General features: G+C 44.1%; 1 protein-coding gene and 1 long non-coding RNA gene across 2 annotated transcripts; one reads left to right on the top strand and one right to left on the bottom strand.

Moving 5' to 3' along the window:
* Nucleotides 1-8543: 8543 nt before the first annotated feature.
* Nucleotides 8544-63510, bottom strand: DDRGK1 (DDRGK domain containing 1). The gene is made up of 9 exons (XM_064712030.1): nt 63379-63510; nt 51908-52069; nt 36288-36394; nt 34113-34214; nt 19587-19709; nt 16412-16450; nt 13419-13475; nt 12686-12734; nt 8544-10076 (listed from the first exon to the last, which is right to left on the bottom strand). The coding sequence occupies exons 1-9, from the start codon at nt 63464-63466 to the stop codon at nt 9904-9906; spliced, it is 900 nt and encodes a 299-aa protein (XP_064568100.1). The 5' UTR covers nt 63467-63510; the 3' UTR covers nt 8544-9903.
* On the top strand, nt 19979-21459 carry LOC135447215 (uncharacterized). Its single transcript, XR_010440023.1, has 3 exons — nt 19979-20107; nt 21018-21081; nt 21396-21459. It is a non-coding gene; the product is annotated as an uncharacterized LOC135447215 (long non-coding RNA).
* Nucleotides 63511-144179: the final 80669 nt, after the last annotated feature.

Raw genomic sequence — 144179 nt, forward strand, 5'->3', positions numbered from 1 at the left:
CCCCTTGAGCACAAACCTTTGTTATCATTCTTTCTTATTCTATTCTTAGCCAGCCTTCTGATGAAATCCTTTCTTCTATTCTTTTAGTATAGTTTTAATCTAATATATATAATTAAATAATAAATCAAGCCTTCTGAAACATGGAGTCAGATCCTCATCTCTTCCCTCATCCAAGAACCCTGTGAACACCATCACAGGAAATTCCCATGAAAAACAGGTGGAGTCCTTCTAGAGAAGAAACCTGAAACTGCACAAGTGCAGATTGCTCAGGATCCCAAAGGCATGATGATGATGATGATGATGATGATGATGTGTGTTTTTCTGTGTGTATCTACTGTGTCAGTCCCTCTCTGGTCAGCAGGGCTGGAACAGCAGCAGGGCAGTGTCTGTTTGTGCTGTGTCAGGCCCAGCAGGGTGACACCAGCACTGTCAGCACCTCTGGCTGGAGCTGAATGCCAGAGGGAAAGATGGAGCAGCTGGAAAGCAGCCCCAGGACAGGGCCTGTGCTGTTCCTGCTCTCTGCTGGGGATGAACCAGCTCCAGGGCTTGAGACAACAGGAGAACAAATCAGGGGGGCTGGGTGATCCCCCCAGTGCTTGGGTGGGGTTGGAGGGGATCTTAAATCCCATTTCATTCCAGGGACAACTTTCACTGTCCCAGATTGCTCCAACCTGGTCTTGGACACTTCCAGGGATGAAAGCATCAGATTGAGCAGGCAAAAGGAATTTATTGACTTAACAGAGAAGTCTTGAGAACTTGAAACAACCAAACACGGTCCTTGCCCTCCTTGAGCAGCACTTGGAGCTGTGTCCTGACTCCAGGGAAGGATGCTGAAAGTGGGAATGGCTGCCACTGCCAGAGGGCAGGGATGGATGGGAGATTGGGCAGGAATTCTTCCCTGTGAGGGTGGGCAGGCCCTGGCACAGGGTGCCCAGAGAAGCTGTGGCTGCCCCTGGATCCCTGGCAGTGTCCAAGGCCAGGTTGGATGGGGCTTGGAGCCACCTGGGATAGTGGGAGGTGTCCCTGCCATGGCAGAGGATAGAATGAGATGATCTTCAAGGTTCTTTCCCCCCAGATTCTGTAATTCTATGGGAAACCCTTCCCTGGAGCTCTCCAGCACAGCCCTGAGCTGCATCCCAGAGCTCTCCACCTCCCAGGATCCCAGAGCTCATCAGCTGCCCTGCTGGGAGTGGCATTGGCCACAGGTGGAGGGACACATCCCCAGGGACAGCTCAGTGTAATGCCACACCTGATTGCCAAAAGCTCTCTGTGCAAACCCGCGGGGTGCTCTCTGCTCTCGAGGCTCATTAACAAACACTAATGAGCTCTCAGCATCACACCCCTGTGCTAAGCAGCTTCCCCTGTTGGGAGGCTGGAACAGCCCTTCCCAAACCCTCTGGAGCCTCTGCCCAGCAGCAGCAGCATCTAAACCTGTCACTGCCATATTTTCTGGAAAAATCTCTTTGCCAGGATTTCTCTCCTGGGAAGCTGAGAAGCCTCAGAGAAAAAGGAAAACAACATTGTATCATTTGCTTCTCCTGTGTTTTGCTGCTTTGGAATGTGGTTGGAGATTGTTTAAGCAACAGGTGATTGTTTGATTGCTTTCATGTGAATTGTTTTTACCTTTTGGCCAGTCAGGGCCAAGCTGTGTTAAGGCTCTGGAAAGAATCACAAGTTTTCATTATTATATTTTTAGCCTTCTGTCTGTATCCTTTCTGTATTCTTTAGTATAGTTTAATATAGCATTTTTTATATATTATAGTGTCATAAAATAATAAATTAGCCTTCTGAGAGCATGGAGTCAGATTCATCATTCCTTTCTTTGTCTGGGAACCCCACAAATACAAGATAAACCCTCAAAGAATTCCCTGCTCCTGGCCTGCTCTGATGATGCTGCACAGCTTTTGTGGCAATCCTGCCCTTTTCAGTGCATCCAGGAGCGGTGTCATTCCTCCCATGGCTTTTCCATCTTGATAAAAGAGGTAAAACTCAGAAATTTTGGTTAATTTAACCCCAATATCCCAGTTATCACCTCAATGTCTCAATGCTGGGTGAGAAGCAGAGCCCCCAGCCCTGCTGAGCCCTGAGAAGCTGGAACAGGGGCTGAGACGTGTTGGGAAGGATGAAAGTTTGACAAGAAAGTCTCACAGATATGTGTGCTTAGCAGAAAAATTTTTGAATGTAGAATCTGAAGAAGGAATAGAGATGGAAGCAAGTTTTGATATAGAAGAAAAGAATTGCTGAGCCAGTCTTGCTGGATAACCAAGGAGGCAAAGGGTGTGTTAGTTAGAAGGGGTTTTTATGGCTCAGAGCAAAGGATAAACCCACCCCAAACAAGAAGATGTTTTTGCCAAGCAGAAAGAGAGCACAGGCAAACAAGTCAGCAAAGGGTGCAAGTAGAAAAAAAGTCTCAGAATTTTCCACTGCAAGAAAACTGAAAAACAACTTCTAGCTTAAACTGTAATGCACTGACTTTTAGTGATTGGAGAACAGTAACATGAATATGGTAATTACAGTAGTTATGATAGGCTAGAGATAAAAGTTAAGGTATAGATTGGTTCTACTGTATGAAGATGCTCAGCAAAAGAAAGTATAGAATGCATTGTGAGCAAAAGAAAAGTCTATAATGCATTGTGACCTAAACTCAGGGTCTGCAGGCCTGCCTGCAGCTGGAGCTGACAGCTGTAGGCACAGCTCTGTCACCCATGATCCTGGATACAATAAACTGCATTTTGGAGAACCCCACGAGTCCCTCATCCCTCATTCGGGCCCTTACAGAGATGGTGAGATGTCCCCAGCTTTGTGATCGCCTCTCCAAGCTCTGGGGATGCTCCGGGGGATGCTTGGCTGCCGTTGCCATGGAAACGTGTGCAGGAGGGGGATGCGAGAGCTGCTGCTGCCACCTCCTGGAGCAGCCGGGATGGCGAGGGGGGCCGGAGGAGCGCGGGTGAATCGGGGATGTCCCGGGGATGTCCCGGGCAGAGCTCAGCGCACACCCGGGCAGGGACATTGGGACCCAGCGGGGCCACGGGAGGCTGGCAGAATGTCAGCCTGAATCTGCAGGGTCCCCCAAAAATACACTAACAATTCCAATTAACGGCCATGATCCCAAATCATGGAGTCATTAAAGTTGGAAAAGCCCTCTGAGATCATCCAGTGTAATCATGAACCCAGCACTGCCAAGGACACCACTGACCGTGTCCCCAAGTGCCACATCCACACAATTCTAAAGTCCTTCAAGGGATGGGGACTCCACTATTGCCCTGGATGGAGTCCCTTCAACCCTTTCCGTGAAGAATTTTTCTGAAATATCCAATCTAAAGCTCCCCTGGCCCAGCCTGAGGCCGTTCCCTCTTCTCCTGTCCCTGTTCCCTGGCTGTCCCCTCCTGTCAGGAGCTGTGCAGAGCCACAAGGTCCCCCTGAGCCTCCTTTTCTCCAGGCTGAGCCCCTTCCCAGCCCCCTCAGCTCCTCCTGGTGCTCCAGACCCTTCCCCAGCCCCCAAAACCACCCCCAGCACTGGAGGTGCCCCAGCAGTGCCAGCTCAGTGCCCTGGTGCTGCTGCCACCCCAATGCTGGGACACACCAGGATCATGCTCATGTTGTATTTTGGGAGCTTTGGGCGCATCCAGTGCTGGACTGGCCTCCCTGGGAGCACCCTGCAGATCTGCTGAGCTCAGCCCCAGGATGGAGAGCGGCTCAGAGGTGGCTGCTGCAGCAAGAGCCCCCCTGTCAGAACCCAGGACATCCCTCTGGCTGCTCTGGAGGACTCCAGACCCTGGCAGGGGCTCAGACACCTTGGCACGGAGTCACAAACACCTGTGCCTTTGATCTTAGCCCATGGAAACAATTACCAACCTTGCATGAGGATTCACAAGCCACAAATAAGTAGAATAATAGTTTATCACAGGGTGAAATGTAGAATTTTGGAGGTTTTAGAATGGGGGTTCAGGAGGCAAGATGGAGGAATCGGGGTGTGTCCTGTCTTTCTTCTTCTTCTTCTTGTTCTCCATCTTCTGCTGTGATGGTGGCACTTTTGGATTGGTTTAGAGTAGAGACAAACTGTCTAACATAGGTGATAGGTATTGGAAAATTATTGTAAATAAAGTACAGATAGTTTTTAGTATAAAAGATAACATGGCCCAGAGGGTGTCAGTGTGCCAAACCCAACCTGCTGGACAGATCTCAGCAGGTCAGAAAAATAATGTTACAGATAACAGCAAATAAACAACTTGAAAACCAGAACAGAAGAATCCTGACTCCTTCTTTGGTTGCCAGGCTGGGAAAAAGGACTCTCTAACAAATCTCAGGGTCATCATGAGCACAGAGACCCCCGGGACACCCTCAAGGAGTTAATGCCACACTCAGTGCCCTGATGGAAGCGGCAGCAGGGAGAAAACGTGGCAGCACAGGGTGCAGATGGCAGAGGGTGGCTGGGAGCCTCCTCTGCCTGTGCGGAGGCACCACAGGGAGCGTGGGACGAGCTGGAGCTGCAGCTCAGCCTCGTTCCTCAGGGCTACAAACAAGAGCTGCAGCTTCGCATCCATCCCATCACCTTCCCTTCCCTTCCCTTCCCTTCCCTTCCCTTCCCTTCCCTTCCCTTCCCTTCCCTTCCCTTCCCTTCCCTTCCCTTCCCTTCCCTTCCCTTCCCTTCCCTTCCCTCCCTCCCTCCCTCCCTCCCTTCCCTCCTTCCCTTCCCTTCCCTTCCCTTCCTCCCTTCCCTCTCCCTCCCTCCCTTCCCTTCCCATCCCATCCCATCCCATCCCATCCCATCCCATCCCATGGATCCCAGGTGTGGGGTTTTATCCCAGTTGCCCCAAAACCAGGCCCAGGCAGCAGCTGATGCCACTCTTTGTTCCACCTTGTCCCCAGGGATAGAAAATGTCATGTTTGATGGATGCAGAGAGATCATAAATGTTCTTCATAAAATGTTCTTCTGTCTTCAGGGCAGGAAGGAGACATTTCCCCCTCCTTTGTTTTACTTTTTCTTTTGTATCAAAGAAGATGAAAAGAATTAAAGTGCCATCCCTGCAGTGCTGCAGGCACAAGACTTCCCTGGGTATCAGGTTTTTTATTTTTCAGGGATCCCTGCAGCCACAGATTGGTATTAATGATCTGGATTTGCTTTTGGGGTTAAAAAGAAAGAAATCAGCGAATGCAGAACGTGGCTGTTCCTGTGCAGAGGGGAATACTGCAGCTTTGTAATTCACTGCCATCTTGTGATATTTAACATTTTCCTCAAATGATGAACATGAATTAGAACAGAACCCCAAACAAGGAAAAAAACCCCCAAATCTGTTCCTAGTATCCATAGTTACAGAGGAAACTCAGACCCCGAGGGTGATGGGTAGTTCTTTTCTATCACAAAGAAATAAAATGAAAAGTTGTGACATTTTGTTGCTTTTATTTTTTAACCTGTAAATTCTTTGCATAAACTCCATTATTCCACCAGACAAGAAGCTGGAGTTTTCCTTGATGAGATCTCACCTTGTGTGCTCTGTAGACAAAGGTTTTCAATATCTTTTTAATTTTTTTTTTGCCCTTTGCCTTTGGGTGGAATGGCAAAATTAGGACAAGTTTGCTCCAATGAGCTCATTGTAATAATAATAATAATAATAATAATAATAATAATAATAATAATAATAGCAATAATAGAATAATTTTTATTACTATATTTATTAGCCTATATAAAAATATTATATAAATATAATACAATAATAATTTTATCATTGCATTTATTAGTAGATATAGAATTATTATTGTTATTGTTATTATTACTACTACTATGAGCTTATTGGAGCAAACTTGTCCTAATTTTGCCATTCCACCCAAAGGCAAAGGGCAGGGGAAAAAAAAGATATTGGAGTATAATAATAATAATAATAATAATAATAATACAAGCTCACTGGCGCAAACTTGTCCTAATTTTGCCATTCCACTAAAAAGCAAAGGGCAGGGAAAAAATACTGGAAATTTTATATTATTATTATTATTATTATTATTATTATTATTATTATTATTATTATTATTATTATTTCCTCCTTCCATGTACAATCAGAGTACCTGGGAGTCCTGTGCTACTTCAGAGGGAAAACATGCTGCATAAAGCATGGAAAAGTTTAACACAAAATGGGGATTTTTTTGGAAAGTCAGATAATGGGGGAAGTTCAACCTTTTTAAAACTGATGAACGTAGATTGGACAAATCAGCAAAAAGCAAAATATGACCCCAATTCTGTCTCTTGCAGGAGAGGCAATGGGAGGAGCTGCCCTTGCCCATGGCTGATTTTGATGAGTGATTTGCACATGGATCATCCCAAAGTGGGGAGCCCAAAATGTGCTGGTCAGAATTTTGCTGTATTTACCATTTTCCCAGTGTTTTGCTGCTCTGTATTTGGTGCTGACTGTGCCAGGCTGGCAGGGCTTGGCCCCAGCTGAGTCCCACAGAAGCACAGGCTCATCCCAGGGAACGGGATAAGGAGGGAATTGGGGGTAAAGTGAGAAAAGTCATGGCTTGATAGCACTGAATGATGGAAGGGTTTGGAAGAGACCTTAAATCCCATCCAGTGCCACCCCAACCATGGGCAGGGACACCTCCCACTGTCCCAGGCTGCTCCAAGCCACATCCAACCTGGCCTTGGGCATTCCAGGGATCCAGGGGCAGCCCCAGCTGCTCTGGGCACCCTGTGCCAGGGCTCAGCACCCTCACAGGGCAGGATTTCTCCCCAGTATCCCAAACTCTGTCAGTTTAGGTCCATTCCCTGTGTCCTGTCCCTCCATCCCTTGTCCCCAGTCCCTCTCCAGCTCTCCTGGAGCCTCAGGCCCTGGAAGGCTGGAGGGAGATGAAGTTTAGCACCCAAACCTGGGGTTTATTAGGAGAGGAGAGCACCCCCTGCTTGCTCCACCTCTCCTCCAGTGTGGAGAGCCTGGTTCAAACATGGCTTAAAGAAAGAGGCCATGAAGGTATTCAGCTAAGGGAAAAGCAGCCTTTCCCAGGCTTGATCCTGTAAATAATTAAGGTTCTCAGCCACCTTTTATATAAACAACAAGATTCTCAGACCGTTTCCTCAAAAACAAGCAATATTCTGTCCTTGGCTGCTCCGGGAACAGATGGCCATTCTGAGAACAGATATAAAGGTTTTGAGACTTTTCATATCATGGTGAGAACACTGATCTTGGTTTCAGTAAACTAACTTCAGGTACTGTAAACAAAAGGAGGAGCTGAAGTTTTCTCTACAGCCTATCGAGAGCTCAGGTTTTGCAATATGCATGAAGTGAATTAACACTGTTATAAAAAGTGCCTGGTTGATCAATAAATCAGAGTCAGATGCTGAACCAACAAAGGTGGGTCGCTCCCTTCACTTCAACACTCCAGCACCCTCAGCCACCAATCCTCACCCAGGACATTGGGGACAACTCCCAAGTGAGCCAGGACACCCAGGGGTGTCCCTGTCCCAGTGCCAGCAGGGAGGGAACAACTCTCTTCCCATCTGGTGTCTCTCTGGGATATTATTGAAGATGGAGGGAGAGACCCAACTTCCTTGTTCAGCATCTGACTCCGGTTTATTCATCAATCAGTCACTTTTTATAACCGTGTTAATTAAGTTCATGCATATTGCAAAATCTGAGCTCACAATAGGTCAGAGATAACACACCAACTTCTCCTTATGTTTCCAATACCAAGATTTGGATTCTCAAAATTATTTTTGCTTTCCCAAAACAGCCAAAGATAGAATATCTACTTGTTATGAGAAAGCTGCCTGAGAACTCTGGTATGCAAGGTTCTCAAGGCCTTCATGTTTGTCACTTTTACTTTTAATTAAAAACAACCTGAGAACCTCTGCTGTTTACAGAAACCGGCTGTGAGAACCTGTCCCCCACAGCTGCCTTCCAAGCCATCCCTGAAAAAATCTCCAACAGGATATATTAAACTTGTGCTCTGAATTCAGCCAGTGAAGTCATTTTGGGGACACAGCCCTGAATTCTTCCCCCTCCACTTCCACAGACACAGACTGAAAGAGCAGCTTAGATTTGAACTGCCTCATTTATAACCCATCCCAACAAATGGCCTGAAGCAATTGTGTTCCAGACTTTCAGCTGGGACTCCTGGGACTTGGGATGTGAATTCCTAGAAAACACCAAAACATTCCTTTAACAGAAAGCAGAGCTGCAGTTTTTAGTGGTGGCTGTTCCCCAGGGTCAGAGCACCAACAACACCCAGCTGTCCTCAGCTCCTGCAGCCACTCAGGAATCTCACAGAGGTGCAACAATTCCTTGAAGGCACACCAGAGCTTGTTCCACAGGAGTTTTCAGCAGAGATAGAAACCCCACTCGTGTTTTTTGTTACCTATTTTCTCCTGGCTCATGTAAATCCTCACAATTCACATGCAGCAGAGCACCCCCAAAATGAGAGGAAAATGAGTTTTCCTGAGTGCTGGGTGAAAAGAACAGGAATGGAAATGGAGGGAGAGGATGAGGAGGGCAGAGCAGCTGCTGGCAGAGCTCACAGTCATGTCCTGCCCGTTTCTAACAAACCTTTCAAACCTCTGCAATTCTTTCAATATCGTCAATTTTATTACAAGAACAGTTTAAGACAGAACAAAAAATAATGGCAAACCCAAATATTTTTTAAAAATTTAATGTGCAATCCTTAAGAAAGAGACTTTACAAGTGTCAAATGTTAAATAACCTCTTTTCTGGCTGTGGTTGCAGAGCACTCAGGATGTGCTGATCTTTCACAGCACGTGGTGCCGGTGGAACTCCACTCTCCTGCACTCTGACACCCAGCAGCAGTGCAGAGATGAAAAGGAAATGTTTCCTTCCATTGTTTTATTGCTGTCTCATCCCACTGATAAGGTGGCTTTTAGTCTGCACAAGTTACCTCTAAATTTGGCAGGGACAAAACCTCTTGTCCTCCCCAGTTACTGTTCATCCACATAAATTCTGCTGACTTCAGAAAGGAGAATAAATGAATGATTGAAAAAAATATTTTTATGCAGGAAATACACTGACCCATACAATTAACACATTAATAATCATCAACTTGGAACATTAATTGCATGACTCAGAGTGCCTGAAGTTTTTATTTAAAAGCCCCCAGACCTGCAGCACACAGAGGCCAAATGGGTGGGGGTGTCTGAGGCCTTCAGACACTCTGAGCTGGCTCTGACTTCAAAGGATGAATCACCAGGATCTGGTTGGTATCAGCAGCACTGGCCTGCACAATAAATAAATAAATGAGCCCACTCAGCCCTTCCCTGGAGGGGTTTCTGTCTCTTGGCCACGGGGAAATGATGCAGCTTGTCTGCAAGCAAACTTCTCATGTTACATAAACCAAGGAAAACATATTTGTATAGCAAAGGGTTCCTGAAATAGCCCCTGGAATTTTGAACAGAGCATCCATTCTTTCCAGGGTTTCAGGATGTATTTCAGCAAGAACAAAGACACACTTTTTGTATTTTGTTTTTTTTACTCTTTTCTTCCAATCTGGGTAAAGCAGCAAATGCTGTGTCCACCACAAAGTTAAACAGCTCCACAGTGCAGAGCAAGCCTGGAGAATCCTGAATGCAAACAACCCCAAATAATTTGATACAGACATCAGAATCTGCAAACAACAATAAATTTGTTTATAGCAACATGAGACTGGCTGCCAGGGGATAAATTACTGATCTTGTTGGCTACAGGTGCACCAGTGTTTGAGCTCCTGGCCAGCCTCTTGTACAATCAATTTTTACCATTTAACAGCAGTTCTAACAGAAGGAAAAGCAAAACCTTTTAGTTTGCAGCTGGTGCTTCAGAAGAGCATCATCCTACCTTCAGGCACCCCCAACGGCCCTGGGAACTTCTCATTTGCCTTTAATTATGTGCTTTACTCATTAAGAGCTTCAACTCCTGCAGAGTGTGTGTCTCAGGCCAGGGTGGGAGCCACAGCTCTGCTGTCAGGCTGCAGGTTGATGAGGGAGTTGCTGGCCTGGGCCAGCTCTGCAATGGACACTCGGCCTCGCTGCCTGATGTACTGGGCCACGGCTGCCATCTCCTCTGCTGTGATGTAGATGAACTTTCCCCGGTCATCAATCACACCTGCAGGGCAAACACAGCACTGAGAGGCTCCCCTCACCTCCCCAGGCATCACTCACTGCCTTGGGAGGGGGTGTTCCAGCTGCTGAGGCAACAGGAACATCCCATTCAGCTGCCTAGGCCAGGCAGGATTTTATTTTCTGGCCACTGCTGGGAGCTGGAAGAGCAGCCCAGAGCCCTGGGAATGCTCCTCTTGCACCAAGGAACACATCCTGGCACTGGGAACAGCTGGCTGGGAGCTCCACAGCAGCTGCTCCAGGGATCCCAGAGTGTCCTGAGCTGGATGGGACTCACCAGGATCACTGATCCAGCTCCTGGTCCTGCACAGACACCCCAAAAATCCCTGAGCATCCCTGGGAGTGTGGTGTTGTAGTGTGTGGTTTGAGTTTTTTGTATTGCTCCCCCATTTTACGTATTGAATCCCCCCTTTTATATGAAATGGTTCTGCCCTTCCCAGTTTTCCCGCCACACGCCCGGCTGCAGTGTGGTCCAGACTCTCCTGGAGCTTTGGCTGATTTGGGGTAGTGCCCATTCCCTGGGGAGCCTGGGCAGTGCCCAGCACCCTCTGGGGAAAGAACCTTCCCTGATCTCCATAAATCCCCCTGACCCAGCTCCAGCCATTCCCTGGGTCCTGTCCCTGTCACAGAGAGCAGAGCTCAGAGCTGCCCCTGCGGATGAAGCTGCAGAATTTGATGAATCTCCCCTCACGCCAAGTGCCCTGAGCTGCTCCTCACATGGATTCCTCTCCACACCCTTCCCCATCCCAACCCTGTTTTTCTGGTGCTCATGCTCCCAGCTCAGAGCTGGTGGAGAAAGGCAGAGCAGGAGGGTCCTTGTGGGGCCCAGCTCAGCTTTTCCAGCTTCCCCTCTGAAGGGAATGCAGCTCAGTTCCCATATTCCTGTGGCTCCAGCCAGACTGAGAACAGAGCTCTGGTTTTATGTATTCCCCTGAGGCAGAGCCTCCCTGCCCTTGGACAGCACATATCCTTCTCCCTGCGTTCCGAGCATCTTTAGGGCATTTGAAAGGGTTTCCACAGCTTGGAAACCACCCCAAACCATCCCAGTGACCCTCTCAAATTCACATTTCAGAAGGCCCCATTTGGCTGCTCACCAACACCAAAAGGCCTTCAGCAGATGGGTAAATAACTAAAATATAAAATATAAATCTAGCTAGCAGGTCCTACTAGATCCTTAGAACTAGATCCTTATAAATAGATTAAACTAGATAGATTAAACTTATAAAACTATATCCTACTAGATCCTTATAAATAAAATATAAAATATAAAAACCCATTTGCAGCTGGCTGCTCAGCAACTCCAAAAGGCCTTCAGCAGATGGGTAGGAAAAAAAAAAAAATCTAGCTATCAGATCCTACTAGATCCTTAGAACTAGATTCTTATAAATAGATTAAATTAGATAGATTAAACTTATAGATAAAAATATAAATAGATGAAATATATATATAAATTATTAAATTTAAATAATTAAAAATTAAAACATATAGATTAAAGTTATAAATAGATTAAGACTAGATAGATTAAAATAGATTAAACTTCTAAAACTAGATCCTATTAGATCCTTATAAATAAAATAAATATAAAATATAAAAACCCATTTGCAGCTGACTGCTCAGCAAGCCCAAAAGGCCTTCAGCAGATGGGTAAATAACTAAAATATAAATATCTAGCTATCAAGTCCTACTAGATCCTTAGAACTAGATCCTTATAAATAGATTAAACTAGATAGATTAAAATAGATTAAACTTATAAAATTAGATCCTACTAGATCCTTATAAATAAAATATAAAAACCCATTTGCAGCTGGCTGCTCATCAACACCAAAAGGCCTTCACAGATGGGTAAATAAATAAAATATAAAACATAAATCTAGCTATCAGGTCTTACTATACTAGATCCTTAGAACTAGATCCTTATAAATAGATTAAACTAGACAAACTTAGATTAAATATATAGATTTAATAGTTTAAATTTACATTTAAATTATTAAAATTAAAAATATATAGATTAAAATTATAAATTATAAAACTAGATAGATTAAAATACATTAAACTTATAGATTAAAGTATAAATACATTAAATATATATTAAAATTATTAATTTTAAAGTATTAATATATATTCAAATTATAAACAGATTAAACTAGATTAAACTTTTAAAACTAGATCCTACTAGATCCTTATAAATAAAATATAAAATATAAAAACCCATTTGCAGCTGGCTGCTCAGCAAGCCCAAAAGGCCTTCAGCAGATGGGTAAATAACTAAAATATAAAATATAAATCTAGCTATCAAGTCCTACTAGATCCTTAGAACTAGATCCTTATAAATAGATTAAACTAGATACATTAAAATAGATTAAATTTATAAAACTAGATCCTAATAAATAAAATATAAAAACCCATTTGCAGCTGGCTGCTCAGCAAGCCCAAAAGGCCTTCAGCAGACGGGTAAATAAATAAAATATAAATATCTAGCTATCAAGTCCTACTAGATCCTCAGAAGGGGAATGGCACTGGAATTCTGTCTCTGCCCCAGGAAGGATTTTCTGCACCAGCAGCCACAGAAGATCCCCTCTGTGCTTTGGCTGTCACCTGTCAGGGTGCCATCTGCCATCAGGTCCTGGATTCTGTTAATTGCATCCTGTGCAGAAGAGAAAAAGGAGTAACAGACTGATCAGAAGGGAAGCAAAAACCATTTCACACGTTCAGATCAACTCCAGAGGTTTATTTACCTTGAAATCCCTCAGGGTTAAGGAATTCAGTACTCCCACACAGAGAGATGGAATCAGCCCTTTGGTCTTAGAGGGGTGATTTTCTTTTGTATTTTGGGACGTTCCAGTTAAATTCCCTACCTCTTAAAAGAGATTTTTATTGCCATTACTTGGCTGTTTCAAGGAGCAGGGGGTTACAGGAATCTTCCCATGGAAAGGCTGTGCAGAGCCATGAAGTTCCATGCAGCACTGAGGTCCTTCTCCAAGGTCCTTGCTCAAAAATTCCCTATTTTTTGTATCTTTTCCTGCTCCTTTTAGGAGCAAACCTCTCCTAGCAACCCAAAGCAACAACTTGTTGAATTTATGGCTGGGTTTACTCCACAGTTACTCCAAGCATGCAGTTCCACTGCACATTAACTGTTGGTTTCTACACCTCTGCCTCTCTTTCTTGTTGTTATATGACTGCAGAAGGCAATTATAATTTAGATTTTAACTAGATAAATTCCTATAATAACCCACAACATTTAAATAGAGTTCTGGTTTAAGAGGGAGACAAAATTTAGCAAAATTAGTATTTCCACCGCAAAAGTCAAGTTTTGTTTGTTTTTTTTTACCTGTGTTCTTAAACCCAGATGTGAAGCCATGTCCTCCAGCTGGATAACTTTTGTTTTCTGTGGAAACAAACAAGAGTTAAGCTGATGAATGAGAAAGCTGGGATTTTTTTATTTTTTTCCATTCCAATAAAAAAATGCATTAACCAGACGAAGCAGAACCTGTTCCTTGGAGTAACTTTTCCTAGTAAGCACTTTCCTGTGATGAAAAACTCTGAGGTTACCTAAAGCAGGGAGCTCTGTGGAAAGACTGAGTGCTCTGACCCACATCTGCCAGCCTTGATTGATCCTGGACTTTTCCTCACACTGGGATGAGCACAAGGACTCTGCTCCTGCACCTCCTGAGTTTCTCAGCTTCTCCCTTAAATTTCCAGAGTGTTTTATCAACATCCCTTTATTCTTTCAGGGATGTTTCAAAGCACCTTTTAAAACATCACTGGTGTGTATCAGCACTTCCATAAAAGCCAGGCAAGACTGGCAGCATGAAGTGCTTTAGTTCTGTTTTACTGATGCCATGTGTTTTAATGCCATAATAATCTTCCTAAGCAAGCCAACACCTTATTAAAATTGTCAGTGCTGGAAGTGCACATTGTCATTTTGCTTTCTGACAGATTTTTCCTGCAGCTTTTCTCAGTCAAGGCACAGCCACCACTGCTCCCATCTGGTTTTGTGCTTCTCTGTAGCTCCAGAGAAAACACCTGCAGGGCTTGTCTGCAGCTACCTGGGTCCTGTTTTCTTCTCTGCCAAAGTTTTAGGAACTCATCTGTTTAGCTGCAAAAGGATGCAGTGTTTGTAAGGAGCTTGGGAAAGACAAAAGTGTTGGAAAGCTCAGTTAATATTCAGGTTTACATTCCTAAAATCCATTTATGTACAGCCACAGGAGCTGCATCTCCAGTAACAAATTAAAATACTTCAAACAATGAAATCCTTTGTTTCTGGTCTTGAGAGCACACTGGGAGGCCACTGAAGAAATCAAGAGAGGCTGAAATAGATGAATCTTTTTCATTAATGAAACCAGACCCAAAAGGAAGGCACACACAGATTTAGCAGCTGTGAAGTTTGATGCAGCCAAGCTAGAGAACTGAATACCATGGACTGAACACATGGAACTGGAACCAGTCCATGGAATTCAGTTCTCAGAGCTGGGAACTGCCAACATTCGTCACATCTTCTTTTAAAGGGACTGGGGGGGGGTGGTGCAAAGGCACATCAACAGGAGAAACAGGACTTAAACCTTCCCTTAAAGATATTTCCCTCAATGACCAAGTTTAGTGGAAGTTTTCCAAGACAGGTCCTGCTGGGAATGAGAGCCCAAGGGGGTGGGGTGAGGGTGCACCCCCCACACTCTGGAATACAACAATTGAGGTCCCAAGGGAATAAAACACTTCTCCACATGCATCATGTTCTAGAGACAGGCTTAGCAACAAAAAAAAAAAAAATCCATATTTTCCTGAATTAATTTCATTTTAGGAGTGATGCTGCTGCTGTCCTCAGCAAGAGGCTGCATTTTGCTCCCAACACCCTTAAGAATAAAGCACAGGGTGAGCAATCTCCAGTCAATGATACCAGCATAAGAAATTATTCAGCAGAAGAGCTAAATTCAATTTTACTTAAAAAAAAAAGCCAATTCCTCTTAATTTATACATTTTTTTCCTGACAGCTACGAGCAGCTCAGCACTGCTTCCTGTCAATGGCTTCTGTGAACAGAACAGAAATACATAATCTATACACTAAGCACAATCTCAAGATTAAAGAAAAATATTTAAAACTTGAGAAAGAAAGCAATGCCCCAGTTCTGCAGCTCAGCTCTGCAGAGGAAATCAGGTGTCGAATATTCAGACTTGGGTTTCCAGCCCAACTTTAATTTCTCTGACGTCAAGATGAAGTGACTGATAGAGAATTTTGTGCTGAAACACTCAACTGGGAGTTTGTGACTAATCTGGTCCATCCACCACAACCCCAGGGCCAATGGGCAGAGTCTGTGTCATCCCCTGGAAAGCTCCCAGTGCTTGTGGAAGATCCCAAGGGACACTGGAATTTCCTTTTTTGACCTACAGCAGAGTTTTGCAGGGCTCTGCTCTGAGCTCCTGTCCAGAACTTCCAAAGGACTCCCCAAGGAGAATTATCCATGAGGCAAATCTCTAACTCCAGGAGATAAATCTGCTGTAAATTCACGGTTTTGCTGGGATAATGGACGTGCAAAATGTGAGATTTTGGGATATAAATTGGTCAGCAGCTCACTGAGTATCAAGTGATACAGCAGCAAGTGATTTGTTTGCTGGAGAAGCCTTTCACCCAGGTCACACATCCTGATAGTTCAGATTCCAGTAAAAGAACAAAGGGATTCATTAGGAAAAAAGATTTGCATGCCAGTGTTGGAGTGAGAGGAGAAAAATGCATCTGACCTTTGATACAGCAATTTGCCCTCACAGATCAAAAGCACACATGAGCACAGCCCAGGTTTTAAACACCCAGCCACACAATGGGAGGGAAGGGAGACTGACACACCCTGGTTAAAACAAGGCAGCTGCTTCTCAAAGTGCTCTCCTGAACATTAAAAAACCATGTAGGATAGAAAAAAACTGAAGGAATCACAAGAAAAGTTGGGATTGAGCTTTCCAGTGCCAGTGTTGGAGGCTCAAAAACACCCTCCAGGTACAGCAGCAATCCTTCCTGTTTTTAAAATGCTTTTAAATCAGTGGCTGATGCTCACAAACAAAAAATCCCAAATGCCCCAAAAAATCCCAATCCACAGCAAACATTGCTTCCACAAACTCTGAGGGAGATCCACCAGGCCACATCCTGCCCCAAAAGCCAGGATCCAGCTGGAATTAAATTATTTTAGATAATTGTGTTTGTGCTGGTTCAGTAAATAACAATTACCGAAGGGATCACTTTTGTTACTTGTTGAATATTTAAATAAATGAAAGAGGAAGTAAAGATTGTGACAGAAGGTATTTCACACCATCTAAGGAGAAAAACCAAAGGCACCTTACCTTGACATATTCCAGGAATTCCATGAGAAAGCTGCGAGACTGGAGACAGCAAGGAAAACAATTTTAATTTTGGATTTATAAGCATTAAATGCATCAAAAACTTCTGAGTATAAATACTTTAAAAGTTTTTAAATTGCATAATTCTTTAGTTTTAACTACACACATTGAGATATTGAACTGGGAAGAAAAATAATCTAGATTTAATCTTCACAAGGGATTTCTGACAGGTATTTTTTGAGACAATGCGGCTCAGGTACAATTCAAGTACTTCATGAGCATTAAATGCATCAAAAACTTGCTGAGGAAAAATACTATAAAAGTGTTCAGATTGCATAATTCCTAAATTTTAACTACACACACTGAGATATTGAACTGGGAAGAAAAGTAATCTAGATTTAATCTTTACAAGGGGCTCAGGTACAATTCAAGTACTTCATGAGCATTAAATGCATCAAAAACTTGCTGAGGAAAAATACTATAGAAGTCTTTAGATTGCATAATTCTTTAGTTTTAGCTACACACACTGAGATATTGAACTGGGAAGTAAAATAATCTAGATTTAATCTTCACAAGGGATTTCTGACAGGTATTTTCGAGACAATGTGGCTCAGGTACAATTTAAGTATTTAATGAGCATTAAATGCATCAAAAACATGCTAAAGATAAATACTATAAAAGTGTTTAAATTGCATAATTCCCAAGTTTTAGCTACACACATTGAGATATTGAAGTGGGAAGTAAAATAATCTAGATTTAATCTTCACAAGGGATTTCTGACAGGTATTTTTTCAGAAAGAATATGGCTCAGGTATAATTTAAATATTTCATGAGAATTAAATGCATCAAAAACTTGCTGAGGAAAAAAACTATAAAAGTGTTCAGGTTGCATAATTCTTTAGTTTTATTTACACACACTGAGATATTGAAGTGGGAAGAAAAATAATCTAAATTATTATTTATTTATAATTTATATAATATATATATATTATATTTATTTATAATAATAAATATTATTATTATTTATTATTATAAATTTAATCTTCACAAGGGATTTCTGACAGGTATTTTTTCAGAAAGAATATGGCTCAGGTACAATTTAAATATTTCCCAAAAGGTTATCATACAATTTTTTTATTCTTCACATCATAAATAGCCTGAAATAACCACATCTGGGTGAGTTTAAGCATCATTAAATCCCACACCCAGGACATTCTGTGCAGAGGAAAAGCCAGAGTGACTCAGGAGCTGCAGCTGGGGAGGCTCAGGCATTTCAGAGCCCTGCACCTGAAATGCAGCGAGCAGAGCAATGCAAACACTGTGCATTGCAGCTGAAAGGAGATCAGGTTACTCTGGAACCACGGGAATCAATCAGCCTTAATTAACTGGTGAGCTCTGGAGGCAGGAGGTGATTTCCAGCAGAGCCAGCTTTGCCAACAGGACACTGAAATGCTTCAGAACCTCAGGCACCACGAGGCCAGGCTGGCTGCTTCATTTCCTTCTCATTTCTGCTGCCTCCAAGTAACTCTGTACTCTGTTATTACTTCTGAATGTGACTTTTAAATCACCTGCAATTCAAGTTCTAGCTCCCCTAACACCCCTACTAAAATTATCTCAGGTTAAGATGCAGGCATCTCAAACTCCTTTAGGTGAGGAACCTAAAACCTTCTCTGTTCTGACATCAGGCATCTCAAACTGTTTTTGGTGAGGAACCTAAAACCTTCTCTGTTCTGACATCAGGCATCTCAAACTGTTTTTGGTGAGGAACCTAAAACCTTCTCTCTTCTGACATCAGGAATCTCAAACTGTTTTTAGTGAGGAATCTAAAACCTTCTCTGTTCTGACGTCAGGAATCTCAAACTCTTTTAGGTGAGGAAGCTAAAACCTCTGTTCTGACATCAGGCATCTCAAACTGTTTTTGGTGAGGAACCTAAAACCTTCTCTGTTCTGACATCAGGCATCTCAAACTGTTTTTAGTGAGGAATCTAAACCTTCTCTGTTCTGACATCAGGCATCTCAAACTCTTTTAGGTGAGGAACCCTAAAATCTTCTTTCTTCTGGCATGGAGAGAGATAATTTCTCCTCGACAGGCAGCTGTAGGAACATGGACAATCACCACATTCCAGCCTGAAGGGTGTTTAAAGTGGAACACAGCAATATTTAGGGATAATCTCATCTCCTAACAGGACAGGGACAGATTTTTGAAGGAATTGTCAATGGAAGTGTGTATTTTTTGCTGCTCACTGCAATTCCCCATCAGCAGACAGAACTTTTGCTGTTAATCCTGGTGTGATGCAGGAATTTTTCTTGATGGGAAGGGATCCATCCAGGGAACCTGTAATGAGTCAGTGGTGCTTGACACTGGGCACAATCTGCTGTGCTCAAAGCCACTCTCGGTCACACTAAAGCAAATCCATTTAATTCCAGAGTCCCTTCAGCAGAGCAGCAAATGCACACATGGCCCTGAAATAAATCCTTCCCCAGAAATGCACTGGACAGCTCAAATTGGCAGCTGCAACCCAAGAGCAACTGCAGGATGTGAGAGCAAATAAATTGTGTGTAACAGGTTTTCAGCAGACAAAACGAGAATTCTGCCTCTCACAACAGCAAAACTTTTTCAGGTTTGCTGTGATTTTATATCAAATATCACATTTCAGCCACCATCCCCAGCAGCTCTGCAGGCAGCCACAGGAGCAGCAGTGTGGGTTTGTCCTGAATATTCCCTTATCAGAAGAGCTTGGTTTTTAATTTGATTTCACAGCAGCTCTCTTGGTGTAGAAAATCAAGCCAAACCCAAATAATTGCCCCCTAGGTCTGTGGGCACTTTCAAACTCCAAATTCAGCTTTACTGGCTCAGTCTCTGTGGGTGAGGCAGAGCTGCTGACAGTGAGGGATAATCTGAATTCCAGGATGAGTTTTATTGCAGTTCTTAGACACAAGGAGGACAGGACTCATTTCCAGCAAGTTCTCTCAGAACTCAAATCCCCTGTAGGGGCCTGCTATGAGGAACAGCAGCATTCCCCAGGAAATATTCCAGGGTTAACCCGTGCCACAGACACAATTCAGCTGTCACAAGCAAAAACCTTTGGCTGACTCCTACTTTTCATTTCATTTTGCACAAGACAGAATGCAGCAAGTCTGACAGGAGAGGGGGAACTGCAGAACCAGCCTGACATACCTGCTCCTCTGTCATTGACTCTTCAACCCCTTCCTCTTCAACCACAAAACTCTCCTTCAGCTTCAGGTACTCTTCATATTCTCTCTTCTCCTCCTCTTCCTTTGCCTTCCTTTTTTCCTCTTCCTGGGCAGAAAAGACGACAAGTGGTCAAGTTTGCTTTTTCCCAAATCAGGGTTGAAGTGAAGCAGCATCTTCCTTCTCTGCAGCCAGCACACAAAAAGTTTTAAAAATGAGTTTAAGCCGTCCCTTGATGGCATAACCAATTTCAAAAGCCACTCCTGAGGCAGTGACCACCTCACAGCCAGGGCTGGTTCTCAGCAGAGCTGACAGAAAACCTCTTAAATAGCAACCTGCCTGCTTCATTTGCATCCATCTGCTCTGCTCACAGGAAGTCCCTGCCCCTCCCTGCTCTCTGATGCAATATTCACATTTTTGGTCGAAGCAGAACCAGCCCCAGGTCTGCTCTGCCACTGCAGGACAATGGGAGAGCTCACAAGGATTACACTGGTGGAAAGTTTCAGGTAAAATCAAGGTTTCAAGGAAAATCTTGTGAAAACTTTGTTCCCACATGGATAATATAAAAAATGAAATAATATCTAAATTATTTAATGTAAAGTGTTTTAGGCACAGGAGGCAAGGCATGATTGCATTAACAAAGTAAAGGTTTTACTTTTACTTTACTTTTTGTTTGTTAATCAAAAGCCTTGGGCTTTTAGTAATCTGAAATAAAAAAAACTTCATGGCCTGCCCTGAAATAAATATTAAAGCTTTAAAGGCCACAAGAAAGCTGAATCTCTCTGCACTTTGATGCCACTTTCACATTTTTGGTTCCTGGCCCCAGGTCTGCTCTGCCACTGCAGGACACTGGGAGAGCTCACCAGGATTACACTGGGACAGAGAAACTGTGGAAGTTTCAGCTAAAATCAAGTTTACAAGGAAAATCTTATGAAAACTTCCTTCCTACATGGATAATATAGAAAATGAAATAATATATAAATTATTACACAAAGTATTTCAGGCACAGGAGGTGATTGTATTAACAATCTGTATTAAAGCTTTAAAGTCCGCTGGGAGTGCTCACAAGGATTGCACTGGTGGAGAGAAGCTCTAAAAGTCTCAAGTAAAATCAAGTTTTCAAGGAAAATCTCCTTCTTATAAAAACTTCCTTCCTACATGGATAATATATAAAATGAAATAATATCTAAATTATTATACTAAGTATTTTAGGCACAGGAGGTGACTGCATTAACAAAAGGAGTTTTTTACTTTTACTTTTTGTTTTTTGAACAAAAGCCTTGGGCTTTTAGTTATCTGCAAGAAAAAAACTTCATGGCCTGCCCTGAAATAAATAATAAAGCTTTAAAGGCCACAGGAAAGCTGAATCTCTCTGCACTTTGATGCCACTTTCACATTTTTGGTTCCTGGCCCCAGGTCTGCTCTGCCACTGCAGGACACTGGGAGAGCTCACAAGGATTACACTGGTGGAAAGTTTCAGGTAAAATCAAGTTTTCAAGGAAAATATTATGAAAACTTTGTTCCTACATGGATAATATATAAAATTAAATAATATCTAAATTATTTAATGTAAAGTGTTTTAGGCACAGGAGGCAAGGCATGATTGTATTAACAAAGTAAAGGTTTTACTTTTACTTTTTGTTTGTTAATCAAAAGCCTTGGGCTTTTAGTTATCTGAAATAAAAAAACTTCATGGCCTGCCCTGAAATAAATATTAAAGCTTTAAAGGCCACAGTAAAGCTGAATCTCTCTGCACTTTGATGCCACATTCACATTTTTGGTTCCTGGCCCCAGGTCTGCTCTGCCACTGCAGGACACTGGGAGAGCTCACAAGGATTACACTGGGACAGAGAAACTGTGGAAGTTTCAGCTAAAATCAACTTTACAAGGAAAATCTTATGAAAACTTCCTTCCTAATAATATAGAAAATGAAATAATATGTAAATTATTACACAAAGTATTTCAGGCACAGGAGGTGATTGTATTAACAATCTGTATTAAAGCTTTAAAGTCCACTGGGAGTGCTCACAAGGATTGCACTGGTGGAGAGAAGCTCTAAAAGTCTCAAGTAAAATCAAGTTTTCAGGGAAAACCTCCTTCTTATAAAAAATTTCTTCCTACATGGATAATATATAAAATTAAATAATATCTAAATTATTATACTAAGTATTTTAGGCACAAGGGTGATTGTATTAACAAAAGGAGTTTTTTACTTTTACTTTTTGTTTGTTGAACAAAAGCCTTGGGCTTTTAGTTATCTGAAATAAAAAAACTTCATGGCCTGCCCTGAAATAAATATTAAAGCTTTAAAGGCCACAAGAAAGCTGAATCTCTCTGCACTTTGATGCCACTTTCACATTTTTGGTTCCTGGACCCAAATCCAATTTTCAAGGAAAATCACTTTATTATGAAAAATTTCTTCCTACATGGATAATCTATAAAATTAAATAATATAAATTCTATATAAAGTGTTTTAGGCACTCCTTTTGTATTAACAAAAGGAGTTTTTTATATGCTGGTTTGTTAAACAAAAGCTTCAGGCTTTTTGGAAATGAAAAAACTTCATGGCCTGTCCTGAAATAAATATTAAAACCTTCAAGGCCACAATAAAGTTTTCTGGAGTTTTCTGGGCCAGAAAAGTGCAAGCCCAGCATCAGTAAGGAGCTGGAATGTAAATATAATTTTAAAAAATTTAAAAAAATTTAAAAAAAAGAAAAAAAAGAGACAGGAACAGGTCATTCAGTATACAGAAAATTTATCCATATTAAAAAAAGATGTCTTTTAGTTAAAAACAAAGAGTGTTTGGTCCTGCTTTTAATTAAATATATAAAAAATTATTATAATATATAAATAGAATTTATATATAAAACACATAGGTTTATTTTTATATACATATAAAATTATAAATATAAACTTACATACAAATATAAATAAATAAATTTTCTAAATGCTTGCCATGCTACATCTTGGACATTGATGTGGGAATTGCTTCCTTAAGGAGCTGGAATGTAAATATTTGTTCAATTTAAAAAAATAACAGGGAACAGGTCATTCAGTATATGGAAAATATATCCATATTTAAAAAAGATGTATTTTGATGAAAAACAAAGTATTTGGTCCTGTTTTAATTTAAATATATAAAAAATTATTCTATTATATAAATAGAATATATAAAACATATAAAATAGTTTTATTTTTATATAAATATATAAAATATACAAAAATATATAGATATAAAAATATATAAATAGAATAAATATATAAAACAAAATAGCTTTATTTTTATGCAATATAATAAATTATATATATAAATAATATAAAATATATAAAATGTATAAAAAATAAAATAATATCTAAAACATAAAATAGTTTTATTTTTATATAAAAATACAAAATATATAAAGAATAAAAATGTATAGATATAAAAATATATAAAGATATATAAAATATGTATAAAATAGATAAACACTGAATTAATATATCATTCAAAAATCAATATATAATTCAAAACTAAAAATAGTTTTATTTTTATATAAAATAAAATATAAGTTTTTTATATAAATATATAAAAGTATATAATATATATATAAAAATAGAAATAGAAAAAAAATAAATAAATAGATGTAAAAAAAAATATTACATCAAATTCCCAGAAAGTCAGCAGAAAGAATCCTGCCAACATCTAAGAATGAGAAAAACAGGACTGAAAGGATCTTGCTGTAATTGCACAGCCAAATCCATTTTTTAAAAAACTGCTATCTCATGAAAAATCTACATTTCTGAGGAAGCTCTTGAGATACAACCAGATCATTTTTGGGTCATTCATCACCACAACAATGAATCCAATGGCAGATTTTTTCCCTTCCATGCACTCCAGATGCCAAAAACAACACAACCACATTTCATCTGGAAGCAACAGCAATTGTTCTTTTCTTGTAAGCGCATTAAATTTAATCTTGATCCTGGAAAGGCAAGAATAATGTTCTTCCCTTGGTTTATTAGACAGGTTGTAATTCAGCAATGAATTTGAAATGAGGAAAAAGCAAAAAAAAAAAACCAATCACAAAGCCTCAAAATTGCTTTGGTAAATAATTTCTAGAAAAAAAAAAGGAAATATCAGAAGACACTGAGAGCAACAACAACTAAAACACATTTTCCTGCTTCTGGAAGGTCTAAAAAATGAGCAAGGCTCCTTCCTGCGCTCCTTCCCCACCTGAAAAACAGCACCTTGCATTTTTTGGAATTATCCCAGAACACTCAGCCACCAGCCCCTCTTTTGCCAACTTGATTTTGTTTTCCAGATGCTGAATTTTGCTCAGCAGAGCATTTCCAGGTGCTCTGAGCCACTGCTTTGGCAGCCCTCAAAGCTTCCTGGTGCTCGTAGCTTTCTCCAGAATATTCAAATATTTCCAGCTGCCTTTTTTTCCCATCTAAAAATTAAAAATTCATGAAGATCCTCACATGCTTTACAACCTAAATTCACCTATGATTCAATCTGCAGGTAAAAAAAAGAAGGATTTATCCAAATTGCAGCTAAACCCCTCAGAGCAAGAGGAGAGATGAATTTGCACAAATGCCTGGGAGAAGCAAGGTGGAGACTGAGCAGGATGGCACTGTCAGGATGGCTGGGAGTATTTATTTAGAATATTTCTATTTATTTTAGAAGATTTATTTATATTTATTTAGAATATTCATATTTATTCAGAAGATTTAGATGTATTTATTTAGAACATTTATATTTATTTATTTATTTAGAATATTCATATTTATTGAGAATATTTATATTGATTTAGAACATTTCTATTTATTTTGAATATTTTTTTGTTTGATCATCTCTCTAACCCTCTTCTCTCTCACGTGCTCATGGAGCAGCCGTGTGGGAGCTGCAGGGTCAAATTTAGGCAGCAGAATTCCCACTAAAATGAAAGTGTGTCCATACAAATAACCCAGAAACACGGCCAGCCCCTCAGGGTCTCCTCACAAACTGAGGCCAGGATTTTGTACCAACCACAGAGGAACTGGTTCCATTCACCTTCAGACCCACATTTTGGCACTCAGGTTCCTTTTGAGCTCAAACCCCCCTTTTTAACCCCACATTTGGAAACTCAGGTTCCTCCTGAGCTCAAATCCACCCTTCAAACCCCACATTTGGACACTCAGGTTCCTCCTGAGCTCAAATCCACCTTTCAAACCCCACATTTTTGGCACTCAGGTCCCTTCTGAGCTCAAACCCAACATTTGGGCACTCAGGTCCCTTCTAAGCTCAAATTCACCCTTCAAACCCCACTTTTTTTGGCACTCATGTCCCTTCTGAGCCCAAACCCCACATTTTGTCACTGAGGTTCCTTCTGAGCTCAAATCCACCTTTCAAACCCCCCATTTTGGGCACTCAGGTCCCTTTTGAGCCCAAATCCCACATTTTTGGCACTCAGGTTCCTTTTGAACTCAAACCCACCTTTCAAATCCTATGTTTTTGGTACTCAGGTCCCTTCTGAGCTCAAACCCCACATTTGGGCACTCAGGTTCCTTTTGAGCTCAAATCCTCCTTTTTCAAACCCCACATTTTTGGCACTCAGGTCCCTTCTGAGCTCAAACCCCACATTTTTGGCACTCAGGTCCCTTCTGAGCCCAAACCCCACATTTGGGCACTCAGGTCCATTCTAAGCTCAAATTCACCTTTCAAACCCCACATTTTTGGTACTCAGGTCCCTTCTGAGCTCAAATGCTCCTTTCAAACCCCACATTTTTGGGCACTCAGGTTCCTTTTGAGCTCAAACCCCACATTTGGGAACTCAGATTCCTCCTGAGCTCAAATCCACTTTTCAAACCCCACATTTGGGCACTCAGGTTCTTTCTAAGCTCAAATCCACCCTTCAAACCCCACTTTTTTTGGCACTCATGTCCCTTCTGAGCTCAAACCCCACATTTTTGGCACCCAGGTCCCTGCTGAGCTCGTGGCTCAGGGCACAGTGGCTGGGCCACCCCCCAGCCATGGGTGGGGTGCTGGGGAAACCCCAGCAGATGGAAATGTGGTAAATGCAGATGCTCATCTTCAGCTGCTTTTATTTTTTTGGGTTTTTTTGTTTTTTTTTTTTTTTGGTCTCTCTCCTCACCCATCTAAATGTTACCCAGACCCCAAACCCTGGGCACTGAGATCAAAACCTTGAAAACTTCATTGTCCTTTCTGTAGCTTCAATTTTACTTGTATGGTTTCTTTTACTTGTAAATTCCTTATTCCTGTATTAAATGATTCCTTGTCCAGATTTCTTTTTTGATTAGTTTAATCCACTGCACGTGAAGAACAAACTATCCCACTTTGACCACATTTTTATTGAACAAATAAATAAATAAATGAGTCACTCAAACCTTTGTTTTCTGTTCTTTTTCCCACCCAGTCCCCTCAAGGACCTGGATGTGCTGTGAGGCTCCTTTCACCCTCTGTTTGCCCCTTAATAATCCCAGGGATTAATTCCAAAATTTGGAATATTTTTATCCCAAAATCTCTCTGAGGCTCCCAGCTGGAAGCACACATTGATTTTTTGGGATCACAGATTGCTCAAGATGATCCTTGGGTGAAGAAAACTTCACTGGCACTAAGGAAAGCAGATCAAGCACTCTTCAGGCACACCTGCTCCCTGTCCCTCCTTTATTTATGGCTGTTTTCTCAATTTTTAGGATGAGGAAAAGCATCCTGAGTGTTTAGAGGGCCATGGATCAAAGAATCCCTCCTTGTACAACTTTTTGCATTGTCAGGGCAGGTTCTGCAGAAATAATCCCAGGGATTATTTCCAAAATTTGGAATATTTTTATCCCAAAATCTCTCTGAGGCTCCCAGCTGGAAGCACACATTGATTTTTTGGGATCACAGATTGCTCAGGATGCTGCTTGGGTGGACAAAACCTCACTGGTGGTGAGGAAAGCAGAGCAAACACTTTTCAAGCATCACCTGCTTTTTGTCATTCCTTTCTTTGTGGCTGTTTCCTGAATTTTTAGGATGACAGAAAAGCATCCTGAGTGTTTAGATCAAAGAATCCATCCTTGTAGAGAATTCAGTTTTTGTATTGTCAGGGCAGGTTCTGCAGGGAGCCAAAAGTGACTTTTGAGAAGAATTTGGCACAGAGCAGATGGATCTGTAGGATTCCTGCCCCCCTCACTGCTTAGACAGAAAGTGTCCTTAACCTCTCACAATCTGAGGAAAAATGAGGTTTTTTTGCAAGGTTTTCAACTTGTCCTCCCTTAGGAGAAATTAATTTTGAGGGAAGGATAAACACTTGAAAACTGATGCTTAAATTGCAGTTATGGCACTGTTAATGTCCGAAAAACAGATATTAATATCAAACAGATAAAGAATTAAGAGCTCTGCTGACACACACACAAATCTTGATGTTCATATAATAAAATAACTAAAATTTGGCGCCACTTCTTCCATGATCAAAGAGTCAAAACTTCCAGAGGATCCTTGTGATCCTGGCTGACCCTCATTTCTACAGCTCTGAAGATCCAAACCTTTTTTATTCAGGCACTTAAATGCAGATTTACCAAAATCTAAGAGAATTTAGGCACTTAAATACACATTTACAAAAATCTAAGTGCATTTAGGCACTTAATTTCAAATTTAGCAAAATCTAAGAGAATTTAGGCACTTAAATACACATTTACCAAAATCTAAGAGCATTTAGGCACTTTAATGCACTTTTACCAAAATCTAAGAGCATTTAACCACTTAATTTCAAATTTAGCAAAATCTAAGTGCATTTAGGCACTTAAAGGCAAATTTATCAAAATCTAAGTGCATTTAGGTACTTTAATACAGATTTACCAAAATCTAAGTGCATTTAGGCACTTAAATGCAGATTTACCAAAATCTAAGAGCATTTAGGCACTTAAATGAACATTTACCAAAATCCAAGTGCATTTAGGCACTTTAATGCAGATTTACCAAAATCTAAGTGCATTTAGGCACTTAAATGCAGATTTACCAAAATCTAAGAGCATTTAGGCACTTAATTTCAAATGTACCAAAATTTCTGTGCACAGGCAAAGGAAAAAGAGCTTTTTTTTTTTTGCGTGAGCAATCTGCCAGTTTTTTGTCTGAAGCCTCTGTTTTGCAACATCAGAGGAAATTCACTCTCATTGATAAGGTGTCAGCTGGTAAACCAGCTCACCACCAAAAAACTCCAAGGGTGAGAGGGAAATCCCCAGGGCAAAGCAGAGCTGAAGCAAATGCCAATTATAAAGGAGCCTCCTCAGGCCTGCAGCCAATCAGCTCAGCAGAACACTGGAAAGGAAACTTGAATTTAAAAATACATCATCTGGTTTGCAACACTCACCCAAGCCAAGGGGCAACCACATTTTATTTAGAAGTGCACACAGATCTATTGAAATAGAAGCAGAGGGTATTTTTCTCAAGGCTAGGCAAGATTTTAGCCCCCATAACTCCCTCGAGTCACAGTTCCTACCTGCCAGCACAATTTCAGTAGCAGTTCTTAGGAAAAACACGGGAAAAAAAGGGTTTAAGTGGAATTTAGGTACCAAAGGTGGCTCTGGGAGAGGAAAGGTACCTGACAATGCAATATTTCTCAGGCAAATTTCAGTGATAAACTGAATTTTTTGTGTCTTGTGGGACAATATAAACTACAGCAATGTCAATGACCAAAATGTCTCCAAATGTCTCCAAAAAAACCAGATCCACCCTGGTTTTTACCTGCTATCAGTCAAAATTTAGGTCTTGTTTGGGGATTTGCCTCTGACAGTGAACCTGCAGAAATACTGAGAGGAAAGGGAAAAGGAGGTACCTGACAATGCAATATTTCTCAGGCAAATTTCAGTGATAAACTGAATTTTTTGTGCTTTGTGGGACTATATAAACTACAGCAATGTCAATGACCAAAATGTCTCCAAAAAAACCAGCTCCACCCTGGTTTTTACCTGCTATCAGTCACAATTTAGGTACCTAAGCTGGCTGTGCTTGTTTGGGGATTTGCCTCTGCAGAAATACTCTGGGAGAGGAAAGGGAAAAGGAGAACTGATAAACTGAATTTTTTGTGTCTTGTGGGACTATATAAACTACAGCAATGTCAGTGACCAAAATGTCTCCAAAAAAAACCAGCTCCACCCTGGTTTTTATCTCCTATCAGTCAAAATTTAGGTCTTGTTTGGGGATTTGCCTCTGACAGTGAACCTGCAGAAATACTGAGAGGAAAGGGAAAAGGAGGTACCTGACAATGCAATATTTCTCAGGCAAATTTCAGTGATAAACTGAATTTTTTGTGCTTTGTGGGACTATATAAACTACAGCAATGTCAGTGACCAAAATGCCTCTAAAAAAACCAGCTCCACCCTGGTTTTTACCTGCTATCAGTCACAATTTAGGTACCAAAGCTGGCTCTGCTTGTTTGGGGATTTGCCTCTGCAGAAATACTCTGGGAGAGGAAAGGTACCTGACAATGCAACATTTCTCAGGCAAATTTCAGTGATAAACTGAATTTTTTGTGCTTTGTGGGACTATATAAACTACAGCAATGTCAGTGACCAAAATGTCTCCAAAAAAACCAGCTCCACCCTGGTTTTTATCTGCTATCAGTCACAATTTAGGTACCAAAGGTGGCTCTGCTTGTTTGGGGACTTGCCTCTGTAGAAATACTCTGGGAGAGGAAAGGGAAAAGGAGGTACCTGACAATGCAATATTTCTCAGGCAAATTTCAGTGATAAAATGAATTTTTTGTGCTTTGTGGGACTATATAAACTACAGCAATGTCAGTGACCAAAATGTCTCCAAATGCCTCCAAAAAAACCAGCTCCACCCTGGTTTTTATCTGCTATCAGTCACAATTTAGGTACCCAAGCTGGCTGTGCTTAGTTGGGGATTTGCCTCTGCAGAAATACTCTGGGAGAGGAAAGGGAAAAGGAGAACTGCAATATTTCTCAGGCAAATTTCAGTGATAAACTGAATTTTTTGTGCCTTGTGGGATTATATAAACTACAGCAATGTCAGTGACCAAAATGTCTCCAAATGCCTCCAAAAAAACCAGATCCACCCTGGTTTTTACCTGCTATCAGTCAAAATTTAGGTCTTGTTTGGGGATTTGCCTCTGACAGTGAACCTGCAGAAATACTGAGAGGAAAGGGAAAAGGAGGTACCTGACAATGCAATATTTCTCAGGCAAATTTCAGTGATAAACTGAATTTTTTGTGCTTTGTGGGACTATATAAACTACAGCAATGTCAGTGACCAAAATGCCTCTAAAAAAACCAGCTCCACCCTGGTTTTTATCTGCTATCAGTCACTGCTTGAGGTGTCTCTCAGAATTTTGCCTTTCCACTTCCACATTTAGATCAGGAAATGGAATCATCACATGTGCAGTCCAAGGCCTTCCTAGTGACAAGCCATGACATGAAGAATTCCTCCTCTAGAGGAAAATAAATGACATTTTATCCTGTGTATTCCATAAACCCAATGATCCTCTCAGAGGCTCTGCCTTTTCCATCACACCATCAGTCTTTAACAAGATTGGAAAAATGAGATGTTCTGAGCCTAAGGACAGGCTCTCTTCAATTGTTCTGTTTCCTGTTACAGCCTCCATGAAGACAAATTTCAAATTACCAGAAAACAGCTGAGCATGGACATTAAATATTGTCAGACAACATTTAGTTTGATCCGTGCTGCAAATGTTCAGCAGTGACTGGATTATCAACTTAGACCAAGAAAATAAAATAAATATTGAAAGCATTTTCCTCTGAGAGGCAGAATAATGTTCCTGTTGTAAGGTGGGCTTGCTGTCCTGATGAATACAGGGAAAACAAATAATTAAACTAAACTAAAATTGTTTAAAATTACAGGATTTAAGTAGGCAGGTACTGGCTAAAGTGACCAAGCTGGATTTGAGCAATTTTCAGGCATTTGAGCAATTTTCCAAGTTCTAGGAAGTACTCTGTGGATTGTTGTGCACAACATTTCAAAGAAATAAATAAACAAACACATAAAATTAGACTTTTAGTTTGTATTCCTCTTTTTCCCTGAATCATGTGAAATAGAAGTGCTGTAGTGCAGTCTTTATTAGGAATACTGCAAACTAAGCCAGAAAAGTTTCCTCATTCAAGCAAAACTAAATTACACAGCCCTCAAATGAACAGAAACCAAAGTAAAGGAAGGTAAATAAATATTTCTGTGTGAAGTTGAAATTTTAATTTTATTTTCTACTGAACTTTTCAACTGTGCTGAGTTAACCCAGCTGAATTGCTAAAGCCCAGCAGAACAGCTCAGTCCTGTGAGGAGCAGGTTGGCCCAGCTCAGGGAGAATTTGCTTAAAAATTCACCTTTTTTTGATTAAAAATTCACCCTGCAAGGGACTGGAAGTTCCAGTGTCACTTAATGTCACTGTCCAGCCAGGGTGTCACCATTCCCATAAAGCCCTGGAGTCATCTCAGCTCATTATTCAGAGTTCCAAGAAGATAAAGCTCTCAGAACTTTAGGAAAATATTAAAAAAAATTAATTTGTACATCTGTCTTGCAAGGGAAGCTGTGGAATTATTGGTCCTCTGGAAGTTTGGTCAAGCTGTTTTTACAAAATCTCAGATTTTTCTACATATTGTGATGTTGTAGTGCTGACATTGTCTCCCTCCAATTTCTGAAATTCAAAACTTCTGCTGAAGGAAAGGAACTGAGAGTTCAGAAGGAAAATTTTGAGATTTTTGGGGAATAATCGTAGAGCTAAATGGAAATTCACATAAAAATCTCACGGATATAATCTGTATGTGTAATGTATGGGTTATTTTTTATAACTGCTTTATCCTGCCTTCATACCCTCAACAGAGGAAAGGAAAAATGATCTTTTCCTTTCTAAAATATTATCAGCAACACACCCCACTTACACAACCTGCTCTTGGAGCAAATTAAAATAAATCTCCATGAAGCAGAGACACAAATTTCCATAAAAAACACCAAAAAAATTCCCAGTGAGAGCTGAGGGCTGCAATTTTTCATCTCAGAACTGTGCAGAACAGCTCTGTCCTTTCCACCCCACAACTTGCAGCAGCACCAGAGCACCAAGTTCTCAGCCAGCACTGAGAACAAAAAGCAGCTCTGATGTCCAAGATTTCCTCCCTCTCTAATGAAAAATATTCACCAGCAGCATTTCAGCTGAGCTGTACCTGTTTTTCTGGGTCACTCCTGCTCACAGATGCACAGCTCAGGCAGCTTTCATTGGGAAGCACATGCAAATATACATAAAATGAAAATGAAATTTCACACAACGTTTGCAAAATGAATTGCTGCTGCTGCTGCTGCTGCCTTTCACTGTGTGCCCTGCTGGTTCCAGCTCCCAGGGAACAGGGGGAGTTGTGAATCTCTGTCGCTGAGGGACACGAGAGAACACAGGCACACCACACTCAAGGTGAAGGGAAAAAAGGGAAGTTTTATTCTAAAAAAGTGAAGTTTTATTCTCTGACTCCAATATTTATAGTTTTACAAAAGTGACAGTGGGTTGGAGGGTGACATTGACACCTCTGCAATGACACTGGGCAAACCAACAGTCCCTCAACTCTCCCCTTGTCACCGAAAGAGGCCTTTGCCGGGGTCGAGCCATTTGTGGGTGAGGGGAGACTCAGACACTCAATATGAGTGATAAGCAAATTCCGTTTATTGAAGAGAGCATCAGACACTTACACAGCAAATAATAAGCTTATGAATATTCTGTAAGCTAAGCAATCTATTGGTTAAACTATGCCATGAACTCTTCTTCATTCCTTAGGGGTTACACCTCTCTTTTCTCATGTCTCTTTCACTGTTTGTTATCCTACCACAGCTAGGCCTGTTGTAGTGTGCTGTTAAGTTCCTTGTGTTATTCCCCCAATTTATGTATTGTTCTCCCCTATTATGTGTAAAATGGTTTTGTTCCCCCAGTTTTTCCCGCCACTGCTACCCTGTCAGCTAAGTTGCTATAGTAACCGCTATTCATAGTTGCCGATATGTAATTGCTCCTCCCCTGGTTTCCCTTATAAGTGAAAGTTGTCTCCTCCCTGGGTCCAGTCAATCACCCCCTTCTCCTCCCAGGTTTCGAGAACCTTCTCCTCTCTGGAGATGGTGGCTGGCTGGGGTCCCAGGACACCTCCTTTACCTTTTGATTATTGGTCTCCATGGAGTGTCAGTTCTGTGAAGTTCATCCCCTCACCTTTCCCGATTGGTTCCGCCTGTACCCACCCCCCTCCTTTATAATCCTGTTTCACCCCCTATTGAAAAAAAAAAACTTTTCCCGGTTGGTTTCCCCGCGTTTGCATCCCGCAACACCTTCAAGAAACCGATGTTTAACCCCCGGGAAATGGTCAGCTCCGTTCCTCCCCAATACCAGCGGTGTGAGCCAGTCCACAGCCAGCACAGCCCGAGGCCCTCAGACGCCAAAGGGTGCTTGTCCGGTTTTCGACTGTTTGGATGGCCTGGAAAGGCCCGGGGTGCCCTTGGGGCAGCCCGCGTATCAAAGGACCAGAAGAGACTTCAGTTCTTTTCTCGGTCTCGGTGTTTATTAATTGTTTATCTAAAAGATCTTCTTTCGGCCCAACAAGAGGTCTGCTCAGCAGCCAGCCATGACCACACTCCGAGCCCCCCGGGGCGGTCACCTATCTTTATACCCAAAGTTGCGTATACAATATTTATCATTTTTCACCCTTATTGCCCGGTGCACTTTTAGTAACAACCAATTTCGAAGTGCCACCATCACCACAGAAGATGGAGAAGAAGAAGAAGAAGAAGAAGAAGGACAGGACACGCCCCAATTCCTCCATCTTACTTCTCTAAACCCCCCTGTACAGAAATCCTAAACCCTGTGTTTCACTCTCTAACTAGCTAATCCCTTCACCATTCACCCCGGTGAAACCCTCCTATCCTCATACAGGTGTCGTCTCCTGTGTAGGATCAAAGTCCAGCCACCAGACACTTCTGGCAACATTCCAGGACTCCCGAGCCCCCCAAGGGTGGTCTCGGTGACTCGGCACCTCAGGACTGAGGTGCTGAGATCCCACAGGTGCTGGCCAGGAATTGCAGAGGGGCATTGGCCTTTCGCCCTCAGCTAGCCGGACTCCAAACTTCGGGCCACATACGCCCCCCTCTGCATAGGCCCAAGGACACTGCTATCTGTGCACGTGCAGGACTTGGAATTAGCCATGGTTTTGTACTTTTCTAGTCCTTAGCAGCTAAATTCCCAACATCCCCTCCTCCATAAAGGAATGAAAAACAATGAGTTATTTACAGAAAGTGTGTGAGAGAATTCACTACAAGAATGTCAACATCAGAAGGCTTAGAAAATCTTAAAAAACCAGGGTGACAAATCTCCAGCCTTGGGACACACTGAGAGCTGGGCTGGGCAAATTCCTGAGCTGCAAATCCTGGATGTGGCTGGAGCAGGACAGGCCCTGTGCTCCCTGCAGGGCCCTGGGCACAGAACTGCCCCAGAAACCATCCCAAAAGCAAAGCTGGCTCAGGATTCCCTGAAATAAAGAAATAAACACAATTATTCCCACCTGTCGCTCCTCCTCCTGACGAATCCTCTCCTCTTCTTTCCTCCTCTCCTCCTCTCTTTTGGACTCGAGTTTTCTCCTTTCCTCTCTCTCTGCTTCTTCAGCCTGAAATAAATGTGATGCAAGCCAAACTTTACTCATTTTGAATCTACATTTTAAAATTTCATATGATGATACCACGATGATACACATTCAGTTTGATCCATGCTGCAAATGTTCAGCAGTGACTGGATTATCAACTTAGACCAAGAAAAAAAATTAAATATTGAAAGCATTTTCCTCTGAGAGGCAGAATAATGTTCCTGTTGTAAGGTGGGCTTGCTGTCCTGATAAATACTGGGAAAACAAATAATAAAATTAAACTAAAATAGTTTAAAATTACAGGATTAAAGCAGGCAGGTGCTTGCTAAAGTGACCAAGCTGGATTTGAGCAATTTTCAGGCATTTGAGCAATTTTCCAAGTTCTAGGAAGCACTCTGTGGATTGTTGCGCACAACATTTCAAAGAAATAAATAAACAAACACATAAAATTAGACTTTTAGTTTGTATTCCTCTTTTTCCCTGAATCATGTGAAACAGAAGTGCTGTAGTGCAGTCTTTATTAGGAATACTGCAAACTAAACTAGAAACAAATAAGAGTTTCTTCATTCAAGCAAAAATAAATTACACAGCCCTCAACTGAACAGAAATCAAAGTAAAAGAAGGTAAATAAATATTTCAAGAAAGAGGGGGTTTCTTCCCACCTTTTAGATGCAGAAAGAAACATCAAAAATAATAATAATAATAATAATAATAATAATAATAATAATAATAATAATAATAATAAAAATAATAAAAAGCCACTATCATTTCACTTCCCCTCCCTTCAGCATACTCAACATTGTGGTAAATTTAGAAATTACTCTTCTCACTTATCTAATTTATTTTTGAATGTCCTTATGAGCTAAATACAACAGTGATGTTGAGCAATTTTGTATCATGGAATTTCAGTTCTCCTCACTTGAAGTTTAGTTAGAAAGGACCTTAAAGAAGGAAGGGGAAAAAAAAGGATTTGGAACACACAATGTAAAAAAAGTGCATTTAAATGTATCATTAACCTGGGCAGAATCTCTTGTAGAAAAAGCTGCAAAAATTTTATTTTTTATCTTAAAAGAATTTTATTTTCTGTTGTTAAGACAAAGAAATTGTTGCAAAATGAGGGAAAAATAAAGACAACTTTTTTAAAGATTTTTTTTCAGGCTCCTCAGGGTATGAAAATATATTAATAGAATAAAATATAAATATTATATTATTATATTAATATAGTAAACTATAATTATTGAAAATATATACATAAAATATATTAATATATTATTTGAAAATATATTAAAAGGACAAGCAGAAAATATTCCAGTGGAGGATTTGGCTTTGAGAGTTTCAGAGAAAAAGCCCCATCCAAGGAATTTATCTGTCTACATGGGAAAATAAAAATCAGCATGTTTTAAAATGAAACAGAAGATTCCTTGCTCCACCAACTGATGCTCATCCAACTTCATTTAACTTTGTTCACATTTTCCACCAAAAAAAAAAAAGAAGAAAATTAAATTTAATGAGTATGGAAAGTAACAAAATGATGAAAGCACTGAGTGAGAAAAGGTTCATAATGGAAGTTCATATATAACCCGTAATTAAGTTTATTACCAACTGCTTCATCTAATAAACTGGATTTAAACCTCAGGTGACACTCAAATTCCCAACTTGGGATTCCACAACCTTTAAAAATGTTCATACAGAACAATACAGAGTTTGAAAAAAATTTATATATTAAAAAATAGAACAATTCCAAGGGAAATGCACAAACTGCTGCTTGCAGAAGGCTGAAATTCCTCTTGCTTCCCTGGAATTAACACCAAAAAGCTTTTTATCTCCCTCAGTGTAAAAAAATGAGAAATATGGCAAAACACAGATCAAACCAAAGCACATTTCTGAGAGCACCTGAATCCTCACACCTGCCCAGGGTGTTGCACCAGCTCCATGGCGACTGGGATGTATTTTTTATTTTTAAGGGGAGACAGGGGTGGCATTAAGTTAAAAAGCAGTAAAAACATCCAAAAAAGAAATGCTAAAAGAAGCATTTAGTGATGATGACACTGCTTTGGCTTTCTGTGCCATTCCCAGCTCTCTGCAGGAAATCCTCACCTCTCTCTGCGCTCTCCTGGCTTGTTTCTCTTCTAATTTCCTCTGCTTCTTTGCTCCAATTTTGCCAGACACCTGAAATTCTGGCACCTCCTCAGCATCCTCTTCCTCTGCAACATCGCAGAAACGACAAATTTGAAATGATCTGTCAATATATCAAATTCGATATATCTATCAAATTTGAAATTCTCTGTCAGAGAAAGTTCAGTGCTGCTTAGGAAAGGAGCAGGAGATGAAAAGGAGACACACACACTTCAGAAAAGAGCTTTTAGATGGAAAAAAAGGGGAAAAAAATCACAAGAGACTGCCAAAGCCACAGAGCAGAAGTAAAATGGCAAACACACACAAGTGAAGGCAGAAATAAAAATTTCCTTGATCCTTTGAAGGGAGGATTTTCATAAATATTTCTTGCTTTCCACAATTAAGATTCACTCTGATAGAGAAATTGTACAGAAATTGTACAAAAAATTCCTTGATCCTTTCAAGGCAGGCTTTTCATAAATATTTCTTGCTTTCCACAATTAAAAGAGAGAGATTTTTCTCTGATACAGAAATTGTACAGAAATTGTACCAAAATTTCTTTGACCCTTTGAAGGGGGGCTTTACATAAATATTTCTTGCTTTCCACAATTAAAAAAGAGATTTTGCTCTGATACAGAAATTGTACCAAAATTTCCTTGATCCTTTCAAGGCAGGCTTTTCATAAATATTTCTTGCTTTCCACAATTAAAAGGGAGATTTTTCTCTGATACAGAAATTGTACCAAAATTTCCTTGATCCTTTGAAGGGAGGCTTTTCATAAATATTTCTTGCTTTCCACAATTAAGATTCGCTCTGATACAGAAATTGTACAGAAATTGGACAAAAAATTCCTTGATCCTTTGAAGGGAGGATTTTCATAAATATTTCTTGCTTTCCACAATTAAAAAGAGATTTTTCTCTGATACAGAAATTGTACAGAAATTGTACAAAAATTTCCTTGATCCTTTGAAGGGGGACTTTATATAACTATTTCTTGCTTTCCAAAATCAAAAAATATTTTTTCTCTGATAGAGAAATTGTACAGAAATTGGACAAAAAATTCCTTGATCCTTTCAAGGCAGGCTTTTCATAAATGTTTCTTGCTTTCCACAATTAAGATTTGCTCTGATACAGAAATTGTACCAAAATTTCCTTGATCCTTTGGAGGGAGGATATTCATAAATATTTCTTGCTTTCCACAATTAAAAAAGATTTTTCTCTGATAGAGAAATTGTACAGAAATTGTACCAAAATTTCCTTGATCCTTTGAAGGGAGGATATTCATAAATATTTCTTGCTTTCCACAATTAAAAAGAGAGATTTTTCTCTGGTACAGAAATTGTACCAAAATTTCCTTGATCCTTTGAAGGGGGGCTTTATATAAATATTTCTTGCTTTCCACAATTAAAAAAGATTTTTCTCTGATACAGAAATTGTACAGAAATTGTACCAAAATTTCCTTGATCCTTTGAATGGAGGATTTTCATAAATATTTCTTGCTTTCCACAATTAAAAGATTTTTCTCTGATACAGAAATTGTACAGAAATTGGACAAAAATTTCCTTGATCCTTTGAAGGGAGGATTTTCATAAATATTTCTTGCTTTCCACAATTAAAAAAGATTTTTCTCTGATACAGAAATTGTACCAAAGTTTCCTTGATCCTTTGAAGGGAGGCTTTTCATAAATATTTCTTGCTTTCCACAATTAAAAAGAGAGATTTTTCTCTGATACAGAAATTGTGCTAATGGTTGTCATTGTTTATCTGCTCCACATTGGCCTGCAGTGACTTCAGTTACCCTCAGGCTTTGCACAACCAATTTTCACTGAAAAAATGGGATTCAGAGGCACCCCACTCATGAATTGGTTCTGACAAAAATAACCTTTCAGGGATGAGGGGAAAAAATCTCCTTGAAATGCAAATCTTGGGTCTGCCTGCAAGAAAATGACACGTAAATATTTGCCTGTTGTTTGACAAATGGTTGTTTACAGAGGTGATTCTGAAACGGTGGAATATGAAAGGGTTTTATGCTCAAAGGGTGTGCAAATGAGGATTTCTGCTCACTCAGGGGCTGAGGAAGAAGTTTTAAATGCAGCCATTTTCCTCCCTGCTCAAAGCTCAGGAATATTTGGTTTTATTTGCTTTTATTTGCTGCTCTAAATCAGTGCTGGGGACTGAGCTCAACGCTGCCAGAGAAATCCTCAGCTTACTGCAGGCTCAACATGAAAACTCTCACATATATCTTAATTTTGGGGTAAAATAATTGGTGCTTTGAGCATCCCCAGTGCTGTTTTCTGTTTTCTCTCCAGAGCACCTGGTTCCCTTTTTTGGGAACCCAAAAAGCTGCAATGAAAGAATATGGATGAATGACACTCCCACTGCTTTTTTATGAAGAATTAGGTTGGAAACATTCTTGTTTTACTAATTCCAAGACACAGAATGGGGCTATGGTTAAATTACCAAGATGTCATGAGTGCTCGAGTTTGTGAAATAAAACTTGAGAAAGAAAAGTTTGTGAGTGCAACATAAATGAAATCAAAAGTTCCTCTCTTCTTTTGCATGGCAAGGTTTGGAGATGAGAAATTCACATTTTTCTTTAGAAGTATTAATCACTATTGGGAAAGAAAGCAAAAAACAAGGTTTTAAAAGTTTTTAAAATTATAATAATTGGGCATTTTTAAATGCTTTTTATTGCTTTGTGTGGTATCTGAGCTCAGCACTCAAATCCTGCAGCTAAAAAAATCTTGTATGAGTGTTTTCTGCTGCTTTTTCGGGAAAAATAATATAAAAATAATGCTTCACCCCCATTGAGTGAAGGATATTGTGCATAAGTTCAAGAAGAATGTGTTTGTGCTGAAATCTCTTAAATATCCCTCCTTAAATATCCCTTCCTGCACCAGGGATACTCAGACCTGACACAGATGCTTCTATAATTTGAATGATGCTTAAAATAACTTTATTTATAGTTTAAATACAGCACTGAGGGCAGCATACCCAGCACTAGTTATTACTCCAAAATTAACAGATCTCATATTATAGTTTAGAAAATTATTTCTTGCAAACACAAGTATAAAACAGCATCTATGACATGTTCTATGGTTAAACTACCAGGACATCATGAGAAATAAATGTATCTGAGAGCTGTGCAGGTGGCTGAAATAACATCAATTTTCAGGAGATGGAGTTAATATGAGCCTGGCTGCTGAGCTGGGCTTCAGGGAATTATTGGAGTCTGAGAGGATCAAAAGGGTTCCCCTTCCTGCACCAGGGATACTCAGATGCTTCTATAATTTTAATGATGCTTAAAATAACTTTATTTCTATTTTAAATACAGCATTGAGGGGAGCTCCAATCACAGTGGGTGAGCACACCCAGCACTAGTTATTACTCCAAAATGAACAGATCTCATATTATAGTTTAGAAAATTATTTCTTGCAAACATCACAAATATAAAACAGCATCTATGACACTGTTCTATGGTTAAACTACCAAGACATCATGAGAAATAAATGTATCTGAGAGCTGTGTAGGTGTGGCTCTCAAATACCTGCAATTTTCAGGAGAAGGAATTAATATGAGCCTGGTTGCTGAGCTGGGCTTCAGGGAATTATTGGAGTTCTGAGAGGATCAAAAGGGTTCCCCTTCCTGCACCAGGGATACTCAGATGCTTCTATAATTTTAATGATGCTTAAAAAAACTTTATTTCTAGTTTAAATACAGCATCAAGGGAAGCTCTAAACTCAATGGATGAGCACACCCAGCACTAGTTATTACTCCAAAATTAACAGCCCAGCTCTGGTATTATAGTTTAGAAAATGATTTCTTGCAAACATCACAAATATAAAGCACCATCTATGACACTGTTCCACCTGAGGGCTTCTCAGATTTCATCTATATTAAGATTAATTGAACCAGAAACCTAAGGAAGGCTTGTTTTAAAGCCTTTTTTTCCAGTCCTGGATCAAACACACCTTTGTTATTCCTTCTTTTTGAAGCATTTGATGTGTCCCTTTAGGCACCATTTCCTCCAGGCTTCCTGCAGTGAGGAGTTCCACCCTCAAAAGAGGCAGAGAATTGGGATGCAGGCACAGCCGTGATTCAGCAGAGCTGCAAAGGTCACCAGGGCACCAAACCTGGCTGCAATTAAAATTTACTGCATAAACCTGAAGGTGCTGACAGCAACAGAAACACAGGGCCAAAGCTGTGACAACAAATCTGTTTGTGCTGCACACAGCCAGCAATTCTTGATTTCATTTAATCAAGCAGGGATTGTTTCAGCAGCTTTTAACAATCACTTTTTATTGAAGATGGAGGGAGAAGACCTATCCTTGTTGATCAGCATCGACTCCGTTTATTCACTCCATCAATCACCTTTTATAACCGTGTTAATTAAGTTCATGCATATTGCAAACCCGAGCTCACAATAGGTCAGAGATAACACACCAACCCCTCCTTATGTTTCCAATACCAAGATTTGGGTTCTCAAAATTATTTTTGCTTTCCCAAAACAGCCAAAGATAGAATATCTACTTGTTATGAGAAAGCTGCCTGAGAACTCTGGTATGCAAGGTTCTCAAGGCCTTCATGTTTGTCACTTTTACTTGTAATTAAAAACAACCTGAGAACCTCTGCTGTTTACAGAAACCGGCTGTGAGAATTTTACTCCTCACAGCTGCCTTCCAAGCCATTTCTGAAAAAATCTCCAACAACTTTTCACACACTTGTGGCTGTGACAGCACTGGGAGACTCTGTGGGGAGTGAGTCTGTCCGGTTTTCGGCTGTTTGGAGGGCCTGGAAAGGCCCGGGGTGGCCTTGGGGCAGCCCGCGTATCAAAGGACCAGAAGAGACTTCAGTTCTTTTCTCGGTCTCTGTGTTTATTAATTGTTTATCTAAAAGATTTTCTTTCGGCCCGACAGAGCTCTGCTCAGCAGCCAGCCATGAGCACACTCCCCTCCCTCCGGGCGGTCACCTATCTTTATACCCAAAGTTACGTGTACATATTTATCATTTTTCCCCAATACCTTTCACCCGTATTGCCCGGTGCACTTTTAGTAACAACCAATCCCAAAGTGCCACCATCACCACAGAAGATGGAGGAGAAGAAGAAGAAGAAGAAGAAGGACAGGACACACGCCCCAATTCCTCCATCTTACTTCTCTAAACCCCCCTGTACAGAAATCCTAAACCCTGTGTTTCACTCTCTAATTAACTAATCCCTTCACCATTCACCCCGGTGAAACCCTCCTATCCTCATACAGGTGTCGTCTCCTGTGTAGGATCAAAGTCCAGCCACCAGACACTTCTGGCAACATTCCAGGACTCCCGAGCCCCCCAAGGGTGGTCTCGGTGACTCGGCACCTCAGGACTGAGGTGCTGAGATCCCACATGAGTCCAGAGAAATTTGGCCTCCATCTGTCCCTGAGCTCAGGAGGGATGCAGGAGGGGTTCATGAAAAGCAGTTTAGCATCCCCCAAGAGCTAGGCTTGGGCAGCCAGTGGGAAACCCTGTTGGAGATTTTTTCAGGGATGGCTTGGAAGGCAGCTGTGAGGAGTAAAATTCTCACAGCCGGTTTCTGTAAACAGCAGAGGTTCTCAGGTTGTTTTTAATTACAAGTAAAAGTGACAAACATGAAGGCCTTGAGAACCTGGCATACCAGAGTTCTCAGGCAGCTTTGTCATAACAAGTAGATATTCTATCTTTGGCTGTTTTGGGAAAGCAAAAATAATTTTGAGAACCCAAATCTTGGTATTGGAAACATAAGGAGGGGTTGGTGTGTTATCTCTGACCTATTGTGAGCTCGGGTTTGCAATATGCATGAACTTAATTAACACGGTTCTAAAAGGTGATTGATGGAGTGAATAAACGGAGTCAGATGCTGAACAAGGAAGTTGGGTCTCTCCCTCCATCTTCAATAAAACCCCACACTCTGACAGAAAATTTCTTAACATTTTAAAATCGAAAGAAAGCAGGTATAAATGGAATATTGGGAATGAATTTTTCCTCTGTGAAATTTCCCAGAGAAGCTGTGGCTGCCCCAGGAACCCTGGCAGTGCCCAAGGCCAGGCTGGACAGGGTTTGGAGCCACCTGGGATCATGGGAGGTGTCCCTGCCATGGCAGGGGTGGCACTGGATGGGATTGAACATGAATCCAATCCAAACCTTTCTGTGATTTCAGCAGTGCCAGGAGTTCCCATCCAGAGTGACAAATTCTGCTTTATACAAATGTTGGGCTCTCTGCTGCCCAGCTGAGAGGTGGATTCAGGGAAATTTTGCTTTTCATTGATATTTTGAACACACTGAGAGGCAGCACAACAGGGAAGTTATCTGAAGTGTCTGAATTGCTGGAAATTTACAGATTTCTTTTTAAAAATGCTTCCCAGTACCTCAGAAAATGTGCTGGAGTGCTGATGTTCTCCACCAGGACAGAAATTCAGCAGAATTCTGCAGTGTGTACAGAACAGACAAAACCTTCCAAAATAAACAATCAGCACTGTGTATTTCAGTTATCCCAGAATGGTTTGGATTGGAAAGGACCTTAAGGATCTTGTTCCAAAACCCCACTGCCACTCCCACCTTCCACAAGCCCCATCCAAACTGGTCTAGCTGTCCTTGTCTTGCTTCCTTTTAAATTTTGGGTGAAGCAAATGGATTCCCATCCATAAAAAAAAAAAAAAGAAAGTTATACAGGTGAAACTCCCAGAAAGTCCTTTGGGCACAGCTCCCTTATTTACTATTTATGCAGCAAGGAGTAAGGGAAAGGTGAGGGGGGAAAGATGCCAGGCAAAAGCAGAAAATGTAATTAACAGCAGGTAATTAATACCCAGCAGATGTGTGACAGCAGCCACTGGAAAGGTGTGGTTATTCCCCAGTAACACAACCCTGTGGTGGGATTAATTACAGCCTAATAACTACCCTTAATTTTTCTGCTTTTTAATTTTTAATTTAGAAACTGAACGAGAAACCAGTTTATGAACCAGAAGCCACAAAAGCAGGCAACATTAGGGCAGAGAAGTGCAGCAGACACAAAGAGCAGAGCTTTGGAGCATGTTGTAGTGTGCTGTTAAGTTCCTTGTGTTATTCCCCCAATTTATGTATTGTTCTCCCCTATTATGTGTAAAATGGTTTCGTTCCCCCAGTTTTTCCCGCCACTGCTACCCTGTCAGATAAGTTGCTATGGTAACCGCTATTCATAGTTGCCAATATGTAATTGCTCTTCCCCTGGTTTCCCTTATCAGTGAAAGTTGTTTCCTCCCTGGGCCCAGTCAATCACCCCCTTCTCCTCCCAGGTTTCGAGAACCTTCTCCTCTCTGGAGATGGTGGCTGGCTGGGGTCCCAGGACACCTCCTTTACCTTTTGATTATTGCTCTCCATGGAGTGTCAGTTCTGTGAAGTTCATCCCCTCACCTTTCCCGATTGGTTCGCCTGTACCCACCCCCCTCCTTTATAATCCTGTTTCACCCCCTATGGAAAAACTTTTTCCCGGTTGGTTTCCCCGCGTTTGGATCCCGCAACACCTTCAATAAACCGACGTTTAACCCCCGGGAAATGGTCAGCTCCGTTCCTCCCCAATACCAGCGGTGTGAGCCAGTCCGCAGCCAGCACAGCCCGAGGCCCTCAGACGCCGAAGGGCGCTGGCCAGGAATTGCAGAGGGGCGTCGGCCTTTCGCCCTCAGCTAGCCGGACTCTAAACTTCGGGCCACTTACGCCCCCCTCTGCAGGAGCAGAATGTGAAGTTTATTCTCAGTTAGAAGCATTTGGCAGAAGTGAGAAACCACAGACCCCCCTGCCCAGGCTGTGCCTGAGCAGGATCAGACACTCACTGGGGGCACGAGCAGCAACAATGCAAAAATGACTTTTGATTCACTGGTTGGGATATTAGTCAAAGTTCATCAGTACTAGAAAGGTTTTCCCACTGATTAAGCATGAAAATAATTTCAAGTAACCAATTAACACAGCTCCGCTTCACGAGAACAGCGTGGGACCACATCACTGCTTCTAAATTTACACATTTTCCAGAGCTTTCAGTGCTCAGAAAAAGTGCTTATTTTAAGAGATTTCAGCACAAACACATTCTTCTTGAACTTATGCACAATATTCATCACTCAATGGGGATGAATTATTTTTATATTATTTTTCCCCAAAAAAGCAGCAGAAAACACTCATACACAATTTTTTTAGCTGCATGATTTGAATGCTGAGCTCAGATGCCACACAAAGCAATAAAGAGCATTTAAAAATGCCCAATTATTATAATTTTAAAAACAAAACCTTTTTTTGGCTTTCTTTCCCAATAATGATTAATACTTTCAAAGAGAAATGTGAGATTCTGATCTCCAAACCTTACCATGCAAAAGAAGAGAGGAACTTATAATTTCATTTATGTTGCACTCACAAACTTTTCTTTCTCATGTTTTATTTCACAAACTCGAGCACTCAAACTGTCAAAAGCTGTTGGATTTATCATTACTGATGCTGTGGAAGTAAAATAATTTAACCAAATGTTCACTGTGCTGGAGATTCCAACACTTGTGCTCAGCTGCACAATGCTAAAAGCTCAGGAAAAAGTCATGCAGATGTTGGGAAATTTAACTTTTGGGGGTTTTATGTTACTGCCAGAGCCCACAGACTGGGCTTTCTACTATTATTAAATAATAAAATATGAAACAATAAATATTAAAAAATTAACAATAAAAGCAACCTGACAAAAGCAGATTATTTCTTTGAGGGAGTCCTTACTTTCTGTTTGTTAAAAATCCAAACCAAAACAAAAATCCACACAAAGCCTCATTTTTTGGCAACACATTTTTCAACAAGCCCATAGACTGGGTTCTCTACTATTATTGCTATTATGAAATAATAAAATATTAAACAATAAATATTTAAAAATTAATACTAAAAGTAACCTGACAAAAGCAGATTATTTCTTCGAGGGAATCCTTACTTTCTGTTTGTTAAAAATACAAACCAAAACAAAAATCCATACAAACCTCATTTTTTGGCAACACATTTTTCAACAAGCCCATAGACTGGGTTCTCTACTATTATTGCTATTATTAAATAATAAAATATTAAACAATACATATTTAGAAATTAATAATAAAAGTAACCTGACAAAAGCAGATCATTTCTTTGAGGGAGTCCTTACTTTCTGTTTGTTAAAAATACAAACCAAAACAAAAATCCACACAAAGCCCCATTTTTTGGCAACACATTTTTAAACAGGTCACAGAGGTCATTTTGAAGATGTGAAAATGAAAGTTTTCCAAATTCAAACCCTTGAAAAACACTCCCTGGAAATGGACTGGGCTGCTGAGGCTCTCCTAGCACATCCTTCCCTTTTCCTTTTTTTTCCACCCACACCCAGAGGTCCCTGTTGTGTGGGACATTTTGGAAAGTAATTTTGGCATTTCTTACCCAAGTCTGGTTCTTGCTCACCACACCATGATTTAGGGAATTTATAAATCACACCATGATTTAGGGCAGTTATAAATCACCAATTTCTCTCTCCCTCACATCAACAGCAGCAAAGTTTTGGCCTGACACACCCCTGCAAGTGACAGAAAACCCTCATTATTTTTAGCACAGCTGGATCAAGACAACCCAACTGTACCTGTCATTATTTCACCTTCATGAGTTTCTTGCCACTTGAGAGGAAATTATGGTTTTGATGGAAATATCAGATGGATGGGTCACTTTCTGCTCCAAAATGCAGTGAGTGTAGATTTGAATATTGAAAATAATAATTTACTATCTCTGTATTAAATGATTAAATGACTCCTTATTAAATGATTAAATTAAATTCCTTATTTCTGTATTAAATGATTCCTTATCCAAACTTACAAGTAAAATTGAAGCTGCAGAAAGGACAATGAAGTTTTCAAGGTTTTGATCTTAGTGCCCAGGGTTTGGGGGTGTTTTTCCTCCCCCACTCCACTTTACCCCCTTCTCCCACTGCCCAGCTTGGCTTTTCTTGCCCTAAATGATTAATGCCTGAAATCCTCACCCATTTCTGCCTTGCAGCATTTTCATCCTGGCTGCAGCCAGCCCACAAAAGCCACCTCTGTCTGGGTTCAATTTAAATTAAGACACACAGAGTTAATTAAGTCTGCTGGCTGGGCTCTCCACCAAACCACATAAATAAATCCCCAACTCTCCTTTTCCACAGGGAGGGAGAGGAGCAGGCACCCTGCTCCAATGTGCAGAGCACAGAGGTTTTCAGTTTTTAACAACACTCCCAGATTGCAGAGGGCTGCAGGAAAGGCAGGAGTGTTGTGGCTGGGATGAAATTGGGCAATTTGAGGCAATCAAAACCAATTTTTCTAAAGCCAGCCTGAAAGTCCCTGGCTCAGGGGTCACAGTCATTTTGAGAATGGCTTTGTCACCAAGGAGAACAAAGTGAGAGATGTCCCAGCAATCTCTGGCCATCTGAGGGTACCTGGCTGGGGCTGTCCCTTGGCACAGCCCACAGGGACCCTGGCAATCAGGAACCCAGCACCTGCTGCCTTTTCCCTCGGGGAGGAAAGTCAAAATATTTGCTGCTGCACCATTGTCTGCCTGTGACAATCTATAATTGATTTAGTTACTACCTCAGCAAGCTGAAGAATTACAACCTGAGACAAAAACAAGTGATATAAAAGCCTCACCCTCACTGTTTTTAGCACAGCTGGATCAAGAGAACCCAAGTGTACCTGTCATAACTTCATCCTCACAAGTTTCTTGTTGCTTGAGAGGAAATTACGTTTTTGATAGAAATATCAGATGGATGGGTCACTTTCTGCTCCAAAATGCAGTGGGTGCAGATTTGAATATTGAAAATAATAATTTACTACCTCTGTATTAAATGATTAAATGATTCCTTATTAAATGATTAAATGAAATTCCGTATTTCTGTATTAAATGATTCCTTATCCTTATCCATCTGGACAAGGAATCATTTAATACAGGAATATGGAATTTACAAGTAAAAGAAACCATACAAGTAAAATTGAAGCTACAGAAAGGACAATGAAGTTTTCAAGGTTTTGATCTCAGTGCCCAGGGTTTGGGGGTGTTTTTTCCTCCCCCATTGCTCTGGGAGAGATTTGAGTGCTGGCACAAACCCAGCACAGGCAGCAGAAACCGTGGGCTACAACCTCACCCTCAAAGCTTCTTTCTCATTCTGGAATTGAAATCTGATTGTTAGATGGAAAACAGAAAACCCTCATGCTAACCACAACTCCAAAGTCTGCAAGTGCAGCTTGGGGGACATTTCCTAGAGTCAGCAGAACTGGCTCCCAACAGGCAGAAAATTCTGAGGTGGCAACAGATTTGTACCTGCCTGCACTTTGGGATTGTCACAGGGACACAGGGATGGTCAGGGCATCCCCACACCCTCCCTGAGCTCAGGGCTGAGAAATCTCTTGGTGAAGAAATCACTTCTTGGCAGAAGTCAGAGTGACACACAGAAGGATCAGGCAGCTTTGCCCAAAGTTCAGCACAAGCCCAGAGTGGAAATTCCACAGATGGAACAGAAATTTACCAGTAAAAATTGCAACAAATTCAAACAAACAGAAAAAAAAAAATCTGCTTTGGTTGCAGATGTTCAGAAGTTTTCAAAGGCAAGAGTGGAGAAACCAGACTGGCTTGGGTTTGGTGTTTCTGACTAAATTGCCAAATAATTTTGCTCTTCAGCCCTGGTGCTGCACTGGGTTCTCTTTCCAAGGAGTCAATGAATTCTTTAGCACAAAACTCTGCTGTGGAGAGAACTTGCCATTCCAGCTGGTTCAAATGCAAGCAGCAACTAGGTAAAACTGCTCTATACTGCAGTGACACAGAGAAAATGCAAAAAAAAAGGGATAAATCCCAGAGTGATTCCACATGTCCACAGAGAAAGCTTTAAAAATTCAACACATCCTTTTGTAAGGGAAAAACCTTTACAAAAGACAGGTATCTTAATCCCTTACCTAAGACAGGCAGCTCAGGGCCAGGCTGAAGGATTTGCAGCACAGAGGGTGGCAAATCCCAATTTTTTAATAATGGCCACTGGGCACCTCAGTGCTGGGGAATCAGGGACAGCTGCTTCTCCTCTGCCCAAATCCCTGCTCATTCTCCAAAGGCTTTGCTGCTCCTGCCGTGCACCTGTGCTCAGCCACTTGGAGAAACCATCCCCAAATATGAATAAAACCACCCACAGAAGCAAAAAAAGCAAGAAGCTGGTATAATTTGGGTAAGAAATTAGGGAAAACAAATAAAAGAAGGCATGTCATTTCAAAGGGAACTTCATGCAAAAGCAGCAGCACTTGCATCTGATGTGCAGAAAGCTGCAAAAGAATTATTTATAAAGCCCAATGACACAGATTCTTCTATTGCTAAAGTGACAAAGTAAGATAAGATAAGATGAGCTATTTGCTTTGACAGCTTCACTGTCGGCCCTCAGCATTCAAACTTTTGATGTCTGGAGTTGAAAAGTGAGTATTTTTAGATTCCATTTTCTTTCCAGGATGTTATCACACGAGAAGAAATAACCAAAGTTGAAAAGTTCACACCTGTCCAATCTCCATCTGTGAAACTGCTGAACATAATTAGCTGGAAAAGGACATTCACCTGCCAACGTGAGGCTTCCTCCAAACTGCAGGGCAAGAAAAGCTGAATAAAGTGCAAATTGACCCTAATGAAGGCATCACAGAGGTGTGTGCTCAGTGCTTTCACCTCCTGCACACCACAAATCACCCTGGTCTCCACTGCAAACTGCAGAACTTGGGCACAAAGCCTGAACACTTCACCCACGATCTGAAAGTAGAAAGAATCCAGGGGGTGAATCATGGTGATCTCATCCCTCCAGCAATAAAGAGAATCATGTGTCAAGCTTCACCAGAAAAGGGAATTATACTTACAGGATGTAGAAAGATCTTATTTATCACCATATTTTTGTCTACAGCACAGAGATGTAGCTGTGAACTGTAAATGCAGCTCAGGATTTACACAACACATTGTCAACAACGTGCTGGCAAAATGCTGCAGGCTGTGGTGATCTCCTCTTGATCCTGAGCACCACCTGGATGGCTCCTTGGAGAGAGAACTCCATGCTCTGCAGAGGTTCCATTGGCAATTAATGCTTCCCACTAATTCAAAAGGAATCAGCAATGCACTACAGCTTGTTGTTCAATGCAAGGTGTGGATTCTCTTTTCCCAAATTTAAAGAATTCCCAGAATGACCAGGTTGGAAGAGACCTTCAAGATCAAGTCCAACCCAGCCCCAACACCTCAACTCAACCCTGGCACCCAGTGCCACATCCAGGGATGGGGATTCCACACCTCCCCAGGCAGAACATTCCAGAACTTTATCACTCTTTCTGTGAAAAACTTTTTCCTGATATCCAACCCTTGGTGCAGCTCGAGGCTGTGTCCCCTGGTTGTGTCAGTGCTGCTGGAGACAGAGACCAACCCCAGCTGAGCACAGGCACCTTTCAGGAGCTGCAGAGAGTGATAAGGTCACCTAAATTAATGTAATTTAATTTAATTCCCTGCATGGCTAAGGAGGAAACTTCCTAAAAAGTTTTTAGGAATGATGTGAATGGTCTGGCATCACAAAAAGAGACCAACCCCACCTGACTGCAGCCACCTTTCAGGGAGTTGTAGAGAATGATAAACTCAGGTAATTTAAATTAAATTAATAAATTAATTAAGGTAATTTAATTTAATTCCTTGCATGGCTAAGGAGGAAACTTCCTAAAAAGCTTTTAGGAATGATGTGAATAGTCTGGCATCACAAAAAGAGACCAACCCCACCTGACTGCAGCCACCTTTCAGGGAGTTGTAGAGAATGATAAACTCAGGTAATTTAAATTAAATTAATAAATTAATTAAGGTATTTTAATTTAATTCCCTGTATGGCTAAGGAGGAAACTTCCTAAAAAGTTTTTAGGAATGATGTGAACAGTCTGGCACCACAAAAAGAGACCAACCCCACCTGACTGCAGCCACCTTTCAGGGAGTTGTAGAGAATGATAAACTCAGGCAATTTAAATTAAATTAATAAATTAATTAAGGTATTTTAATTTAATTCCCTGTATGGCTAAGGAGGAAACTTCCTAAAAAGTTTTTAGGAATGATGTGAATAGTCTGGCATCACAAAAAGAGACCAACTCCACCTGACTGCAGCCACCTTTCAGGGAGTTGTAGAGAGTGAAAAATTAAGGTAATTTAAAATAATTAAATTAATTAAGGTCATTTAATTTAATTCCCCGCATGGCTAAGCAGGAATACAGAAGTTTTTAGGAAGGATGTGAAGGGTCTGGCACCACAAATATCCTCCAGGTGAATTCTGCAGGATTCACCTCAGGAAGAGGCAGAGGTTTAATGTAAGTGGCATAGAGAGAAAAGAGATGAAGTAGGGAGAGAAGATAGGTTGTTATTTTACTGTAAATTTTTTATACTTTCTCAGTGATTTCTCAGGGGTAGTTCCTCACAGCACTGACTCTTCTTCACAGCACAGTTAACAAACTCTAGATCTCTTCTTAACAAGTAAACTCACTCTTTTATAACACTCACCTTTATTGGATACAGCTGTGCCTGCTAATGGCAGGCTTGTTCTTAATCTTTACAGAATCACAGAATGATGAGGTTGGAAGAGACCTCTCAGATCATCCAGTCCAACCCATGCCCTCACACCTCACCCAGACTTTAGCCCCAAGTGCCATGGCCAGGCTTTTTTAAACACATCCAGAGATGGTGATTCCACCACCTCCCTGGGAAGAGCATCCCAGTACTTTATTATTCTTTCAGTGAAAAATTTTTTCCTAATATCCAACCTATACCTTCCTTGATGCAACTTCAGACTGTGTCCTCTGGTTCTGAGGACAATTAATTCGTAATTGATACAACTACAACTCCTCAAAAATAAAATTACTTTCTACACTATCTATATTTTTTTACATTTTATCCTCCCACAAAGACAGAGCATGGTGAAACTGCAAATAACCCATCAGCAAAACTCAACAACTTCCTCCAGGAGGCAGCTGCACCCCTTGCCCAGCTTTAACACCTGCAGTGAAGCTTTGTTTCAATGCCTGCAAGATGAGCTTGTAAGAGATGGATAATGAGATGATTGGCTCTGGCAATTAAGGGATGACTATTGTGTGAACATTAAGAAAAGCTTTAGTGATGTATGGTTATGTTATTGTGGTTTAGATGCCCTCTGCTCTCCCCACAGTTCCCTTTCCCCTGTACTGTTGCCATCACACAGCCTGGGCTGTCCAGGACAGGTACAAAGAAGCTGCACAGGTGTCCCTGGCATGGGGCAGTGGGAATGGAAAAGCTTGGGGGTGCTGAGGGGGCGAGGCAGGGCAACACCTGACCCCCAATCCAGTGACAGGAAAGCAGTTTGCACTGATAAATGGCACAGAAGAGCTGAATGACAGACTCTGGGAGGGGCCAGGGCTGGCTGATGCAACCCCAGGGGTATAAAAGATGAGCATCCATCTTGAAGGTGAACTGGCTGTGTGGTATCCATGAGGGGCAGTTCAGAGCGCTGTGCATTTTTCCTTATGTACTCCTTTTGTTAATAAACCTTTTTAACTTCTCAAAGTGAGTGGTTGCCACTGCCAAGCTGCAGGCAGAGTTACCTTCCAGCCCCTCCTGGGCCTGCTGGGCCCTCCTCTGTGCCATCAGCCTGGCGCCCATGTTCCTGCGGCGCCGGGGCGCCCCCTCAGCCCGCGGCTCCTCCTGGGCCCGCGGCCTGGCCCCTGCTGCTGCTGCTGCCCCGTGCTGCTGCTGCTCATCCTCAGCTGCAAGAAAAACAGAAAATATTCTTGTTAAAGCCGACTCTCCCTTCTGCCTCTGTTTCCGAGTTAGCAAACAGCACGGACACAAAAGCGTGGTTTTCTTTCTTGTGCAAAGTGGCTTTTCACAAATAAGAAAATGAATGTGTTATGTTAGAAAGTTATCCTTTATTATTAATTGTATTTATTTAATTTTACTTATTAATTTAATTAATTCATTATATATTTTTTATTTCTTCAGTATTAATTTCCTTAACTAGTGTGTTAAATATAGCCTTAGGTTATAACATAATGTTAAAATAGAAACTATGCTATGTAAGAGACTTTTTTTTAAAGAGAGGACTCACACCAAGATAGCAGCCACAGGACACCTGAATCTTTCAGAGAAAAAGAATTTATTGCTCCATTATCAGAAGAAACAAACTCTTTGTTCTTATTGTCTCATATTGTCCTAAATCCTAATTGTCCAAATTTTTATTACTCTAGTTATATTACTATTTTTATAACCATTTTATTACTATTAAACTTTTAAAATTCTAAAAACAAGTGATTGGCATAGTTTTTCACACTATGTAAGATACTTTTTTTAGAGAGGAATGAGGAACTTGCAGTGAGATAGCAGCCACAGGACACCTCAATCTTTCAGAGAAAAAGAATTTATTGCTCCGTTATCAGAAAAAGCGAACTTCTTCCTGCCTCACTCAGGATTCAGAGGAAGAAGCTGACACTGACCAGACAGAATCCTTTGTTTGAATGGAATTTTTGCATCATGTATGAGGTGTATGAATATGCAACATTTAAGGATTAATCCTCTGTTCATGTGGGTCCTTTTTTGGGCTTATTTTGCCCAGAAAGAGGTACCTGGACTGTCTGTAACTCTTTGTTTTTACTGTCTTATTGTGCTAACCCTAATTGTCCAAATTTTTTTCTTCCTCTAATTTTATTACTATTTTAATAACAGTTTTATTACTATTAAACTTTTAAAATTTTAAAAACAAGTGATTGGCGTTTTTCACATTTCTGAAGTATTTTGATTTTTTTTATTTGAATTTGTACTTGTGTAACGTAGATTCATCTGACTGAAACCTCAGAGGCTGAATGTTTCAGAGAGGAATGTGTAAAGCATTCCACATGAAACAAACCCTGAAGAGCAAAAAGGGATGACAAATTACAGCTGAAATAAACATTTCATTCTGCCCTGCTGGTTTCAACTCCCCAAATCACAAACAAGACATGAAGGGCCACTGCAGCTCTCACTGCTATTTTCTCTGCCTATGCTGCAGTTACTAATTAAGATCTGGCAAATTAAGAATATCCTGACAGGAGCAGCTGGGAGGATGGGACTGACCAGTGGGTTAATTTCAGATGTTTTCCATAGAAAACTCTCAGATTTTTTTTTTTGAGGCTTCCTGTTGCTTTTAACTATGGCAGTAATGCAAAGAAAAAAACCCAAAACCACATAATGGTAAAATGGCATCATCCTTGATACCTGCTTTGCATATTCTGTTGATAAGCCTAACTGATATCTGTAACCTGCAAAGTAATAACTTTTAAGCTTTAATTGAAGCAAATATTGAAATGGTCTCATGGAAACTGCAGAACAAGTCACTCACTCCAACCAGGACACATTTATTTTGTGATCTGACAGATTATGGTGTGTAAGCTCTGTGCCAAGTCTCCAGCACCCCTGATCCAAACAATGCCCCCTAAAAAAACTCCTATTAGCATATCTGCCATCAGAAAATGGGATTTGTTGTGAGTGAATTTATGCAGCACCAAGGGTGAGCCTGCAGCTCTCACTGCCATTTTCTCTGCCTATGCTGCAGTTACTAATTAAGATCTGGCAAATTAAGAATATCCTGACAGGAGCAGCTGGGAGGATGGGACTGACCAGTGGGTTCCTTTTAGAAGTTTTCCATAGAAAACTCTCAGATTTTTTTTTTGAGGCTTCCTGTTGCTTTTAACTATGGCAGCAATGCAAAGAAAAAACCCCAAAACCACAAAATGGTAAAATGCCATCATCCTTGATACCTGCTTTGCATATTCTGTTGATAAGCCTAACTGATATTTGTAACCTGCAAAGTAATAACTTTTAAGCTTTAATTGAAGCAAATATTGAAATGGTCTCATGGAAACTGCAGAACAAGCCACTCACTCCAACTCAGGACCCATTTATTTTGTGATCTGACAGATTATGGTGTGTAAGCTCCAGCACCCCTGAGCCAAACAATGCCCCCCTAAAAAAACTCCTATATCTGCCATCAGAAAATGGGATTTGTTGTGAGTGAATTTATGCAGCACCAAGGGTGTGCCTGCAGCTCTCACTGCCATTTTCTCTGCCTATGCTGCAGTTACTAATTAAGATCTGGCAAATTAAGAATATCCTGACAGGAGCAGCTGGGAGGATGGGACTGACCAGTGGGTTCCTTTCAGAAGTTTTCCATAGAAAACTCCCAGACTTTTTGAGGCTTCCTGTTGCTTTTAACCATGGCAGTAATGCAAAGAAAAAACGCCAAAACCACATAATGGTAAAATGCCATCATCCTTGATACCTGCTTTGCATATTCTGTTGATAAGCCTAACTGATATTTGTTACCTGCTCAGTCATGCAAAGTATTAACTTTTAAGCTTTAATTCAAGCAAAATATTCAAATGGTCTCATGGAAAACTGCAGAACTCAGGACACATTTATTTTGTGATCTGACAGATTATGGTGTGTAAGCTCCAGCACCCCTGATCCAAACAATGCCCCCTAAAAAAACTCCTATTAGCATATCTGCCATCAGAAAATGGGATTTGTTGTGAGTGAATTTATGCAGCACCAAGGGTGAGCCTGCAGCTCATCTCAGCTATTTCAGCCCTCAAAGTGCTGATTTTGGGGCTGGATTGTGGGGCTGCAGCCCCCAGCTCAGCAGGGCCACCTGGGGCAGGCTGTGGCCAGCAGAGATGTCACAGGGATGTCAGCAGGTCCCCACAGGCTGTGACATTTGGAACTGAGCCACTGCCCTGTCACACTGCTGTCACCCTCCTGGTGCCATCCACCTGTGCACACAGAACAGGGCTGGGAGAAATCACTGAGTGCAGAGATGCCAAAGTGCTGTTCCAATTTGGAATCCTACAGGAAACCTTTTCCAGAAGAAGCAGAGCACATCACTTCTTGGACACTGATAAATGCCAAAAACACTCTGCAAAAAGCTTTTTATACAAATGAAGTATTTCACTTCCTAACTTCTTGAGATATGATGCAATTCAAACCTCAGCTTTCTTTCACCTGCAAGCTTCAGTAATTCCCAAAATGGTGCAGACAGAACAGGGCTGGGAGAAATCACTGAGTGCAGAGATGCCAAAGTGCTGCTCCAAGGCTCGCCCTGTCCTACTCACAGCTTATCTGGAATGCTACAGGAAACCTTTTCCTGAAGAAGCAGAGCACATCAGTTCTTGGACACTGATAAATGCTCTGCAAAAAGCTTTTTATACAAATATTTCACTTCCTAACTTCTTGAGATATGGTGCAACTCAAACCTCAGCATCCTTTCACCTGCAAGCTTCAGTAATTCCCAAGATGGTCCTGCCCAGCAGCTCAGCTGTGCAGCTCCAGCACTCATTCATTCTGCTTTTGGTTCCTGTTGTCCTGTGAAACAGAGACTGCTTTGCATTTTATGAAAGAGGAATCTATTTATAAGCCATGTATTTATTTCAAACACAAGAGCTCAACCCTCACAGAGAAAAACATGTGAACCAAGCTCTCAGCTTTTCTCCATGAACTCTCTACAGGAGACTCAGCAATTCCTCCAAGTGACCAGTGTGGGGTGGGCTCAGGATGTACCAAACCCCACCACACCTGACCCACAGCACAGCCAAACACACAGAGCAGCTGCTGGACAGTATTTGTCACATTAACAGAAGACACCAAGCCACTGTGGATTGTCATTTTGTAGGAAATTCAATGTTTTAATGAAGATTTTTTTCTTCCTTCCAGTTTTTAAAAGATTTCTCCTGAGTGCAGATTCTTTTGCAGCAGCACACAGCTGGTTGAAGATGAGCCAGTGGCACCTGGCTTGTGGCAGCAGGGCCAGGGCAGTGCCTGTCCCCTGTGCTGGCACTGCTGGGGCACCTCCAGTCCTGGGGACAGTTTTTGAGCCCCTCACAACAAGACCTGGAGGGGCTGGAGAGAATCCAGGGAAGGGAACAGAGTTGGGGAAGGGTCTGGAGCACCAGGAGGGGCTGAGGGAGCTGGGAAGGGGCTCAGCCTGGAGCAAAGGGGGATCAGGGGGGCCCTTGTGGCTCTGAGGGGACAGCTGGGGGGGTCGGGCTGTGCTCCAGGAACAGGGACAGGAGGAGAGGGAACGGCCTCAGGCTGGGCCAGGGGAGGGTCAGGTTGGATATTTGGGAACATTTCTTCACCAAAAAGGCTCTCCAGCCCTGGCACAGCTGCCCAGGGCAGTGTTGGAGTCCCCATCCCTGTGGAGATTTAAAATCCATGTGGATTTGGCACTTGAGGACATGGTCAGTGGTGGCCTTGGCAGCACAGGGTTAATGGTTGGACTGCCTGACCTCAGAGGGCTTTTCCAACCTTTCTGACAGGAGCATTCTCGAGCTTCTGTTTGCCAGGCACTCAGCTGGGCAGGGATTTGGAAAACATGAATGTTCCTCACTGCATTTCTCCCTGTCCTTCACAGAAGCAGGAGAAAATCCTCATTTCCTCTGCTGTGCCACACCTGGACCCGCTCCCTCAGGGGTCAGGGCTGTGCCTACGTGACTCCAGACACAGCTTTTGTTCAGAATGCTGAAAGTTCAGCTGTGCTTCCCTCCCCCTGAGCTGTGACACACAGAGGGGAGGCTTCACACAACAGAGGACACACTTAAAAATCCCTTTTCCTTCTCCTTGGGGCTGGACTGACCATCAGATCTGAGCTGAACAATGATTTGCTCTGAGGTCTGGCCCTGCTGGGTTTTTTTTCACCTCCTCCTGCAGCACACAGGGTGGGGTTTGGCTGCTGCTCCACTTATCTGAGCACATCTCTTCATTTTCCTGGGGCTGCAGAGAGGTCCCAGCAGTGGCACCCCAGGCCAGTCAGATCATGCAGAGATTAGTCACACAAGCACTAATTAGCCTTGATTAGCCTGAGTGAAAATTAACGGCCAGCATTAAAGAGGTGAGACAAGCCATCCAGAAGCTTTGCAGAATGACAGGCCAGGCTGAATTAATGAGATAAACCCCTCTAATTAACAGGTAATACAAACAAAACACTCAACAGCTGTCTGGGAAAGGGACACGGGCTCAGTTTGTATTTGTGGTGCCCAGGGTCTGACTCAGCCCTGAAAACCCCAGAAGATTTTTGTGCTGGGCACTGCAGCTCTGCCTGGGTGCTCAGGAAGCATCAGTGCAGATTATTTCAGCTGATTTGTCAGCCAGGGCACAGCAGCAGCTCTGAGACTCTGCTTGTGTCTCCTTCCTGAAGGGAGAGAGAACACAACTGTGCTCTGCCAGCAGAAATCCCTCCTGAACTGGATGTGAAACTGCAAAAACCACCATGGAACTGTTATGAACAAAAATTCGGTTAATATTTTTTTTTGTGAGAAAGAGTTACAGAGACGCAGCCAGATCTGTCTCTGCCAGGGTTCTTAGTGCTTTGTTATTGTAATCACAGGTCGTTGAGGCTTATCTCCTCTTTTGTATTAGTAAAAGGCCTGTCTGGGTGGGGTGATGGCCCTTCCCCGAGGCACTGCGCTCTTCCAACATAGGGAAGACACCTGAGAGGGTGGGGGGGGTTATGCAAAGTGACTCCGAGACCAGCAGGCTTTGGGACCTCGACTCCAAAATGCAACGAGAAAACCCCAAAAACAACGAGCCAAATAAGAATTGAGAGACTAAAGTGGTGTCTGGACATGAGGAGCCGATTGCTGAGCCTGCGGAGATGTGGAGCCCCTCTCGCCCTGAGCACAGAGTCATCCCAACGCCGGGACCAGGCGGCCGACGAGGCTGAGAGGACCAAGATCTGACGGGGACATCACGCCCTAAAGGAGGGCTGGATGCCCCGGCTTTGCCCCCAGGGGACAGAGCTGCGCAGATTCTTCTCCTCTGAGTCGCCCTGGGAGACTCGACGGGGACTGCAGCCCTGCCGACCCACTGATCACTTTTATTAAAGGCATTAAAAAGGTGAAGAAGTCTCCTGGCCCTGTTTATTTCAGGAACCATTCAGAGAACAGATCAGAACCTCATTTTGCGCTCTCCAGGTAGAAATCTACCCCTTCACAACATTGTGCAGACTTTTGCTTACAGCAGAGATGTTTTTTTAGAGAGCAGCCCCTTGTCTATCACAGCAGCGTCCTCTCAGCTCCACCAGGTGACCCAGCCCTGCCGAGCCACTCAATCCTGAGCTGATCACTTTTAATAAAGGCATTAAAAAGGAGAAGAAGTCTCCTGGCCCTGTTTATTTCAGGAACCATTCAGAGAACAGATCAGAACCTCATTTTGCACTCTCCAGGTAGAAATCTACCCCTTCACAACATTGTGCAGACTTTTGCTTACAGCAGAGATGTTTTTCTAGAGAGCAGCCCAGAAATCTGCCCCTTCACAACATTGTGCAGACTTTTGCTTACAGCAGAGATGTTTTTCTAGAGAGCAGCCCAGAAATCTGCCCCTTCACAACATTGTGCAGACTTTTGCTTACAGCAGAGATGTTTTTCTAGAGAGCAGCCCCTTGTCTATCACAGCAGCGTCCTCTCAGCTCCACCAGGTGACCCTGGGCTGGCAGCAATGGAGGCCGCAGGGACAGGGACACAGCTCCACCTGCTGCACCCTCACACGTGGTGGCACCACCCAGCACCTTCAGCCTCCGTGCAAAACCTCTGAAATTCACCCAGGGATTCAAAATTCAACAGGTGGAGGCTTCCTGAGGAGGAGCTTTGGCCCAGCGGAGCTTATCAGAAACAGCCACGTGGAAAATCAAGAAATGCCATTTTTTTGTTTTCGTTTTCAGTAGAACAAGTCCAGGCATGACCCTGCTGCAAACAACGTGACTGCTGCTCCAAGTGACCTTTCAAAGAACTACAAAAGTACAGGATTTACCTCTCCTAACCCTCACTCCCTGAATATTTGAACATTTTAAAAGCCAATTTCCATGAGATAACACAAAAGAAAGCTGCTGCCCCAATCCCTGCACATTAACAATGAAAGGTGAGAGCTCCCACCACTTCTTTGGGTCCAACGTCCCTGGTTTCAAGTCCTTTCCAGGTGGCACCACAGATTTATTGGCACAATTGTGGCAGCTTCCATTTTCCACCCAAGAAAATGGAATAGAAAAGGAAATTCCTGCTTAAAACTCAATTTTGTGGCTATTAAACACACCACAATCCCAGTGGTTCTGAAAAATAATTTCTGTCGTGTACAGAGAACAAAGTCATCCTCAGCAGCTGAAATTCTGTGATTTATCATGACAGAAACCAAGATATTAAATTATATATTATAGATATTAAATTATATATTTTATATTAAACAATATATTAAAGTAAAAAAGATCTTAAAACCACAGTAAAAAAAAAAAGGCATGGCCAACTTGGAAGTGTCAAAAAGTTACCACTAAAAACGGCTTTAAAGTGTCCTGGACATAAATTAACTTCAACCAATTTGCTCAAAATCAGTGTTAAAGGTTTTTTTTTTTTTAATAATTCACACTATTTAAAACAAATGCTTGGGCTAAAATTTAGAACTTTGAATGGTTAAAGAGAAAAGAAATCTTCCCAAACCCCACAGCCCCGGATTTATCCAAATCATGACAGGATTCAAGCTCAGAAATGATCTATTTCTCCAGGACACACATCCCTAACTTTTACCAAATGTTCATCTCTTCTTTCATAGGAATCCAATGAAATTACATCAGTTTCCAAATCTTTCCAAGAGAAAACACTTAGACCAGGTCTGTGGAAGCAGAGGTGTGTGAGGAATGTGTTGGAAAATTTAATTATTACCAGCAAAATCTGCTTTTACCACAGACCCCTTACCAGCACAGTATTGCACTGAGTGACTGTGTTTGTATTAAATGTGTGCTGGTTTTCCATCTTAATTAAAAATTATCAAAGCAACTCCCACAAAAGAAAAATAATAGAAATTCCAGCCCCAAAACACCCCATATCGCCAAAATCTGTGGAATTATAGTTTCTATTAAAAATAATACAAAATACAAAATAATACACAATTCCAAAATAATACACAACCCCAAAACACCCCATATCCCCAAAATCTCTGAAGTATTGATCAGGAATTCAGAGTTTGTTCTGATTAAACATCTTAATTTGACAGCTGGCAGCCAAAAAATCTGCTTTTAGCACAGATCCCTTACCAGCACAGTATTGCACTGAGTGACTGTTTTTATATTAAATGTATGTTTTTCCCTCTTAATTAAAAATTATCAAAGCAACTGCCCCAGAAGAAAAATAATGGTTTTTATTAAAAAAAAATACAAAATACAAAATAATACAAAATTCCAACCCCAAAACATACCATATTCCCAAAATCTGTGGAAGTATTGACCAGGAATTCAGAGTTTGTCCTGACTAAACATCTTAATTTGACACCTGGCAGCCAAAAAATCTGCTTTTAGCACAGATCCCTTATTGCACTGTGTTTGTATTAAATGTGTGCTGGTTTTCCCTCTTAATTAAAAATAATCAAAGCAACTGCCCCAGAAGAAAAATAATGGTTTCTATTAAAAAAAAATACAAAATACAAAATAATACAAAATTCCAACCCCAAAACACCCCATATCCCCAAAATCTATGAAGTATTGATCAGGAGTTCAGAGTTTGTCTTCACTAAACATCTTAATTTGACACCTGGCAGCCAAAAAATCTGCTTTTACTACAGATCCCTTACCAGCACAGTATTGCACTGAGTGACTGTTTTTATATTAAATGTGTGTTTTTCCCTCTTAATTAAAAATAATCAAAGCAACTGCCCCAGAAGAAAAATAATGGTTTCTATTAAAAAATAATACAAAATACAAAATAATACAAAATTCCAACCCCAAAACACACCATATCCCCAAAATCTGTGAAGTATTGACCAGGAATTCAGAGTTTGTCCTGACTAAACATCTTAATTTGACAGCTGGCTGCCAAAAAATCTGCTTTTAGCACAGATCCCTTATTGTACTGACTGTGTTGGTATTAAATGTGTGCTGGCTGTGAAAAATGTGTATTTCATGATTGGCTTTTTGCAAATATTAAAATGAGTATTATATGTGTTATGTTAGAATGTTATGCTGTATTAATTATCTTAAGTAGTGTGTTAAATATAGTTTTAGGTTATAACATAATGTTAAAATAGAAACTGTGATATGTAAGATACCTTTTTAAAAGAGAGGACTTGCACTGAGATAGCAGCCACAGGACACCTGAATCTTTCAGAGAAAATGAATTTATTGCTCCATTATCAGGAGAAAAGAACTTCTTCCTGCCTCACTCAGCCCTGAAGAGCCGTCAGGATTCAGAGGAAGAAGCTGACACTGACCAGCAAGAATAATGTGCATGAATGGAATTGATGCATCACTAATGAGGTGTATGAATATGCAACAGGCTGTTGTTTTTAAGGGTTAATCCTCTGTTAATGTGGGTCCTTATTTTGGCCAGAAAGAGGTACCTGGACTGTCCATAACTCTTTGTTTTTATTGTCTCATACTGTGCTAACCCTAATTGTCCTTTTTTTTTTTTTTATTACTCTCATTTTATTACTATTTTTAAAACCATTTTATTACTATTAAACTTTTAAAATTTTAAAAACAAGTGACTGGCATTTTTCACAAGAGGAAGAAGTTGACACTGACCAGAGAGAATCCTGTGTTTGAATGAAATTTATGCATCATGTATGAGATGTATGAATATGCAACAGGCTGTTGTTTTTAAGGGTTAATCCTCTGTTAACGTGGGTCCTTTCTTGGGCTTATTTTGCCCAGAAAGAGGTACCTGGACTGTCCATAACTCTTTGTTTTTATTGTCTCATATTGTCCTAACTCTAACTGTCCAAATTTTTATTACTCTTATTATATTACTATTTTTAGAACCATTTAATTACTATGAAACTTTTAAAAGCCTAAAAACAAGTGCTTGGCATAGTTTTTCACACTATGCAAGATACTTTTTTTTAAAGAGAGGAATGAGGAACTTGCACTGAGATAGCAGCCACAGGACACCTGAATCTTTCAGAGAAAAAGAATTTATTGCTCCGTTATCAGAAGAAACGAACTTCCTGCCTCAGTCATTAAGAGGAAGAAGTTGACACTGACCAGCCAGAATCCTGTGTTTGAATGGAATTTATGCATCATGTATGAGATGTATGAATATGCAACAGGTTATTGTTTTTAAGGGTTAATCCTCTGCTAACATGTGTCCTTATTTTGCCCAGAAAGATGTACCTGGACCATCCATAATTCTTTGTTTTTACCGTCTCATATTGTCCTAATTCAAATTGTCCAAATATTACTCTAATTATATTACTATTTTAATAACCATTTTATTACTATTAAACTTGTAAAATTAAAAAAAACCCAAGCGATTGGCGTTTTTCACACCGGTCTGCTGGTGCTCAGGGCTGTTCCCCCCATGTGCAGGACCTGAACTGCACTGTGCTGAATTTCGGAAGGGTTTTCTCTGCCCTTCTCCCCTGCCTGTCAAAGTCCCTCCGAAAGGGCACAACCCTCTCAGACATCGGCCATTCCTTGTTTTGTATCATCAGCGAACTTGCGGAGGGAGCACCGACCCCATTGTCCAAACAAGCCACAAACACCAAGCACAGAACCCCGGGGACACCACTGTGACAGGCACCCCCTACACCCTGTGCCTCATTCCCGAGCCTCTGGGGTCTGTTCTCCATTCCCCCCTCATTTGCAGGAACCTCAGGGCCACCTTCCCAGTCCCAGAGCCCCTGACTGAACGCTGACAGAGAACTCAGACTTCCAACCCAGCGCCCCTCACCCTGGGGCCGCCTCAGACCGGGAACCGGGAACCCCCAGCAGCAGCGGCGCCCGCACCCCGCAACCTCCGAGCAGCCCGGGGTTAAGACACCGGGACAGCCCCGGAATCCTCCCCAGGACCCCCCAAAACCCCTCGGGGCCCCCCAAAATCCTCGCAGCCCCCAACATGGCGGGTCCCCCTGAGGGGCCGCCCGCCGCGTGGCGCCCCCTGGCGGCTCCCGAGGAACGCGCCCCCCGCGCGCGCGTGCGGACCCGCTTGAGAGCAGGGCCGCGCCCACCGGAACGGCCCCGCGGGGGGGGGGGGAGGGGGGAAGCCCAGCCGGTCCGCTCGTCGCCGCGACCCACCTGCCCTGGTTTGACCACGGAGGCGGGTGGTGAAGAAGAGAAGGACGGCGAGCAGCACGGCAACGGCGGCGAGCAGAACCGCGTCCATCCCGCAGCGCCGGCCCCGCCCACATCACCCTTGGTACGCCCCGTCTCCTTCCCCTGCCGCAAGGCCCCCCGCGCGCGGGCTGCCCCGCGGGGTGCCTGTGGCGGCGCGGCGCGGAGGGCGCGCTGCGATGGGGCAGGCGCGGCTCGGGCAGCCCGCGGGAGGGGTCCTGACTCGTCCCTGAGGCGGGCGCTGAGGGAGGGCGCGGAAAAAGGAATTAAAGGAGGGATTAAAGCAGAAATTAAAGGGGAAATTAAAAATTATGAGGCAAAATCGGCCGTGAGCCGGTCTGGCCGCCCGGCACGGCTGCTATGAGCGGTTGGTGATGCGTCCATCCTCCGCACTGGGTGGGTGGGGCCAGGCTGGGAGATCTCAGCCTTGACCCCGCTCCGGATGCGCCCCAGACAGGCCCTGAGAGCTGTCAGGGTGACCCAGGCAATGATGAAACTTAAATTACACCTCTGAATAATTTCTGTCTTCTTCTTTTAGGTCTGTGGAATTTGGGAATGGGATGAAGCTGGAGCTGCCGTGTCAGGAGTGATGTCCTGACCTGGCCTGAACCAAAAGTGCACAAAACGATGCAGAAACTTGCACTGGAGAAGAAATTTCCCCCTTTGCATGGTCATCCACTGTTAGATCTGAAACTTTGTCAGACTCTGCCCCAGTCCTATGAGTGAGGAGAGAAATTTTTTAAACTTTATCCGTTTTCACTTTGTGGTTGTGAAGTTCTGGCTGATCAAGCCCTTTCTTGCTTCAGAAATGCTTCCAGCGTGACTGTTTAAAGCACTCTTGGTGGAGGAAAGTGTTTTAATAAATTGAAAATGCAAATTAGAGGCTATGGGACATCTAAAGGTGATCAAAAGCACTGTTTAGCTAATTAATCATTGCTGTGGGCTCCACAGCTGCCTGTGTCCCTGTCACCAGCTCAAGATGAGTTCAGATCTGTCAGCAGATGAAAAGCACCTTCTGCTGAGGGATTTGCTGAGTTTTAGCCATGTAGGACCAGCAACACAGTGGGAAGCTCTCAAAAAAGAGCTGAACTACAGGCTGAGTGCTTTATGGCAAAGTTTTATTTTAGTAATAGCCTTTCAAAAATCTTATTTTGGGAATCATTCCTAGAATCCTGGAATGGTTTGCGTTGGAAGGAACCTTAAGGATGATCTTGTTCCATTCCTTGCCATGGGCAGGGACACCTTCCACTGTCCCAGGCTGCTCCAAGCCCCATCCAACCTGACCTTGGACACTTCCAGGGATCCAGAGGCAGCCCCAGCTTCTCACCCTCCCAGGGAACAATTCCTTCCCCATATCCCATCCATCCCTGCCCAGAGAGAGAATTGAGATAAAAGTGAGAAAAGTCATGGTTTGAGAGCACAGAATGATGGAATGGTTTGGGAAGGGACCTTAAATCCCATCCAGTGCCACCCCTGCCATGGGTAGGGACACCTCCCACTGTCCCAGGGTGCTCCAAGCACTGTCCAGCCTGGCCTTGGGCATTCCAGGGATCCAGAAGCAACCACAGCTGCTCTGGGCACCCTGTGCCAGGGCTCAGCACCCTCCCAGGAAAAAATTGCTTCCCATCCATCCCTGCCCTCTGGCAGTGGGAAGCCGTTCCCTGTGTCCTGTCCCTCCATCCCTTGTCCCCAGTCCCTCTCCAGCTCTCCTGGAGCCCCTTTAGGAGCTCTGAGCTCTCCCAGGATCCTTCTCCTCTCCAGGTGAGCACCCCCAGCTCTCTCCAGCTCTGGGAGCATCTCCATGGCCTCCTCTGGATTTGTTCCAGCAGCTGCAGCTCCTCCTGCTGTTGTCCCCAGGGCTGGAGCAGCTCTGCAGGGGGGTCTCACCTGCAGAATCTCCCTGCCCTGCTGGGGATGAGCACACAGAGGGCTCTGGCTGGGCCATCTGGAGCTTCTCACCCAACCCAACTTCCCTCAGGCTCAGCTTCTCACCCACCCCAGCTCCCCCTCAGATTCAGCTTCTCCCTCCCCCCAACTCCCCTCACGTTCAGCCTCTCACCCACCCTCCAACACCCCTCAGGTTCAGCTTCTCATCCATTCCAATTCCCCCTCAGGTTCAGCTCCTCACCCACCCCAACTCCCTCTCAGGTTCAGCCTCTCACCCATCCCAGCTCCCCCTCAGGTTCAGCGTCCCTCCCACCCCAGATCCCTCTCAGCTTCAGCCTCTCACCCACCCCCCAACTCCCCCTCAGGTTCAGCCTCTCACCCACCCCAGCTCCCCCTCAGGCTCAGCTTCTCTCCCACCCCAAAACCCCTCAGGTTCATCTCCTCACCCACCCCCCAACTCCCCCTTAGGTTCAGCTTCTCCCTCAGCCCAGCTCCCCCTCAGACTCAGCTTCTCTCCCACCCCAATCCTCCTCAGGTTCAGCTTCTCCTTCACCTCACCTCCCCTCAGGTTCAGCTCCTCACCCACCCAGCTCCCCTCAGGTTCATCTTCTCACCCACCACCCAACTCCCCCTCAAGCTCAGCCTCTCACCCACCCCAGCTCCCCCTCAGGCTCAGCTTCTCCCTCAGCCCAGCTCCCCCCAGAGTCAGCTTTGGCCAAAGTACCCGTGGGCAAGCAGGAGGTTCCCAAAACCCCTTTGTTCTTTGTCACCCAGCCCTGCAGGCAGCCAGCACACACTCGTGTCAGTGCTGAGGGGTTTATTGTGTCGGTGCTGAGTGGTTCATTTCCCTGCATGGTCCCTACTGCCTTTAATAAGGAGGTGGTGGTAATGGTGGGATGTCACCTGCTCCTCCTCTCCGGGCTGCAGAGGGAGCAGAGGAGTTTTTCCTGTAGGTGTCACCAATATCCCGCGTAGAAACTGAGCTTAAACTGCCGGGGAAGGACCGAGCGTGGGATGCTCGGGTCGGTTTGATACAACACCAGAGTCTTCTGAAATATTTGAGATCCCTCGGGTTGCGTTTCACAGAAGCCTTTCTGGATTTTCCTAATTTAAGTCTGGAAAAATCCCTCTGGTTTCCTCAATAACCGTGTAAATTCCAGAGGATTTTGGGGCTGGCTTTCTACCAGGACACTGGGAGAATGTGTGAAGGCTGTGATGAGCTGTGGGTGGTGATTGAATTTGGTGGCTGCTGCTGGAGCGTGACTGGTTCCACTCAGTCATGCAAACACTGCAAGAATATCACGGAATCATGGAATAATTTGGGTTGGGAGGGACCTTAGATACCATCTCATTCCATGAGCAGGGACACCTTCAATATCCCAGGGTGCTCCAAACCTCTCCCAGCCTGGCCTTGGACACTTCCAGGGATCCAGGGGCAGCCACAGCTTCTCTGGGCACCTGTGCCAGGGCTCACCACCCTCACAGGGAACAATTCCCTCCTTAGTATTTATTCTAAATCTGCCTTCTTTTAGCTTAAAAATGTTTCTGCTTGTCCCAGCAGTTGTAAATCCTTAATCACAATAATACAGTATTTGCAGACCTAGGGAATTTTCTCACCCAGCGTGGGAGCACTGCCTGATCCCAGTACAGGCTGTTTTAAGGGAAAATTGGTCTTTTTTCAATTTACTGTGACAAAAGGTAAAATAGCACATTCCTCCTCAAACACCTCATTGTACAGAGGAATTACATAGAATCACAGAATCATTAAGGTTAGAAAAGCCCTCTTGCATCATCAAGTCCAGCTATTCCCTTACTGCCAAAACCATCACTAAACCACCTCGAAGTTCCACCTCTGCACTAAAATCCCTTGAAATGTAAATCCTTGCGGGGCTGGAGCCACATCCACGTGTGTCACTTTTTTTGAGCAGCCTGGAGAGCTCACCCAGCTGGCAGAGCAGCCCCGAGGCTTCGATCCAGAGACGCACCAGGTACCGGTGCCCGGTAATGAGGCTCTAATTCCCAGCGAATAAACCAAAGTGCATCCAGGAACTCGCTGTATCCCGGGGCCAACTGGCACAAAACGCCCTCTTCCACACTTGTCAGCTTGCCTCGCCTTCCAGGAGAGGGTGGCTGGATGCACACTGCCTGCTGGGAGCTGTTCCTGGACTGCTTTGAGCCAGGAATCATCTCAGAAAGTTTGTGCAGAAGGACTTTCTAACCATTTTCTCCCATGGATGTAAGAGCCGAAATAAGGGATGCAGGACTCCAGGTGGCTCTGCAAAATGCAGTTTATTGTATCCAAGGTGTTACAGCAGTCCAGGGTCGTGGCTGAAAGGAATAGAACATTTGTCTTTACAAACGGTCTGCTGGTAGATAAAACCAGCACTGGGAGATAAAAGAAACAATGGGAAGGATTCCACTGATTGATGAATGGAAAAAGATATTTGCTCTTACAAATAAACTTTAGGTTTGCTGATAAATGAAATTAGACATTGAAAGATTGGGGAAGAAAAACCCCTTAATTTTGTAAGAATTAAAAATTAAAAGGGAGGTTTATACATTAGAGGGAATCTGTGGTATCAGGCATTCTGGGAAGTCTGAAACTTTCAAGTATCTCAGAAATGGGGAAAGAGAGAAGGGAAATGCAGCCAGGAAATTGGGATAAAAAGGAGGCTGCGTCCCCCAAAACTTTGAGAGACCCCAGGGCAATGCCCCATGGCCTTTCCATTTATTCAAATAAAGTTACAGGACTCCTCTGTCTCCTTTTTGGACATAAACCTCTGGTGTTTGTGGATTAATTTTCCCAACAGGGGTGACAGAGCTGTGCCTACAGCTGTCAGCTCCAGCTGCAGGCAGGCCTGGAGACCCTGAGTTTAGGTCACAATGCATTATAGACTTTTCTTTTGCTCACAATGCATTCTATACTTTCCTTTGCTGAGCATCTTCATACAGTAGAACCAATCTATACCTTAACTTTTATCTCTAGCCTATCATAACTACTGTAATTACCATATTCATGTTACTGTTCTCCAATCACTAAAAGTGAGTGCATTACAGTTTAAGCTAGAAGTTGTTTTTCAGTTTTCTTGCAGTGGAAAATTCTGAGAGTATTTTTCTACTTGCAACATTTGCTGACTTGTTTGCCTGTGCTATTTTTCTGCTTGGTAAAAACATCTTCTTGTTTGAGGTGGGTTCATCCTTTGCTCTAAGTCATAAAAACCCCTTCTAACTAACACACCCTTTGCCTCCTTGATTATCCAGTGAGACTGACTCAGCAATTCTTTTCTTCTATATCAAAACTTGCTTCCATCTCTATTCCTTCATCAGATTCTACATTCAAAAACCTTCCTGCTAAGCATCTGTGAGACTTTTTTGTCAAACTTTCATCCTTCCCAACAGATATACCTTTCAGTGCCTGGACACACCGTATTTCCCAGCAGGCATGCAACCTTTGTGCAGCAGGATTTATTTACAGGGAGAAATGCTGCAAGTGCTGCCTTCCAGCTCCCAACCACTTGGAGATGAACTTCAGCCATTCTTCCAAATGCTCTGGAAATGTGCTGATGAAGGGAGTGGTTCTGCATCCTCCTTTGTGCCAGTGGCACACAGCACCTTCCAGGGAGTGCTCTGGATTGCAGGATCACACTCTGGGAAGGATCTGGATCAGAGTGCCAGAGAGCTGCAGATTATTTTATAATTGTAGGGAGTGAGCTGGTGATCCTAAATGTGGGGTGAGCTCCACCCAGAGCTCCCCAGCACCTCCCCAAAGCCCCTGAAGAAGCTTCTGAGACCTGTCTTGCTCTTTTCTGGCCCTGCTGCTTCCTTCTCACTGCTCTAGTTTTGTCACTTGTTTTAGGAGAAATAAAATGGTTTCTTGTTGCTTGAGATAGCTTCCAAATCTCCCTTAAACAGCAAAATTTAAACACAAGTCGTGGTCATAATCAAAATAGAATCTTTGTTCTTGAAAACAACGTTTACAAAATCAAGAAATGCATCAAAAATTGAAGGCTTCAAATCATTGTGAGGTGATTCCCTCTGTGTTGTGTTTTATAACAGCTCATTTCTGCCCTGAAGGTTTCACTGACTGGTCCAGTTCAGCCACAGCTGCTTCTGGGCCAGGATGTCTGAGTGATGCAGAGAGTGGGACTTGATCAGATAAATGCCTTTTTTGCCTTAAAAGCTGGGGGAAAATTTGAAGCAAATAATGCCAGTAAAGATATAAATCTAAAAGAAATCCAGCCAGGCTAAGGATTTCTTTGAGCAAGTCTTCAAAAATAGTTGGAGATCAAGACTGTTGTGCTGACAGGAGATTAAAGGAAAAAATAGTGGTGAAGAGAAATCCCTACAAGTGAAATTCAGATGCTTTCCCTCCTGTGGCCACCAAACCAAAACCTTTCAAAGGCTCTTTGGGGAACAGTGGAGCCACAAAAGTGGGGTGGATTTGGATGTCCCTGGTTAATGCCCTGAGCACAGGGTTCAGCCTTGTGGTGGTTAGGAAAATTAATCCACAAACATCAGAGGTTTATGTCCAAAAAGGAGACAGAGGAGTCCTGTAACTTTATTTGAATAAAGGGTGAGGCCATGGGGCATTCCCCTGGGATCTCTCAAATTTTTGGACGACACAGCCTCCTTTTTATCCCAATTTCTTGGCTGCATTTCCCTTCTCTCTTTCCCTGTTTCTGAGGTACTTGAGAGGTTCAGACTTCCTGATACACCTGATACCAAAGATTTCCCTCTAATGTATAACCCTCCCTTTTAATTTTTAATTCTTACAAAATTAAGGAGTTTTTCTTCCGCATTGTTTCTTTCATCTTTCAATGTCTAATTTCATTTATCAGCAAACCTAAAGTTTATTTGTAAGAGCAAATATCTTTTTCCATTCATCAATCAGTGGGATCCTTCCCATTGTTTCTTTTATCTCCCAGTGCTGGTTTTATCTACCAGCAGACCCACAGCTTGTTTGTAGAGACAAATCCCTCATTCTTCTTATGGCTGTGACTGCATCTATGGCTGTCTTTTCAGCAATTCATCTACAATCTTTTCTTCATCTCTTTTGGTTATAAACTATTCCAGTGTTTCTTGGGCATGGACACACTCCTAGAGAAGACCTGTTGTAGTTCCCATCCCTGGAGGTGTCCAAGGAATGACTCAGGTGACACTGAGAGCTCTGGGCTGGTTGACAATGCTGTGATGATCAAAAGTTGGGCTGATCTTGGAGGTGTTTTCCATGACTTAGCTCCAGCTGCATTATCTGTGCATGGTCCCAGCACCAGGCAAGCTTCTCCTCTGGAATTTGCTAGCTGAAAATCAAAGATAAAAATACTGGTTTTCTTCCCAAAGCCAATCCTGGAGGGTGACCATGACAGAAACGGCTGAGGTGGAAATGTTCAGAGGTTGCTGCTGTTCTGGGTGTCTTTGTCATTCAGAGCTGCTCCCCCTGCAGAGCTCTCCGCTCTCCTCTCATGCCCATCGAGCTGTTTGTCTAAAGCCTTAATGAGTTTCCTGTATCTTTTCAAAATGTAAATTGTAACCAATTTACAAGTCATTAGTTATAAAGTCAGTCACTGCAGCCCCTCTTTAATTTCACCTGTCCCTTCCCCCGTGTTTCCATTAAGCCCTATTTAATTACAAATTAATCTCATTCTCGGGGCATCAGCTGCATTTGTAATAAATGTCCCTCAAAATCTGTGACTCAGCCGACAGCACTCCAGCAGTGACCAAGACCTGGATGAAAAGGATTTCCAGTCCAAATTAACAAAGAACTTCTCTCCTGTCTCCAAAAAACACACCAGCACAAGGGGGAAAGAAAACCAGAGATGCCAAAATGGAATTTGGTTTCTTTGCTGCAAGTGAAGAAAAGGGGAGCAGTTGTGACCCAGCAGTTCCTCCCTCAGGTTGTCCCCAGGGGACTCACAGCTGTAATGGCTTTGCTGCCTTGAGGAGAGGCTTTTAGCTGCAAAAATCCACTTCTCCAGCCAACTCCCATAAATCCAGAGCATTTTGTTGAGATTGCAGACTCCCATTGCTTAATGGGAACATTGCTCACCATTTCACATCCTGGTTTTGGCACAAACAGCTGCAGGCATGGGCTGCATTTCTCTTCCTGGGTGCAGGACAGAAAAAAATCCTTTTTAATTTTGGCTTGGCTGGAGACTGAACTGTGGGGTGCCTGTTTGTGAAATTCACATTCCCTGAACAAATTCCTTCACCCAGGGTTTTTTGCCTGGGAAGCTGACAGGCAGCAAGAGAGGCCTCAGAGAAAAGGAAAACAATTCTTATCTCATTTGCTTCTCCTGTGTTGTGCTCATGTGGAATGTGTTTGGAGATTGTTTACCCACAGGTGATTGTTCCATTGGATTCTGCTGTGAGTTGTTTTCACTCTTTGGCCAAAGAGGGCCAAGCTGTGTTGGGACTCAGGAAAGAGTCACAAGTTTTCATTATCTTTTTAGTATTCTGTAAGTATCTTTTCTGTATTCTTTAGTAAAATATCATATTCTTTAATATAATATAGTATAAAAAAGTAATAAATTAGCATTCTGATAAGATGGAATCAGATGAATTATTCCTTCCCTCATCAAGGTGGCTGTCATCTCATTGCAGGGGTTCCATGCTGCTTGCTCCTTACACAAAAGTTCCATACGTTCTTGGTGGTTCTTGTGGGTATCTCCTCAGAGCACCAACTCTTTCTTCTTCACAAAACAGCCAGCTGATGCCAGTTCCTTCTCAAGCAGCCACCCCACTCTTTTATAGCACTTTTCTTGTCATTGGTTACAGCTGTTAAAGTCAGGCCTGTTTCTAATCTTTGATAATTGGCCCAGCTGCAGCTCCTTAGGGGTAAGATCACTTTCTACACTATCTTTATTTCTTATATTCTATCCCCCTACAGCTGTGCATTTACAATACCTGTTGTGTTTGGGGCAAAGCCTCCCCTCCTCTAAAGGCTTTCCCCCACTGTTCTCAGCATCCCTTTATCTCTGCCTTCCCTCTGTGCTCATGAGCACATGGTGGAACGGGCCAGGGAATGGATCCTGGCTTCTGACAACCTTTTTATCAGCAGGAGATGTGTCTGTGGCAGAACAGCTTTACTGGTGTAAGCCAAGGGTGGGAGTTCATCTGCCTGCATTCATCTCCCTTCCAGACTTCTTCAGGGAGGCTGGTTTTTAGAATGGGGTTCAGGAGGCAAGATGGAAGAATCTGGGCGTGTCCTGCCTTTCTCCTTCTTCTTCTTCTTGGTCTCCATCTTCTGCTGTGATGGTGGCACTTTTGGATTGGTTTGGAGTAGAAGCTCACTGTCTAACATAGGTGATAGGTATTGGGAAGTTATGGTAAATAATGTGCTCCTAGTTTTTAGTATGAAAAGATAACACCGCCCCAGGGGCAGGCAGAGTGCCTCTGTCTGTCCTGCTGAGCAACCTCAGCAGGCCAGAGAAAGAATGTTATAGATAAGAAACAATAAACAACCTTGAGAATGAGAACTGAAGAGTTCTGACTCCTTCTTCGACCACCAGGCTGGGAAAAGAGATTTTCTAACACATCTCGGGTGTGCCCCAGATACCCTGGGTTTCTCCCTGTAGATTCCTTCCCCAGGTGTGTCAATCATCCCTCCTTTCCACACCCCGACCCCTGCCCAGCACTGTCTGTCAATCCTGGCATTCCAGAAGGGCATCGACTGATTGGCAGAATTCAAAAGATGCCTCCACCCCAGGGGGACATTGGGCCATCCAGGTGTCCTCTGTCCCTTGAGACCTCCTTCTGTGTACCTGGTTGGTGGCTCCTACCCCTTCCTTCCTCCCCCTTTCCCTGGGGTTCAAAGGAACAGCAACCACAGGGACAGGGAGTTCTGTTGGAGCTGTTCTGGATTCAGAGGCCTGTGGGCCAGAATAAAGCTCTGGATCCAAACCCTCCCTCAGAACCGACTCCTTTCCTTCACCATTGCCTTAAAGCTTCTCCCCCAAGGTAAAACTGAGCTCCCTGGACTTGTCCCCAGTGCCCAGCTGTGACATCCAGCTAGCCAAAGGTGTCTCTGAGGTGAAATCACCACAGTTGTTGCCTTTTGGTCAAGCAGCAAGGGCCAGACAAGCCCAGGCACGTCCCATCTGGTTATATTAGTAATTATTCCAATAATTGGGGTCACTCTGAGCAGCAGAAACCCTGAGAGTGTCCCACACTCAACTGGACAAGCCTGAATTTTGATGCAATTCTGCAAATGCCCATGAACCAGAACAGAAAGAATTGCATGTACAAGCAGAGATGAGTGTGGTTGCAGCCTGCAGAGTCTCCTTATCTGTCTTTGGAATGCCACTGCTCCACGCTGCCAGCAGCCACCAGGAAAATTCGCTTTTCTCCTCGGACTGCGTGGAGCACACAGATAATTGTGGGAGCAGCAAGGCTGCTTTCATCTTCCTGCAGCTAATCCAAACAGATCACGTTGTTAGGGGGAGTCAGGGGAGAACAGGAGAAGACAGAGTATCTTTATTTAAAAATAAATTAAAGAAATCCTTAAAATCAAAGCTCTTAGCAGGGGTTCAGCAGGATCAGGAGGCAGCAGTCCTTGCTCGTGCTGGATTTATTGCCTGTGTTAAATGTCTGGGCTGAATTGCCTCATCTTCCCACAAATGCAGCTGCTCCTGCCTCGTGTTGGTTGGGCAGTGGGGAAAAGGCAGCAGAGCTGTCTGCGCTGTCCCTGCTCTGTGGATAACAGAGGGAACACAGAATTGTGAGGACTGTCAGGCTGGATTAGGCTCGAGGCACACGGAATCCAGTTCCTTGCTTGCTTTGCTGATCAGCACTGCAGGTTTCCAGGAATCATTTTAAAAGCATTTCAGAGGAAAAAAATTGTTCATTTTGTTCCCCTTTTCCCCAAAATATTGCCCTGACTGCTATCCTTGCAAGGTCAGCTTTAAAAAATCAGGAAGATTTCCAAGAGTCTCTGCAAGGCTGTGAGCTGCTGGTGGTGGTGTAGACCCACAGTAAGTTGTAGGGACAAGTAATTGAGATTGTCACAGCAGCCTGGGCTGTGGGAACAATCTGGGGAAGAGAGCTGGGATCCCCCAGGGAAGTGGGAAAAGGTCAGAACTGTCCCATGGGCTTTGCCAGAGGTACCAGGAGTCTTTTGCTGCCTCTGTGTATTTTGCATCATGAAAACCTGGAACCTTTGGGTATTGGACTTGGATGGTCCTTGTGGGTCCCTTCCAATTCAGGATTTTCCATGGTATTCTAAAGGGAAACCAAGGCTGCAAATGTCCCTCAAAAGCAGCCAGGAAAACACTTCTGCAGGGATCTGTCTCCAACAGAGGTGATGCTGCTCAGAAATTATCTTTGCTCTGTGTTGCAGATCCTAAAGTAGCTAAACTGGATCCCCAGGAGAGAGATACAGAACCAGTAACCCCATGAACAAGATTCACTGGACTTCATCTCCCACTGGCAACCAAATAATGGAATCACAGACTGGTTTGGGTTGGAGGACACATTAAAGATCTTCCCAATGCACCTCTTGCCATGGAGGGACACCTTCCACCATCCCAGGGTGCTCCAAGCACCAATGTCCAACCTGGCCTTGGATATTTCCACGGATCCAGGGGCAGCCACAGCTTCTCTGGGTACCCTGTGCCAGCAGGTCCTTACCCCTTTTACAGTCTGCAATTAAATAATTCCAGTCAATCTAAATTCATTCTCCACTGATAGCCTGTGTTTGTGCTCAGGATTGCCCCACCCCAGGGATTTAAAGGAATGCCTCCTGTAAGTCTGTAAGTGAAGAGAAGGGTGTGGATACCTTGTGAATATCTGTGGGACTCAGCAAAGTGCATTCCCAGGGCTCTCACAGCCTTCCCCATGCTCCTCAGGCACTTCCCATCCCACTGCTGGGCATGATCCCAACCCTAAGCCAGGGGAAGAGTGGGGAGATGAGCTCAGTGTGGCTGCTGGAGCATTTCCTAGATTATTGATGAATACATCAGGGGGATGGGGACAGGAACTGTCTTTAGTGCCATTAGTGCAGGGCTGGAGGATGAATCCGTGGCCAGAGATGACTGCCCAGGTTACTTTGTCTTCTCTTTGATTTAAGCAGTGTACAATTAGTCCAGAGCTTGAAAATTATGCTATTAAACATTGTGCTGTCCTTTTTAATGGATAGCTACTGGGAGAACCTACTGGAAGATTTCCAAAACTCCTGTTTCCATAGGAAGTGTGCAAAAGGAGAAGGGCTGCCTAAAATCCCACCCATTCACCCCAAATCAGCATCACCTCTCCTGCTGCACCCCTAATAATTGTCTGTGAGCTTGAAAGCCCCGTGCCCTATCCCATCTCCAAACCCTTCCAGTTAATCATTGTCCCTGTCACAGCAAGGGTTTTCTTTATTCCTGACCTAAATCTTCCTGCAGACAATATAAGCCCAAGATCATCCCCATCCCATGATGAATATTCATCATTTTCTCTCCCATAACGAAGGTCAGTATTCTTTAATAAGAGAGAAGAAAGGCACACAGGAGGTCCATTTAATAACAGAGGTGACTGGTGCATAAAGCAGGGAGATATTATAATTAATATCACCAGGGTGGGAATGTGCTCAGGAAAATGCTGGCAACCAGGAGGAAGGGATGCCATGAAGTTTCAGCTTTGAGAAGTTAAAAAAAGCTTTGAGTGAAGTTAATGGAAATTCTGCCTGCATAAGAAACACAGGTGGAAGGGAAAATCGGCTTATTTTAATCAAAGCAAGAGGGGAAAAAAAACCAACCCTAATTTAAATCAGTCCAAGTGATTGCAGACTTAATTCTCTCCCCTTATTAGACTCTTCAATCCTAACCCTACAGGCCTAAGAGCTCTCTTTGCACTGGAGGCACAGGAATTGGATTTGTATGCACGCTGACCTCTGAGGGATGGAGTGAATCCATCCTCTGTCTGTGGGGAGGATTCCCAATTAAATCTGCTGGGAAAGGTGATTACATGGCCCCAGCCTTGTCTGGAGGGGGGATGGCTGGGGAGGTTCCTCTCTGGCAGTGCTCTCAGGTGCTGGGTAATTGCTGTGGATGGAAAAAGGAGGAGGAGGTGGAGGTGGAGGTGGCGGTGGAGGTGGTGGTGGTGGTGGTGGTGGTGGAGGTGGTGGAGGTGGTGGTGGAGGTGGAGGTGGTGGTGGTGGAGGTGGTGGAGGTGGAGGTGGTGGAGGTGGTGGTGGAGGTGGAGGTGGTGGTGGTGGAGGTGGTGGAGGTGGAGGTGGAGGTGGTGGAGGTGGAGGTGGAGGTGGAGGTGCTTTGCTCCTGATCTGAGGCTCTTTGCTCCTGTTCCCTCCTTTGCTTCTGTTCCTGGAGGGAAAGGAGGGATGAAGCATCCATAAGGAAAGGCTGGGAGAATTGGGATTGTTCAGCCTGGAGAAGAGGAGGCTTTGGGGTGAACTAATTGCAGCTTTCCCGGACCTGAAGAGGCCCCAAGAGAGGTGGAGAGGGACTTTTCACAAGGGATGGAGGCACAGGACAAGGGGGAATGGCTTCAAATGGAAAGAGAATAGGTTTAGAATGGATATTAAGAAGAAATTCTTCCATGTGAAGGTGGTGGACCCTGGCACGGGGTGCCCAGAGAAGCTGGAGCTGCTCCTGAATCCATGGAAGTGCCCAAGGCCAGTTTGGATGGGCTTGGAGCAACCTGGGACAGTGGAAGGTGTCCCTCCATGGCAGGGGTTGGAACAAGATGGTCTTTAAGGTCCCTTCCAACCCAAACTATTCCATGATTCTGTGATGAAGTTTCAAAAGGAAGGCAGGGAAATTCAATCAGGACATGTTTACTTTATTAAAAAAACCCTAAAATTAATTCCCAAAACATCATTATGATAAAAAAAAAGGCAAAAAAAGCACTCAAAGCTCACAGCTTTAGTTTCCTTTTCTTCCCTCCTGCAATTTTTATCTGCTCTGCAAAAAGACAGAAGCAAGAAAAGGATGCCAGGTAGGTGCTGCTTTAGAAAGCCCTGATAAAAAGCCCTGATTTACCTCGATTTTAATGGGGTTCAGCCAAAATTCCTAGCAGGACATAAATGTGAACTCATTCCTTTCCTTCCCATTTCACTTTTTTTTTTTTTTTCCATCCCAGAAATGACAGAGGCAGAGAGGTTGGAAGCAGCCAATTCCCATGAATAAGTGGAGGAGAGACCCCATTTCATCCTGGCAGCCATTCCTGAACTGGGGCCAATTCATTAGGCAGAGATCTCCTCATCCCTGAGCAGAACAGCCTGTTCTGCCTGCCCCAAGTGCCTTCTGCTCTCCAGCATTGCAGAGGTTGCTGCTTGCAGAGGGACAGCCTTGGTGAGATATTCATATGGATTTGTGTGTGGAAAAGCAAAAAAAAAAAAATCTCATTTTGTTTCAAAATTTTTAATTTTTCACTGCTCCCATCCACCCTCTTCCCCATTCGCAGAAGGAGGATTCATCCGAAAAGAATGGTGTGTTTGCAGTTATATTATTTTTTCTTCCTTGTTTTATTTGGGTTTTTTTAGGGATTGTTTTTCAACAGAAAAGCAAAACTATCCCTGAGAAAAAAGATCATTTGACCTGTGCTCATCCCTGTCCCTTTGCAGCCTGGGGTTGGGCAACTTGCTTGGAGAGGGACAGCCTTGGTGAGATATTTATATGGATTTGTGTGTGGAAAAGAAAAAAAAATTAATTTTTCACTGCTCCCATCCACCTTTTTCCCCATGTGTGGAAAAGAAAAAAAAAAAAGGCTCATTTTGTTACAAATACTTTAATTTTTCACTGCTCCCATCCACAGAAATCATCCCAACCAGGAGGATTCATCCAAAAAGAATGGTGTGTTTGCAGTTATATTAATTTTCCTTCTTTTGTTTGTATTTGGGGTTTTTTTAGGGATTGCTTTTCAACAGAAAAGCAAAACTATCCCTGAGAAAAAAGGTGTTTTGACCTGTGCTCATCTCTGTCCCTTTGCAGCCTGGGGCTGGGCAACCTCTGCAAGGATTCTGCTTGGAGAGAGACAGCCTTGGTGAGATATTTATATGGATTTGTGTGTGGAAAAGAAAAAAAAAAGGCTCATTTTGTTGCAATTTTAAAATTTTCACTGCTCCCATGCACCTTCTTCCCCACGTGTGGAAAAGGAAAGAAAAAAGATCATTTTGTTGCAAAAATTTTAATTTTTCAGTGCTCTTATCCACCTTCTTCCCCATCCACAGAAGTCATCCGACCTGGGAGAATTTATCCACAAGGAATGCTGGGTTTGCAGTTATATTATCTTTTCTTCTTTGGTTTGTTTTTGGGGTTTTTTTTAAGAGATTGCTTTTCAAAACTATCCCTGAGAAAAAAGATGGTTTGACCTGTGCTCATCCCTGTCCCTTCGCAGCCTGGGTTGGGCTCTGCAGTGCCAGCCCCGGCCCTGCCCGGTGTTCCCACGGTGCCAGCAGCCAGGAAGGACCGGGAGAACCGGGAGAAGGGCTCGGGGACATCCCCAGGGACGGATTTTGCTGCCATCCCGTGGTCACTGCCCTTTGGAGCCTCTGGACCGGTCTCAAGGCAGGGACTTGATGGTCTGGCAGTGACCTCCCCCCAAAATATGAGCTGGACAAACTCCCACCGAGGCAGCACAGAGTGAAATCAAAGAGAAAGGAATCTCTCCTCCCATCTCCTGCTGAAACACAAGGACAGCTCCTGAAGGGGCAGGTGCTGAAACAAAACTCACCAAAGGTGCTCAATCACCTTTCAGCACAAGAATGACATTGGGATCCTGTTTCCATTTGTATTTATCCCCAGTTTCTCACAGAATTACAGACCCATGGGATCTCCTGAGGTGGAAGGGACCCACAAACATCTTCAAGTCAAACTCCTGGCCCTGCATTGTCCTTTCAGGGTCCTGTCAGTGATGGAGTTGTGCTCATCCTTTCTCCCATGGCACTCCTGAGCCACTCAACCTTTCCTGACTTTTCCTTTGCCTGCAGGGAGAGGAAAAACATCCTGGGTTTAGTTTTAGTCCTTCCCAAGAAAGACTGAGGGGCTGGAGAGAGTCCGGGGAAGGGAACAGAGCTGGGGAAGGGTCTGGAGCACCAGGAGGGGCTGAGGGAGCTGGGAAGGGGCTCAGCCTGGAGCAAAGGGGGATCAGGGGGGCCCTTGTGGCTCTGAGGGGACAGCCGGGGGGTCGGGCTGTGCTCCAGGGAACAGGGTGAGAAGAAATGGCCTCAGGCTGGGCCAGGGGAAGTTTAGATTGGATATTTGGGAAAATTCTTCATGGAAAGGGTTGTCCATCCCTGGCACAGCTGCCCAGGGAGGTGGCAGAGTCACCATCCCTGAAAGGGCTCAAAAACCCTGTGAATGTGACACTGGGGGTGGTTTAGGGGTGGCCTTGGCAGTGCTGGGGGAACTGGTTGGATTCACTGATCTTAGAGGGCTTTTCCAACCTGAACAATTCTGGGATTCCATGGTTCAGGAGTTCTGTCTGTCTGCCCACTCATTGGTTTGATGCACCAGGTCTTTGGTGTGAACCAGGCTGAACCAGTCTGCACCAAAAGCAAACAATGCAACAGGGGAAGCAAAAAATGCAACAGGAGCTGGGGGAGAGCAGCCACTGCCACCTCCTGGCTCATGGGGTGACCCAAACAGCTCCATGATTTTAAATCATGTCCCTTGAATAAGCTCTTGGCTGGATCCCAGCATGGACCAGGAGCTCTCCCACCCTTGTGAGGATTTCTGGGTTCGGACTATCAGTGATCTGTCCAAGGCTTGTTCTTTCCATTGAGTCCAGGTGACCCTTCCTCATACATTTCAACACTCCGAACCCCAAAATCAGCCTCAACCATCCCAGGGGATCTGATTCCACTGCCACTGCAAGTGTCTGGGCCATCATTTTCCAGTCAGTGCTTGAGTGGCTGGTGTGGATTTAGTGTGTCAGAGCAGAGACTCCACAAAAAGCAACATTTCCTGCATGCAGCACCACATTTCAGCATCGAGGATAATTCTGTATTCCCATCTGCTTTATTTTAAGCAGCCCCAGGGATGGAAAGAGCCACCTTAAGAAAATACAGCCAGCACTCTCCTGCTCCAGCCACCCACGGGCTGACAGATTAAATCTCGTTTGCTTGTGCCAGAGTCTTGCTCACTTGTTTGTCATTATCTGGAGTTTTGTTAGGCTGTGTTAAAAAACAAAATCAGCAAAACAAAACTTTTTTTTTTACCTTTTTTTTCTTTTTTTTTTCCTTTTAATAAAAATAGAAGCTGTGTCAGGGATGGAGAAAAGTGCAGGCACACTCTTGGAGAGCAGCAGTGATCTGGTCCTGCCAAGGATGTGGGGATGGGAAGGTCTGGGAGACTGACAGGAGGAACTTCTGGCCGTGCCTCACCTTGGGTACTCACCCATCCCCAGCCTGGCTCCAGGGCTTCCATGGTCACCTCTAATGGCATTTTTAAAAAATTCCTTCTAAAATTTGCTGTTATCTTTGGAGTTCTCTTATCATGCACATCTTCTTCCACCCACGCTGGACACCAGAACGATCTCACAGTGAATTACATCCTTCTCCATTCAAATTCAAGTGGAAGAAATCCAGTGAAGAGCTGAGCAGACACATTTTTCCACCCTACATCAGCTTTCCATGCTGGATTCACATCTCCCTTTCTTCCCCCTTTTTGGTTTTTTTTTTTTTTCTTCTTGCTGCACATCCTGATCCAGAGAATAAATCCGATGGGCTGAACTTGATGACTTGGGAAGCCACCACTTCCCAGACCATGGAATCACAGAATTCTGGAATGGTTTGGGATGGAAGGGACCTTAAACATCATTCAATTCCACCCCCTGTCATGGGCAGGGACACCTCCCACTATCCCAGGTTGCTCCAAGCCTTGTCCAACCTGGCCTTGGACACTTCCAGGGATCCAGGGGCAGCCACAGCTGCTCTGGGCACCCTGTGCCAGGGCTCACCACCCTCACAGGGAAGAATTTCTTCCCAAAATCCAAACTAAATCGACCTTCTTTCAGTGTGAAATATCATCTTTTCATAACCTCACCATTTGCTGCAATATTTTTGACAGTTCCAAAAATATTCAGGCCAGAAGAGCTCAAATGTTCTTGCAGCTCATGCAGATCAGCCTGGACTCAATCCCCTGGGATCTATGAGGTCATATGAGTGCCCATGGGAAGTGTCCCAAAGCACAGCCAGTGTCCCCTCTGGGACTGCAGGAGAGGTGACAATCTGGTAGAGGAAAAGTGAAGGTCTGAGGTGGATCCAAATTGTGTCTACAACCCCTAAAGGAGGGCTCCAGAGAAGATGGACTCTGGGAAGTGCACAGGGAAGGACAGGAGGTGACAAATCCAGTGGGAGGCAAGACAGGAGTTTCCACTGTGGGAGTGGTCAGACACAGGAAAAGGGGGATCAGAGAGGCTGTGGATTTTTGGATTCTCCATCCTTGGAGATACTCAAAATTCTGCTGGACACAACCAAGGGCAATGAATTGATGTTAGAACAGGACTCATCTTTGGTCCAAAAGTTGAACTAGAGGCCTCAAAACCCCTCCTCCCACCTCAATTATTCTGCAGTATTTTCACATGGAACAGATGGAGGCACGTGAAATTATTCACATTCAAAGCAAGACAGGGAAAGGGTTGCCCAGGCTGCCCAAGGCAGTGTTGGAGTAGTCACAATAATCCCTGGAAGTGTTCCAAAAACACCTGGATATGGCACTGGAGGACGTGGATTAGTGGTGAATGTGGTGGTGGTGCTGGTGTGGCTTGGTGATCTCAGAGATCTTAACCAGATTCTGGCATTCTGTGCCTCCATGGTGAGTTCTCCCACCCAAACCTAAGCCTGGGTGACTTCTCAGGGGCATGGGGTGAGTTTCTGGCAGGGCTGGCCACATAATCCAGGTATCTGAATTCCAGAGGGCTGAAATTCCACCTGGATGTGCTGTAGGAAAGACAATTTCAAACAAGAGCAAGACCAGTTGTAGGACCACATAACTGCCTGTGGTACATAAACCTCTGCAGCACAATTTTCAAGTCATCCTTTTTTACTTAAGGGAAGCAAAAATCCACAACTAAAATCAGCTTTTCTCTTTTTCACCCCTCCCAAATAAACTGAATGAAAATGACAGTGAACAACCTGCACAGAATTTAAGAGTTGAAGCTGTACTCATCTCTGGTTTTGTGGGAAGACCTGCAGAGTTACACTTTTATCACCAGGGAAAAGGGACAAATGCAGCTTCTGGATAGGCTCAAGCACAGAGCATCCTGTTTTTTCTCCACAGCCCATTGCAGTGTCATTACATCCACTCAAATAAATTGCCCAACAATCAGGACCTGCCTCCTATTGACCTCTGGGGACTGAAGACAATGGAAGCTCCAGTGCTTGGATCAGGCTGTAATGAGGAGATTGATGGTTTTGGGAAGACTCGCTGACTGCAGCTTGGACCAATCCACCAGGGTTTGAGGGCTGGGATTTGCTGGAGCTGCTCCTCTCCAAATGGTTTTCCCATGGAGAGGCTTTGTTGGGAGCAAACATCTTCCAGCATCCTGCTGCTCTTGGCTGGAGCAATTCCATTTGAAATAACCTCCCTGGCTGTGCTGCTGTGTGCAGAGAGATTTATTTTCATGCAGAAGAATGCTGGAGGAAACTGCCAGAAAACAACTTTTTTTTTAAAATTTTTAATTTGTTTCCTTTTAAAATTTATTATAATAAATTTTATGAACACAGAATTATGGTTCCAGTTATACCAACAGTAAATCCTTGACTTTATGTACAGAATGGAATCATTTAGGTTGGAAAAGCCTTCCAAGATTATTGAGTCCAGCCATTAACCCAGCACTGCCAAGGCCACCACTTAAATGCATCTCTAGATATAAAAATAAGGGGTGTTTCCACTTTGCCCATACAAAGTGGTTTTAGTGCAATTCCATTCACTCTGTGTCTGCAGCGATTTCACCTGATTTGCACCTTTCTCCATTGTCAGAAATGTCATTTTCTCACCCTGTGCCAGATGTGTGACCATGGCTCCCACACCAAGGGTGGGCACATCCCAGCTGCAGCCAAACCTGGATGTCCCAAACCTCCCCCAAAGCTGGGCAGCCACCGCTGCTGAAAATGTTCATCCCACCTGGAAAAGGCTCTGGGGAACAGCTCTGACCTTCAAGCTGACCCAAAGGGTTGGACTGAAGACCTCAGAGGTCCCTCCCACCCTCAGTCCTTCAATAGTTTGTGAAAGTGATCTTGAAAATGGCAGAACACCACCGAGTTAAGAATTTAAAGGAAAAAAAACCCATACAGACTTGTATTTAAATCCCTTTGAACTTCTCCAAGATCAGCCAGAAGCTCTGATTTGATTTGATTTTATTTCTTTTTTTCTCACTTTACAGCCTTGACTTGAACTGAACTAAAACCCATGGAACTGTTAATTGAAAACTGAGTGTCAACAGCAGTTCAGTGCAGAAAGAGTTTCAATTAAAAGCAATCTCTTCTTGCCATCCAAAGTAATATTTTCCCTCCTGGCTAAATTTTAAGTGAAGCACAAAGTGGTTGCTTGTCAATTCCTTAATGGGATCTGAGCTATTGTGTGGGAAAACTTCCTTTCACTTAGAGGCCAAGCAGCTTTTCATTTTTCAGAGCTGAAAGCAGAGGAATGAGGTTTTTTTTTTGGTGTGATGTGGCTGATCTGCTTTTCTCTTCTGGGCTGTGTGGGTGAGGAGTGAGGTGTGATGAAGAACACTATCCAAAACTCAGGGCTGGGTGGGAATCGGTGTTTCTCACTGCCTGCCACCATGGATGGAGCTCCATCCACTCCCTGCCACCATGGATGGACCTCCATCCACTCCCTGCCACCATGGATGGACCTCCATCCCTCCTGACTCCACCACTCCCTGCACATGGAACCTTCATCCACTTCCTACATCCACTCCCTGCCACCATGGATGGACCTCCATCCACTCCCTGCCACCATGGATGGACCTCCATCCACTCTCTGCCACCATGGATGGACCTCCATCCACTCCCTACCACCATGGATGGACCTCCATCCACTCCCTGCCACCATGGATGGACCTCCATCCACTCCTCTCCAGCTTGGTGCTTTGGTATTTATCCAGGATGGTTGAGCTGAGTGGGGACAACGTGGCCAGAAGGTCCCCAGGTGCCCTCAGGAAGCTTCAGCTGGGGTTTTGGCCAATTGATGCTGGGACATGAATTCTGGAGGGTTCCCAGAAGAGGGGAGCAGAGGAGAAAGAGATATTGAGAGGATGATGAGATCCAAGAGGGGAGCTGGCTCTGGGGATGCCATCAAACCTGGTGACATCTCCTGGGAAAGGGGAGCTCCTTGCAGCAGGAAGATTTTGGGTCACTTTCCCTGATGCATCCAGGATGGAGATCATGTGAGAGTGAATTGGGTTTGGGAGGAGAAGAAACAGCCTCGAATTGTGCAAGGGCAGATTTAAGTTGGATATTAGGGAAAGATTCTTTATAGAGATGGTTGTCCAACCCTGGCACAGGGCAGTGGTGTGGCAGAGTCTGTAATTAAACCACCCTCACAGCTTCCAAGGATCTGGCCTTGCATCCTGCTCCCTCCAGAGCCAGCCTGCGTGTCCTTGCATCATTCCCTTCTCCTCTTGGTCCCCAGACACAGCGAGGATGTAGCAGGGTGTCACCTTCCCAGCTGAGTGTAAAAACCTCTGATGAAGCCTGCAGAGCCGGAAAGAAACCCAGATTTCTTTTCTCTTTAGGGTGTCTAAAACACCCTAAAAGGAAGCGGTGAAAAGCGACAGCTGATGAATAAACTGCTCCTCATCACTGGGAGAAAATGCTCTGCCTGCTGTTTTAGGGCTTCCACGTAAAAGGCATTTGGGAGAAAGTTGTGGGGGCTGTGAGGTGTTCAAAAACAGGAGATCATTTTAGGAACAAACCCACTGAATGCTGCTTTGTGCACCAGCTCCCCTCCCTGCTTTGTTTTCTGATCAGCACTAAAATGCTCCTTAGCATGAAATTCAGGAGGTGAGGTTCACATCAGAGCTGCTCCCAGGCAAGCAAAAGGGATTTGAAGGTTGTGTTAGCACCTCCTTTTTCATGTTTTAACTAATTCTATTTAACCATTAACTGTGTGCACACTCTGCTCTGTATTTTGTGGCCAGATGTGCTCAGCATGCTCAGATCTGCTGTGGCTCTGGGCTTCAAGACTCGTGTTTGTGTGGGGACAGCCCCAAACACTGGGGATAATCAGGATAAATGAGGCTGCACCAGTCCTGGGAGCACCAGTACTGGCCAAAAGAGCTGCTTTTGGCACTCTGGGAGCATTTCTGGTGTGCACAGGGCAGCCAGTGGTGGGGAAAGTCAGAATTACTGTGCTATAAATGTGTGATCTGGTAATTTTTTTCTCATTTTAATGAAAGGAAATCGCTTGGCATTGGGAAGATGTGAGAGCTTGGGTTGAAACTTGCACCCAGTGCAGAGTCCTGTTGCTTTTTGTTTTTCAAACAACAAAGTGTGAAGGAAGAGTGAAGGGATTTCTAATACTGGGGAAATGTGGCAGCAAGCATTATTATCTGGCACTTCATACTATTTATCTATTTATTTATTTATTTATTCAAATCCATTTTCCAATGGATTTTATTCAAATCCATTATTCAAATCCATCCAGGCAAGAGGGAACAGCATTTCCTATCTCTCTCTGTTTGCTCATCTCTAAAATGGGGAGATGGCACCTACAGGTTCCCTCACAGATCCTGCAGAGGATGGGTTACTCCAAGAATCCCCTCCCTTTTTCTGAGCTGGTGTCTGTTCTAGTTTTGTGTTTGGTTTCTTTTTGTCCTTCTTTACTTCAAAGGTGCTCAGGAGATGAGCCAGGCGTAACCGACTGAGATTTATCTCTGTGTGCATTCAGCAACACCCATAAATCACTGCTGAGGTAGGTAAAGCATTGAGAACAGGATCATTTCCATCTTATTTTGCTACAAAGCCTCCTGGAAGAGTCGTGGCAGGTTGCCTTTGTGCTGAAAGACACGGTGAAGTTGATAAAGAAATTCCACCAAGAGCTGATGTCAAGAGAAAATCTTTGTGAGACAGATGGGACCGGGAGCACTGAATGCAGATAAATGATGCCAGCAGAGTTTAAAAACAGCCTCAACAGTTGCTGCCTGTCCTGTGGCTCGTAAAGAGGATGGTGACTGCTCTGGATGGTACCCCTGAGTGGTGTTTGTCATGGCAGAGCTCAGGCTGGTGTTTGGCGCATTGGCGTGGGCAGGAAATGATGGGAACTGGGCAGCTGTTCCCTGGTCTTTGGTGTTGATCTAACCTGGGCCCCTCTGTGGGCAGGATTTGCCTGTAAATCACAGGAGATATCTCTGCCTGTTGTTTTGAGCAAGATTCAGCAGGTTGATGTCCATCTGTCCAGTATTACCCTGGCATGATCCATCCAGCATGTTCAGACACCAGTCTAGGAGCAGCAGGGCACGAGAGGAAAACAGACCTTGTGCAGGAGGCTTGGGATTTCCAGACCTTTGAGTTTGCACAAAGCCAAGGATCCTCCCTGCCAAACCAGGCAGGCAATTCCCTCCATTGCCAGTAAATTCCCATCACCTTGCAGCACCCTCTGTGGTTTGGTTTGCAGACAGGTTTGTTAACCAAAGGATGTGGGAGACCTTCCCCTGTGGAATCCTTGCTAAGTGTCCCTGGAAGTGTCCAAGGCCAGGCTGGACAGGGCTTGGAGCAGTCTGGGATAGTGGGAGGTGTGATTTTTAATGTCCCTTTTAATGTCACCCCTGGGTGATTTTTAATGTCCCTTCCAACCCAAACCATTCCACGATTCTACACATGTAAAATTAAAGTTAAATAGTACAACACTTGTTCAGGAAAAACAAGCCAACAACCAGCCCAAACCTTCTCATTTTTTATGTTTTTCAGGATTCTCACTTCCTTACAACCTTGGCAGGACTGCAAGATATGATCCAGCTGATGAGTCAGAGCTCTCTGGTGCTCCCAGCACATTGGTTCTGTCACAGGACCAGGGTCACAGAGGTGTCACAAAATCAGTGACTCCTTTCACTGAGCTGCTCCTCCAATGCCTAAAGGAGCTCCAAGAGAGCTGGAGAGGGACTTTGGGCAAGGACATGGAATGACAGGATGAGGGGGAATGGCTTCACACTGACAGAGGGAAGATTCAGATTAGATATTGGGAAGAAGAAAAAACCTTGGTGTCTAAGTGCAATTCATCTTCTGAAGTCACCCTGGGACCTGCTATGAACAAAGCTCCTCACCAGCCTTCCTTGGGGACATTCAGGAGCCCAAAGGACAGGACAAGAAACGGGCTGAGAGAGCTCTGCCAGTGAGTGACCACAGAGGTGTGTGCTGGGAAAAGCTGCTTGTCACTGTCCCAAACTTTGCAGCTCTCATCTGGTCCTGATGCCACCCACTGTGGGCTTTAGACAGACCTTGGTTTGCACTGGGGAGGTTTAGGTTGGAAATTAGGAAGAATTTCTTCACTGGAAAGGTGCAGGCTGTATTCAGAGCAGTGGTGGAGTCCCCATCCCTTTGAGGGATTTAAAAGATGCAGCTCTCCTGAAGCCTCCACCTCTCCTGGATGTGGCCCTTGGGGACATGGTTTAATGGTGGCCTTGGCAGTGCTGGTTGCACTGGATGATCTTAGAGGGCCTTTCCTGCCTAAACCATTCTCTGATTCTGTTGTGTGGACTCACCTGTGGTGGATCAGCTCTTGCCAGAGGTGTGAGGAGCTCACAGCAGCCCTGCACATCTCCTGTCTCTGAGAATGCACACGAGGGACACCAAACATGGAAACTCTCCCAGGAAACTCCCCAGGCAACTTTCAGCCCTGTTTTCTTTAAAGCATTCATGAGTCTCTCAGTCATAGTGATATGCCATCAAATTTTGATGTCTAACGAAGGAGCAATCATCTCCTCACTTTCCTTTTAGAGCAGCTGAGGCTTTCAGTAACATTATCCTGCTGTGTTTTGACATCTGGCTTGTCAGCAAGAACATTATCTACCCCAATATGTTTTTTTTCCAGGAGCAAAACTTTGACATCAATTCCCTGGCAGGCTGGAGAGCTCCCGCAGTGTGCAACACCTCCTGCTCCCAGATAGTAAACACCACCCCAGACACAGGGCTTGGAGCTTCTGTGCTGTCCCCAGACCAACTGGGATGGGAGATCTTGCACCAAGTGACAGCCCTTGGACTGTGCCATAAATCCCAGGAATCTTGTTGGTCCCTCTTTGGGGACAGAGTGGTTTCTTTCAGTGTCACCAACATCACCATCATCACCAGTGTGGGGTTTTGCCAAAGCTGAGACACCCACACCAGTGTCCACAGTGCAGGGGTGTGGTTTGGTGGCCTGATCCTTGTGCCAGAAGCCACCTGAGGTGTCCTCAGGAATAGGGGAGGCTCTCAGGTGTGACACAGGTGGGAAAGGTGGGGTTTCAGCTCTGATTGCACGGCCAGGCCCATCTCCAAGCGTTGCTGTTGGCCAGTTTTTAATGAGTGATTTTCAACCTCTGTGGATGCAGGTGTGTCCCTGGGATATTTCCCACCCTGGGGTGGACCACCAGAAGAAGACCAGCTTGCTGATCACTTATTCCACCTTCTTTTCCACAAAATTGTTCAGGAACAGTGTGTAGCACCTCAACATCTTCCCACCTCATCATCTTCCTGCCACAGTGGCATTTCTGGGACTCACAGCCATCCACCTCCTGCCATCAGTGCTGCTGCCAGGAGGGATTTAACATCTCCAGTGGCTTCTATGGACTCCCAGGGCACTCCTGGCCCCCTTCCACCCCTCTCTGCACCTTGGGCCAAGTGCAGCTGAGTTGGCATCTTTGCTCTGTCACCACTTTATCCTGGAAGGCCTTGGCAGTGCTGGGATTTGCCAAGAACAGGGATCTCAGGAGCGTCTCTGCCAAGCCCAGATGGCATTTCTGCTTCCCTTCTCCTCCAGGCTCCTCTCCCTGCCCTGGCCAGCACACAGGGTGGGTGTCTGCAAATCCCAGTTAGGAGATTGCTGTGGATTCAGGATAAAACTCCACATCCTTCTGCCTTGTCATGGTTTGAAAAGACAGGTGGCTGCCAAGGAAGGCAGGAGCCTTCCTTGAAATGGAAAATGTAAACTCCCTCTGAATTATTATAATTTTGAAATTAAGAGACTCTCAGGCAAAGATGTGGGAGCAGGAATAACAGTCCTTTACTAGGAAAATTAAAAATACAAATGCAATAGTACAAAAAAAAGATCCCAACCACTGCCAGAGTGAGAGCAGTCCCTGCTCCCTGTGTGTCAGGGCGGTGTCCCAGCCCCATCCCATGGGGGCTCAGCCCTCCTGCAGTGCCAGCTGTGGCTCTGCTGCAGCAGGGATCCTGCACAAGGGGGGAGTTTTCCTCTGCAGCTCCAGGGCTGCTGCAGATGGGCCTGGGCTCCCTCTGGCAATGCAGGGCAGCAGAAAGCTGCTCCTCTGGCAATGCAGGGGGCAAAGGCTGCTGGGGTGTCCCAAAGCTCAGATTGGATCCAGGTAGGAATGCTTGGCTCCTCCCCTGGGCGGAGCATCTCCCCATGGGATGATGGAGTTTGATCAGCCCTGCAGGGACACTCACTGGCCATGGACAGAAGATTATTAATAATTAATGGCCCATGAACAGCAGAGATCTCCTGGAGGGAGGATTGGCTGTGGAAGAGATAAAGAAAACTGCCCAATGAACAGCAGATAACTGCCCCACCTCTGACAGATGGGGATAGAACACACAACCCCAGCCACATCTTTCAACCTAAGATGTGCCTAAAGGTCCTCAGGGGTTAGAGCTGTTCTCAGTCCTGTCCCATGGCAATCCTGTCCCCTTTCCCATTTGTCTGGACATTTGCCCCTTGTCTGGTTGCTGGGGGAAGCCCTCTCCCACCTGGCAGTGTCGATACTTGGGGGAGAATTTCCGGGCCAACTCAGAATCCCAGAGTGGTTTGGGATAGAAGGGATATTAAAGATCATCCAGTGACCTGAATTTAAGGATAATGAGGCCCCAGCACAGGGTGCCCAGAGAATCTGTGGCTGCCCCTGGATCCCTGGAACTGTCCAAGGCCAGGTTGGATGGAGCTTGGAGCCACCTGGGCTAGTAGAAGGTGTCCCTGCCATGGCAGAGGTGGCACTGGATGATCTCTAAGGTCCCTTCCAACCCAAACCATTCCATGATTCCAAGACACCCTTTGGGAAGGAGGACACTGCGGGGGCCAGCTGTGTGTTCCACCCCTGTGCCTCATTGCCCTCCAGCATTCCCAACCAGGGATATTTTGTTCTGTCTGAAGCTTCTCCCACTCAGCAGCCCGGAGTGTTTTCTCCTCCTAACGAGATGTGAAGGCAGGCAGGCCCTTTGCTGGTGCACACAGCTATTTTTGGCTGCAGGAGGACTGACTGTAGCTCCTTCTAATTGCATAAGCATTTGTATAATTCATTGGCACTGGATTTCCTCTCTGGGAGCCCGGGCACACGGAATGCAGAAGGACTTGAGCGTTTCCTCTCCATCCTTTCTTTCCTCTCCAGCGACTGTTCTGCAGGCAATGGGTTTAGTGCCAGGTCAAATCCCCTCTGCTGGCAGGAAACGCTCTGTTTCATCCCTTTCCCAGTTTCTTGAGGAGTTCAGGGCTAACCCAGGAGGATCTGAGAAAGCCTTTCCTCCCACAGATTGCAGAGCACATGCCTGGGAGCGGCGGATGGGGAGCTGGAAGCCGAGCAGCCCAACAAACTCCCGGGGAAGAGCTCCTGAAATGGCACGGGTGGGATTGGTGCTGGCAGTGACTCACGCATCCGGAGCTTTGGCATCTCCAAACAGCTCTGAAAAACAAACCTGGGGCCACCCCTCCCTCCTTGGTGGCACAGGCTGGGGACATGTGGCACCCAGAGACCTTTTTGTGGCCTTTCCACACTTAAAGGGAGCTCCCAGGAGCTCCCATTGTTCAATTCCATTGTCCCATTCCAGCTTTAGCCCATGCAGTCCCATCCTTCTTGTTCTTCTCTCCTCAGCCCACAGTGTTTGTGCTCTTGGGCTGAGATTTGGATCATTTGTCCTTGGTGCCCAGCTGGAGCAGGAATTGTTTTGTCTCCCTGCTCTGTGCACAGAGCTCACCATCCCCTCATATGAAGCCCAGGAGAGATGGGGACAGACTTTTAGTTGGGTCTGTAGGAACAGGATGAGGGTTGATGGTTTTAAACTAAAAAGAGGGGAGATTTAGATGAGATATTAGGATGAAATTTCTTACAATGAGGATGCTAAAACATTGGTGCAAGTTGCCCAGAGAAGTTTCCATCTCTGGGAACCTCCAAGGCTGGGTTGGATGAGGCTTGGAGTAACCTGGGATAGTGGAAGGTGCCCCTGCCTATGGACTGGGGCTGGAACAAGATGAGCTTTAAAGTCTCTTCCAACCAAAACCATTCCATGACTCCATGATTTTATGATTCTGTGACTCTGTGACTGCTGGGGAGGCTTTTGAGGAGGAAAATGTAAATCTTTGCCTGGGGAACATGAAAGCTAGAGTCTGGCTGATGATGATCATCCCCTGTTAGTGGTGATGCCTGGAAGGGTTCTTATCCCCTTAAGATCATCCCTTTGCTGGATATTTTCACTCCAAACATTGCAAACTCGTCAACAGGTGGCAAAGATCAAAGCAGAGGAGTGGGGTGAGCAGGAGGGGAGTGACACACACAACTCTCCTTCCCGTGGCAGCCTGGAAAAAAAAAAAAGATTAAATGATAATAAAGCAGAGATTAGTGATCATCAGCCCTGCTGTCAGCACCCAGCAGGAGAGCACCCAGTGTGGGCTGGAGGCACGCCTGGAGCTAAAATGAGCTCTGCAGCTGCTGCCACCGGGATATTTTGGGGATATTTTGGGTGACAAGAGGAGTCTGTCTGTGAGCGCACCGAGATGTGTTCCATTAACGCTCTGCCTCCCCTTCCCTCATCACACGTTAACCCAGCATGCCAAGGGCAACAAAAACTCGGATTTAACACCTCCAAAGTGATGGGATTGCCTAAAACAATCCACAGCAGTCTTGAGACTGAAACAGGGCTGTGGGATGGGGCTGAGACAAAATCCACCCAAGTGCTGACTTGGTGCACGACAAAAGAGTTCAAAGCGCTCGCTTTGTTTTAAAAAAACAAAAGTTTTGCAAATCCCAGAGCATTGTATTTTTAGGCGTCTGAGGCAAATAATTGCTGTGGAAGAGGAGACTTGCTGGCTTCGTGACAGGAAGAAAAAGTACCTGCCTGTCTTGCCAGCTGCCTCCTTCTAACAATGCTCCATGTCGTGCTGGGGGACCTGAGCCTTCTTCCACCCCAAAAGATACTCATCAGTGGCTTAATTACACCTGGATCGTGGTCCTTTGTGCCCCTGGTTTTTCAGACTTGAAACTTTAATGTCTACTTTAATTTTTTAAAATGTTAATTTTTTATATTTTATCTTTTAAATTGCAGAGATCCCTGCTGCCTGTTCTCCTTTGCCTGCAGCCTGGATGAAGGGGGCTCAATCCCTTTCCTTTGGCAGTTTCATCCTTTGACTCTGGCTACCCCAAATTCCCTTGGGATGAATAAAGCATTGTGCTTTTAGGATAGTTTTCAGGCAGCAAAAGTGTTAAAAGTCAGATTTACCTGCCCAGAGGTGTCAGGGGGATGCTGAGACACAAATTCAGCTCAGCTGAGGGGGCTGAAACTCCAGCTGAATTTTTGGATGTCCCAGTGGATATAAACAGGCTGCCCTGGAATCTGAGGAAGGCGTAGACAAACCTATAGGATTGTACAGGAAATTCCTGTATACAGGAAAGGACAGGAAATCCCAGAGCGAGGACGAAACAACTCATGGGAGGAGCAAATGAGGAGGAAAAACGAGCAGCCACTTTCTCCCTAGGCTGAGGTTTCATCCTCAATTCTTTTATTTGCAGCCTTGTGCTATTTCAAGGCCACTTGGTGAAATTTGTGAAGAGGATGAGAAAATCCTGGAAAGCACAGGAGCTGTTCTGCCATGGCTCAGCTTCTCTCTTGCTTCAGTGAGTGCTGCGTGTTTTGGGAATACCCACTCTGGTGGATGTGCTGGGAGCCTCAAATTGAGTGGAAGGTGATGCAAATTGACACTCTCCTACCCATGGAGAACTTCTAAAAGCAGTGAAACCTCTGAGGGGAGAAGGGAGGGCAGAGATGCAGCTGCTGTGAAGATGTTTTGACCTGCAGCAGTGCTCAGAGTCACAGAGGTGACACCAGGGAGCAGGCACAGAGCACAGGAGGGGCAGCACAGAGTCCTCTGCTCACTGAGGGGCAGCCTCACCTGGAATTGATGCCTTGTCAAGGCTGACCTAGAACAGAGGTTAGATAGAGCTAAAGAATAAAGCAGGGATTTATTAGGAGGCCTCAATGGATGCACCTTGGGCAGCACAAGAGCCCAGCCAGGGCTGCACCCAAGATGAACCAAAATGGTCACAAAATGCACCCAATATGAACCAGAATGGTCACAAAATGAACCCGAAATGGTCACAAAATGAACCCAAGATGAACCCAAAATGGTCCCAAAATGCCCAACCTGTCACAGGGTCTCTCACTTTTATAAATTCTGTTCCATTTGCATATTGGAGTTCATTGTCCAATTCCAGCTTTAGCCCATGCAGTCCCATCCTGCTTGGTTTTCTCTCTCCAGCCCACGGTGTTTGTGCTCTTGGGCCTGAGATTTGGATCATTTGTCCTTGGTCCCCAGCTGGAGCAGGAATTGTTTTGTCTCCCTGCTCTGTGCACAGAGCTCACCATCCCCTCATATGAAGCCCAGACCCACACACTAAAGCAGCACAGAACCTGAAAAACAGAAAAGCCAAAATCTGAGGCATCAGAATAATGCCACTTCCCATGGAAATGAGCTTTAAAGGGACTGGAAAGGGCTTGTTCCTGAGTGGGTGTTACAGGAAGAGAGGCTGGAAATGGGATTTACTGTGCACCAGGAGAGTGTAAAGTCTCTGTGATTTGGTCCAGCTCCTCAGAGGATACCTTGCAGTGACACCCGTCCTGTGTGTTTATACCAATCCTTGGCTTTTTTAAGGATGATGAGATGACTTTGAGGGTCTTTCACTGTAAAGGGCATTGTCTGTGGGCAGATCTGCTAAAAGTGGTGGCCTCTCTCCCTGTGGCCCATCTCTTCCCACTGTAGAATCAGAGAATCCCTTGGTTTGGAAAACAGCTCCAAAATCACCCAGCCCAACCATTCCCCCAGCACTGCCAAGGCCACCACTGACCACGTCCCCAAGTGCCACATCCATATGGGTTTTAAATCCCTCCAGGAATGGGGATTCAGCCTGGGCAGCTCTGACAGGGCTGGACAACCCTTTCCATGAAGAAATTTCCCTTAATATCCAATCTAAGCCTCCCCTGGCCCAGCCTGAGGCCATTCCCTCTTCTCCTGTCCCTGTTCCCTGGGAGCAGAGCCCGACCCTCCCGGCTGTGCCCTCCTGTCAGGGACAGCAAGAAGATCCTTCCAGAGCTTTGAACACTTCCTATGCCCTACCCAAAATTATGGAGGCATGGAAACACTCCAGCCTGTCCAGCAGCCAGGCCCTGAGGGCTCTGCAAGCACAGGCAGGGTGTCAGCAGGACGTGGCCAAAATTCCCTTGTGTGGCATTTGCTGGGTCCCCAGGATGAAGGAGGAATTGTTGAATCTGACTCCATGTTCTTAGAAGGCTAATTTATTATTTTATGGTATTATATTATATTATATTATATTATATTATATTATATTATATTATACTATATTATATCACATCATATCATATTATGCTATACTAAAACTACACTAAAGAATAGAGAAAGGATACAGACAGAAGGTTACAAAAGAATGAGAAGAAACTTGTGGCTGCTTCCAGAATCCTGACACAGCTGGCTGTGATTGGTCATTAAATAAAAACAATTCACATGGAACCAATCAAACATGCACCTATTGGATAAAACAATCTCCAGACCCCATTCCAAAACAGGAAGAAGCAATCAGATAATTATTGTTTTCATTCTTCTCTGAGGCTTCTCAGCTTTCCAGAAAAAGAAATCCTGGCAAAGGGATTTTTCAGAAAATATGACAGTGACACTCTTGTCTGTTTGATGTCCCTGCAGGAGAATGAACAAATATGTGGAGACCCAGAGTTAAGAGGAGAAAATAAAAGAGATGTCCAAAGCCACTCTCAGTCAGAAATTATCCATCCAGGCATGTTCTGATCTGGTTGTTTTATTAATAATACCTTTGCTAATTAGCTGTGGTTCATTCCCCTGCCTTGTCTGTGGACAGATCTAACAGTGCATTAACAAACTCTCCAGCTTAATTAATCCTCCTGTTTAAAGAGAGCAGAGCAAGCAAGGCTTGGCTGGCTCAGCAGCCACAGGGGAGATGTGGTCAAAGCATCATCCAAGAGGATGGGAGGGAAAAACTTCCATGGAAAGTGCCTCTATCCACCAGGTGCAAAGCTGACAGGGAGAGGTGTTCTTGCATCCAAAAAACACAGCATGATCCATGTCCAAACAGAGCCTTTATGCATATTTCACACAGCAGGATGTACCTTCCAGAGAGGACAAGGTTTTATTAAGTGCTGGAGGCTCTTTTTTTGTTTCTGGGAAGCCGAGTGCTCCCAGTTGTCAGCACAAAAGCAGCGATCCCATCTCCGTGTCCCTTCTCCCTCCTCCTGTCCCTGCTCCCGCTTCCCTGCCCTGTGAATTGCCATCTGCAGCCCAGCCTGGGACAGCCTGGCCTCAGATGAACGCCAGGGAAAGGCTCTTACATAAAACCTCTTCATCCATAATGGATGAAACAGCATCAAAATTCAACGGCAGCCTCCGGAGCCTTTCCGGTGCCTCGCCTACAAATTTCTCCAAGAGGCTGGAAAAACTCAATTTAGCACTGCACAGTGATTAGAGAGGAATCTGGGAATTCTGCCTCCCTCCTGCCTAGGGAGTCTCCATCCTCAAAGGGTCTTTTAATGTAATCAAGTCCTTTTTCAACAGGAAAATGATGTTTTGGCCTGGGCTTGCTGAAGTCCAGCCCTGGAGAGTTGGGATGTGGGTTGGCAGCTGGGAATGATGGTGCAAATAAAAACCACCAGTGGCAGGAGATCCTGGCACTTTCCAATGGTTTTTCAGCTGCTGTCTGGTCACAAAAAAGGCATTTCAAGGCCTGAAATGTCCCTTTAAGCTTTATGGTGAACTGTGGGAGTGGAGGAGGATGGGAATTTCAGTGCTTTCATCTCGAATTGCTCAGCTTTGACAGCAGCGTGGAGAATCCCTGATTTTTCCATCTTTAGATCTTTCTCTGCTGGTCAAGGTTTGTAGGTAGAGGCAGACTTTCTGTTAAACCACCTGGGAAAGAAATCCTACTGGTTTTAGGGTAAATGTTGGGGTTGGAAATAGAACCAGCAGATCTCCAAACTGAGACTGTTCCTCTGGGGAGAGGTTTGTGCCTCTGGAGGAGCAATGGGGATCAAGGGTGGAGAGCATGGAGGGTAAAAGGGAAAAAATGGTTAACAGAGAAAAGAAAAAGGACAATATATAAAAAGGATAATAGAAGAGAGATTATAATGAAGGATAAACAGAAGAGTTTGTAGCTTTTGGTTTCAGAAGTTAGGAATTTTAGTTGCTGAGCTCCTTTGCACAAAGCAGGGGGTGGAGCAAATATTTCCGATTAAAACCCATCAAGGGAAGATAGAAAATCATGGAATGGTTTGAGTTGGAAGGAACTTTAAGGATCATCTTTTTCCACCCCTTGCCATGGGCAGGGACACCTTCCATGATGCCAAGTTGCTCCAAGCCCTGTCCAACCTGGCTTTGGGCACTTCCAGTGATCCAGGGGCAGCCACAGCCTCTCTGGGCACCCTGTGCCAGGGCCTCACCACCCTCACAGGGAACAATTCCTAATTCCCAATATCCCATCCACCCCTGCCCTCTGGTACTGGGAAGCCATTCCCTGTGTCCTGTCCCTCCATCCCTTGTCCCCAGTCCCTCTCCAGCTCTCCTGGAGCCCCTTCAGGCCCTGGAAAGTGCTGGAATTTCTCCCTAGGGCCTTCCCTTCCCCAGGCTGGGCTTTGGGGGTCAGAGCACAGGCCCTGAGGAGCTCCAGCACCTCAGGCCCTGGTTCTGCTCAGTCCCATCCTGATGGTTTGGGTATTTTCCATATTTTCCATCCTTTCCACGCATCCCTCACTCACAGCTCCTTGGGGATGCCACATCCCTGCCCTGAGCTCTGCTGGCTGCAGTCTCACTCCCAGCACTGACAAATAAATGCAGAAAAGGGCACAAGTCCCACTCTGGGATGGTGGGAGCCACGTTTTTTGTCTCATCTCAGCCAAAAAGGAGCTGCATTTGTCAGAGCAGCAGCTCAGATCTGTGCTGGAGCAGAACCTGAGCTCCTGGCAATGGGAGATGCAACCAAAAGAGCTCCTCTGGTTGTCAGAAACATTCCCTGAATTCCTGTTAATACAGCCATCAATTCAGCTGGAAAGATGCAGAAGCTGAAACATTTTGACAACTGAAACATTTTAGCAGTCTTGCATGAAAACGCTTCAATTTTCTCATTTAGAAGTTCCATTTAATTTTTTTTCAGCTTACTTTGTTGTAGAAGATTCTCCAAAACACTCTCTGGGTTAAAAATAAAATAAAATAAAATAAAATAAAATAAAATAAAATAAAATAAAATAAAATAAATATAAAAATCTAAAATGAAATTAAATAGAATAGAGGAATGGAGTAGAATAGAATAGTATAAAATAAAATAATAATCTAAAATGAAACGACATGACATGAAATGAAATAAGATAAATAAAATAAAATAAAATAAAAATAAAAATAAAAATCTAAAATGAAATTAAATAGAATAGAGGAATGGAGTAGAATAGAATAGTATAAAATAAAATAAATGAAATGACATGAAATGACATGAAATAAAATAAAATAAAATAAAATAATATAAAATAAAATAATATAACACATCTAGATCCCCAGATGCTTTTTAAGAATTTGATTCTCAGTGTCACAAATGATAAATTTAAATTTTTTTCCCAAGTGTAGTTATAGGGACAGCTCTGTTAAACACATTTAGACCAGAAGAAGACATTTGGACAGCAGGACGAATTTCTTCATGGTTGCTCAGGCGTTGGAGCTGCCCAGGGAGTTTGGATTCCCCATTCCTGGAGGTGTCCAAGGAACACCTGGAGGTGGCACTCAGTGCTCTGGGCTGGTGACAAGGTGGGGATTGGTCACAGGTTGAACTTGATTATCTTGGAGGTTTTTTCCAACCTAAATAATTCCATAATTCCATGATTCCATGATTGTGTGCGGAGGTTTCTGTTGTTAAAAGCAGAGTTGGATTTTGGCAGGTATCAGCCATGGATGGAGCCACCCCAGTTTATCCCTGGAGTTCCCCAGGCACACAACAAAGGGACACAACACAATAAATTCACAGCCTCCCTCATTTCCTTCCATCCCTAAACCTCATGGAAGCCCTCGTAGATACTTGATTGCACTCACAAAAATCTTTGTTTTTAACAGAGACACCAGAGGAGCTCATTCACCACCTCAGCTTGGGGACATGTGAATAATTTTTATTTTTCTGTTAAGACATTTGCTCTGCAACACCCCTGCACTGAACGTGGGCACAGGACTGGTGCTGGATATTAAAAATTCAGCTTGCTGCACAGAGCCTGGGGCTTTTAGAGCCACTCAGAGCTTCCTGTGACCCTTCCTCTTGCTTTTCTGGGAGTGTGCAGCTCCCCCAGGACTGCTGGCAGCTCGCAGCGCAGCACTGAGGAGGTTTTGGTGATGCACAGATGGAGCTCTGCTGTCTTCCCTGCAGTGATGGGTTTCCCATGGGACCTTTGCAAAGTTTTGCCTCCTGTGGCTGCAGGAATCTTCTCCAAGGGCAAATCCTTTCTGCAGTTTCAGCTTCAGCTTTTATTATTATCTAATAGCTGTTCCTGAGACAAGTTTGGGATGGAGCAAAGTGTGGTGTTTGTGAGGGTTCCCAGGATGAGGTGAGAGATGAGGAATCTGGCTCCATGTTCTCAGAAGGCTGATATAATATATGATATGATATAATATGATATAATATGATATGATATAATACAATATAATATAAAATTTATTTTTATTCTTAGGTATTTATACATTAAAATATATAGTATAATGTATAATAATAATAATAATAATAATAATAATAATAAATACATAATTATACGATATATTATATTAATATATCATATATTAATATACAATATAATACAATATTATATGTACTATTTTACATATATTATTATATATAATTATATTATATTTATTTATAATATATAATTTTTAGATATGATATGATATGATATGATATGATATGATATAATATAATATGATAGAATAGAATATTTATTTTTATGTATTTACATATTAAAATATATAGTATAATGTATTATTATTATAATATAATATTATACATAATTATATGATATATTATATTAATATATCATATACTAATATACAATATAATACAACATTATATGTACTATTTTATATATATTATTATATATAATCATATTTATTTATTTATAATATATATTTTTTAGATAGGATAGGATATGATATGATGATATGATATGATATTTTAAAGAATACTATACTAAAACTATACTAAAGAAAGAGAAAGGACACAGATAGAAGGCTTAACAAGAATAAATAATAAAAACTCATGACTGACTCCTCAGAGTCCAACTCAGCTGGCTATGATTGGTCATTAGGTAAAAACAATTCACATGAAACCATGCATGAAACCAGACATGAAACCAGACATGCACCTGTTGATAAAAAAATGTCCAGACCACATTCCAAAGCAGCAAAAAAGGGAGAAGCAAATCAGATAATTGTTGTTTTCATTTTCTCATCTTCCCAGGAGAAGAAATCCTGGCAAAGGGACTTTTCAGAAAATATAATGGTGACAGCAAAGCTTGAAGGGCTGAAGGCTGGGGTTCAAAAAGGGAGATTAAACAACACAAAATGCACTCAGGAGGTGATGGGGAGTAAGGAAGAGGGGTCCAGCATTTCCCCAGGGAATGAAATATGGATCCTGGACTGGGAGGAGGCTAAAACACTAAAATACAGAAGGTGGTAGGATGAAGATGGAGAGATAAAAAAGCTCATGAGATGGTGTTGAATTTGATCATGAGGTTAAAATGGTGGGAATGTGGGCACAGTCCTCTGAGCTGCCATGGGCCACCAAGTCCAGGTGACAGAAAGACACTTTGGGGCTTGGGTGGGCAGAACACCTCAGCTCTCCACCTGCAACAGATGAAAATCTTGTGCCACCTAGGAAAAGCCCAGGAGATGAATCCCAAACACACCAAAGGCTCAAAAAGCAAAGATTTGGGCTGCTAGAAAAAAAAAAAAAATTCCAAAAAAACAAACCCAAGCAGCAAAAGCCATTATGCCCAAACCCCAGCTGAAGGTGACAGTTTGTAGATGAAATCCACTGAGGGGCTGGGAAGGAAAAATAAAGCAAAAAAAAAAATTTCCAGTGCTCTGGGGCTTTTAAGATGTATTTTTGCACAATAGCTGCCTTTTGAAATGTAAAAAGGAATAAGGGGATTCACAGGATGAGCTGGAGGGTTCTCCCTCTCCAGTTGTGAGGAGATGAAAGCAGAAGCACTGAAATCTTTTATTCAGGGAGGCAGGAGCAGTGAAGGTGATTAACTGTTCCTCATGAAATACTGTCCAAAGCACTGGGCTGGGGGTTTGGCCAGCCCAAAAAGGAGCTGGTGAGTTGTTTTCACAGACCTGGTGAGATAAGGGTGGCCAGGCCAGGGAGGGAAAACCTAAAATGTGTATTTTGTCAAGAATACTCATGAAACAATGAAGAGCCAAAGGAGTCACAGTTAAAATCACACATTGCTTGTAATGAATTTGTTCGGTGGTGCCATGGATCATTGATTTGTACAAACACAGCATCCATCACAGCCCAGCAAATGCTGCTGAGGGCCATGCTTTGCTCTTTGGTTTTATTTCCCCTCCTCCTTGGCTTCCTGGCTGCTTTCACCATTTAAAATCACACAAAACAGGCCAGTTTCAAATCTGCTGTCCCCACATGTCACAGACGTGTTTTATGAAAAATCCGTTCCTTGAGATTTTTTTTCCTGAGAAGCTGAAAAGCCTCAGGAACAAAATGTAAACAATTATTTTCTGCTGCTGTGGAATGCAACAGGTGCATCTGTGATTGGTCTCATGTGGTTGTTTCTAATTAATGGCCAATCACAGTCCAGCTGTCCAGATTGTCTCAGTCAGTCACAAAACTTTGTTATCACTCCTTTTCTATTCTTAGCTAGCCTTCTGATGAAATCCTTTCTTCTATTCTTTTAGTATAATTTTAATATAATATATATAAAAAAATAATAAATCAAGCCTTCTGAAACATAAAGTCAACATTCTCATCTCTTCCCTTATCCTGAGACCCCTGCAAACACCACCACACCCACAGGTCTGTGGGGGTGAAATCTGAGTGGTGGGAGTCACTGAGGTGAACTCACAAAGTGTCTGTGAGTGTTGGGAGATCAGGGCATCCCAAATCCTTTGTGGGGGCAGCAATAATTGAGAATTTGATCCAAACTTTTGCCCTGAGACCACTGCAAGGTGTGAAAAAGTCCAGGAATAAAACAGTGAAGTTATTAAGCCTAGAAAAAGCACTGAGAAACATCCATGGGTATCACCTCAGGTTTCTCTGGGCATGTCTGGGTGTTTGGAGGATTCACTTTGCTCAACAAGAAATGCCTGGCTGGAAAATGCGGCTCTGAGCTCCTGACCCTGAGCTCCTGCTGTGGCCCATGGGGTGAAAAAGTCACTGAAAGGACAATTTGTGGGACTTTGGATGTGTGTCTTACTGTGCCCAGGGAATGTGGGCTTGGTTTGGTTGGCAGTGGGGACACCCATGGTAAAATGCTCGAGATGGGGCAGAGGAATCCTGCCCAAAACAACAGCAGCTTCTCTGCCTGTGCTCCCAGACAGCTCCTGAGCCCCACATTTGATGGAAAGGGAGTTGTTTCAAAGAGGAATCAAGAGGAAAAGTGATTTGGTTTTTTCTGTTGTGCAAAAAACTGCATTTTCAACCTAAAACCAAGTATGTATTTGCTGTCATTGTTGCATCATTGCTGAAGAGTCCTCCTGCCTGGTGTGATCTTATCATGGAATGGTTTGGGTTGGAAGGAACCTTAAGGATGATCTTGTTCCACCTCCTGCCATTAGCAGGGACACTTTCCACTGTCCCAGGTTGCTCCAAGCCCTGTCCAACCTGGCCTTGGGCACTGCCAGGGATCCAGGGGCAGCCACAGCTTCTCTGGGCACCCTGTGCCAGGGCTCAGCACCCTCACAGGGAACAATTCCTAATTCCCAATATCCCATCCATCCCTGCCCTCTGGCAGTGGGAGCCATTCCCTGTGTCCTGTCCCTCCATCCCTTGTCCCCAGTCCCTTTCCACCTCTCCTGGAGCCCCTTCAGGCCCTGCAAGGGGCTCTGAGCTCTCCCTGGATCCTTCCCTTCTCCAGGTGAGCACCCCCAGCTCTCCCAGCCTGGCTCCAGCCCTGGAGCAGCTCCATGGGCTTCTCTGGAGTTATTCCAAGTATGTGTCTGAGAGGTGAAACCACAGCTACAGTGGGATTTGTTTCTCTGGTATTTGTGGGATTTGTGGGATTTGTTTCTCTGAAGAGAAACTGTGACCGTGTTCACAGGGGTCTGAGGATGAGTGAAGAGACGAGGATCTGACTCCATGTTTCAGAAGGCTTGATTTATTATTTTATGATATATATTACATTAAAACTATACTAAAAGAATAGAAGAAAGGATTTCATCAGAAGGCTAGCTAAGAATAGAATAGGAAAGAATGATAACAAAGGTTTGTGGCTCGGCTCTGTGTCCGAGCCAGCTGACTGTGATTGGCCATTAATTACAAATGTACAACATGGGTCAATCACAGATGCACCTGTTGCATCCCACAGCAGCAGATAATCATTGTTTACATTTTGTTCCTGAGGCCTCTCAGCTTCTCAGGAGAAAAAATCCTAAGGAAAGGATTTTTCATAAAAAAAGTCTGTGACAAGAAGCTTCCCCTAATGCCATTGGAGAAGACCTGGTGTCCCTGAGCCATCTCCAAGCAGAGGCTTTGTGGGAAGCTCTGCCTTTGATGGAGACAGTGCTGGGAGAGCCCAGAGCCTTTCCCAGGGCAGTGTTTGGGGAGCTGAATCCACTGTCAGTGACTGCTCACTCCTGGAGTTAACTTGGGTGCTTATTTTTGTGAGCAGGGAGTGGAAGGCTCTGTAGGAACTGGAGACAGCACGGTGTGATTGGCAGGGCGTGGGAGACGTGGATCCAGAAATCTGTGCCTAGACATAATTGCTTAAAAGGGGTTTTTTTTCCCTCTTAATTCCATCCTAATAAATGTTATATATCCCAGCATCTCTGGGTGAGCCCCTTGAGGACTGGAGAAAATCACTTGCTGCATGCTGTGGGAAAACAGCACACAGGGAGCAGGAATTGTGATTGAAATGTGGATTCTTAGCTGGGGAAACAAGGTCCTGTGGCAGAGGGAGCCAAACTGGGCTGCATCTTTTGAAAGGAGATTGAAAAGGGGAATGGACTAAGTTGGGAGAATGGCCTTAGGCTGAGGAAGGGCCAGGTTAGGTGGGAAATTGGGAAATAATCCTTCCCTGTGAGGGTGGTGAGCCCTGGCACAGGGTGCCCAGAGAAGCTGTGGCTGCCCCTGGATCCCTGGCAATGCCCAAGGCCAGGCTGGACAGGGCTTGGAGCAACCTGGGACAGTGGGAGGTGACCCTGCCCATGGCAGGGGTGGGAATGGGATGATCTTTAAGGTCCCTTCCATCCCAAACCATTCTCTGAGTCTGTGATTCCATAAAAATGAGTGTTTGTGGTGAAGAACACTCAGGTCAGAGGAGAGAAGCCCCTCTGGACAGTGGCTCTGCTTTTCTCCTCAGGATTTGTGCCCACTTGCTGTGAACAGCCCCTGGCAGTGCCCACTCCTGTCCCTGGGCACTGCCAGACCCAAGAAGTGGAGTCCAAATGCATCAACACAGGACACTCCAGTGGCTGTTCCATGAGTGGGAAGCTGTCCCAAAGATTCCTCTCCTTGTTGGATTGCAGGCTGGTGTTCAGTGCCCAGGTGCCTTGGTTTGAACAGACAGGTGTGTGCTAAGGAAGGCAGGGGCCTCCCTTGAAATGGAAAATGTAAAACCCTTCCCTCTGAATTGTTATAAATTTGAAATTAAGAGGCTCTCAGGCAAAGATATGGGAATAGGAAAATTAAAAATACAAATGCAATATTAAAAAAAAAAAAAACAAAAAAAAGAAAACAAAAAAGAAAACAAACTACTGCCAGAGTGAGAGCATGCCCTGCCCCCTGTGTGTCAGGGAGGTGTCCCAGCCCCATCCCATGGGGGCTCAGCCCTCCTGCAGTGCCAGCTGTGGCTCTGCTGCAGCAGGGATCCTGCACAAGGGGGGAGTTTTCCTCTGCAGCTCCAGGGCTGCTGCAGATGGGCCTGGGCTCCCTCTGGCAATGCAGGGCAGCAGAAAGCTGCTCCTCTGGCAATGCAGGGGGCAAAGGCTGCTGGGGTGTCCCAAAGCTCAGATTGGATCCAGGTAGGAATGCTTGGCTCCTCCCCTGGGCGGAGCATCTCCCCATGGGATGCTGGAATTTGATCAGCCATGCAGGGACACTCACTGGCCATGGACAGAAGATAATTAATAATTAATGGCCCATGAAGAGCAGAGATCTCCTGGAGGGAGGATTGGCTGTGGAAGAGATAAAGAAAACTGCCCAGTGAACAGCAGATAACTGCCCTGCCTCTAACAGATGATGATAAAATTAACACCCCCACTTAAATCTTTCAACCTCAGACACCCTGGAAGTGCCTGAACACTGGGGGTGAACACATGGATCAAGGCACTGTCCTTGAGCACTTGATATTGTAAAGATCCTTTGCAAATTTGGATTGTAAATAATATTGCAATAATTGTAATAAAACATATAATTGTTACAATTACAAATAATTGTAACAAAACAAATAATATTGTAAAGATCCTTTGCAAAGCTGATGTGGTTAACCCAAAAATGGAAGGAACATCTGGTTTGAACCTCTTTGGCTGGCTGGAGCCAAAGCCCTCCCCCTGCACAGCCGTGGCAGAACTATAAATAAATCTTTCCAGACAAGCAAAAAGAGGTTCCCAACCCTGCTTTCATCTTTCTCCCTGTAGCATTACTTGTCTGAGACATGGCTTGCTCTGTTGTTTGTTGTTGCCTTTGTTGTATTCTTGTTGGAATACTCAAACCCTCAGAGGCCAACCTTGCACTGTAACAAGCAAAATCCAGCTGACAGGTACAGACAGGCCTGGGGAGGAGAGCTGGGTCATCCTGACTCATCTGACTCATCATTTGGGAGGCAAAATATCTTCCTGCCACTTTATAGACAAGCCAAAGAAAAGTGTCCCCCCCCTTATTTTTTGTCTCCCTCCTTGTGGCATTGATTGTTTGAGAGGTGGGTTCTGCCTCTTCTCCTTTCCCATCTCAAATTCCTGGAAAAATCTGATGTGGTGGGAAGTGTCTGGCACTGAAGGTTTTTCTGGGAGTAGTGATGGATGATGGGATGGGAGGGCACAAATCTGGGAAAATGTCATATGGCTTCAGAAGCACAGAGAGGGGCAAGGCTGTGGCTGGGTAAAAGTCAGTTTGGTCAGCAGGGGAGTGCTTTGTGTCCAGGCTTTGTGTCTAGAAATCCAGCAACCTGGATTTCTGTTGGTTTTTCCGGTTAAGAATTAAGCTGGATGCCCAATTTCTTCCCCCTCCCTCTTCTCTGATTGCAGATTATTTAAAACATTTGGGATCCAGGGTGAGATATCACTGCTGAGTTGGTACAATAATGCCTTAGCCAACTGCATGGTCCCTGATGAAGATTTCTGTCCACCCCTATCAGACACCATCACAAACCCATTTTCCAGCTTAGCAAGTTCAGGAAGTTCACAGTTCACAAATTTCATCTGTCTTCCCACAAACTCTGAGTTTACAGACTTCCACCCAGCAATTTTAATACAAATCTCACCTGTTCTTGATCTCCACGAGCGGCAGGGACATTTCTTGGGCACTGGTTTAAGTTTTTGAGGAACTTCAATCATTGTCAGAGAAAAGTAGGAGTGGGGCAGAAATAAGGCTGGGATGGCTGTGGTGTGGAAACTCATCTCTCAGAGAAAGGAGGTGAAATTTGGGTCAGGAAATCTGAAGGAATGAGGAGCAAGGAGCAGAGAACAGGGCCGTGGTGGAGGTGGCTGTGAGGTGGAAACCAGAGCCCAGGAGGAGAGGCAGCCTCAGTAGGGAGGGGAGAAAACAGAGGTTGGGGCACTGATAGAAAAATCTGACTTTGTGTAAGCTCTTCCACAACCAAGGAAATTTTTCATCCCCATTTTGGTTGTGTGCATGTTTCTGGAAGAGCTTTTTTAACAGAGGGTTTATCCCATTCCAGAAGAGAGACCACGTGCTGGATCAAGAGGGGCTCCAGCCATGGCCAAGCTCTCTGGGAAGCTTCCAAGACTTTAATTTGCAGATTTCTGCTTTGAGATCCCTGGCTGGAGCAGGCCAGGCTGAGGGAGGTGCCATTTGTCCCTGGCAGGCTGGTGACACGGAGCACGACCTCAGCTCTTGCTGCTGTGGCTGCATTAGCTGAGATTTCTGTCCCAAACTTGGCTCTTTGCATTCCAGTCCAGAGCCAAACTCACTTCTAGTCACAGCTTGAGGCCATGCTCTGTAAAGCAACAAAACCTTAAAGTTTTGGGCTTAAAAATGTCATAAATAGCTGCTCTCAATCACACACGAGCAGCTGATACCTTGCTCCAGCAGTTCCAAAATTACCTGGCTCCCTGCTCCTTCAGCTCCCAGGGAGAAAAATGAGGAGAAAACAGAGGTTGGGGCACTGATAGAAAAATCTGACTTTGTGTCAGCTCTTCCACAACCAGGGAATATATTCATCCCTATTTTGGTTGTGTGCACGTTTCAGAAGAGCTTTTTTAACAGAGGATTTATCCCACTCCAGAAAAGAGACCAAGTGCTGGATCAAGAGGAGGTTCCAGCCATGGCCAAGCTCTCTGGGAAGCTTCCAAGACTTTAATTTGCAGATTTCTGCTTTGAGATCCCTGGCTGGAGGGAGGTGCCATTTGTCCCTGGCAGGCTGGTGACACGGAGCACGACCTCAGCTCTTGCTGCATTAGCTGAGATTTCTGTCCCAGTCTTGGCTCTTTGCACCCCAGTCAAGAGCCAAACTCACTTCTAGTCACAGCTTGAGGCCATGCTCTGTAAAGCAACAAAACCTTAAAGTTTTGGGCTTAAAAATGTCATAAATAGCTGCTCTCAATCACACACGAGCAGCTGATACCTTGCTGCAGCAGCTCCAAAATTACCTGGAGCTCCTTGCTCCTTCAGCTCCCAGGAAAACCAGCAGTTTGTGAGGGTGAGTAAATTCAGTTTCACTTCTCCCCTGTGATGGATGGGTGGTGACACAGACAAGCAGCAGCAGTGGCGGGATGGAGGGGGGCTCTCCCCAGGCTTTTGGCCAGGCTTCCCCTGCTGCTGCTGCTGCTTTCCTTGGCATTTCTGCCAGAGTGAAACTGCTCCAGGGAAAGACTTGGCTGGCAGCTTTCCCAAAGCAGGGAAGAGTTTCCTGCAATCAGAGATTCATTCAGGGTGGGAAAGGTCTGAGACCATGGAGTGCAACCCTTGAGCCAGCCCCAGCCTGTCCCCACGTGCCACATCCACGTTCAAACCTGTGAAAAACGCCAATCACTTGTTTTTAAAATTTTAAAAGTTTAATAGTAATAAAATGGATTTTAAAATAGCAATATAATTAGAGTAATAAAAATTTGAACAATTAGGATTAGGACAATATGAGACAATAAAAACAAAGAGTTATGGATGGTCCAGGTACCTTTTCTGGGCAAAATAAGCCTGAAAAAGGACCCACATTAACAGAGGATTAACCCTTAAAAACAATAACCTGTTGCATATTCATACATCTCATACATGATGCATAAATTCCATTCAAACACAGGATGGTGGCAGGTCAGTGTCAACTTTTTCTTCTTAATCCTGACGGCTCTTCAGGGCTTAGTGAGGCAGGAAGAAGTTTGTTTCTTCTGATAATGGAGCAATAAATTCTTTTTCTCTGAAAGATTCAGGTGTCCCGTGGCTGCTATCTGGTACAAGTCTTCTCTTTTAAAAAACGTATCTTACATAGCATAGTTTCTATTTTAGCATTATGTCACAACCTAAAACTATATTTAACACACTACTTAAGAAAATTAATACAGCATAACTTTCTAACATAACACATATAATATTCATTTTCCTATTTGTGAAAAGCCAATCACAAAATATGCATTTTTCACAAACCCTTCCAGGGATGAGGTTTCCAGCACTTCCCTGGTGCTGTTCCCTCATTCTGTTGCCCTCACTGCCATGTGCAGTGACTTTCTGAGTCAGGGTGATGCTCAGGTCCCCTTTTCCCTGTTCTGGTCCGTGGCTGAGCTCTGGAGTCACCAGAGCTCCTCAGCTCAGCACCAAAAATGATCAAATCAGCCTGAATCCTTCCCAGAGCTGACCCCTGGCTCTGCCTGAAGCTGCTGGAGCCTGAGGTTGGTCATCCCAAGCAGATCCTGCTGATCTCTCCCTAATCCCCCTCTCCAGCCCTGGGCAGCCGTCTCCTCTTTCAAAAAGAGAGGGAAACAAGGAAATGCAGGAATTTCACAGCTTTGGGAGCACCAGCTGGGTGTGGGCTCTCAGGGCTCTGCTGCATGCTCAGAGCCACAACAACCCTCATGTCCCTCTGTCATCAGGCCCATCTCTTTCTCCAAGCACTGGATTACACCCTGGTGCCATCAACAGCTCTGAAGGAAGCAATAATTTTCCCTTTCTGACCAGGTTTCCAAAGTGCTGAGCACTTCCCAAGGTTTTGAGCATCATCAAGAGCTGCTGTCTCCCTAATCCCCCTCTTCCAGCCCTTGCCAGCACTCTCCTGTTTCAAAAAGAGAGAGAAACAAGGAAATTCAGGAATTTCACAGCTTTGGGAGCAGCAAACCAGCTGGGTGTGGGTTCCCAGGGCTCTGCTGCAGAGCGACAACAACCCTTGTGTCCGTCCCTCTGTCATCAGGCTCATCCCTTTCTCCAAGCACTCAATTACACCCTGGTGCCATCAACAGCTCTGAAGGAAGCAATAATTTGTCCTTTCTGACCAGGTTTCCAAAGTGCTGAGCACTTCCCAAGGTTTTGAGCATCAGCAGGAGCTGCTGTCGTAAATGGAGCCCCTTTAACGTGACTCAACTGAAATAGAAAATCAGCCTGAAGAGAAGGGATGAGTTGGAGGATTTGGGCTGTTCTGCCTTGGTATTAATTCTTGCCTGGATATTAATACTTGCCTGGATATTAATACTTGCCTGGATATTAATTCTTGCCTCAGTATCAATTCTGGCCGAGCATCTCCTTGCAAGGTTGCAGATGCTGTTTTACAGCTTGTGCCAGGCACAGACACACACACACATCTAATTTTCACAGTAGTACAACTGACAAAGGGAAAAGCTGGGTCATCCTGTCCCCCAAAAGCAAAGGTTGGCTCCCAGATGACTCAGGATTGTCCCAGAGATCAGCTTTATCTATTTATATATATTTATTCCGGCTGGCATCCGTGAATCACTGCTAATAGCAAAGGGTTGCATAATTTTAAGGAGGATGCTTTTGTGATGCCTCTGAGCAGAGAAAATACATCTATTTTGGCTTGTGTCTATGAATAGATCCCCTGCTCTGACTCTGTGCATTTGCAAACCACAGATACTACTGAAAATAAGGCATGATTGGCAGGTACAACCTGATTAGCATATACAAATTGCTGTGGCCTTTCTCCCAGCAATCATTGGTACAAATTGTTTCCTCTGTCTCTGAGATGAAAAGAAACTGAGCTAGGAGGTGACTTGAGACTATAAAAGAGTCGGAACACAGCTAATGCTCACGACAGCTCATTTCACACCCTTTGGAATGTTCAGCTTTTACTGAGCTGTGTCTTTTTCCCCCTTTTCTCAAGAAAAAGGCCAAACATGGGCTTTGGGTGAAAAGACATTTTTTTTCCCCTAAAGAAAATCCTTGCTTTTTCTTTTTTATCCCCCACAGCTTTTTTTTTTCTTCCCCTTAGAGAGCAACTGTTCCTAAAATATTTGCTCATTGTGGTTTTCAAACACATGAAGAATTGCTGTAACAGTTTAGATTATATGTTGTTTTTATTTTAAAATCACATCAAAACGGAAACAGAGAGAAAGAAAACCTCGCCTGATGAAAAGTGCTTCAGAGTGGGCTGGGATTAAATTCCTCCCTCCATATTCCAGCCAGGAATAGGTTTCATGAGATTTTTTTGAACTGAGGATATTATTGCACACTCCTCCTGTGATGTTTGATAGCACCAATTATGGAGATTCAAACCATGAGGCAAATTCACCAAGCAGCTCAGACTGGCCCCAAAGGTGTGGAATAATTTGGTTTTTTCCTCTTTTTTCTTTGTGCACATTGAACCTGGAGATAGCATTGAACCCTTCCCTGTGATCAAGAGCACTCGGCTGTTGTTATTTTTGTGGAGCTGAAATTTCCAGGATTCCAGAGCTTAAGACCTCCAAGACCTTCCTGCTCTCTGTAGGAAATACAGGGCTCAGTGGGTCACTGAGTCCTTTTGAGCCAGGACATCTCTCCAGAAATTTAATCCTACCCAATTCAATTACAATAAAGAGCATCACTTTGCTGAACAGCCCATCCAAATTTCAGAGCCTTTTGAATCCACAAAGAGGCATCTCAGCGTTGGTTACGAACACCAGGCAGAGTTCTGGCTGCTGCCTTAATTAAAAACATCTCTCAGCAGGGTAAATAAATAATTCCCTTTTAAGTCTGAGGCCGTTTTGTGTTTCAGACCCTGCTGGGCTGGTGTGTGGGAGAGTTGTGGTAGCTCTGCCTCAGTGAGATAAGTGAGGAGAAGCTGTTTGCACCTCCTGGTGTGGTCCCAAACAGATCCTGAACCACCCCTTGCCCTGATGCCTTGTGCAGGCTGACCTAGAACAGAGAATAGAGAGAATTAAAGAATAAAGCAGGGATTTATTAGAATGGATGCATCTTGGGCAGCACAAGAGCCCAGCCAGGGCTGCACCCAGATGAACCCAAAATGGTCACAAAATGAACCCAAGATGAACCAAAATGGTCACAAAATACATGACCGCTCACGGGGTCTCTCACTTTGATCAGTTCTTCTCCATTTTCACCTTGCAGTTCATCCTCCCATTCCAGCTTTAGCCCATGCAGTCCCATCCTTCTTGTTTTCCTCTCTCCAGCCCACGGTGTTTGTGCTCCTGAGCCTGAGATTTGGATCATTTGTCCTTGGTCCCCAGCTGGAGCAGGAATTGTTTTGTCTCCCTGCTCTGTGCACAGAGCTCACCATCCCCTCATATGAAACCTTGACTTACACACTAAAGCAGCACAGAATCTGAAAAATAGAAAAGCTCAAACCTGAGGCATCAGCCCCTCACTGGGCACTGCAAACACTCTGGCCACAACCACTTGGCTTTTTCCAGGTTATCTCTCAGAGACCATTTTTTGTTTTTCTCCCTCTCCTTGTTGGTTCTCTGGGGGCTTAAATAAACCAAGTGTGAGTGGGTGTGTGGGTGAGAGGAGGAGGGATGTCAGGAAGAGAAGCTGAGCACTTCACTTAGAGCAGGAATCTCATGTGGTGCTGCCTGTCCAAAATTCATGGGTCACTCTCCAAGCCCAGCATGGAAAGGGATGGATCAAGGCTTTGCTCCTGGGCTTCCTGGCCAAAATCAGTGCAGAGCTGGTGCTGAAGGAACACAGGGAGCTTGTGGCCTCTCTCTGGCCGTCACATTTCTGCCAATGACCCAGCTGATGATGCAAAATCATTGACAGTGGTGTTTGCAGCTGAGAAAAATACTGCTGGTGTAATGTGCAGTGAGGCAGGACACACAGCGTCACCGTCATATTTTCTGAAAAATCTCTTCACCAGGATTTCTTCTCTTGGGAAGCTAAGAAGCCTCAGAGAAAAAAAAAAAAGAATATTCTCTCATTTGCTTCTCCCTGTTTTGCTGCTTTGGAATGTGGTTTGGAGATTGTTTATCCAACAGGTGGTTGTTTGATTGGTTTCATGTGAATTGTTTTTACTTAATGACCAATCACCATCCAGCTGTGTCAGACTCTGAGGAGTCAGTCACAAATTTTTATTAGTATCTTGTTAAGCCTTCTGTAAGGATCTTTTCTCTATTCTTTAGTATAGTTTTAGTATAGCATTCTTCAATATAATATAATGTAATGTAATGTAATATAATATAATGTAATGTAATATAATATAATGTAATGTAATGTAATATAATATAATGTAATGTAATGTAATGTAATGTAATATAATTAATATAATATAATATAATATAATATAATATAATATAATATAATATAATATAATATAATATAATATAATATAATATAATATAATATAAATTGGCCTTCTAAGAACATGGAGTCAGATTCTTAATTCCTCCTTTATCCTGGGGACCCCAAAAATACCACAACACAGCATCTCAGGAGCCACAGAGGTAAAGGTATTTCAGATATATTTCATATTTATTTTGGAATAATAATAATAAATATTTCATATTTATTTTGGAAAGAAAATGTTTTAGAGGCTGCAGTCCAAAACGAGCCTGGAACCGACGTGTTTATGTCAATTCAGATCAAGATGGGTGATGGGGGCAAAGCAGGACCCCAAAAGGAGAATTTCCCTAAAGAGCAGCACTGAGAAATTCAAGTCAGTGAAGGTTTTCAAAATGCTTTAGTGAATGTTGGAAAATCTCTGAAAATGGCTGGCAGGTGACCTTTAAAGGCCATCTAGCCCAGTCCCCCGGCCATGGGCAGGGACATCTTCAGCTGCACCAGAGCCCCATCCAAACTGACCTTCAGTGTGTCCAGGGATGGGGCAGCTTCTCTGGCAACCCGTGCCACTGCTTATCAGCCTCACAATAAAAACCTTTTTTCTTAATTTTAATCTAAATTGACTCTGTTTTGGTTTAAAACCATCACCCCTTAGCCTGTGCAACAGGCCCTGCTGGAAGGTTTGTCCCCATCTTTCTCAAAGGCCCCCTGGAAGCACTGAAAGGTCACAATAATGAATAAATAAAAGCAGTTTTTCCTGCAGCCAAGTGGTGTGGGGAAGAATTCGTGCAGATCCTGTGGAACAAACACGACCCAAAAGCTGGGATCAGGCTCCCTTTTAATCTCTACTGCTGGAATGACAAATTAAACACAAAATCGCCAAGTTTGAGTTCCTGATTCCATCAGTGTGGGACTCCAGAACAAGGATGGTTGAGAAGGGCTGGGGGAGGAATTTCCCAGTGTCCTGGGAGGATGAGGAAAGGATGATCCCTTTCTTCTCAGCTTGTCCCTCTGACACCTCACCTGTGCTGGCCATCCATCTATAAAGCCCTGAAAAAACCCTAAATATAAATATATAATTAGAAAAATATATAAAATATAAATTATTAATATAACACAATATATATTTATAGATAATAAAATATATTCTGTATATAAATATATAAAATATATAAAATATAATATATTTGTATATAATAAAATTACCTATAAAATACATATACATTATATATATAATATATATATTTTAAAATATATAACACATAAAACCAATATATATATAATATAAATATATATCTCGATAGATACTTAGATATAATATATATTTTTAAAAAATATATTAAAATCCCTAAATATGTATGTGTGTACATATACATATACATATATATATATATTTTCCCACCTTTGGCATGCTGATTAATCATTCAGCAGAATATCTATATTTTACTCATGAAGCACAATGTGTTTGGTCAGCCATGGGATCACTTGGAGCTGGACATCTCCTTCCCAGCATCCACAAGGACTGGTAAAATTCGGGAACATCCACAAGGATGCTTTGTGCCAGGTCCTAAAGGAACCAGCATCATCCTAAACCTTTCCTGTGGAATTGCACATATTATTCCCCTGTAATATTCAATACCTTGCCGTGGATCCTGAGGAATATCAGCCTGCTGGATCATTATAATTAATAGCAGGGAAAATGCTAAATGCTCTCAATTGTTAATGAGTCACACCTCGAGGTTTAATTCATGCTGTTCCCTCCTTGTTAATTAAAGGCACTGGTGGTGTCAGCAGAGCAGCTCCCAATCTTCTCAACAGGGAAATCTCTCAATTTTCCCAACAGGGAAATTTCAGCCAGGTTATCCCAGCCTGGGACAGCCTGGAATGGAAAAAGGCTTGGCTTTATCTGACAGCAAAGATGGAAAATGTGCAGCGTGGTGATAAACTCCCTTCCCAAATCCCTGAAATCCTTTCCTTTCCAAGGAGATTGTGGCTGGGGCTGATTTCTGCTCTGATTCCTTGAGAGTCAGGAATTATTCATTTTGCAGCTGTCAGGCCGCGTTTGCCACACGTGGCGGGCGCTTCTCTCTCGGATGTCCTGGGGTTTTATAACTGAATTTATGTCCTTTGTGGCTCTCCTAGAAATACAATGAAGCCAGAAATAATTGTGTTTATTGCAGCTCAGATGGAAGGGTTTTCTGCCAGGAGGTGGCAGAGTTCAGGACCTGGTGGGATGATTTCCAGGCAGAAAAGAGGGTCAAGTGATGGAAAAAAATCAATAGATTTTAGAACCACAAGTCATTTATTTGCAGCAGTGCTGGATCGAGCCATAACTTCCCAGATTTAGGAAGAAACATTCCTGAGATCCACTCGAAATTTCAAAATTAATTAATTTATTTAGCAAGATTAGGATGGAAAACAAAGTCACCTTCAGTTCCACAGCAATTTCTCTACTCACCCCTTCTGTATAACTTTATATATTTTTAGTCCTCCAAGCCTTGTAGTGGTTTTGTGCAGGAGCCAAGATGCTGTGGAGTAATGGAAAGCTTAGTCAATCCCCTCCTGGGAATACATGTAAATAAGGAAGGTTTGGCACAGGGACGAGCTGACGACACATTTCTTGGGCAGTGCACAGAAAAAGAGGGGGAAAAAAAAATCTCAAATACTTTTTCTTCGCTTGAAAAAATGGTGCTTTCATGTTAGGCTGAAAATATCCTCCTGGTACCTTCCTATCTCCAAAGTAGCTTGGAAATGAAAGCAGCTTTGCAGGAAGGGCTTCTGAGGAGAATTCAGAATTTGTCTGAATTATCTCCCATGGTCCTGCCTGGATTCAGAGAAAACTTGGAATTATTTTGCCAAAGGAGTTGAATTCTCCTCAGGGATTTGACCTTGCCTCCCTCTCCTCAGACCCCTCCTGCTATGGGAGAACCACACACCCTTTCCCCCTTAAAAGCAAAAAAAACCCAAAAACCCCACACAAATTAATTCAGTCTTTGCCCCTCAGAGGGTGCAGAGGAATTTAAAATCTCTGCACATTCCACAAGATGCCACTTCCCCAGTGTTGTTTCCCTCCCTGCAGCAATTGCTGCTTAGAACTAACTCCAAACAGCCAGAACCAAGTTTTATCAGTGGTTAATCCTGTTAGAGGGACACAAACTGCGGGATTAAGTGAGTTCTCTCCTCCACCAGTGCCTGCCAAAATCCAGAACTTGAGGGTTCCTCATTTTCCCTGGGATATTTTATGGAAAAATTGGTGGCCCACCACACTCCAAAGCCCCAGGATTGAGAAATAGACAGAGATTTCACCCAAACATCAGGTTGTCATTTCTTTCTGAGAGAGGAAACATGAAATGGGTGATGATGGTGCAGTTTTGGGGTGGTTTGAGCACACACAGCTGCAGTTTTGTGCCCACCAAGTGCCCACCAAGATCCAGAACTTGAGGGTTCCTCACCTTCCCTGGGATATTTTGTGGAAAACTTGGTGGCCCAAAGTCTCAGGATTGACAAATAGGCAGAGATTTCAGCCAAACATCGGGTTGTCATTTCTTTCTGAGCGAGGAAACACAAAATGGGGGATGTTTGTGTAGTTTTGGGGTGGTTTGAGCACACACAGCTGGAGAATTGTGATCCTAGAACCAGGCAGGGCCTACGAGCCCACAGCTGGCTTTGCTTTGGGTCCATAATTACACATAAATGGCTTTGGCTTGGAGAAGACCTTCCTTACCAAGAGCTCAACCATAATTTGATGTTACACTCCATTTTGAGTCCAGGCCAGCTTTTGAAATGAGCATTTTGAGTGGAATCTCATGAGTCCTGCTCAAGGTGTCTTTCAGTCCAGCCTTTTGCAAATCATGGGCAAGGCAAATATGGAAATCCTTGAATCAAACAAGTGTTGAACATTCCCTGGGGACACCTGGAGAGGCCAAGAAGTCCTGCTGTGGTGGAGCTATAGGTGTTTGGGACAGTCTTGGTCTTGTTGGAGAGCTTTTTAATTGACCACATGTCACAACAAAGCCCTTCCTCTGGAGGCTTGGAATCTGGGAAGGAAATCAGAAGGATTTGGGGTTTTTTTAAGCTGGATGATGACCTACTTAACCTCATATAATCGATATTATTCCATCTAATGGAATATTCTGAGTTGGAAGGGACCCCTCAGCATTATCCAGTCCAACTCCTGGCCCTGCACAGACACCCCAAAATTCCCATCCTGTCCCTGGGAGCATTTTCCAAACCTTCCTGGAGCTCTGGCAGCCTTGGGGCTATGACCATTCCCTGGAGAGTCTGTCCAAGAGGGAATGTCCCAAAAGAGAGGGAAAAAAAATTAGAAAACCCCCCTGGAATAATTCTCACCAAAATTAAGGGTTATTGGCTTTTTCAAATGAAGACAGGGTGAGTTATCCTGTACTGAAATTTTTTGGATGCTTAAATGTGGGAAATTAATTTGTAGAGAATTCTCAAAGCTTGATAGAAGGTTCACATAGTGTGCATCTGTATACAGACTTTGAGATAAGAAATGTTAACTTAGAAATACCATGGAATAGGTCAAATATTGTGGAGAGAGAAATAGAACTAGAAACAAGTTTCAAAGGATGATTTTGTAAATAAGACTAGATACTTTAGAGAAATAGAACTATGAAAGATGTAATAAGACCTACAAAGGGTAATTTTAGATTATTGGGTTTAAGGCATTTATAGCATGGTGTGGCTAAAGCTGATAAGCCAAGAAACACTTAAAATGTATTGTAATTAAGAAATAGTTGGCTTCTGATTGTGATAGTGTGAATTATAACATCTGTATTGTCTCACCCTTCACATGAGACTGAAAACAGAATAAGTTTTTAAAACACCTCTCAGTTGCCCCATTGTAAGAGCCTAAATGAGAGATGCAGGACCCCAGGCAGCTCTCCAAAATGCAGTTTATTCCATCCAAGGTGTCACAGCAGTCCAGGATCATGGGTGACAGAGCTGTGCCTACAGCTGTCAGCTCCAGCTGCAGGCAGGCCTGGAGACCCTGAGTTTAGGTTACAATGCATTATAGACTTTTCTTTTGGTCACCATATATTATATTGGTTTTTTTTGGTCACAATGCATTCTATACTTTTCTTTGCTGAGCATCTTCATACAGTAGAACCAATCTAGACCTTAACTTTTATCTCTAGCCTATCATAACTACTGTAATTACCATATCCATGTTACTGTTCTCCAATCACTAAAAGTCAGTGCATTACAGTTTAAGCTAGAAAGATATTTTTCAGTTTTCTTGCAGTGCAAAATTCTGAGACCTTTTTTCTACTTGCACCCTTTGCTGACTTGTTTGCCTGTGCTCTCTTTCTGCTTGGTAAAAACATCTTCTTGTTTGGGGTGGGTTTATCCTTTGCTCTAAGTCATAAAACCCCTTCTAACTAACACACCCTTTGGCTCCTTGGTTATCCAGCGACACTGGCTCAGCAATTCTTTTCTTCTGTATCAAGACTTGCTTCCAGATCTATTCCTTCTTCAGATTCTACATTCAAAAACCTTCCTGCTAAGCATCTGTGAGACTTTCTTGTCAAACTTTCATCCTTCCCAACACCCCATCTCTAGGTCAGGTTGAGGGGAAAGGAGGATTTACTGAAGGGGGTGTGTTTGCAAAGGAAAAGCAGGATTGGAGAGGTGAGCAAGGCAGTGCCTGGGTGTGAGGAGGAGCTGCAGCCACCACAGCGGAGTGGGGATTGATCCCAGCAGCTCCTGGATGGACAGACGGAACCACTCCTGCCCTCAGGCACTGCAGCCTCTTCCGCCATCTGCTGGGAATGCCTCAGGAATACTTCAGGATGGACACCAGGAGCAATTTCTTCATGGAAAAGGTGGTCAGGCACTGGAAAGGGCTGTCCAGGGAGGTGGAGGAGTCCCTGTCCCTGGAGGTGTCCAAGGATGTGGCGCTCAGCGCTCTGGGCTGGGTGACAAGGAAGTGACTGGTCACAGTTTGGACTGGATGAGCTTGAGGCCTTTTCCAACCTAAAGGATTCCGTGATTCTGTGACTCAGGTTGGTGAGAAGAGGAATTTGGGCATGACAATTTGGTTGGTGGTTCGTGAGTTCGTGGATGAAGACTTGGAAGAGATTTAGGCCTGATGTGAACGTGTTCACAGAGGCCTGAGGATGAGGGAAGAGACAAGGATCTGACTTCATGTTTCAGAAGGCCGATTTATTATTTTATGATATATATTATATTAAAACTATACTAAAAGAATAGAAGAAAGGATTTCATCAGTAGGCTGGCTAAGAATAGAATAGGAAAGAATGATAACAAAGGTTTGTGGCTCAGACAGAGAGTCTGAGCCAGCTGTCTTTGACTGGTCATTAATTAGAAACAACCACATGAGACCAATCACAGATGCACCTGTTGCATCCCACAGCGGCAGATAATCATTGTTTACATTTTGTTCCTGAGGCCTCTCAGATTCTCAGGAGAAAAAATTTTAGCAAAAAGGATTTTTCAGAAAATATCATGGCTACAGCCCAACATATCTATATATATAAGTATATATGTGGGATGTAGGGATGCTAAAGGCACAGAGTTCAGATCCTGCCTAAGGCTGCCAGAGGAGAGGGAAAAAGATTCAATTTGTTAAATGAGCTCTCTAATCTCTGCTTTGCTTTGCCACTGTGGCCCCAGGCTCACAGTGATCCCCAGGGCAGGAGAAGTCTCACCACCATTACTGAGCTCTCCCCAGGCCTCTGCTTCATCCAGCTCATTCTCCCCACGGCAAATATTCCCAGGGAAAGGAAAAATGTCCTTCTTTAGGGCAAACACTCCCCTTGCAAGGCACTGCAGGGCAGGAAATCCATGGGTGCTACTGTGCCTGCAGGGAGCTCAGAGGAGAGGAGGCTCCACATCATTTTTGGGAATCACTGAGCATCCCTTCTCCTTCTTCTGAGGGTCAGCAGCAGCACAGGGTGGAGACTGAAATTTTTCCTGGGAAGTTCAGAGCAAAGTTTTGCTATGGAATGGCACAAAGTTAAAATTTCCCTGTGGAAGGAACATCCAGCTTGGAAATGCCTTTGAGCTGTTTTATTCTGATAGTGTCCAACTGCCACTAACAAACAGACTCTAATCTGATAACACTGGTGTCAAATGAGTGTGATAAGCCCCAGAAACAAGTAACTTCCAAGCAGGGGTTGTCCCTAGTTTTGCTTTACAGGGACAGGCATTTCCAGGGAAAGCTGTCCTTTCCAATTTCCCTCCTCACAACAAGCATCTCCCCTGAAAGTGATGAGCACAACCCATTCCCAAAGGGAAGGAGCCACTGCAGGAAATACACTTTCCAGCAGGAAAAATGGCCCAACTCAGCTCCATCTCATGCAGCCCCTGGCACTGGATCCACCCTGGGAGAGGTCCCAGCTCTGGGTGATTAAGAGAACACACGCTGGAGCTGAGCCCAGTGGAAGCAAACATGTGCTCCTTAAGTGCACTGACATTTATTATGGTAAAATTCCCTTTTCATGTTGTTTTTTCCACGTTTCTGCTTCCCAGCATCATGGCCTGGAGGCAGGAAGGGGTTGCTGAAGCAGTTGGAGTGAAGATGAGCTGTTATTTTATACATGAAGCTGCACCTACTTGCTCCAAGTCCAGGAAAAGAAAAAAAAAATTGAAATAAACCCTGCCAGCAACTCATCCACAGGAGAAGGTTGTCTGAAGCGTTCAAAAGGAAAAAACAAAGGGAAGGCTAAGGGAAAATGGGACTGTTGGGTGTTTCATCAATTCCAGCCCTTCTGTAGGGTCATCCTCTGGTCCTCTCTGAAGTGTCCAGCAGTGCTGATGTGCACTGGGGGTTATCTGGACATCAGTAAAACAATCCAGGAGGACTGAGACAGAATCTTCCTTCCCAATCACCAGACCAGATGGTGGAGGATTGGACTGGTTGGTTTCTTCTCCCATGGGTGAAATTGAGCTACTGGAGGATCCACATGGGCTCCACGCTGGTCTTGGATGTGGTTTGGTGTCCACACTCAGGTCCTTTCCATCCAAAAGGACCTTGAGAAGGTGGGCAGTGCATCCAAGTGGGAAGAAGACTTAACATTCAGACAGCACAAAGCATGAGGAATGGTGAAACTGGGATAAAGGAGGAAAGGAAAATATCAGCTTCCCACAATTAAAGCATTGTGACATGTAGGACTGACTGCATGTACTCACTGCCCACTAAGGATTAAGAATTTAGTTTGGTGTTCAGGAACCACTAAAGGCTGGGAAAATGTTTGGAACTTGCTGTGAGCATTTCAGGCCCTCTCTGGGAGCAGGGGTCAGAAATAGGTTTGGAAAAAGCCTCCAGAAGAAGGTCTGAGGTTGGGCCCTGCTTCTGAGGAGGTGCTGCAGACCTTTCTTGCAGCTCTCATGGTGGGCACAAGTTCTTTGGAGGTTTTCACCTGTTGTCACTACACTGGTGCCTTTCCTCATCCTGGCCCACTTCATTTCCAGCGGCCTGCAGCTCATTAAGGCCCATGGGATCATCTCAGAATCATGGAATGGTTTGGGTGGGAAGGGACCTTAAAGATCATCTCATTCCAACCCCCTGCACTGGGCAGGGACACTTCCACTGGGCCAGGTTGCTCCAGGCCCTGTCCAACCTTGTCCCTTTTAGACCTGTGACAGTGGTGATGCCCTCAGGATGGTGCTGCTCTCCTCAGTCCTCCATGGAAGCATTTAGGTTGGAAAAGAGCTGTGAGATCATCGATGCACTGAGATCTCTGCCCCTGCCCATGTTCCAGACACATCCTGCTCGTGACCAGAGCGGTTCTGGGTGATTCCATGGGATCAGAACTGCAGGATAAACTCCACTGACCCCTGTCTCCATCCCAGCAAGGAACCAGAGTGAACAGATGCCTCTTCTGAGCTGTCCAGATGGTTCAGAGGCTGAGAAAGGCATAAGAAGGATCTTAGCCCACGGCGGCTTTCAAGTGGCCAAATGGATCTGGAGTGAGCAATGACCTTCATCAACCTCCCTAATGGAAATGTGTCCTTGCAGGAGGAGGAGGAGGAGGAGAGGATGAGGAGGAGAAGGAGAGGATGAGGAGGAGAAGGAGTCTCTCTGCATCTCTCACACCGCAGATATTTCGGCTGTGCAAACATTTGGAAGTGAGAGCAGCATGCAGTTTGCTCTCACCACTGGAAAATCCACTTTTCCACCCCAATTTTTTGTTTTCTAGGCAGCTTGCCAGTGAGTACCTAATCAAATTAGAGGAAAAGCACTTCCTTGGGATGGAGGCAGGCATTGGAAATAAAGGAGAATGTGGGCTGGCCTCTGTGAGGGAGGTGAGGCAAAAGCTCCACCAGAGGAGAGATTTGTGAGGCTCCTCACTGCAGGAATGGCAACTTTGGTGTCCAAAAGATCATTAAATTGAGTAAAAGTATATCTGGAGGCATTGAGAGAGAGGATGGATGGATGGATGGATGGATGGATGGATGGATGGATGGATGGGATGAATGGATGGATTGAAGTCTTGATTCTAAGCTGCTCAAAGCAGCACTTCAAGATCTCCAAAGATGTATGTTGAAATGTCTTCCCCACAAAATATTTCTCATTCCAAAATATTTTCAAGTTTAGTGGAAGGTGTCCCTGCCCAAGACAGGTAGTTTGGAACCAGAGGATCTTTAAGGTCCTTTCCAACCCAAACCAATCCATCATTCTGTGATTTTCCATGATGGAAATCATGGAAAATGATTTTTTCAGGCATTTCAGTGGAAGATGTCCAGCCATCTTCTGTGTCAAATCTCCTCTGAATGGTTGATGTGCTCAACTCCAGGTACCTGAATTCACTTTTGCAGGTCAGAAAGGACTGGTTAGTACACTGAAATTAAACTGGTTTTCTTGAAGGGCTCTTGGCTACCAGAGTGAGGGTGCAGATAAAGTTGTTTCTGGGGCAACACCAAATGTTGGGGTTTTTTCTGTGTTCCTAACCCAGATGACAACATGACAATTTAGGATTCTTGCTCCCAAGAGGTTCTTGGAATGGTTAGAAACAAAAAGTTTTAATAAAAGGCAAAATAACAAAACTCTTTACAGAGAAGAACTGATCCAGGTGCAAGAGGCCCTCCTGTCCCTGGTAAAACACCTCACAAAAGCCATTGGTTTCTTTGTTCTCTTCTTTTTCTAGTGAATTGCCTAAGCAGGACTTTTTGGCTCCTGTCCAATTAGCTATCCTTAATTTTGAGGTGAAGTCCCCCAAGTCCTATAAGATGCTTTTCACCTCATTGAGGAGAGAAACTAATGAGCTTATTTCCTTTTTTAAAAAACCAAAAAATAGTTTTGTCGATCCATCAACAGAAGGCACATTCCTACAGACAGGAGAGGGTTGTCCTCCATCAGAGAGGAGGGAAGCACCTGTGAAGGTTTGGGTTTGTAGATCTTGTCCATTGGAAATGAAACTCCTCAGGGAGCCCCATGGGAGTGAGAGGATTTGTCCAACTGCATGGAGAGCAGATGGAAGAGCCTTCCTCTGGTCACTCCTTTTTTAAATTATGCATCCTCCATCTGCTGCCTGGAGCACAGACGTGCTCACAGAGCTGCTGCCTTCCCAAAATAACCCAGGACTTGGGGAGAGGCTTTGTACACTGCAAGAGCCTAAATGAGAGATGCAGGACCCCAGGCAGCTCTCCAAAATGCAGTTTATTCCATCCAAGGTGTCACAGCAGTCCTGTGGGTGACAGAGCTGTGCCTACAGCTGTCAGCTCCAGCTGCAGGCAGGCCTGGAGACCCTGAGTTTAGGTCACAATGCATTATAGACTTTTCTTTTGCTCACAATGCATTCTATACTTTCCTTTGCTGAGCATCTTCATACATTAGAACCAATCTATACCTTAAGTTTTCTCTCTAACCTATCATAACTACTGCAATTACCATATCCATGTTACTGTTCTCCAATCACTAAAAGTCAGTACATTACAGTTTAAGCTAGAAGATGTTTTTCAGTTTTCCTGCAGTGGAAAATTCTGAGATCTTTTTTTCTACTTGCACCATTTGCTGCCTTGTTTGCCTGTGCTCTCTTTCTGCTTGGTAAAAACATCTTCTTGTTTGGGCTGGGTTTATCCTTTGTTCTTTGTCATAAAAACCCCTTCTAACTAACACAGCCTTTGCCTCCTTGGTTATCCAGCGACACTGGCTCAGCAATTCCTTTCTTCTGTATCAAAACTTGCTTCCAGCTCTATTCCTTCTTCAGATTCTACATTCCAAAATCTTTTTGCCAAGCATCTGTGAGACTTTCTTGTCAAACTTTCATCCTTCCCAACAGCACACCCCTGCCTTGCCTGGCCCAGGCTCTCTCAGCTTCTCTCCTGTGCTGGTGGCCCTGCAGGTGAAGGTTGGATGTCACCTGGAGGGAATGGAGTGCTGCAGGTTTGGACAGCCCAAAATGCCACCATGCCAAAGGAAACTCTTCCCTCTTTCTGCCGTCTGTTGGGAGTTTTACATCCTTTGCTTTGGCTGCTCCACCTGCAGGCAGAGGGTCTCAGTGTGGCACCTGCAAGGATGGGCTTTAAATTTGGAAAGCTCTGGGTCACAGAGCTGGGTGTTGGCACCCTCAGGAGGCTGCTCCTGCTTTCCCACCAGCTCAGAGCATCCCTGGATGAAGGTGGAAATGTGTTGGCCCAGCACATCCCTGGAGCAGAACCAAGGTCCCTTCCCTCAGCTCCCCTCCATCCCTGCCAGCCCTGCTCCACCACACTGCACATGTTTCATTCTTTGCCTCTTTCCCCTGACTCTAAATCAGTTCTGTCAGCTCCTTAATTATTTTAATTTTTCTCCATTCTCCAAATCCCTCAAATATATTTTATATATAGGGTACAGGCTTAAAAAAGAAAGCTACCGCTGTGCCCTTGCCTCTGAAATATTACCAGAAAAAATGTGTGTATTTCATCTCTGTCTTTCATTTTTCCAGACATTTTCTGCTTTGAAGAAGCTTGAAACAGTAATAGACTGATGGCTACACTCCAACTCTATTGATTAACAGTGAGTGGTCAAGCTCTTCAGTGCCTGAAAATACATCCAGAAACGGGGACAGGTGAATTATTGCATTTTCCCGCAGATGGAAGGAATGGGGAGGAGGATAAAACCTGCAAGGGGGACTTCAAAAGAGACCAGCCCTCCCCATGCCCAAATCCCCACTGGAGTGAAGCCCTGGTGTGGGGGAGAACCAATGATTCTTTTCAGCACAGCACAGGGCTAAATCATTTATAAATATTGCAGCTCCAAATTGCCTCCGTTTAACGAGGGGAGAGCGGGGAAGGGAAGCAAGTGGGAACACTCTCCCACAGTTTTGAGCAAGAGCTCAGTGCTGACAGCAGAAATCTCTTCCCAGCCATTCCAGTCCTCACCCAAGGTCACATTTCCAGTGCATTTTAGGACAAAAAAGGAAAAAAAAAATAAGGAGGCATTGCAGGCTGCAGGATGTGCAGAAGCCCAAGGGCTGTGAAGTTGTGCTGATGGACAGTGGGACAGAGGGACAGTGGGACAGAGGGCCTTCACCTTCCTTCCAGAAGGATCCTCTTTGGAACCTTGGGAGCTCCTGGAGCTACTGGGCTGCAGGGATAACAGCCTGGGGATTCCTGTGGAGGCAAGGAAGAGGAGCAAAGCTTGGAAGCAGAGTGGAGACCTCACTTTGAGCTTCCACAGCCACATCCCCCTCCCCATTCCTCACCTCCTGCATCCTCTGGGAGAGGTGTGAGCTTGCACCAACCATCAGAGAATCCATTCTGCCTTCAGAAAGATGTGGAATACTTTGATTGTTTTAAAATCTGACTTCTTGTGGGATGGGAAAGCATTTTCCCCCTTTTATTTGAATTCCAGTTCTGTGCCCAGGCTGGGGGGCAGCTGAGGGCAGGTGCCAGGGGGGATGATGGGCAATGGGTCACTGCAGCTTGCGGGGTGAGTCAGGGACAAGCCAGGAGAATCTGCAGCTCCTCTCCTGCACCTGCTGCAATATTTGGTGTATCTGAGAGTGTTTCCAATCTGTCTTTCAACTGAGCAGCCAAGCAAAGCTCTCCATTTGCATTTTAGGTGCTGCAGCAACCCCCAAGGCCCTTCAGGACGTTCCAAAACTGCCATTTCCAATCTCTCTGCAGTTAACTGTGAGTGATGCTTGCCTGGCTGGAATAGATCACCAAACTCAGGTCCTGACAGGATTAATGCACTGGAAAAAGGCTCAAAAAAGGCTCAAAAAAGGAAAAAGGCCTTCAGTGAGGCCAGGTGCTCTTTGAACACAGCAACTTTGTGAGCCCCACGTGTGGCTGGTGAGTTTTGGAAGGACCACAAGTGCTCCAGTGGGAAGATATTGAGGGAAGAAAAATAGAGGCAGCAACAGAATCAACAAGAAATTTGTGGGAAGAGGAGTTACAAAGGAAATGTTTTCATCTGCAAAAATGCCTCAGAGAATAGCTGGATGGGAGTCACTGATATTAACACACAGCTGAAAGCTGGAGAGTTCAAAGGAGAATGGATCTTTGGGCACAATAAACTACAGGAAATTCAAAAAGGAGAATGGATCTTTAGGCATGATAAAGTAAAGGAAATTCAAAGGATAATGGATCTTTGGGCACGATAAAGTAAAGGAAATTCAAAAAGGAGAATGGATCTTTGGGCACAATAAAGCAAAGAAAGTTCAAAGGAGAATGGATCTTTGGGCACAATAAAGGAAATTCAAAAAGGAGAACGGATCTTTGGGCACAATAAACTACAGGAAATTCAAAGGATCTTTTAGTACAATAAAGTAAAGGAAATTCAAAAGGAGAATTTATCTTTGAGCGCAATAAACTAAAAGAAGTTCAGAGGAGAATGGATCTTTGGGCACAATAAAGTAAAGAAAGTTCAAAGGAGAATGAATCTTTGGCCACAATAAAGGAAATTCAAAGGAGAATGGATCTCTGGGCACAATAAAGTAAAGGAAATTCAAAAAGGAGAATGGATCTATGGGCCCCATAAACTAAAGGAGGTGATGATACAGAAGTCCAGGCAGCTGAAACACTACAAGAAAATAAAGGAGGTGAGGCCCATTCTCTGTCCTTTTACTTATCTTTTAACAGAATGGGATTTAAATTGTGTTATTTCCATTACATCCAAGAGACTTTGCCAAAGGGGTTTCATCTGTTGTGCAGAGCTCCCGGCCCCCATTTCAAGGTAAAATATTTCCCAAAGCCTTTTTGCAGGAGGAACTTGGAGAGTGGGGCTCTGAGCATCCTTGTGACAGGGAGTGATTCAGCCTTGCCAACTGCTCTGACCCCAATCTCACCTTGTTCCTCCCCAGGCCTGTATTTTCACATCTCTTTTCCTTTCTGCATGTTTGAATTCAATAGCTTTTATTTTTTTTTGGTTGATTGGGTTTTTTTAAGGACTGGTGAGGGAGTGTTTATTGGATGGTGACAAATCTGTTGTCTGAGCAGCTTTCCTAATAAACCAGATTATTTTTGTTGATGCTGATAGCTACAGGAACCAGTATCTGCCACGGATCTGCATCATCTGTTTTGACTCCACACTCCTCAGGAGAGCATCTGCTTGTTTCCCACATTATGGTCAGGAACTTCAATACTCACACAGGGTAACTCTCCCCACTCCACTCCCATCCATTGATTTCCACACTGGTTGCTCCAAACCCTTGGGGATTCCCCCTGATGGATCTGGGACTGGGATAATATGAAAACAGATTCAGGGTAAGCAATAAGTAGCAATAAAACCACATCCATGCAGCTTTAATATCAGCAGTGCAGAAGCATCCCCGAGCACAATTTCATTGATTTTAGTGGAATTATGTCATGCATTCATTTGAGCCAGAACCACAATATATATTCTTGTGCTCCTGGAAACCCTTTTGGAATTTATCCTCCGCTGGAGGAGGTTCCATTAGAATAAAGTGATGCCACTTTTAACCATTGATCAGAAAATATTGTAGCAGAGGAATTGCAGAGGACCTCACAGCAGACTGACCTTTTGCTGTGTGGCAAGGAGATTGCTGGAAAGAAGGGAACAATTAAAGAATTATTTGCTGAGGGCACCCAGGGGCACTAAAACCCCTGCATTACAGCAGGCCTGGGCTCTGGCTGTGCCCTTTATGCTCAGCTTGCAAAGGAAGCTCCTCTGAGAAACAGATATAATATTTTTGCAGCCTTGTGACAAGAGAGCCTTGAGAAATTTCAGACCAGCTCACTTGGAGGGAACAAAGGCTGCCCAAGTGAGTCAAGTTCACTCCTCAGTAGCCATGACAACACTTTCAAGAACTCACAGTTTAGGGAAGAAGGGAAATAAATTCTGATCGGCGACACAAAGTAGTCCATTGCTGCTCCTCTGTTGTCTGCAAGTACCTGGACAGCTCCAAAGTTGTGAGACTTTGGTGCTTGGTGACATCCTGGGGAGGAGGGAGGATGTGTTTTATCCCAAATGATGTCAGAGCTCAGGGAAGGGCAGGATGGGACGCTGCAGACCCTTTGTGTGTGTCTGTGGAGGCGTTCGCAGGGGTCCCAGGATGAGGGAAGAGATGAGAATCTTGACTCTGTTTTAGAAGGCTGATTTATTATTTTATATGTTATATTAAAAGAAAATTACATATAAAATCTATAGTAAAAGAACAGAAGAAAGGATTTCATCAGAAAGCTTGAAAGGAATAGAAAGGAATGGAATGATAATAAAATCTTGACCAGAGAGTCCAAGACAGCTGGACTGTGATTGGCCATTAATTAAAAACAACCACATAGGACCAATAAAAGATGCACCTGTTGCATTCCACAGCAGCAGATAATTATTGTTTGCATTTTGTTTCTGAGGCCTCTCAGCTTCTCAGGAGAAAAAAATCCTAGCAAAAAGGATTTTTCATAAAATATGTCTGTGACACGTGTCCTTGGAAAGCAGGGGAAGGAGGTGGGAGCAGTTCCAATCTTGGGTGCTTCTGGAGGACATTCTGACTCCCAGGACTGCATCAGAGACACAAAACAGGAACAGAATGCTCATCCTGAGGTGCCTCAGTGTGAATCCAGGAGGAAGGCTCAGATGCTGCAGGGGTGCTTCAAGCAGAACAGTCAGACCTGAAGGGGACCCTGGGATGTCCTTCATGCTCCACACTAGCATGCTGACCCCTTGTCCAGGGTCACAAACAGCTGCAGGTCAGGAATAATAATGATAATAATGATAATAATGATAATCCTTGCTCAGTGGAAGTGTATCCTTGCAAGTGCTTGCCTTCCAAGTCACTTCTGCTCTTTGAAACTCTATTTGCTTTCTTTCTATTCCCTCAGGAAGTTTGCTGCAATTTTATTAGGGTTTTTTCTTCTTTTGGTTTTTTTTTCTTCATCTTTTTGGCTGTAATATCTGCCCTCCGGCTGTATCTCTTTTTTGCTTCTTATCCAGACAGCTTTTGCCAGTGTCAGTACCCACCTGGATTACTGGAAACCAGAACCTTCACTGGTCAGTAAAGGGTCAGTGGGAGCTTCAGAGTGTTCACAGCAGAGGAAAAAGGGATTAAGATCAATAGTTGCTTGCTTTGCCAGTCCCAAATGGGGTCAGCAGGGCAGCAGACAGGGTAATGTCCCCTCTGCTCTCCTGGAAATGTGTCTGCTCCCAGCCAGAGGGTCGGGAGCAGTAAATCCATTATTCTGTCCTGTCCAGCTTTGTTAAAGAAGAGAAAAAAAAAAAGAGTGACAAGTGTGGGATTGATGGGGACCACAGTGCTGCAATGGTCTGTTCCTCAGGAGTGGAGCTGAAGCTTCCATGTCTATTCCAGGGCCTCCTAAAAGCCTCCTCAGATGGCTCCAGGATGGTTCCTGGACACATCCCTGTTCCACAGGGGAAGAGACTGCAGCCCTGGCAGATGAAAATAGGGATTGAGCACATCCTGAGAGAGCTGGAGCTGTTTGCCCACCAGGGCAATGGTCATTGGCCATTAATTAGAAACAACCACATGAGACCAATCACAGCTCCACCTGTTGCATTCCACAGCAGCAGATAACCATTGTTTACATTTTGTTCCTGAGGCCTCTCAGCTTCTCAGGAGAAAAAAATCCTAAGGAAAGGATTTTTCATAAAAGATGTCCATGACATGTGTCCTTGGAAAGCAGGGGAAGGAGGGCACCTCTGCACCTCCAAAGTCTGGAACAGGTCATGAGCAAAACACCACCTCCAAAAATTCTCCTCTCCTCTGTCCTGCCTCAGTGCAGCTCCAAAATCTCCTTTCCTTGCACTGAAAGCTGTCTGGACACGACTGCAATCCATCTAAAATGGGAAATTTTCACTAATTCTAGAATGTTAGTGAACAAATCCCACCTCTCCTGAGGAAACAAAGCTGGACGTGTGCATGGAGGTGACACCCACCACCACATCTAGAGCTAAGGGGAGGATTTTTGCCTTCAGCTCTGCAGGAATCTGAGATCTCACCAAGGGGTTTTGTTCCAGGGGGGATCAGCTTTCCAAACTCACCCGTGCACAAAAATGTTTTCCATCAGACCAAAGAAAAATACTTCCACTTCATTCAAATGAAAAAAAGGTTCATTTCAACTTCAGTCTTTTATTATAATTTGGTTTTTATCACACAGAAAGAGAACCTGGGGAGAGTTTGCAGTTCTGTGGGGTTTGACATAATGAAATGCAGCAGTAAGAAAAAAAATCTTTTAAAGGGAAGGAATCCTATTAAAGGACAGGCTTCAGAAGAGTCAAACACCTCCAGAACCACTGTGTTTTCCAAGACATGGGGATAAATAAGGAATAATGGCCATTAGGAGCCCCACTGGAAGCATGGTGAGGGAGAGGAGGGGTGGCTGGGGCAGTCACCAGCACTCTTGGTGTGACCTTCATGTTCTGATCCACCCACCAGCTTTTGGGAGGTCTCCTCATCAGCCAAACTTCCAGCAGCTCATCCTGAGGTGCTGGAGCTGCAGATGCTTCAGGTGGAATCACTTTGTTGTGGGGAAAAGCTTCCCTCTGTGCCCCTGGATGGGCTGAGCTGCTCTCCAGCCCCACTGGAGGCACAGCCACGACCCCCAGGGACCACCAGGGACCCCTCAGCAGGTGGGTGACAAGCAGGTGACAATGTGGAGACCCCTCTAAATGAAGGGGTATCAACCTGAGGTATCTCCCACTCATCCAAGCCTTGGCAAACCTGAGGATTATGGAATAGTTTAGGTTGGAAGAGGCCTTTTAAAAGTCATTTAGTTCCACCCCTCTGCAGTGAGCAGGGACCTCTTTGGCAGGGTCAGGCTGTTCAAAGCCCTGCCCATCCTGGCCTGGAATGTTTCAGGGAGCCTGGTAATCATTGAGGTTGGAAAAACCCTCTAAGATTTTTCAGTCTAATCATTGGCCCAGCACTGAGATGTCCCCAAGTGCCACATCCACATGGCTGTTAAATCCCTCCCCAGGGATGGAGACTCCAACACTGCCCTGGGCAGCTGTGCCAGTGGTTCATAACCCTTTCCATGAAGAAATTATCCCAAATATCCACTTAAACCTCCCAGCAGCTCTGGCTTCCAACCTCAGCTGTCACCAACACTTTTAGATCCTTTTTCCCCTAGAAAAATAACATTACAGCGAGTCTGTAGGAACTCAGCTGCTTCAGAAATCCAGAACTCACAGCCTGCAGATTGAAAACCAACTCTTTAAAGAAAATACTCCTTGAAATCCCTCCCTGTGCCCGGGGCTTTGCAAACCTCCACTAACTCTTGGCATCCATCTCCACATTGTGTCACTCTCCAGCTCAGTGAAGAAGTTGATTTGAATATTGTTTTATCACACTGTGCCTTGCAGACAGCATTGAGTCAGCTTAAAACCAGCTCAGTGTGTACTGGCTCCCAGTTAATTATAGGCATAAAACATCATTTACTCTGCTGAAAGGAAATGCTTGGAATCCAGAGGGCCCTGTGCTGCAAACACTGTTTTTTGTTTCCTCTCTGTTACTTCTGGGACAGTTTTGTGGCTGGGGGATTACAGATCTTTGGGGGCTGCATCCAGATTTCCCTCAGTGCAGGGGTGAGGGTGTTTTGCTGACAATTTTTTTTCCCAAAGAGCTTTAATCCAACCCTTGGGAAGGAACGGAGGAAATTGCACCCTTAGTCAATAATTGCCTGTCTCTTGTTTGGGGTTTTTTAGGTACCTGGGTCTGGCTTGGTCCCTAAAGAATTCCTTCACTGTGTTGGTGTTTCCTCCTGTTCCAGCTCTCCAGGCAGCAGACAGCCATGGTGTTGATGCCCAAATTGAGGATTTATTTTCCCAAAAGCTGTATATTTGCACTGTGCCCCCCTCTCAAACCATTCACAGGAGCTGCATCCTGGCCATTATTGCCTGAACATTGCAGGAAAACTTATTTCCATCGCAGGGGTTGGATCGCCTCTTAAACCTGTGGCATAAATCCATCTCATGGAATAAATCCATCTCATGAAATAAAACCATTTCATTAAATAAATCCATCTCATGAAATAATCACCTGAGAGCTGAAGGGAGCCAAGGGCTGACCAGCCCAAGTGCAAACTCAGAGTTACTCTGGGAGCGTGTGGGAGTTTCTGGAGAAACTCTGGATGGGGTTTGTGGCCACAGAGCAGCTCTGAGGTTTGCCTCAGAGGTTCAGGAGGCAGGAGGTTCAGGGATGCCCAGGAGGTTTGGGGTTGCCTTGGCCAGGTGCCTGGGCACGGGGAGGCAGCTGGGGAAGGAGCGTGGCTGGGGACATACGGCGGAGCTGCAGCAACAGCATCCCACCCTCTCCCTCAAGCTGTCAGGAGCGCTTCAAATCGGTGGGAGAGGAGCAGGCACAAGCTGGAATATCTCAGGAAGCTCTGGTGGGAGCAGAAATTGCTGGTGAGGGCTTTTCTTGGAGGGGGACACTTTGTTCCCAGCAGTGTTTGAGGTTTATGGGAAGGGCAGGAGTGGGAAATGCTTTGCTCGTGGAAGGGCACGTCAGCAAATTCTCTGTCCCCACCTCCTGCTCCTTGCTGCTGAATGAAAAAGCAGCTTGTCTGATGCCTCAGGTTTTGGCTTTTGGATTTTTCAGGTTCTGTGCTGCTTTAGTGTGTGGGTCTGGGTTTCATATGAGGGGATGATGAGCTCTGTGCACAGAGCAGGGAGACAAAACAATTCCTGCTCCAGCTGGGGACCAAGGACAAATGATCCAAATCTCAGCCCCAAGAGCACAAACACCGTGGGCTGAAGAGAGAAAAACAAGAAGGATGGGACTGCATGGGCTAAAGCTGTAATTGAACAATGAACTCCAATATGCAAATGGAGCAGAATTTATAAAAGTGAGAGACCCCGTGAGCAGTCATGCATTTTGTGACCATTTTGGTTCATCTTGGGTGCAGCCCTGGCTGGGCTCTTGTGCTGCCCAAGGTGCATCCATTGAGGCCTCCTAATAAATCCCTGCTTTATTCTTTAGCTCTGTCTAACCTCTGCTCTAGGTCAGCCTTCACAAGGCATCATGTCCACCTGGTTTTGTAGCAGATCTGGTGTGGAATTTAAGCATTCTCAGGTTTCTCCCGGCCAGAGCATCCACAGGGAGGAAGGCAAGGGAAGGATGTTATAATTTGTCCCACCAGGTGCTCTCCTTGAGAGAAGCATCCCTTTATGATGGTGAACTTGATCCTGCCCCAACATTTCCCTGGATTTTTGCTCTAGCACTGATGCAGAAGGAGAACCAAGCTGGTCAGAGGGATGGAGCAGCTCTGCTGGGAGGAAAAGCTGAGAGAATTGGGATTGCTCAGCCTGGAGAAGAGCAGGCTTTGGGGTGACCTCATGGTGGTCTTCCATGACCTGAAGGGAGCTACAAGAAAAATGGGGAGAGACTGGAGAGACAGGACAAGGAGGAATGGCTTCACAATGAAAGAGAGTAGGGTTAGATGAAATATTAGGGAAAAAAAATCTTTACTGTGAGGGTGGTGAGCCCTGGCACAGGGTGTCCAGAGAAGCTGTGGCTGCCCCTGGATCCCTGGAAATGTCCAAGGCCAGGCTGGACAGAGCTTGGAGCACCCTGGGATAGTGGAAGATGTGGAATGAGATGATCTTTAAGGTTCCTCCCAAGCCAGGCCGTTCCATCATTCTGTGATTCTATCAATAGAACTGCCTAAATCTGATAAAGGTCAAACTTCCTGGGGAAACTGAGGCACTGGGTGCACTTGGAACATGACCCCAAATCCAAGCAAACCTTTAAGCTTTTCAAAAGACAAATTGTGGCTCCAGCAAGCACTGCCAACCACAAACCCTCTTTAGGATTTATTTAATTGATAAGCCACCAGAAACAGGGTCCTCTTTTTCGTCACCAGCACATCCTGAACCCCTCAGCATCTCCCAGAGGAATTATCCTGTTCCAGCACTGCTGCAATGTTTTCTGGTGGGGACACAAGCAGCAGGACCAGCAGGGAAATAAAAGCTCTTAAAAGAGCCCATCACATTCTGTATTTTGTCATGATCCCACTTCTCTTTTTTAATGTGCTCTGAGGAGATGGGAAGCATTGCTCCAGGTCTGGGAGAAAGAAAGGACCCCAAAGGGAAAGAGAAGTTGCCCACAAGCCTTGTGAACCAGGGAAAAAAACAAAGGCAGAAATAAATAACCAAACAGGGAAAAAAGAATCAAAAACACCCTTGAAATGTTGTTTTGTTGCTCTTGTTTTGCTGCAGAGGAGTTTGAAGTTCTCCATTTCCTGGGTGTGCTACAGGAGCAGCAGAGTTGAAACTCGGGCTTTTAATGAAGTTTATGTAAATTTGGTGATGTTTATACTTAGCAGAACAGATTTAGGAGTACTAATAAAGCAGCAGATGAGGCGTAGAAAAGAGCTGGTGAAGTTTTCCACCACTGTTATTTTTTACCTTCCTCCCACCATTCCCAACAAAAAGAGTCTGTTTCTGTTGCCAGTTTCTCTTCACAACAAGAGCTTCTGAAAAGCTGTTTATCCTTCAGTGCTGCTGAAGCATCTCCCAGTTCAGTTTTGTCCCATTGCCTTCCCTCCAGGAGCAACAACCCAGCCCATGTTTGTTTTCCCTTCAAGTAAATTAATTTTTCCCAACTTCACTTTGGGATCTTTGTTCACTGCCAAGATTTTTGTTGGGCTGGAGTTGAAGCAGCCTTTTCCTTTGGGAGGAGGTGAGGATTTACCTGGGTTTGGAGTCAGGGATGTTGAAGATGAGCAGGATGAGCTTCATCCTTGGGGAGGAGGAGGAGGCAGAGCTGGCCATGCCCAGTGATGGGTGGTGATTGCTGGTGCTTGTGGCTCCAAGGAGAAGAGCTTTGCTTTTCATTATGAAAAGGGACAAGGCCTAAATTTAGGACTGGAATGGTCAAGGCTTAGCTTTGAAATGAAATTTCACCACACCTTTTCCTACAGCAGAAGGAGAGTCCTGGAAAACACAAATCCTCCATATATTAGCAAGCAATCTTGATATTTAATTTATTTTTATGGGAACTGATAATCTGTTGTTTTCAACATCCACTGGTGCTTTGATGCCCACCAGGGAGAACCTTGCAGAGGTTTCATGGCAGTAAACCAACACCCCCCAGCTGAGCTGAATCATGTCCAGATTTTCATGGAATCACAGAATTCCAGGTTGGAAGGGACCTCAAGGATCATCTGGTCCAGACAAGATGGTCCAGCACTATGTCCAGTTGAATCTTTTAAGTGGGAAAATTCCCCACTTCCCTGGGAAGATTATTCCAAGGGATGATTATTCTCCCTGTGAAAATCTCTCCTCTTGTATCCAATCAGAACCTCCTCAGCTGTGACTTTTCCATTATTTGTCATCATTTCCATGTGAGTCCTCATAAAAGGAGTCTCCATCTCCTTTGCAGCCACTCATTAAGCACTGGACCATGGGGATGAGGCTCCCCAAACCCAGTTCTCAGCCTTTCCTCATGTGGCAGCTTCCCAGTCCTTGGATTGTCCTTCTCCAGCCTGTCCACATCTATTTGGAACTGCAGGGACCAAACCTGGACACACCTGGAGTACTCCAGCTGTGGCCTGCCAAGTGCTGGTAGGGTGGAATAATGAATTATCCATCTCTGCTGGGTCTGATTTGGCACAAGGGGCAAGATCCCTTAATTAGACAGAGCTGCTGAGCAGGGAGTTTCTTTCTTGGCAGGGTTTTTGTAGCTTTTGGGGACATCTGAGACCATACCCTGCAAGGGAAGACTCCAAAGTTCCAGTTCAAAGCTGCAGCAGTGGCCCATTCATGGGGTTTTGTTGTTTGTTTGTTTGTTTTATGAGGTTTTTTGTTTGGTTGGTTTTTGGGTTTTTTGTTTGTTCAGATTTTTTTTTTATGTTTGGGGTTTTTTAGTTGTTTGGTTTTGGTTGGTTTTTTTTGGTTTTTTTTGTGTGTTTTTGGTTGTTGCTTTTGGTTTGGTTTTTTTGTTGTTGTCTTTGGTTTTGGTTTTTTGGTTTTTTGGGCTTTTTTGGGGGTTTTTTGTTTGTTTTGGTTTTTATTTAGTTTGTTTGGGGGGTTTGTTTGGTTTGGGGTTTGTTTTTGTTTTTGTTGTTATTTTGTTTTGTTGGGGGTTTTTTGTGTGGTTTTTTTTGTGGGTTTTTTGTTTGTTTGCTTGGGTTTTTGTTGTTGTTTTGGTTTGGTTTTGGCTTTTTGGGTTGGTTGTTTTGGGATTCTTAACTGTTTTTTGTCCTCCAGCTCATCCAGAATAAACCAATAACTGACATCCAGAAACCTCCATGAGCATCTTCAAGCCCTCCTCCTTGCCATGGGCATGAACTCATGGAATTTTCAGTCATTCCAGCATTTCCCTGGGGAAAAAGGGGCAGCATGAAGGAGCTGGGCGGGGAAATCCTTGAACTGGGGATGCTTCTGACATAATCAAAGATATATTTGGAAAAGATGAGCTTTTCCAGACTAAAATGTGCCTGAGTGATCCTGTTCCATGTAGTGACACAGGGATGGGAAAGCAGAAGCCACTGAGGAGTGATGGATTCACAGAATTTTCACTGAATGCTTGAATTTTCAGCTGCAGCTTTTTTTTCTCTGCAACCTGTTATGAATCTGAATATCCCTGACTTAAGGTGCTGAAGGAGGAGGAGGAGGACACTTCTAGAAAAAAAGTGTTCAGACCAGGAACCAGCTGTGATTGCTAAATCAGGAGATTTAGACACATGGAGAAACAAAAAAAAAGCAAAATTACTGAAAAGTTAAAAATACAGCCTGAAACGTGGAGCCTGCCTAGGAGCTGCATTTCACCCTGCTTTGCTTGTAGATCCTATAAACCAGGGGAAAACGGGACAGAGCAGACCCAGAGGGTTAAAACCTACAGGAAACACAGGACAGGAGGAGCTAAATCAGTCCAAAATTCTCCCCTTAATTATCACACTAAAGATTTTGCTGAATTACAATTAATCACCTCTGGGACAGAAGGTGCTTCCCAGAAAGGAGATGTTTTCCTGCTCATCAATTTCAGGACAAGTTGATGATCCCACTAATTACTGACCAGCTACCAGTGTGATGCTGAGCTACTGTTGAAGATTGCAATGCAAGATGTTTTCCATTACCATCTGTATGGCAGATTACCTTTGTCAAGTGGGCAGTTTGCCTTATCTCTCTCTTTGAGTGACCACATTCACACCTCCCTCAGGAGGGGACATCTGCTGATAACAGCTATTGAATGTCACTGCATGGCTGATAAGAACTGCAGCATCCCATTGGGAGATGTGAGCCCAGAGGGAGGAGCCAAGCATTCCTACCCGGATATAATCCAGAGGTTTTGAGACACCAGCACGGCTTCTCCACTGGATTCCCCAGAGGAACAGCAGCTGTCTCTTCTTCCACTGGATCTTCAGAGGAAGAATCCATCCTTCTCTACAGGATCCCGCTCCAACAGAACCACCCCTGACACTGCAGGAGGGCTGAGCCACAATTCCAATGGGACTGCCACCAACACCCTGACCCACAGGGTGTCAGGTTGGGTTCTGACTCTGTCAGTGTTGTTCTTGTTTACTGCATTGTTTATTTTATAATTTTAATTTTTTTCTTCCCTATCAAAGAACTGTTATTTCCTGCTCCCATATTTTTTAAATTAATTTAAAATTTAAAATTTATAGCAATTCGGAGGTGTGGGGAGGGTTTGCATTCTCCATTTCAGGGGAACCTCCTGCCTTCCTTAGCAGACTCCTGTCTTTCCAAACCAAGACAGCTACCAACATTCGTGAGAGTTTTTCCCTAGAGAAATCCCACCTGGAATACTTTTCCAGCCACTTGTGGTGGTCCAGGAAGCAGCTGGGAGAACTGGTGAGCAGGGGATGTGCAGATCACAGCAGCCAGCTCCTGACATGTGAGTGAGCCTCCTTAATCCAAGTTTCCATTTTAAAAAGAGAATAGGAACTTCCAGACAGGAGGATTTATAGGCAGGGACTTAACAGTTAAATATATTCATGGCTAAACTGAGGAGCCCAGAGTCATTAAAGCATGAAATTGTGCCAGTCAATTAAAGCGTCAATCACAGCCAGCCTCATTTGGGAGAGCTGCTTTAATCCCAAGAAAAGAACAAATATTTTTTGGCCTAGTGAGAGAACACAGTGGCTTGAAGTTGGTTTTAGAGAAAACAGACATTTGCCAGTGGTTGTTTTTTTTAATATATAGATTATTTTCTGCTGTGCTCCTTCCAAGGTGACTTCTGTTTCTGCTCAAGTGGAAACACAGATGCAATTTGAGCTGGAGATGAATTTTCACAGCAAACTCGAGTGGGCTACACAGCAAACAAACAAGAGAACTCATCAAAGAAACATTTAAACCAGCAGATAGCAGAGTTCTGGGACATCTCTTGCTTTCCAGCACAATTCAGACAGATTTTCCTTTTGTTTTTAAAACTCAGCAATTAGATTATTCTGCCTGTCACTTCATGCAACATGTATTTATTTTATTGGCTTTTAAAGCAATTTTTTCTCCCTCTGTGTTGAATTCCTGGAATTGGTGATATTTAACAAATGGTGGCTGTCATTTGGGCCTGGTCACACAGAACAGGTCACACACATGATGGTAATGGAGGAGAAACATCTCCAGAGGGGATTTACTGGGAGCTGACTGGAAGTTTTGATGTTGGACATGATCTTCTCTTGCTTAGCCACCAAAAATCAAAAAAGGAGATAAAAGAGACTTAGGGTGATTTTTGGGTGAAGCTCAGGCTGCAGAGCAGCTCCAGACCTTCTCTGGCTGCAGTGGGGCACACAAGCTTTGCTCCAGCACAGCTTCCCCTGGTGAAATCCCTTCTTGTGGCTTAGGGCCTCTCTCTGAACCAAAACCCTCCTTAAAAAACCTAATTTCCTGAATTTCTCAAAGTCTGCAGCTGTGCTTTGTGCAGGAGGGAACGGGGATTGTTTTTTGGGTCTGCTTGAAGGCCTTGGGAAGTTTTCCTTTTGGGATCTCCCCTGTCCTGGAAGCGTGCACAGCCCAGCTGGTGAGGCAGCACCAACAGCAGTAGGATCTAGGACTAAATACACAGTAAATTTAGGTAGCTTGGCTTGAAATTGGAATTCCTGAGTCCAAGGAGGTTCAGGAAGTTTGTTTTTTTTGTTTTGTTTTTTGTCGAGAAAGTTGCTTTGATACCTTTTGGAGGAGCAGGGCCTGTGGGTGCACCAGTCCCAGCCATCCCCCTTTCCAGTTTGTCCCGGTGCTATGGACACCAGTTGCCCACATTAATGTGTCTCACAGGATGGTTTGGGTTTAAAGTGACCTCAAAAATCATCCAGTTCCACCCCTGGAGCAGGGACAGCTTCCACTAGTCCAGGTTTGCCCTGTCCAGCCAGGCCTTGGGCACTTCCAGGGATCCAGGGGCAGCCACAGCTTCTCTGGGCACCTGTGCCAGGGCCTCACCACCCTCACAGGGAACAATTCCTTCCCAAAATCCCATCCATCCCTGCCCTCTGGCATTTTAAAGCCATTTCCAACTATTCCATACCTACATATCCTTGTAAAAACTCCCTCTGAGCTCCCGGGAAGAGCACATCCCCTTGTGTCCATGCTTTTCTGGCCACCCAATGAATCCAAACTGGAGCAGCTGAAGGGCAGAGGAACAAAGAGTTTTTCTTGTAAGAGGAGACAAAAAAGATTTTTGCCTCATCCTGCCTTGACAGTGAAATCTAAGACATCATTTGATTGCTCTCTATAAATATCCTGAGCAGGGAGTGAAGGAAATCAGTGCTAAAAAAAACAAAAAAGCCACCTCATGGAAAGGTCTTGCTGCCAAGCTGGAATCTGCCCAGACCTTCACCAGGCTGGGATGGAGAGGAAGCTGAAATACTCCTGGAAGGGGAAAAAACAGGAGAAAAACAAAGAGGGAGCTTGTTCTTGGTATGCCCAGATATGTGATGTGTAATAAGGTGTGTGTGGGGTGCCCAGAAGGTCCTTCCAGTCCTCCCCCTCCTTTTCCTTCCTCTGGAATGAAGATGATGGCATTTTACTGTCAGAACCCAGGACATTTCTCTGACTGCCCTGGAGGACTGCAGACCCTGGCTGGGGGCTCAGAGACCTTGGCATGGAGTCAAAACCACCTGTGCCTTTGATCTTAGCCCATGGAAACAATTACCAACTTTGTGTGAAGATTTACAACTCACAAGGGTTTGAGTAGAATGATAGTCAATTTGTCACAAGGTGAAAAAGTAGAATTTTGGGGTTTTTAGAATGGGAGTTCAAGAGGCAAGATGGAGGAATCTGGGTATGTCCTGTCCTTCTTCTTTTCTTCCATGTTCTGCTGTGATGGTGGCACTTTTGGATTGGTTTACAGTAGAGACAAACTGTCTAACATAGGTCATCGGTATTGGAAAATTATTGCAAATAAAGTACACATGGTTTTTAATATAAAAAGCTAACACCACCCCAAGGGCAGGGACTGTGCCACAACCCGACCTGCTGGACAGATCTCAGCAGGTCAGAGAAAGAATGGAATAGATAAGAGAAAATAAATAACCTTGAGAACCAGAGCCAAGGAATCCTGACTTCTTTGGTCTCAGGGCTGGGAAAAAGGGACTTTCCAACACCTCAGGTATAAGAGCCTGAATGTGGGATGTGGGACTCCAAAATGCAGTTTATTCCATCCGAGGTGTCACAGCAGTCCAGGGTCGTGAGTGACAGAGCTGTGCCTACAGCTGTCAGCTCCAGCTGCAGGCAGGCCTGCAGACCCTGAGTTTAGGTCACAATATATTATATACTTTTCTTTTGGTCACAATGCATTCTATACTTTGCTGAGCATCTTCATACAGCAGAACCAATCTATACCTTAACTTTTATCTCTAGCCTATCATAACTACTGTCATTACCATATTCATGTTACTGTTCTCCAATCACTAAAAGTCAGTACATTACAGTTTAAGCTAGAAGTTGTTTTTCAGTTTTCTTGCAGTGGAAAATTCTGAGACCTTTTTTCTACTTGCACCATTTGCTGACTTGTTTGCCTGTGTTGTCTTTCTGCTTGGTAAAAACATCTTCTTGTTTGGGGTGGGTTTATCCTTTGTTCTTTGTCATAAAAACCCCTTCTAACTAACACACCCTTTGCCTCCTTGGTTATCCAGCAAGACTGGCTCAGCAATTCTTTTCTTCTATATCAAAACTTGCTTCCAGCTCTATTCCTTCTTCAGATTCTACATTCAAAAATCTTTCTGTCAAGCATCTGTGAGACTTTCTTGTCAAACTTTATCCTTCCCAACACTCGGGGTCATCTCAACACCAGAGACTCATCACTGCACAAGGAGTGACTGAGCACATCAGCCAGGGAAGAGCACCGAGGTGTGACAGTGATTGGAGCATTAGAAATACCTGAGCCAGTCACATCTCTCTGTAATTTGCAGCCTTAAAACCAAACCTAGTTAATTACCAGGCTGCAAACTATTTTTTCCCCTTCCCACCTGCCGTGAGATATTGTGAGGTGGGAAAAAATAGCACAAGTGCAAAGAAAAGCCTTAATAAAAGCTTTGGAAGGATTAAGTGGGTCTCATCTCTGTAGGTATCAAGGTAACTTTTCTCAGTGTTCAGAAGAAGTTTTCCAAGGCTGGCTGTTTGATTTATTGTCCAGATCCTAAACTGGAACATTTCTGCCTTGGTTCTGGCAGTAAAGAACAAAAGTGCTAAGTGTGAGGTGTCCACATTGTGTTTCATTTCACTGATGGATGTTTTGACAGCCAAGAGATTTCTCACTCTGCTCTCTTCTTTTTTTTTCTTTCCTTTTTTTTTCCTGCATCACTTATTTTTATAGGACATTGGGGGGTGGGGAGAGAACTGAACTTCCCATCAGCTGGTGGCATCGTGTCAGTCAGAGAGATGTTTTCTGGTTAAATCCCAAACAATGTCTTCTCAGCTTTCCAAAAGCTGTGATATTTTTGAAGTGTCACTGACTTAGTCCTGGTGGCGTGTGTGTATTTTATTTTAATCCCTGAATTAAAACAAAGATTTCTCCTGATGGCCTCGTTTGAGGCTGCTTGGATCCTCCCAGGTCAGCCTTGGCCCTGATTTGTCACATTAGTGAGGATGAGCAGGCTAAATTTGCCAGTAATGAGCTTGAAAAGCTGAGGAGATATTTCTTTTGAGTCAGTTGAAGGAAGGCTGAGGTTCCCCCAGCCCATGTGGGGACTTTTTCATGTCCAGCTGAGCATTTGTGTTCTTGTCACATTCAAATTAAAACCACGAGACTGCTCTAAATTCACTTTGGCCCAAGATGTGGAGGGGGCAGAGGAGTGGAAAACCAAGTGTTGGGCCAAGGGCATCTCCTGACACATCCCCAGGTGACCCAGCTGGAGCAGGATGGACACTGGGATCTCCTTCATTGGCTTCATGACCCTTGGAGAGCTTCCAGCAGACACTGAAAAACTCAAAGTTTTCCCCTCAAATTGAAGATCCCAATTATCACAGCAGCACAGACTGGTTTGGGTTGGAAGGGACCTTAATTCCCATCTCATTCTGCTCCCTTGCCATGGGCAGGGACATCTTCCACTATCCCAGGGAGCTCCAAGCCCCATCCAGCCTGGCCTTGGACACTTCCAGGGATCCAGGGGCAGCCACAGCTTCTTTGGGAATTCCATCCCAGCCCCTCCTCAGCCTCACAAGGAACAATTCCTTCCCAATATCCCATCCATCCCTGCCCTCTGGCAGTGGGAGCCATTCCCTGTGTCCTGTCCCTCCAGGCCTTGTCCCCAGTCCCTCTCCAGCTCCCCTGGATCCCCTTTAGGCCCTGCAAGGGGCTCTGACCCCTCCCTGGAACCTTCTCTTCTCCAGGCTGAAGTCTCTCAACCTGACTCCATAACACCCTCAGAGCCTCCTCCTGATCATTATTTCCCCCTGCTTTTCTGTGTCAGGAATTGAAAGGTTTCTAACCCATTTTGGGGTCTGATTTTAATGGTGTCATTCACACAGACCCCAGCAATCCTTATCACTGTGTGATTTCTGGGTCAAAGCCCTTGGCAATCATGCCAAATGTTTGGATTCAGCTTTCCAAGCCACACTTCCAGCTCCAGCAGTGGCAGGGTTTTACACAGGGGAGGATTCAGATCAAATTCAGGTGCCTTCAGCACTGCAAAATCCCTCAGGGTTCTCTTTATTGTGCCTGGAAAGAAATAGCCTTTTTAGGGTGAAAATAATCTCATCCCTACCAGACATCTCCGTTGGGCCAAGGAAATAATTTCCCAATTTTATTTCTCCCCAGCAACTGCAATGCGAGCATTGTGCTGTTACCCTCAGCATCAGCAGAAACCTAAAATTAAACATTTCCACCTGTGGAACATTTAAACATAAAATTAAACATTTCCTATGGTCCATGGAGAATTGTGAATCCTGATGAAGTGTTTTGGTGACTCTGGAAATGAGATAAGTGAGGGGAGATAAGCTGTGTGTCCAAACACTGCCAGGATTTGGGAATGCATCTCTGGCAGGGGCTGTGAAAGGCAAAAGAAGCTCATTTTTCTACCCAGTCAGGTCCATATCCTTTTGAGGTGTTCTCTGAAAGAAATTCAAGGAAACATCTGGCCTTTAATGTCTAGACACCATCCCTTGCAGAGTTTAGATCCTCAGTCTCTACTGGCATTGAGCTGAGGGAGGAGATGGCTCTGTCGTGCTGAGATGTGACCCAGGGGAGGAAAGGCAGTGTGGCCACTTCCCAAGACATCAGCTCAGGCCTTTCAGCTCCTTTTCACTCCCCAAATCCCTGTTGCTGTGCTGACAAAGCCCATTGGGATGTTCTGAACCCCATTCCCAAATTCCTCAATCCAGGAGAAGAAGAGCTTGGGCTGATCTCTGTGTGAGTTGTTGTTATCCGGCAGGAGAAAAAGTTAATTTTCACCAATGAATGCCAATTCTTGCATGGGAGGCTGCCAGAAGAATATTTCCCCAGGCCTGACATGCCTGAAATATCCCCTGCTTTGGGAATATTTATTCCCAAATATATAAATCTTCCCTGTTCTGGGTGGCAACCATGTCCAGCAGTGGCCGTGCCCAAGACTTGCTCATCTCT

This window comes from Zonotrichia leucophrys, chromosome 4 (genome assembly GCF_028769735.1).
Source record: "Zonotrichia leucophrys gambelii isolate GWCS_2022_RI chromosome 4, RI_Zleu_2.0, whole genome shotgun sequence".
NCBI lineage: Eukaryota > Metazoa > Chordata > Aves > Passeriformes > Passerellidae > Zonotrichia > Zonotrichia leucophrys.

Coding starts and splice junctions, on each gene's coding strand:
- DDRGK1 (XM_064712030.1), bottom strand. CDS start 63,466: ATGGACGCGGTTCTGCTCGCCGCCGTTGCCGTGCTGCTCGCCGTCCTT. Junction 13,476..16,411: donor AATTCCTGGAATATGTCAAG/GTAAGGTGCCTT, acceptor TTGTTTCCACAG/AAAACAAAAGTTATCCAGCT. Junction 12,735..13,418: donor ATCTGGGTTTAAGAACACAG/GTAAAAAAAAAC, acceptor TCTTCTGCACAG/GATGCAATTAACAGAATCCA.